We start from the raw sequence: 144,179 nt of genomic DNA on the forward strand, positions 1-144,179 counted from the left end.
CTCTCTTGTGGTCCAGGCTGCGCCAGAGCGTGCCAGGCAGCAACGTCCACTCCATCTGATAAGGAGGGAAAGAGATTGGACCCTTCTTCCTTGATTGTGGTATTGTGCTTTTTGGGTATGTAGTAAAGTGATCTTGAACAATTCCCAATTATCATTCACATTTTTTCTGATTAAATTCTTCCTCCTAGCTGATTTGGCTGAGGATTGCTTTCAGCTTTGTGAAATTGGCCCTTTCAAAGCACCGAGTATGTACATCACTGGTCTGGACTTCATTCTGTTTGTTTGCACATTATAAATAAGTCATGATCACTTGTACCTAAGTTACCATTAATTTTTAGTTCTGTGATCAGTTTCTTTTTATCTATCAAGATGCGGTCTAATATAGAATTCCCCCATGTTGGATGCAACACTTTTTTGAGTTATGATATTGTCATCTTTTATAATTAGAAATTCCAAGGAAGTTTTAATACTGGGAGCATGAGACCTCCAGCATATATATCACTCAGAATGAAGTTCCCCAGGGTCACACAGGTTTTCCCCCCTACACATTATAGATAGGTGCATAAGGAGCTCTTCATCCTGTTCCCTAGTGTGATTTGGTGATCTGTAGCACCTTGTGCTTTATCTATCCACAGTCATTCAAAATAATTTTCTTCTGAGTTGTCAGAGACTCGGAAACAGGTAATGCTATTTGTGACATAAAATGCCACTCCCCTGCCTTCTGTCCACTCAATCCTTCCTAAATTAGTTCTAACTATGGAGTTTAACATTCCAATCATGGGAGTCATCCCACCAGGTTAGGGTGACCAGACGTCCCAATAAAATCGGGACTGTCCCAATATTTAGTTGTTTGTCCCGCATCCTGACCGATGTATGGTTAGGGCGCCATTTGTTGCTCGGTGATGGAGGAGTACACTGGTAAGTGCTCACCTGGGGTCCCGGCGGTGCTTATTTGGGGTTGCTGCCAGGAAATGGGCAGCACGACCCTGCGGCCCCTAGGCACAGGGGCGGCTGGGGCGGGGTCTCTGCGTGCTGCACCTACCACGAGCGCTGGCTCTATAATGGCCAATGGGAGCTGTGGGCGCGGACAGGGCACAGATCCCCCCCCGGCTGCCCCTGACCCTGGGGCGCTGCGTGCTATTCACACCCCCAAGTAAATCCCGCCCCCACATTTGCCAGCCAATGGCAGCTGGAGCCAGTGCTTGTGGCAGGCACATCACATGGAATGGAGACCCCACTGGCCACCGCTGACCTTAGGAGCCAGAGGAACCTGCCAAGTGCTTCCCAGTGGGTGGGAACCATCCCCCAGGTAAGCGGCAGGGCTGTGGCTGGGGCCCTGTGCCTGTGGCTTGCTCTGGGCAGCAGCTGGGGCCGTGTACTTGTGATGGGGGTCCGGGGCCATTCACCCCCAACCCGTGGCTTGCAGCAGGACTGGAGCGGGGACTGTGTGCCCCTGATCTGCAGCTTCCTCAGGCTTTGTATCCCCCTTCCCCCATGGCTCCCGTGGGGTTGGGGGTGTGAGCCTCTGGCTGCCCTCCACTCCCCATGTGTCCCAATATTCTGTTCTTGTCATCTGGTCACCCTACACCAGGTTTCAGTAATATCAACTAGATCAAATTTCTGCTCATGAATGAGCAATTCCAATTCCTCTTGATTGTTACCCAGGCTCCTAGGTGTAATATACAATGAAAGAATTTCTTCTCTTCATGTCCTTTGGTTTCTTGATTAATTTTGTTCTCTGCATCTTCATTTTGTGCAAATTGAGTGTTTGTATCTTCCCTCTTTTTATCTTCTCCTTTTGTTACTAGTTTAATGCTCTCCTGACTACTCTAATTTGCCTGTTCCTAGTCCTCTTTCTACTGAGATGGAGGCCAACCAACCTATACCATCTCCTCTCTCCATAGAGGGTGGACCAATATTCCACAAAACCAAAACTCTTCATCTTCCCCCACTTACCTAGACAACCTAGAATATTAATTTGAGTCTTCTGAGTATCAAATCTTCACAAGGATTGCCTGTCTGACTTGGATAGTTAGAGACCTCTTTGTGGACAAGCTGGATTTTCTTACAGGTTGGGCTGAGCTGCCATCTGCAGGTGTGTCCTGTATCTCTCTCTGTTTCCTTATATCCACTGGATCTTGAGAGGAGACTCCCAAACCTGAGCCATTCTTTTTAGATGACAAATCTAAAGAACTGTCCCAAATTGAGGCGTCATTAGAGGAGGTTTTAGAATCAGTTGGTAAATTAAACAGTAATAAGTCACCAGGACCAGATGGTATTCACCCAAAAGTTTTGAAAAAGGCTCCAGGGGAGGTCCCAGAAATTACAGGCAGGTAAGCCTAACGTTAGTACCAGGCAAATTGGTTGAAACTATAGTAAAGAACAGAATTATCACACACATAGATGAACACCATTTGTTGGAGAAGAGTTAACATGGTTTTTGTAAAGGGAGATTATGCCTCACCAATCTACTAGAATTCTTTGAGGGAGTCAACAAGCATGTGGATAAGGATGATCCAGTGGGTATAGTGTACTTAGATTTTCAGAAAGCCTTTGACAAGGTCTCTCACCAAAAGCTCTTTAGCAAAGTAAGCTGTCATGGAATAAGAGGGAAGGTCCTCTCATGGATCAGTAACTGGTTAAAAGATAGGAAACAAAGGGTAGGAATAAATGGTCAATTTTCACAATGGGGCAAGGTAAATAGTGGTGTTCTCCCTGAGGGGTCTGTCCTGGGACCAGTCCTGTTCAACATATTCATAAATGATCTGGAAAAAGGGGTAAACATTGGGTTAGCAAAATTTGCAGAGGATACAAAACTACTCAAGATACTTAAGTCCAAAGCAGACTGCGAAGGGATGTCACAAAACTGGCTGACAAGGCAACAAAATGGCAGATGAAATTCGATGTTGATAAATGCAAAGTAATGCACATTGGAAAACATAATCCCAACTATACATATAAAATGAGGGGGTCTAAATTAGCTGTTACCACTCAAGAAAGAGACCTTGTGGAAAGTTCTCTGAAAACATCCACTCAATGTGCAGCAGTAGTCAAAAAAAGTGAGCAGAATGTTGGGAATCATTAGGAAAGGGATAGATATTAAGATAGAAATATAGTATTGCCTCTATATAAATACATGATACGCCCACATCTTGAATATTGCATGCAGATGTGGTTGCCCCATCTCAAAAAAGATATATTGGAAAAGGCACAGAAAAGGGCAACAAAAATGATTAGGGGTATGGAACAGCTTCCATAGGAGGAGAGATTAATAAGACAGGCTTTTCAGCTTGGAAAAGAGACAACTAAGGGGGGATATCATAGAGGTCTACAAAGTCATTACTTGTGTGGAGAAAGTAAATAAGGATGCGTTATTTACTACTACTTATAACACAAGAGCTAGGGATCACCAAAAGTGTAGTTGATCAGGAGAGTCAGGGATGCGGGGGGCAGCATATTAGAGTGGGGTTTTTTTTCTGGTGGTTACAAATAGGTATTGGGATGTTGCTTTTTCCTTATTGCTGAATAGGAGAGAAGTCCTGTTATGGAAAAGGTCAAGAACCACCATCATGTAACAGAATCATAGAAGATTAGGGTTAGAAGAGACCTCAGGAGGTCATCTAGTTCAACTCCCTACTCAAAGCAGGACCAACCTCAACTAAATCATCCCAGCCAGGGCTTTGTCAAGCTGGGCCTTAAAAACCTCTAAGCATGGAGATTCCACCACCTCCCTAGATAACCCATTCCATTACTTCACCACCCTCCTAGTGAAATAGTGTTTCCTAATATCCAACCTAGACTTCCCTCACTGCAACTTGAAACCATTGCTCCTTGTTCTGTCATCTGGTACCACTGAGAATAGTCTAGATCCATCCTCTTTGGAACCCCCGTTCAGGTAGCTGAATGCTGCTATCAAATCCCCTCTCACTCTCCTCTTCTGCAGACTCAGTAAGCCCAGTTCCCGCAGCCTCTCCTCATAAGTCGTGTGCCCCAGCCCCCTAATCATTTTCAGTGCCCTCTGCTGGACACGCTCCAATTTGTCCACATCCTTTCAGCAGTGGGGTGGAGAGCCCAAAACTCAACACAATACTCCAGATGTGGCCTCACGAGTGCTGAATAGAGGGGAATAATCTCTTCCCTCAGTCTGCTGGCAATACTCCTAATGCAACCCAATATGCCGTTAGCCTTCCTGGCAACAAGGGCACACTGTTGACTCATATCCAGCTTCTCGTCCACTGTAATCCTCAGGTCCTTTTCTGCAGAACTGCTGCTTAGCCAGTTGATCCCCAGCCTGTAGCAGTGCATGGAATTCTTCCATCCTAAGACTAGGACTCTGCACTTATCCTTGTTGAACCTCAGATTTCTTTTGGCCCAATCCTCCAATTTGTCTAGGTGACTCTGAACCATATCCCAACCCTCCAGTGTATCTACCTCTCCCACCAGCTTAGTGCCATCCATGAACTTGCTGAAGGTGCAATCCATCCTATCATCCAGATCATTAATGAAGATGTTGAACAAAACTGGCCTCAGGACCGACCCCTGGGACACCCTGCTTGATACCGGCTGCCAACTAGACATCGAGCCATTGATCACTACCCCTGATCTAGCCCGATGATCTAGCCAGCTTTCTATCCACTTTATAGTCCTTTAATCCAATCCATACTTTTTTTTAAATTGCTGGCTGCCTTTGGGAGGGTTGGGTTTCACACTTAGGGGTCACTAGGATCTGAGCCCCAAACTGGGGGAGTCTTTCTGTTCAGTTATTTAACTTCCTTAGTATCAGCATGCTCCCTTGAGGAAGATACTTCAGTCTTTCATTGTTTTCTTTTGTTTGCTGAGTCATTCCACCAATTTAAACTGCACCCTTCTGAATTGCTGAGAGAACTATTATAAATGAAACATTATTCGCAACTTACTGAATCAAGTGAACTTACTGAAGTTTTCCTGATGTGAAAAATAAGAATGGTGAGGTAGCAGATGCCTTTGTGCTCAGATGGTCCCAAAGATGGATTATCACTTTACAGACTAGATGTCTGCTGGCCTAGGAGTATACTTGCTTAGGGTGCCAGAGATCCTAGATTCATATCCCCCAAAAGCTCAGGTGGCTGATGTGAAGACTCAGGCCCCAAGGGGTATGGATGAAATCCTAGGCCTTCAGGATGTCAGACTAGATCAGTGTTTCTCAATCTTTTTGATACCAGGGACCAGCTTGCTGCATTCCAAACTGTGTCAGGGACTGGCACTGGTCCACGGACTGGATGTTGAGAAACACTGGACTAGCTTGTCATAACTATCCTTTTTGACCTTAAAATCTATGGGTGTGACTCTGGCCTTGACCACAATGGGCCCAGGGTTTCACCTTGTTAATCTGTCTGCTGGAAGGGTGCTCTGCTGCATTGCTGTTGGAGCTCTGATTGCTTCTTGGGCTGGGATTATTTTATTTGACAAATGGCTTATGATCCCCAGAGGGGCTGCTCTTGTATTCAGAAATAAGGAGGTTTAGGGAGCTTGAAAGAGCAATCCTACTGTGGGTTGAAAGTGGCATTTGAGGACAGAATATCTCTATGGGCCTCACTCCGGTGACCCAGTAAGTGGAAACTGGTTTATGTTGCATTTAAAGACTTGTGTTTTAGTTACCGGTGCTACCAGCCTGAACATATTTGTCATTCCTCTGATATCTCAGTACCCTGCTCTTGTGCCAAATCTCATTAAATCAGTCAGAATTGCTGCAGCTTCTCTTGTGGGCATGTTCCTCTAGCTGCTTCTTTCCTTACGGTCAACCAAATCCTATGTAACTGGGTTGAGTCTCCATATTTGTGTAAATCTGGGTATTTGCCCTAATTCACATCTGGATCACATTGACCGTGTGGCAAAGGCACACATGGGCACGGTCTATATCCCTCCTGCTTGCAAGTATCCCAAATAAACTCTTTAAGCCTTCAACAGCTCCCCCTATCAACACATGTTCTCTTACAATTTTGGGTGACCTGCAGTTGGAATGTCAGGGTTCAGATTTTTTTTTCTGTGCCTTCCTGTACCCTTTCTATCTTAAGAGCCCCCATCTCTACAGATGACTGCTACTGAACCTTTTGGATTCCTTCCTTCCGTCTCTGCTAGGTGAACAGCATGTAAAAGGAAAGATGGTGTTGCTTATAGTGCACAAAATGTAAATATACTGGGCCAGCCAGATCCTCAGCTGGTGTAAATCAATGCAACGCCATCTGAAGTCAACAGAACCATGCTGATATGATCCTGTATCTCTAAAGGGCACTTGAACAGCTGAAATTCCATGAAAGTGTTTGGTGAACTCTGAAGGAAAGGTCAAAAATCAGCTTGAATGCGTACCAAAGATTCTAGCTCAGCAGGAACCTGGATGTTGTCAGTCAGCCACTTGTCTTGTTCCAGATGCCTGCTAAATTAGTTCATGTCTCCATTTTGTCTTATTGACTAAACAAATAGCATAGAATTTAGAATTTAGGAACTCCTGGATTATGACACTTAATTCTGTACAGAACACTTTTAGTCAGCAACAGCTGCCAATAAGTCTCTTAAAGTGAAATTCACAGCACCGTTATCGCATTTTCTTGCATCTCCAGAAGGCTGGATACACAGATGAGGGGAGAGAGGCCACCTGAGCATGCCAGTATGGTGGCCAAAACTTTGTGAAGTAAGTCTTGTTTCTGTATTTCTGTGAATTAGGGCTTGAACCCATGCCTCTTAAAGTCAATGTGAATCTTTGGCTCAGTGTCTAAGAAAAGTATTGGACTTGCCTACACTAAATTCTGCAGTCCTTGTATTTTCCTACAGACATATATAGGAAGTGGCAGTGTATCGACCTGTTTTCAGGACTAATCAGTCCTTGGGCTTTCTGCTGAGGTATCAAGGGGTACTTTAATCACGGTGGTGATTCTTGTGTTGCGGACATCTAGCCCAGTTCTTATTGGATGACATCACCAACTAATCTCATTCAGTTGACCAGTCCTCAGATGGGCACAACTTTTGACCAATGTGTATGTGTGTGTATTTGGGAGGCTATCACCAACTTTTTGATGTTTTGTCCAATCTTACTGTGCTACAACCATTCCTGAATAGAGAGAGATTTACCCTATCACTTGCAGACTCTTTAGATTTACAAATAGCACTCACCAGAGTCACTTGCAGCATTATTTGTATTACTGTAGCACCTGGAAGCCCAGCTGAGACTGAGGGCCCCTCATGCTAGGTGCTGTACAAACACGGGGTAAGAGACGGGCCCTGTCCTGAAGACCTTACAAACTGAACAGACAAGACCAAGGGCAGGAGAGGAAACAGGCAAAGAGAGGGAAAGTGACTTGCCTGAGGTCACCACTCTCTTCTGGAATTGCAGCTGTACAGCTGCGCGTCAGATCATGAGACTGGCGTGTGACACAAGGACAGGTTCAGTACTGAGGAAACTTCTAACCATTGAGAAGTGATGCAAGGCAGGTGGCGATTGCCACTGGTGAGCCAGAGAGAAGGGTGAACTAGCTTGGATAAAATAAATTCCCCAAACTGAATGCAAAACTCAGGTTGAGGTTTGGAAAGTGTAGTCAACATGATGAGTCCTTTCCCCACAGTATTTCTAGCCTGGCAGCTGAAAGTGGTTCCAAAAAGTATCCAAACTATTGCTTACACTTGAGAGAGGAAACATGGTCTGCGGACTCAAGCACTGAAGCATATGCCTGCCTTTAAGCACAAGTAGTGCTATTGAAATGAATAGCTCTAGTCACATGCTTGAAGTCACTCATGTGAGTGTGAAAGTGGACAATAAAGCATCACGTTTCCAGAGGGGCCTAGTTCAGTGTGCCATCGGCGGGCTCAGGAGTGCCAGCTAGGCCAGGCTGCTAAGCAGCCAAACACAGAGCTATCAGCTTGCAACACCAGTCTCTGCGCATGCACAGTAAAGATCTTTCCTACACCCCGCCAACTGCATCACTTATTGCTAATGAAACAACATGCTTAAGCGCCATGCCAAGCGGAGGCCTACAGCACAGGGGAATCGGAGGGCCTGAGTTCTGTTCTCTCTCTCGTTGAGCCAAAGCATAGCTTTGGGGCAAGATAAAAATAAAGTGTGCGCTCATGCCTGGTGCAATGAGAAGTCTCTAGAATTCCAGTCTGGTTAGCTGAATGCAGTGTCCTCTCCTAATTAGCACAATAATTGACCAAACCTGGGAAAACAGGAGTTAATGTGACCTTGGTTGCTTTAATTCCATAATCTGCTCTTTTCCCAAATTACTTGAAGAGTAATACAGTGGGAGTGAATAAGTATCTCTCAAAGGAATGTGCAGAGGCCATCCTCTTGAACAGACCCTTTGTTATCTCTAAAGGGAATAAACTGCCCCTCAGAGCAGGCCAGTTGGCAACCTCTAACTAGGCCTACCTACACCACTAATAAAATCTTTGTCAAGCTGCGCCAGATGTTCAACTAGTGTAAGCCATTGATGTCAATGGAGCTATGCCAACTGAGGATCTAGATCAAGCTAAGGCTTCTTTCACACTGCAAAGTTTCACAGTATTTTGGTGCTGGGGAAAACGAGGATTTACCCTTCTATCAATTGATGTGCAGACTGCAGCTCCATTGATGTGAAGCAAAGAGTCCTGTGGCACCTTATAGACTAACAGACGTATTGGAGCATGAGCTTTCGTGGGTGAATCCGACGAAGTGGGTATTCACCCACGAAAGCTCATGGTCCAATACGTCTGTTAGTCTATAAGGTGCTACAGGACTCTTTGCTGCTTTTACAGATCCAGACTAACATGGCTACCCCTTTGATAATTGATGTGAAGGGGGTTTATGGGGAAAAAACTTATGAAAAGGAAGAACAAACCGTTAAATGTATCAAGCATGCATGTGACTGTGAAATTTGCAGTGTTCAAGGGTCCTCATAGTGCTTTCTCTATGTGCTAGGGCAGTGATGTCACTGCTAGCGCGCTATGCTCAGTGTTGGTGTAATGCACTCATGCTGAGAACGCTTGGGCTGTGAGTGATTTCTTTCTTACATTGTTTCTGCTTCTTTTAACTTTGTTTCTTTTAGAATACTGTAAAGGGGGCACAGAATATTGAGGTTTTAGAAATGCTATGCTGATTCCAATTTTAACTAGCTGGGAAAGCAGAGATGGTGCCAAAAAAAAGGGGGGTGTTATGGTCAAAGCAGGATTCCAGGGCTAACTCCTGACCTTACTGAAGTCCCTGGGAGTTTTGTCATTGACTTCAGTGGGGCCAGGTTTCACCCTAGGTTTTTATTCTGGTCTGTAGTTTTGTGTAAATGGCGTAGTAACTTTTAGGTGCCTTGATTTACCCATCAATGCAGTGAGATAACATTGATCTCATGGGAATTGTGAGGTTTAATTGATGAACTTTAAGATTGTTGACTGAACAGTGCTGTAGAATAGAAGTATTGGGTCCAAGTTCCTTACTTCTAAAACATTGAAATTGCTAATCTGGAATAAATTTGCCATATTTGCATGTTTACTGTACACCATAGAAGAAAATCTCTACACTGCCATCTTTCTTGTGCAGCAGGCATGAGTTTAACTTGACTGGTTAGCCTGCCTCTTTCAGCTTACATGCCTTTCCACTGGGCAAGGGCAGTTTTTTTTTACTGTTTTTGATTCACAAGTTTTGCTTTATTGTCAAACCTGTGTTAATCTGCACATGAAACACATGAAAATCGGTCTGTGCCCTTTCAGTTTAAATCCCTTAGAATGATAGTTTTGTCATGCAACCCGAAGACTCAGTATAATCCCATGCAGAAATCTGTTCCACTGCTGACCATCTTTGTGGACATGTGTGCAGTGAATGACCAGCTTGTTGACCATCTTTGTGGACATGTGTGCAGTGAATGACCAGCTTGTTGACTTTCTGGTTTCAGGTAGGTTGAACTTCAAAGGAAGAGTCTTCTCCTGATTATATTTGTAATCAAGTGAGTCCCCTTTTCTTCAAAAAACTGGATTTACCTCCATCTCAAACAGGACTTTGTCTACAGCCACCGCCATAGCTGAATGTTTCAGAAGCCTCAGGGAATTTATCTTCACAACACACTTGTGAAGCAGGGAAGTATTATTACCTCCATTATACAGATGGGGAACTGAGGCGTTTAGGTGGTGGTGTGCTTAGTGTTGCAATGCCTAACTGACTTAGGAACTGAAGTCTCATTTCAAAAGGTATTTAGGTACTATGGGCCAAAATTATATCAACAGTCAATGAGATTTAGGCACCTAAATGCTTAAATCCATTTTGAAAACAAGACATTAGGCTTCTTTAAAAATCTGGGTCACAGATTAAGTGACTTGTCCACACAAGGTCTGTGGTAGTGCAAGAAACCTCCCCCACACAGAACTTCTGAGTTCCCATCCTAATGTCTTAGCCACATGAAGAAAGTATCTCTTGTGTTGTTTATGCGGATAGGATTATTCCTTTCCTAGTTTTAATTCTCTAGTACCTCCCCTTTGAATTTTCCATTAGCTGCCATACAACTTGCAGTCTGCCCCAACAGACTGACACTTAACCACAGGGCCTTGCTGTAGAATTTAGATCCAGCTTCCCACAGAGTAAATGGGACTTTGATAGTACATGGGGTATTTAATAAGATGATTGTCCCCATCATTTGACTTTGTTTCTTTACAGGACATGACCAAGAAGTGAATGATGGGAGTGGAAAGTCAATATTCACTGATGGTAAAATGCTCTTTCAGAATGACTTTTTTACAGAACAGGTGGATGTAGTGTCCTGGTGAGAGCCCTGCCTTATTCCTGACCAGGATTTTGGAACAACCATAGAAGAGACTGATCTTTGCAATATCTAGAATGGATTCTTAGTTACCCCAACAGATTCTAGGGCAAGACACTGGGAGTCTTGTTAAATAGCCAGTGCTGTGTGGCTGTTTGTGCACCGCAGGCATGATTGATTGATACAGCTTATAGTCGTATACCCCACTACTGAGTCTCAGTGCTTTGATTTAAGTGAGCTGGGATCCCAGCACTTGCAAGGGGGCTTTTGCAAGATGTTCTGGTAGGTCATTGACCTCTGTGTTTTATGAGCCCTGTAGGGCCTGATTCTCATCTACATGAAATTCTCTTTATGCTGCAGGAGTGCTGTAAAGGGCCCATAGTGTGTAAGGCAAATCCACTGGCTGGTTTTTTTTAACCTCTCTGATGCTCAGTCCAGATCTTGTGGGAGGTTCTGTGCTGGACCTCCAAGATGCTCAGCATAGAATATGCAGCCTGCCCAGGCGTTGTGGGGCCTAAGGACTTTGAGCTCCCAGGGTCGGTCTAAGTTATGGCACTGCCCCAGCCCTTTTACATGGTGTAAAGGATCCAGAGCGGGGGGTGGAAATCTCACCTCTGACATAAATGGTTGCGCTGAGGCACAGAGAACTGTGCAACGGGGTCGTTCTTTTAACAGACTCCCCCGCCCCCTAATTTGGCCACCTGATAATCCTGACAGTAATATTATTCAGGTAAGTGAGAAGAGGAGCATAGGAGAGCTAGGTGAACTTCTAGGAGCAGAGCCATAAAATCTTGGTGCAGCGGAGTCAGGGAAAGGGTGTGTGTGTGTGGGGGGGACATGAATGAGAGCCAGGGAGAAGGAAAGAGTCCGAGGGCTAGGCCTGTGTGATGGAAGTAGCTCAGACAGGAGTCCCTGGCCTGTGCTACGCAAGAGCTCAGGCTAGATGATTATAAAGATCCCATCTGGCCTTAAAATCTAGGAAATGGTGCAGGGGGCTGCTGAAAAGTGTCCAGCTCTCTGCCCTTGCAGGGTCGTTCTCTGTAGTAGGATTTATTATTTTAGGTTTTAACTGATGAATATGGATAAAGCACCCCAGATACAGCAACAAACACCCATAAAGAAAAGAAATCAGTGTTTTATCCAATAAACACCAGAAATGGTTACTTTGTTCCTAAGGAGCTTGTTGACACAGCAGTAATTGGACTATGGGGGGGAGTGATGTCTAAAGTGCACTAATACCTTGCATGTTAATTGGTCCATGTGGACCCTGCTGGAATCCACTACAGGTTCCATCGTGCTGTTTCAAAAACCACTACATTAATCTCCTTGCAATGTTTCCTAGTGCACTTTACTCATTTTGGTATATACTTCTGTAATGAGTAATATATATGACTCATCACTGTATATACAAAGAGAGCCCCCCAAAATCCTGATTTTTGGACTCCTACTGAAAACAAAAAATTGCTAACCCCTCCCACCCAAAAAAACCACCTTGGAAAAATTAAATTAATAAACACTGAAAAGCAGAAGCCTTATCTCTAGTATACTCGGCACTGCTTTGTGTCTAATTCAGCCTTTTAAAATCTTTGTGCCCGAGTCTTGTTTCACACGAGGTCTACACTGGTGTGTCTCCATTGACTACAATAAAACTTACTCCTGATTTTTGCTTTCGTAAGTGGGAGGAGAATCGGCCCCTCCCCCCTTTTTAAACAAACTGCGTATTTTTGTTTCTTTCTGGTGAGGAGATAAGAAGCAGAAAATCATAGCTGAGGTTTTCATCTCAGGTGGAGTTTTCAAGGCTGGACAGTTTAAAGCAAACAAACAAAAGCCAACAATAATAAAACCCAACAAAAATAGTTTGTCCTTTGAGTTGTGAACGGAGCCAATCTGATGTAGAATCATTGAGAGAATAAAGGCCCACAAAGCCATTTTCAGAGAGAGACATTTCAGAAGCTAGTGGCTCTATTAATAATGAGCTCTAGTTATATTGGTGATGCTGAGATTTTGTCTGGGAGTGGGGCAAGGGAGGGGAGAGCAGGCAGAGAAGGACTGTCTGGGAGTGAATGAGTTCAGTCAATCATACAGTACATATGGTGTACAACCATACACCACATGAACCATACAGTACGTGGTGGTGTGTCCCCAGCTGAAAGAGAAAGCACAGGATGATTTGAGCCATTTCTGGTTTGCTACAGGAGTTTACTTCAGCTAGAAATCAGTCATGAAGGCATAAATTAAATCAGCTCCCTGTAGGACTAGGCTTGTCAAGGTCTTTCTATAATGGTGACTCAAGACTTTTGTGAAGCCACTTCTGGGAGAGGCTTTGCAGAGGTCCGTGAGCACCAATCAAAATTGCTGAGGATGAAATTCACCTCTGTGCAGAGGGGCTGCAAGAGGACTGGGAACCATGCAAGTCCCACTTTGAGGGCTTACACAGGGAGCAAGTAGAGAGTAGGCCTTGACTTGGTTCTCTGCATAAGGGAAAATGTCTCCCATGAGAATAGATCGTGCCCTGAACAAGAAGTGTGTGGAAGGGGAAGAGCTCCAGATGTGTAGCATCCGCCCTCCTACCAACTGCCCCACATTCCTGTGAGGTGTGGAGCTGGGGGGGTTACCACTACTGTCCATGTTGTCATGCACGGAAATGACCACGTGGAATGAGCATGTAAAACAATGATCATGTCAGCATTACGTTAGTTCTTCCACCAGCTGTGTGAAACCTCTCTGGGGTTGAAGGCATGTTCAGGATGTTGCTATGCAGGCTGGGGTGGGTGAGGTGACCAGTGGGGAAGCTGTGGAAAGGTCCAGGGCCTCTGTGAGGACCCTGAGACCCATGGGCTTAGATAGTCAAACTGCTTTACACAGTATACGCAATCTCTGTGCCATACCATGCATGAGAATTTGCAGATTCCTGATCACTGTGTGGAAATTTTCCGCGTAGGAGCTGATCTGGTCTCACCTATTCTCTACCTATGGCACATAATAATTTATCTCCTGTAATATTTTGGTCTAATTTCAGTTGCTAGGGTTAGCATGTGGGTGCTGGGCGGTGTTGGTGGGCTGCGATAGACCCGAAGTCAAACTGCATGTTCTGGTAGGCCCTTGTGGCCTTAAATTCTATGACTCTGTGGCCCAGTGTTCGGGTAGTTGTCTCCAGGCTCTCACCTTCCCCCCTGCCCCCCTCAGGCATTCTCTGCTCATTCTTATGCCCACCTCTTTTATTCTAGGTCGGCATGATGTATGTATTTAACTCAATGTTCGGAGTTGGAATCTTAGCCCTGCCCAAAGCCTTTGCTGATGCAGGCTGGCTGGCGAGCAGTGTTATCTTGGTACTTGCCATGGTGATGAGGTAAACTACAGAGAAACACCTTTTTACATGATCTCTCCTTCCTATCCTAGGGTTTAGTTGGGACCCAGGCCTACTTTGCAACCCTTCTAACTTTGCTGTGTAACATGAAGTGGTTGGTGTCTGATAAAATGTATATGAATAATTCTGTAATTGTGAGATTCCTTTCTCAGGTTGTAAGTCTTGGGAGCAGGGACCATTACCTCTTCTGTGTTTGTACAGCACCTAGCATAGCCAGGCCTGATCCTGATTGGGACTTTTGGTCACTATTGTAATAGAAATATTAAATCAGAATTATTTTTTCTACTTTTTCTCTTGAGTCCTGAGACTATGGGCCAAGGGTGGGCAAGCTTTTTGGCCCAACGGCCGCATCTGGGAATAGAAATTGTATGGCGGGCCATGAATGCTCACAAATAGGGGGTTGGGGTGCGGGAGGGGGTGAGGGCTCTGGCTGGGGGTGCGGGCTCCAGGGTGGGGCCAGAAAAGAGAAGTTCACAGTGTGGGAGGGGGCTCTGGGATGGTGCAGGGGGAGAGGGGTGGTGAGGGCTCAAATTGGGAGTGCGGGATCTGGGGTGGGGCAGGGGATGAGGAGTTTAGGGTGTAGGAGGATGCTCTGAGCTGGGACCAAGGGGTTCGGAGGGTGGGAGGGGGATATGGGCTGGGGCAGGTGGTTGGGGCACGGGGAGAGGCTCAGGGGTGCAGGCTCCGAGCGGCACTTACCTCAAGTGGCTCCTGGAAGCAGCGGCATGTCCCTACTCCAGCTCCTACGCGAGGCGTGGCCCGGCAGCTCTGTGTGCAGCTTGGTAGCTCTGCGCACTGCCCTGTCCACAGGCACCGCCCCTGCAACTCCCATTGGCTGCGGTTCCCGGCCAATGGGAGCTACAAGGGGGTGCTTGGGGTGGCAGCAGTGTGCAAAGTGGAGACCCCCGGCTGCCTCACGCATAGGAGCCGGAGGGGGGGCCATGCCTCTGCTTCCGAAAGTTGCGTGGAGTGGCCCCCGACCTTGCTTCCTGGCTGGAGCACTGGAGTGGGACAAGCCCCAGATCCTGCTCCCCAGTGGGAACTTGAGGGCTGGATTAAAATGGCTGGTGGGCCGGATGTGGCCCACAGGCCGTAGTTTGCCCACCCCTGCTATAGACTGACCAAAGCTATTGGCAAAGGTCCTGCTCTGATTGCCCACCTTGTGAAGCAGTGTTGCTGTACCTTCAGAATGCTGAAGTATAGGATTATTATTACTAGTGCTGTTTATTATCTGCCAGTGCCCCCCGGTGGTAAGCAGTGTGCAAACCTAGAATAAAGTTTGTATGTTTATAAACGTATTACAAAGAGCTTCCAATCAATCTCTCTAAGGTAGGTATACTGTCATATCTGAGTGCCTCACAGTCCTTAATGTATTTATCCTCACAACACCCTTGGAAGGCAGGGCTGTTATCCCCATTTTACAGAAGGGAAACCAAGGCACAGCTTCCAAGGGACTTGCCCAAGGTCACACAGGATGTCTGTGGCACAGCAGGAAAATGAACCAAGGTTTCCTGCATCCCATGCTAGGACCCTGACCACTGGGCAAGTCTTCCTCTCCTAGGTAACAACAGTATCTTTTTAACAGGCCTATTGTCAGCACTATAGTGGGTGGAAGGATGTTTATGACAGAAAGATGGTGTCTGTTCCATCAATTGTTTTCCATCTGTTATCTCATAGATGGCTTGGGTTTTTTTAATGGGAGAGGAGAACTAGGACTGTCAAGCCAGTCCATAGGCGGCGAGTTCTATGGGCCCGTGGAGCCCAGGCCCCACCAATAATCCTAAAGGTGGGCCCAGCTCCACCAATGTTTGGGCCCCAGGCCCTGTGCTTTGGGGGTGCCCCGCGTCGCAATGCCGGGCACTCTCACTGCAGCGGCAGCTCCCGGGAGAGGCTCCAGCAGCGACTGGGCTCACAGCCCATTGGCCGGGAACCCCAGCCAATGGGAGCTGCCGGGGGCGGTGCCGGAGCTGCCTGGCCGCGCCTCCACAGCAGGGAGGGGGAGCGAGCCACCGGCAGCGTCTGAGCCCTGAGCAGAGCAGCAGCAGGGTCTGTGCCTGTCAGACAGACTCAGCCGGTGAGCTGTGGGGGCAGCCAGACACAGAGACACAGCCGGGGAGGGGGGTTTGGTGGGGACAAACAGACACAGCTGGGGGGTTGTGGGACAGACAGACACAAGGACACAGCCAGGGGAGTTGTGGGACAGACACACACCAGGACACAGCCAGGGGAGTTGTGGGACAGACAGACACAAGGACACAGCCAGGGGAGTTGTGGGACAGACACACACAAGGACACAGCCAGGGGAGTTGTGAGGACAGACAGATGGACACAGCTGGGGGGTTGTGGGGACAGACAGATGGAGCCGTGGGCAGGGAAAGGAGCAGCAATGGGCACCCCGGGGCTGGTATAAAATACACAGGATGGGGGGAGCTTCCTGAGGGGACTATAGCAACACCCCCCGCAGAGCAGACCCAGGTTGCAGCTGGCTCTGCCCATCACAGCCCCCTGCCCCACAGAGAGCCACACAACCCTCTGCCCCCTCAGGAGACTCCCAATGACCCCTGTGCCCGTCACTCCTCTCCAGAGAGCCCTCCCCTTTTTGCCAGCCCGCTCCTCTCCCCCACTGCCTCCTCTCCTCCAAAGCTCCCTACAATCTCCCCCTTTGCCTTCCGCCCCCCCAGCCCAGCCCATTCCATTGGCCGGGAGGCTCCCAGTCTAGTGGCTATCAGGGCCCACGGGAGCTGCACATGAGGCAGGGTGCCTGCCTGCAGATGCAGACCTGCCTGGCTGTGCCTCCACAGCACAGGGAGGGGGAGCCCGAGCCACAGGTGAGCAAGCCCTGGTCATCATCACAGGCCCAGTAATTCTCTGGATATTTAATTTCACTGAGGCAAAATGTGTGCAATTTTATGGGTTGAATGATTGAATGACATAATACCCACCTGCCCGCATTGTCCATCACTAAGTCCAGTAATTTTGTCAAGTGTTGCACAACATGGTGGTGCCTACCCCTACCTTATGCTTCAGGGGGTGATGGGGTCCAGGGCAGCCTGTTAAAACCTGTTATAGAACTACCTGATTAGTAATTGGATATGTTGGCTGGCATCTTTTTTTACGTGTTCGCTCCCCCTGATGTTAGAACCTGGCTACACCACTGGGGAGGGGAGCTTCCTAGACCTGTGCAGCTGGGGCTTAGGTGAATTTTGTGGTACTGTGCCCCTCCCCAGCTACCACCCCGCAGTCCCCACTCCTGCACCATGCTGGGCAAGGGGCAGCCCCATCCCCAGTGAGGCTATGGTGAGGGGTGGCAGCAGGGGAGGCCACACGTGATGGCAACCTCCCCCCTCGGTACCCACCATAGGGGAGGAGAGTGGGCTTTCTGGACCTGAGAGGGACCTAGGAGCATGTGCAGTGAACTGCGGGGGAGAGGAGGGGTCCCTCCCCTGGAGCTTGCTGCTGCCAGGGAGGGTGGAGGGGAGTCCTCTTTGGCCCTAGCCCTGGGGCAGCCTGTCTGCACCCCAAGTTCCTTATCCCCAGCCCTGCCCCAGAGTCCTCACCTGATGGGAAAAACACGCAACTTAAATTTGGTGGTCAGTTTAGAGTATCATAGAATATCAGGGTTGGAAGGAGCCTCAGGAGGTCATCTAGTCCAACCTCATGCTCAAAGCAGGACCATTTCCCAACTAAATCATCCCAGCCAGGGCTTTGTCAAGCCGGGCCTTAAAAACCTCTAAGGAAGGAGATTCCACCACCTCCCTAGGTAACCCATTCCAGTGTTTCACCATCCTCCTAGTGAAAAAGTTTTTCTTAATATCCAACCTCCCCCACTGCAACTTGAGACCATTACTCCTTGTTCTGTCCTCTGCTACCACTGAGAACAGTCTAGATCCATCCTCTTTGTAACCCCCTATCAGGTAGTTGAAAGCAGCTATCAAATCCTCCCTCATTCTTCTCTTCTGCAGACTAAACCATCCCAGTTCCCTCAGCCTCTCCTCAGAAGTCATGTGCTCCAGCCCCCTAATCATTTTTGTTGCCCTCCACTGGATTTTCCAATTTTTCCACATCCTTCTTGCAATGTGGGGCCCAAAACTGCACATAGTACCCTAGATGAGGCCTCACCAATGTTGAATAGAGGAGAATGATCATGTCCCTCGATCTGCTGGCAATGCCCCTACTTATACAGCCCAAAATGTTGTTAGCCTTCTTGACAAAGGCCAGAGGAGGGAGTGTTAGTGCCTGTGCGGACTTCTGGGAAGTGCATGGGGTGGAAGGGGATGCTGGGATGCTCTGGAACCACTCCTTCAAAGCCAGTCAGGACTCTGGGGGAGCCTCCTCTCTGAGCAGACTGTCTCCAGGGCAAGAAGCTTACACCTTCCTGGGTCTGACCTCAGAGCATTCAGCATGCCCTTCCACACCATGCACTTTCTGCAGTGAGTCTGCCCAGGCGGGGTCCTGGGGCAGCCAGAGGTCCCTGCACCCCAACTCCGCAGTCAGATGTGACTCTCAGTCAGACTGTAAAACAGAAGGTTTATTAGATGACGGGAACACAGTTTAAACAGAGCTTATTGGTACAGAAAACAGAACCCCTCTGTCAGGTCCATCTTGCGGGGTGGGGAGCCCAGAACCAAGTTCTGGGTCTCTCCCCATTTCCCCAGCCAGCTCCAAACTGACACTCCCTCCTCTGGCCTCTGTGTCTCTTCCGGACAAGGAGGCCACCTGATCTCTTTGTCCCCAACACCTTCAGTTGGCATCTTGCAGGGGAAACTGAGGCACCCACACAGTATTCAGAGAAAATATTAAGAACATTCCCACTTCATCACAACAGGTGCAACAAAATATAATACTGTATATTGAAGTAGGCAAGTGCTGCTTCTGACTTTCCACTTTTAATTGACCCTTGTAATCTTGTGGCGCTGACGCGTTGTAGCTTCATTTTATATCGGCTTACAGGGCGGGAGCGGGGGGGCACCACCATTTTGGGCCCCACCAAAAATTATACAAACCTGCCGCCTATGTAAGCCACTGGCTTTGTAAATAAGCCAAGCTGTAAAAATAAAATTGAAAGGAATACTATGCTTTTGGCCATGGCCAGAATTTTTTGTTCAGGCTTCTAGGCTTTATTTGTAAAGCTCATGTTAAGATCTTTCTGATCGCCAAGTAAATTTTGCATAAACATAATTAGTGTCATAGTCACCTTGCAATGTGTTCTAAGCAGCATGTGTTGTGGAGGAACAAGAACTGCTCTTTTCAAACTTTAGACAAAAATAGGTGGAGATTGACACTGGATCTCAGATCTGAGTTAGGTATCGAGATTACATAGGAATTTCTGGTCCTCCTATGCATTTGAACCTCAGTGGTTTTTAAAAAAAACAATAAAAAAAATCCTTAAACCCTACTGCCATCTAGAGGTGGAAATGAGAGAAAACAGACCCACATACAGCAAAAGCCCAACAGCTTCAGAATTTGCCAGGCTAATTTCCAGAGGTGTTTAAAAGTGTGTGACTGAGTGCAGTTCAGGAAGTGTGTATTCACTCATCCCATTCCAGATCGTACGATAGTATTCAGGCTACACGAATGGAACAACATTTTCTGTTCTTATAATATTTTATTCTGAGGAGGATTCAGTTCCTGGTTTTGCCACTGACTTGCTGTGTGATCATGAGCAAGTCACTTTCCCTCTTCTGTGCCTTCCTTACTCCACCCACCCTCTGTCTTGTCTATTTAGAGCACAAACTCTTTGGGTTATGAGTGGTCTCTTGCTTTGTGTGTATACAGCACCTAGCACAATGGGGCCTGAATCTCATTTGGGGCCTGTAGACGCTATTGTAATGCAAATGAAAGAACTATGAGGCTTGACATATCTTGTGCGATATATTAGTTAAGACCATTGAAAAGGACTGGTTCAGCCACAGGCTATGGTCTGTGCACGCAGCAAGTATGAGTCACAGCACCCTGTGCGTCTGCAGAAATAGACGCAAAATGGCTGCTCAGCAGCAACAGGGACATGCCCACATGTCTTACTGTACAAAACACGCTTTGCTCCATACATATGCTGCATAGTCCTTTCTCTAGTGATCGTTAGTACAAACACGGGCTCAAAGGAAAAACTTAGACTAGATATGAGATAAAGCCAGATCCTCCAGTCTGATCCCATTTGAGTTTCAGGGGGTATAGTTGGGGAAAAGGAAAGGCAGGTTGAGGTAAAAATCCCTGGGTTCTAACCCGCCCTAATGGGTCTGGTTCCAATCAAAGCTATAAGAGGAAGAGGGCCTCTTTTCTATTTCCAGTTCAGATTCAGCTGACATGTAAAAAAAAATAGCTGAAGGGATTTCAGGGAGTCAAATCCAAATGATGGTCCTGTTTCTCCTCTCATTTACACTCGACTACAATCGACTGAAAACAATGGAGTTGCACTGATAAAATGAGAAGAATCAGTTCTTAAAATCCAGACACAATTTTACCTAGAAACCCAAATTCCAGGCTAAATTAATTCAGATCCAGATCTAAACTTCTCCTCATTGTCCCATCTCAGTTAAAAGTCTGAGTGAGATAAATGAATTAGGGCTATTTTTTGCAGTATCTTGTTAAGAATGAAGCAAGCATGCAATATTCCAGAATCAATGTCTCTTGCATTTTTCCCTTAGTTACATAACTGTGACCTTCCTGATTGAAGTAATGTCCTCTGCAAATGCAAGAGTTGTTTGGGACAGGAGTAATGACAGCCACAAGGAGGTGAATCTCTTTGTTTTTTTTTGGTTTTTTTTACAGTTTTAAAGTATTATCCCTGAGATTAAATTAGTGCCTCTCTCCATTTATGAGCAGTGGTGCGCAAGCAAGTAACCTCCAGGTTTAGGCAGGAATGGGGGCAGGGCCTTTTAAGGAAGGTTCTTTGACTCTGCACCTTTGCTTCTCTGCCTCTGTCATTGTCCAGATTTGTTGACCTTCGGGGTCTACTGCAAATATGATTTTTAAAATTTCAGTCAAAAATTATCATAGAAACTTTCTCAATTTCTTTGATCAGCTGTACCCAGGACAGATTCCCAAAGGTAGCGGTTACTTCCCTGGAACTCAATTCAAGAGATCTGGGCTCTTCTCCATTGTGTGACCTTGGGCACTGTGTGACCTCCTCCCTCTGGCCTCAATTCCATACCTGTACAGTGAGGGTGATAACACTTCTTTTCTCCCATCCTTTGTTTGTCTTGTCTATTTAGATCATAAACTCTTGGGGGCAGGAACTGTTACTTGCTATGATTGTACAGTTCCTGCCTTAGGTGCTGCTGTAATGCAAACAATAAATAACCACATTCACAATGTAACCCGGAGGTCAACAAATCTGCTGTGTGGGTATGTATGTATTGATATGATCTACACTCACACTTATAAAATGTGTCTGTAATATGTAGACTGAATTACCTTGTAATCTTGCCTTTTGCAGCTGGCTAGTTGCTGTCGGTGGGATTTGAATAAGGAGAGCATGGTGACCTTGTGGACAAGTTCAGGCAGAGTGCTTCATGCATAAAGGCAGCACAGGGAGGTGTTTGCTGGAGTAGAGGACAAACAGCATGTCAAAGCTGGCAGAGTTATTTTAATTAAAATGCCAAAATTTCTTTGTCCCCAAAGCTTTTAGTCTAACTCTTTTCTCTAACCATAGGTACGGGGCCTGTGACTTCTGCTTGTATTAATGTAACATGAAAGTCTCCGGTCACTGCATGTGGACTTTGTGAATAACAGAGCAGAGCAAAGTTGCTTTTTTATTCCTATGCAACGCTTGGAGCGAGTTTGTCTGGATGATTTGTGCTTCTCTAAGGCCTGGTCTACACTAGGGTGGGGGGTCGAACTAAGGTACGCGACTTCAGCTATGCGAATAGCGTAGCTGAAGTCAAACTACCTTAGTTCGAACTTCTTACCTGTCCAGACGCCGCGGGATCGAAGTCCGCGGCTCCCCCGTCGACTCCACCACCGCCGTTCGCGGTGGTGGAGTTCCGGAGTTGACGGGAGCGCGTTCGGAGTTCGAACTATCGCGTCTAGATTAGATAGTTCGAACTCCGAGAAGTCGAACGCTACGCGTCGACCCGGCAGGTAAGTATAGACCTACCCTAAAATAGTTACTGCTTTAGTAGCCCCATCTTGGCTTGTATGGAGTATTTCATGTAGTTCAAAAGATATCGTATTCAGTAACATTCCCATTCATCATTTCATTAAACTACAAAAAAGCCCATTAACCTAATGTTAAAAGTCTGACTTAGAGCCAAAAAAGCAAGAGCGCTCAGAGTTAATGGCAAAACTTGGGGCTGATGAGCTCTTCCTTAACTTAACCATGTATGTGGCTATTGTAGCAAGTCACTGCACCCTACCTAGCCTTCTCCCTCTGCTCCCCCAGCAAGAAAACAAACAGAAGGCGTAAAGGTTTCATGAAAGTGTAGGAGATGCATCATTCAGCACATGTGCCTTGTGTGTTGCCTATATAATGGCTTATTGTACAGATCTGTTCTATGCTATATTGATAATTTTGTTCTGTAGTATAGGTACTGTTCCTATGGAGCCTGATCCAAGCCCACTGAAGTTGATAGGAGTCTCTCTGTTGACTTTAATGAGTGTAGGTCTGGTTTTAGGGCATGAGCCATAGCCCATTGAAACCATTGGCAAGACACGCATTGACTACACTGAGCTTTGGATTTAGGCCCTTGATTTCTTAGATGTATGTACACAAACTTCAATATTTCGAAAGTAAATTCTTGGCTAAAATAGCAAACTACAGACCAAACTCTCTTTAAAAAATTATGTAAAGTTCCAGCATGTTCATAGGCTAGTTTGACCCATACACTTGTCTTACATGCTTTTTTCCATATTGTTTTTTACAAATTAAATCTACACATAATGACTGGATGTTGTACTATTTCACTTTACAAGCAGTGAGAAGGTTTAATCACACACAGATGACACTATGTAACAGTGGATGTATAATTCTGAATACTTAAGATTATAGCTGTATTGAATATTGCAATCACCTGTAGCGCCATACTCAACACATATGAATCAGCTCTTCTGTGGAATGTGGACATCAGTGTAGCTATATTGATTTACACCGGCTGAGGACTTGGCCTTAATTTTTACTATATTTATGGCTCTGCAAAGCTCCACTGACTTTCCCCTTTGCATTTTTAGAATGAAATTATATTGAAAGAAAATATTCCCATGTCTGCAAAGAGAGGAGAAGAGTCCACCCAGTCAAAGGCCCTTCTTTCAGTAAGTTTCCCTTCAGTAAGAATTTTTCTTTGGATAGGATTCTTTTGCTTGAAAGGGTAAGGGTAGGGCATCCCTTATCCTTCATTATAGCTCCATGGATCCTCTCTATTATCAAACATCTCACCAGAGCTACCATCCTTTTAGCTGAGAGCACTGAGAGGTTCAGAGCCTATCGATCCTGCTTCCCAGCTGGTAAGTAGATGTTTCTATTCCACCATAGCATACAGGAGGAAGAATTGGTGCCATGTCTCCAACTTCTGATGGATGTGGTGAGCCCACACAATTTTACTTGTATCTGTTTTGTCTTTGAATTTGGATTCTGATGTAGAATTCTGAACCTAAACAGTGTGACCTCTTACACGACCTTTGAACCAGGGATGGCTGTTCTGTTCCTATGCAAATGAGACCTTTCAAAAATGTGAAGATACCGCCAGAATAGTCAATAGCTAAATGGTTAGGGCACCTCACAAACTCCTGCTGTACCTGATCTGGTCTCTGACATCCTAGATGAGTGTTCTAACCACTGGGCTATTTGCTATTCTAGGGTGAGTCTCTCTGTCTATGAGGCCAGCAATTCCATCCTGGACGTGAAGAAAGTTTCCATGAAACAATACATTTTGGAAATTATTATAATATATATATTTTTTGTGGACCAAAAAAGTTTTGTTGAAAATTTTGGACCAGCTCTACTTTGAACCAAATATAACTCAAAGTATAGAGAAGAATCTAGCTAGTACTGCTGTATTATCATCTTGAAGTCATATGGAATCTCAACCTGATCTGAAGTCAGTGGAAAGACTCCTAGTGATTTCAATAGACATTGAACCATGCCTTTTAGTCTTACCTACTAATCACGTGAATTTAGCTTTTGAGAGCCAACTGGTAAATCTGAATATTAGGAATTGACTCAAATCCATCAGTTATGCAGGACATAATAAAATGCTTCTAATTTCAGATACATTTTCCTATAGGGCTGGTGAGCCTGTGGAATTATCAATTCTACAGGGAGAATGAATAATTTTATTTTTTATTCCAAGGGTGTGTATTATTATATGACTATATTATGGTATACAACACACATATTGTACAAATATATATTATGTGTATACAATAAATATATATTACTGTTATAGAAACTGTATATAATAACCTGAAGGTCAAAAAATCTGGTGTGTGTGTGTATACATACATATATAGGGTGTATATTATTATGTGATTATATCATGACTTAAGAGGAAACTATTTGGCTAGTAACAAGAGAAATTAAAAAGTGAGTGATTCACTACAGAGGCCTTCTGAGTACGGAATGTAAAGTACATAGAGGTCCCTTGAGTGATGTAGGAGCCCCATTAAGTAACCTCCTCTATGATAACAATATGAATCCGATTTAATTGGACTAGTCTGCTGCCTCCAGCTGCAATGGAAACTGACACCAGGACCTGACTAGTGTCTGGAAAGCAGGCTTGTTTGTAGAGTCAATGAACAGCTGCTGCAGCTGGGAAGAGAAAGTGCTGAATCAGCAAGTTTTTGACATTGAAAGCATCCTGTTAGTCATACTGAAATTAGCCGTGAAAAGGGCCCTTTTGTGCTATAAATGTCTTTAAATTCTGTTGGAGGCAGTATTTGGGCCCTGCCAAGCCTATGGTGCCTTAGGATCCTTGGAGGTGAGACCTCCAAAGATTTCTCCTCACACATGCTCCCCTCAGTTAAGTTTGGGATATATCCCCAAAGAATCATCTTGCTAAGGAACACTTCCCAGAATCCCTAGGCCTGCTCTGTGCAGAGTAGTGCGATAAAACACTGTTATGTCTGGGGAGGGTTTTTTCAGGCCCAGTCTGTTGTTTTGCAGTGCCAGTCAAAAATACTAAGGCCAGCTCTGAACTCTGCACCCACAGCAGTGTCCAATTCCAAGCCCAGTTGAGGGTTATATGCTCATGTTTAGTGTACATGTAACAACCCCTCTCCCATCTCACATGGGTTGCCAGCAGGATTTGAACTGAGAATCTTCAACACCACAACAACAAACTTTTACCACTTGAGCTAAAAGAGTATCTCCCTGGTCTTTTATAAATAGTAAGTTGTTGTCGTCTAGTGGAATGCAATACTTGCTTTGCCAGTGTGTTACATAGAGTTCACATGACCAGAAAATGGTTCTGTCCCTTTTATGTTCTCTTGAAGGAATCCTCATCAAAGCACATTTGCTGCTGCTATTGCCTGCCAGATGATCCAAAGCCAAGTGTGTTTGAGATAAATGAGCTGCTCTCTCTGACTGACCTGACCAAGATGTACTTCAGTACGGGTAGGTTTCCTGGCTGTGTTTTGCCTTCCTATTTTGCTTTGGAACTGATTTTCTGGGAAACTTTCAGAGTTATTCTCTCTATGTCCACCTTCGCAGGATGGAGCTGGATGAGGTTGTGGCAGCTTAGTCTGTTACCAGTGCGTTCAGCAGAGCACTTTACAAATGTAACCAGAATTGGGAATTGTGGGTACAAGTAATTGCATTTCTTGAAAGTTTTTGTCAGTGAAATACCATACAAAGCACTTTCTGGACCCAAACCAAGCCAGTTTCTGAAGCTGAATTCTTTCCACAATCCTCTAAACTTACTCGGCTGCAATGTCCTAGAAGTTCCAAACTTTCTTGTTGGATATGTTTCCATTGGTTCCCTCGCTTCACGGGTCTTTCATCAAGGTTTTGTAACATTCCTAGGTGGTGTCTCATGAGCATATGTTCTGGGGCGAGCTGATTGAAAAATGGAATTTCCATCCTGTGGGAAAGTCTGTTGTTTTGCCATTTTGAAGTGGTACATCCAGATTGGGAGAAAACAGAAAAACTTTTTGAGGATGAAGGATTCTGAAAATATTTGATTTGCAAATGTCAGTGTTTTATTTTGGATCAACATCAATCTCGGTGTCTGAGCTGCCATGGTGCCTTGTGGGGTTTGTAGTTTTAGGTCTCTTATGCTCTCCTTCACCCATATTGGCCTTGCTCCATGACTGCAGTATATCTCCCATGATGCACTATGGTCTCTCCCTGTGACTAAATCACCATGGGACTTAGTGGCTGTTCCAGTATCTAAAGTAATCCTCCCCCCAAGAGTCTTTGTGAACGGTCCAAAAAATATGTAAAAAATAAAACGCAACCTAGTGGTACTCCTGACAGAATTCTGCACCCCTGCAGGGGCGCAGAGTTCAGATTGTCTGTCTGCAAATTTCTGTGCCCCCCATGCAGAAAAATGCAAAATAAATCTGTGGGGGGACATGCATCTCTTTCCCAGCAGTCCAGGCAGCGCGTCTGTTCCAGCGTGCCTGGAGCAGCCTCAGAGATGCAAATCACTGCAGAGGGAGAGGGGTTGATCACTGTCAGAGGGTGGCTCGCCAGGGGTGGGGAGGGATAGGTCTTTTTATTATACAGGAGGAAGGCTCTGTTCCTGATGCAGAAATGTAGCACTCTGCCTGCTAGTTAATTGATCTCATTTTTTAAGCCTGCCTGCATAGTAACAGTGTTAATGTTCTAATATTAGTTAACTTTTCCCAATCTCAGTCAATTCACCCAGCAGCATGAAACCTATAAACGTTTTAAGGCCTCTACATTGCCAAAGTGATGTAGAGCTTTATAAATGACAGTAAGGGAATCAGCTAGGAAGATCTATGTGCTTTCTCACTTTTTTCCTGTGCCAAAGTGGCACAATGGGGTTAGATTACAGCTCAGGATTTCTTTTACTTACCCATTAAAAAAAAGACTTGAAGGGCAAATAAAATATTTACTAAGCAGTCAATAAAATGTCAGGACAATCAGAAGCAAATACTTCCCAAAGTACCCAGCCAGGTCCAGGACAACGATTAGCAAAACTGTATGACTTTCATGTGTGAAAGTCTGAGTAATTTAAAATGTTATTTTATTTGGCTGTTTGGTGTTCTGTAATGTAATTTAAATGAAAATCCAGGATTATAACTGCAATGCAGAGTATTAGTTACCATGTATTTGTAACTTAACTTTCATGTGTTTAGGAAATGCTGAATAGTTATTGTGACTTTTTTTCTGTATTGTAGTTTAAATAAACTACCAAAAGAATTGAAACTCGTGAGATCATATTGCATTATTTTGACAAATAAAATATGCAGAATTTTGCAGAATTTTAAATTTTTTTGGCACAGAATTTTTAATTTTTGGCCCAGAATCCCCCAAGAGTACCTGGTGGGAACAGATGACAAGAAAGGTATTTGTATGAGTTGCATGACTTTGCTTAGAGGCAGGGGTGTAGCCATGGGTGGGTTGCGGCCCACCCACTTAGCATCCAGGCCCACCCAAATCTGAGCAGGGGTGTAGTGCTGCCAGAGCAGCCCCAAGCGTTACTCGGGCACTTGAAATCCAGGACAGAGCTATGCGCCCACTCTTCAGAAGCTATGCTCTGACAGCTCTGCCTTGCCATTTTCTGAGCTCCGGGGCAGAGTCCCTGATGCCCTTACCTCTCTGGGCTGTCCAGCAGGAGCAGGAGCACTGACTGGCATGCAGCGGCCACACATGATGAAGCAGAGAGGAGGGCACTGCAGAGACACATTAGCGCCTCAGCTGTTCTGCCACCCCGCTTTCCTCCGCCCGGCCGAACCATCGGGCCGCTAATGTGCGGGGGTGGGGAAAGGAGGTCATGGGAACCACCACCCAAGCGTGGGGCCTGGGCCCTTCTCCACACAAAATTCAGTGTGGGCCATTTGTGCTGGGAAATGAACCCCGTGAGGGGTGGCTGCCGTACCCTCCCCCCGCAAACTGCTGAATGGGGAATGGTTGGGCCCCCACTGGCAGCTGCTCTGAGGGGAAGGGGGTAGCAGGCATGCGGGAGTGCTAGGTCGGGTCCTTGCCAGGTTCAATAATGCCCAGATCCCTGTGCGTGCGGAGCAAGGAGGTGGTGCCATGGCTCCCCCCAGGACAGGGGAACTGAGAAGGAGCTGCTGGCAGTGATTGCCCAATGTGAGGAATGCACGTGCCCAGCTCGGCAGGTGAAGCCCTGTGTCTGCGGGCACCAGGGCTAGGCGGCGGGCGTGGTGTCAGGGGAGAAGCTGAGCTAGCACAGTCTGTCATTGCCTGTCTACCCGAAAGTCGGGGCTCACCCAAATTTCCACTCCTAGCTACACGACTGCTTAGAGGTAATGAGGATGCACATTGGACTCAAGTCTCCCCCTCCATTCTGCCTTAGAGTGGAGTGATCCTCTAAATCATGGAAACAAAAGGCCAGATCCTTAGTGGGTGAAAAATGGCTAATCTCCGGTAAAGTCAAGCTCTACCTCGAGATTCTTATCCCCTCCCTCTGCATACTAACAATCTCCCTTTCTCCATCTCTCCTTCCACGTGTGCCCATGACCAGATCCTCAGCTGAGGTGAATCCAACCCTTCAATTTGAGCAGAGGATCAGTCCCATACTGTTTTATTTATACTGCTGTCTGTCTACACCTGCAGACAGAGGAAACCCTTATAGTTCTAATCTATAGATCTAGCTGTGTATTTTGTTTCTGCCCGTCTCATCTAGGTCTGTGTGTGTTATAGCATAATATACCATGCCATCAGTTTCCACCCAGCCGTTTTGAGTAGCAATGTGAAGTAAGAAATAACAACAAAGGCTGAATCAGTTTCATGTTTCTTTTGTTTTCCTTGGCAGTTGGAGACCTCCTGAGTCGAATTACATTGATGCTAGGCATATATGGATCTTTGGCCATGTTCCTGACCATGGTACCTTTCAGCCTCACGGAACTGTTCTGGTCAGTAAGAATTCATAAAAATTAGCAAAGATGGTGCTTTTTTAATTTTTTCCCCCCTCAACAGTATCTCCAACTGTGTCCATGTTAAACTTGGTTTCCTTTCAGAAGCCAGTAAAAACCAAGAGGTGACTTGGGATCACCTGTTACCCTACTGGTGTCAAGTCTGCACTGGGCAAAGACTGTGTGGGATAAAGGGGCAGGCAAGGAAGTGGATGTTTAAAGAGATACCAGTGTAAATAGGTAACTGTAAAAAGGTTCCTTTAAGGAGCCATATTTGATATGTATTTCCCCTATTGAATCTAGCTCTTTGAGGTGGCACACCTATGAGGGTCTTCACATGTCTGAACTGGTAGTGTGCTTAGCTGCTGGGGTTCAGAATTGCCATGATAGCTGACTGCAGGAACAATGGTTTCCCTGCTGCAGAAGTTGAGGATGAACCCCACCCATGACCCCACTTTAATCAAAATGTAAAGCCCATCCTTCACACTAGCCTTGTCGTAATAATAAAGAACAAATCAAAGGAACTGCTCACTCTGGGGACTGGGGAGAGATGTACAGATTGCTCGTTGGCTTTAGAGAAATTTGGTAAGACACCCTGAGGTTGAGCTGATGAGCATGATCTAAACATCTAGGCAGTGATGAGCTGCCAAAATATTAACAACCGGTTCCCTCCTCCTCACCCCACAAGGAGGTCGTGCCCCCCCTGCCCCCCGGGACTCCTGCCCCATCCAACCCCCCTCATTTCTTGACACCCCACCCCCAGGACCCCTGCCCCATCCACCCCCCTTCCCTGTCCCCTAACTGCCCCCTGCCGCCCCATCCAACCCCTCCTGTTATTTCTGATGGCCCCTCGGGACCCCTGCCCCGTCCAACCACCCCGTCTCTCTGTCCCTGACTGCCCCCCACCACCTCATCCAACCCCTGCTCCTTCCTGAATGCCCCCCCGGGACTCTTGCCCCAATTCAATCCCCTTGTTCCCTGCCCTCTGACCGCCCCAACCCCATCCACTCCCCCACAACCCACCGAACACTCCCTCCCTGCTCCCTGCCCCCTTACCACACTGCCTGGGGCCTGGACCGGGTCCGCTCCGCCGGGACCGTGATTGGTGCCGCGGGGCCAGACTCCCCGAGCCGGGCCGGCCGGGCTGGAGCCGCTTGGCCGGTACCGGGGCCAGCGCCGCGGGGCCCAGACTCAGGGCCGGCTCTGGCTTTTTTGCCACCAGGGGCCAGGTGGACAGCTGCCTGAGCGTTTGTTAAATTTAAAAAAAATTTTAGAACCAGTTGTCCTGGAACAACCGGTTCTAAAAAGGCTTCTAAATTTAACAACCGGTTCCTGCGAACTGGTGTGAACCGGCTGGAGCTCACCTCTGCATCTAGGGCTATATTGTACTGTATATTTTTAAGAACTCCCAATTGATTTTAATGAGGAGCTCTGCTTAAAAACTGAGGTGATGAGACACCCCCTAGCAGGGGCGGCTCTAGGAATTTGGCCGCCCCAAGCACGGCAGCATGCCGCAGGGGGCGCGCTGCCGGTCCCGCGGCTCCGGGGGACCTCTTGCAGACGTGCCTGCGGAGGGTGCGCTGGGAGGGCGGCAGGCGGCTCCGGCGGACCTTCCGCAGTCATGCCTGCGGGAGGTCCACTGGAGCCGCCTGCCGCCCTGCCGGCAAAATGCCGCCCCAAGCGCGCGCTTGGCGCGCTGGGGTCTGGAGCTGGCCCTGCCCCCTAGATAAGGTAGATAGAAATAGAATCTAACCCTTAAGTACTTATAACTTTGAGCACCCCATGTGCCATTAGACTTGGCAAAGACAGTGTTTAATTCTCCTCCTTCATGATGTTGCAGAGGGTGGTGTGAAGCTTAAGTTAGATTCACACCAATTCTGCAATCATGAGAGCTAAAAACTTTTTAAAAAAAATTAAATGAAAGCTGAGGTTCTCACATAATAACATGACTCTTGGAGGTTGGGATTTGTGAAAAATCCTAAATATTGTGTTACAGGCAATAAAATCGAGAGAGTTGTTGCTCATCTCCATAGCGTCTGAATGTCTCATAAGTAGGGTCCTACCAAAATCACGGCTGTGAAAAATGCAGCACGAGCCATGAAATCTGGTCTCCCCCATGAAATCTGGTCTTTTGTGTACTTTTAACTTATTCCATAGGGTGAAAGTATACCAAAGTACACAGCATTTCTCAAACTGGGTGCCCTGACCGAAAAGAGGATTGCAAGCCTATTGTAGGGGGTTCATGGTATTGCCACCCTTACTTCTGTGCTGCCTTTAAAGCTGGATGATCGAAGAGTGGCAGCTGCTTGCCAGGCACCCCGCTCTGAAGGCACTAGCAGCGCAGAAGTAAGGATGGCATGGTATAGATATGTCCATTAAATTTGCTATTTATGCCATGACCAACCCATGAAAAAATTGTGATTTCTCTGCAATTTAAGTAGATCCCTATTCATAAGAAAAGAAGGATGGCGATGATTTCTCTCCCTTCCTTGCCCCCAAGAGACAGCCTGACATCAACAGGAGCATTCTTCAGAAATGTGTGAATTTTTGAAAATGACCTTATGATAGAAAATGTTTTATAGCTTCACTTCAGCTTTTGCTGCCAGTGAAGGGTAAAATGTGGCTAAGTCTCTGTTTATGTGCAATCAGAACTGACTAATCATAGACTATCAGGGTTGGAAGGGACCTCAGGAGGTCATCTAGTCCAACCCCCTGCTCAAAGCAGGACCAATCCCCAACTAAATCATCCCAGCCATGGCTTTGTCAAGCCGGGCCTTAAAAACCTCTTATGTTAGACTATGGGTCAGAAATAATACAAGCTACTGAACTTCTGCATCGATTTCAGCCTCGTTGCTGACCTTGTAATAGCTTTAGGTTCCCACTCAGTGATTTTATATCAAAAGATTCGGGTAATGGCTACAGTCCTACTAACAGCCACAGGAAGGAACAGTTGTTTGTGGTGGTGAAAGTATGATTCGGGAAATAAATCCAGGGCCTGCCGTACTTAGAGATGGCATCAATGTGGTCTTTAAACCCTTTTATCATTTGAGTCCCGCCCTACTGCCCCAGCCCATATAATACTTTGTTTGGAATAAATACAGTACACATTTGATCCCCATGCACCATTTTCAAATACTCTTTATTAAAGATATAGTCTTTCCCTCACTATAGTCTGAAGCTGGGTGGGAGAGCTGTTTGCAAAGCATTTTCAACTCTGCTCATCTCTCTAGCGCAGGAAGGGCTTTAAACAAACTGGCTTTTTCTTTGGGGTGTGAAGTGAGTAGGAAGAAACCCTCAGTTTGAAGACATATTAGTCCAGGAGTGAATTCTAGGCCTTTCAGTGTGGTGGGTTCTTTTGTATGGTGTTACCTTATTCTCCTCTTGAGCAGCAGAGGGCAGTGGTGCTTCAGCAATGCCTTTGTGTATTTCTGCTGATGGCTGAGAGTTACCAAGGGCAGAGAATTTGGTTCCCATTCTGCAAAGTGCTGAAGGCAGCGTGAGTTCAGGCCACCCAGAAGATTCAGGGGGCCTGGGGCAAAGCAATTTTGGGGGCCCCTTCCATAAAAAAAGTTGCAATACTATAGAATACTATATTCTCGTGGTGGCCCCTGTGGGGCCCAGGGCCTGGGGCAAATTGCCCCACTTGCCCCCCTCACCCTGGGCAGCCCTGTGTGAGTTGAGGATGCTCAGAGCCTTTCTTTAGGTGCTCAGCACCTGTTAGGGTGAGGTGCTTTGTTTGAACCGGCACGGGGAGTGCAAAACTATGAAGAAAAAGGAATTCAAAATTCTTTCACGAACAGGGGTATGATCTTGGTGCTGGCTCAGCTGTAACTCTGCTAAGTCAATCGCACAATGTTCTGCAACCCTTTGGGATATCAACAGGGCACTCCACTAGTTCAAACGTTTCTCTGCATGCCTACTCATCCCATGGAGTGTTCTGAAAAAGTCAGGAATACTGGATCCCAGCATCACCAGTCGATGACTCCAGGGATACTGGAATCGGGCCTAGGGGTCAGCGGGGGGGGGGGAAGAAGGGGTCATGCCCCCCACTTTTAGAAGTGGAAGGGCTATACCCACCCACTTTTTAACATGGCACAGTTGACCACTCCCCCCAAAGTGCAAGTCTCAGTAGGCATGGAGCAGCGCAGGCAGGGGTTGCATATCATGGTGCAGGAGCTGATAGCTCCTCTGCCACAAAGTACAGCCCTTGCCCGTGGTGCCAGCCTCTTCCCAGTGGGTGGGCTGAGGTGGACTTTAGTGTCCCCTTGCCATGAGGCTCAGGGTTGGGGTGCGGGAGAGGGTGCAAAGTGCAGCTTCTGGCCAGGTGGTGCTTACCTCAAGTGGCTTCTGGAAGCGACCGGCATGTCCCTGCAGCTGCTAGGCTCAGGGCAGCTCTGCGTGCTGCTTCTGCCTGCAGGCACTGCCCCTGCAGCTCCCATTGGCCATGGTTCCTGGGCAATGGGAGCTGTGGTGCTGGCGCTTGGGGCGGGGGCAGTGCATGAAGACTCCCTGATTGCCTCTGCCTGTAGGGGCCGCAGGGACTTGCTGGCTGCTTCCAGGAGCCATGTGGATACAGGGCAGGTAGGGAGCCTGCCTTATCCCCACTGCACCACCGACCTGACTTTTGGCCTATTAAAATCTCCCAGATTGCTTTCAATAGCAACCGGGGGATTGAGGCCGATTCCAGGAGACTCCTGGCCAATCCAGGAGGGTTGGCAACCCTACTCTGACTTCAATAGAGCTATGCTGATTTTCATGAGCTAAGAATCTGGCCATCCATCTTAGATATTTGTGTCCATTTCTGTGGTATCTACAGTAGACACTCAATACACTATTTTAAGTGGCACTGCCATCGTCCAAGGGAACCTAAGCTCGCCACCTCTTTGTGACTTAGTATCTTCCATCCACCCTTGTTTCCTTCTTTCTCTCTATTTTATCTATCTAGGTTTTTATGTGGTTCCCATTGCCATGGTATATGAGCACCCCACTGCTTACTGCTTGTCTTCTCTTTCCCCTTCCTCACTATTTGGCCATGAGCAACTATGAAAGAAGGGATTTTGCATTGTGCTTTGAAAACAGCTAGGCTAGAAATACTGTGCTCAGAAGAGCTAAGCTAATTGATTCTAATTGTTGAGAGACTAGGGAACAGTTAGTTCTGTTCTTGTCATTTCTGTGGTGACGGATTATTCTGGGATTAATCAATATGTTTTTCTGGAGGATTCAGACTAAGATCCATGTAAAATCTATATGCTCTTTCACAGACATACCTGGCTAGTATTAAGGACTAGTAATGTTTTTTTTCTTTATGCTGCTCCCTCAATTGTCGGAACAAGAGATCCAGAAAAAATATAAAGCCAAGACAAGCTATTGTCAAAGATTCCTTAGCGGATTAGTTAATATTCTGTAGGTTCTCTTTTGTGACCCATAACTGATGATCCCATCAGCACTCGTCATTTGATGCAGAACAGTCTATTCCTGGGAGTTTATCAAGAAACTATGGACTGAATAAAACTCCAGGAGGGCAGTCACTACAGTCAGCCAGAAGTTTCCCAGGTCCTTAGCCCTGTTTACTTGTGAGGCACAGGTTGGATACTGGGGCAGACACAGAATACGAAAAGCAAAGAGGAAATGAGTTAAGGCTGGATTTCTTTCAAAGGGGCTGAAGGGAGTAAGGCTCTCAAATCCCGTTGTAAGTCACTGGGGATGTGTGTGCCTAATTCCCTTAGTTCATTTTGAACCCCCCACCCCACCAAATGTTGAGGCCTGTCAGGAATTTATAGTGTAGCCTGGATGAGAGAGAGAGGCATGAATGACTGGCAAATTACAAGTCAAAGGAAAAACCACCGGGACCCTCTGGAGGTAGTAATAACCGTTCGTGAGGAGGGTTGAAATGTGAGCCTCTGGTGAGGGAGAAGTTGAGGGTGGCCCCTGTGTTCCGCACCTGTCTTACCAGGCACCACTGTACTGTCTGAAGAATGGTCGTGCCTAGCCTGCTGTCAGACTGCCCAAGGTCTGACACCAGGAACAGCATCTCAGTTTTGCCTCAGCTGAATTTTAACTTGCTGTTTCTCCTCCAACTGGACAGTGCAGTAGCCAAGGGACCATCCTGAATGGGATGACTGAGGGGGAAAGTGTAGAGTTCTGTATCACCAAAAAGTCCAGATGTGCTTGGAAGTGTGCAGCCGCAATCAGTGACGAGGCACAAGTCCCTGCACTCTGATTGGCTAATAATGTTCCTCAGCCAGTTGGAATACAAAGAGTTGTAAAGTGAATGGTTAAGTGACCTGAAAAAGACAAAATTGGGTTTGCACATTTTCCTCCTCCTTTGTGATGTAGAAAGAAGGCACGAGTAGAATTTTTTCCAGCTTCTTTTATTCATAAGAAGAAATCCAGATATTGTTTGCCCTGTTTTTCCTGCTAGATTCTGTGGGCAACTGGAGATCTGGGAGAATTATGGCAATCATACAAGTTAAATTGCCAAAGGAAGAGTTTGTAGTCAGACTCTTTGAGCCTGAGTCTCATTTATACCTCATGCCCTTAATGCTCTGGCAGTGTAAAAGGGCCTTAGTGTGAATGTTTTTTCTTGTTTGCTAATACTTGTTTAACTCTAATACCTATTAAGCACTCAGGAGTAAAGATACAACACATCCACCATTGGATTTATGGGCCAAGACTGCTGACATTCATACCTGGGGCTTCCAGCAAAACTAAAGACCACACTTTACAGTCCTTTCATAGGTGAAAAGCAAACAGAACAAGTGTTTTGAAACCAGACTAAAACTTTCCAGCTTTCTTGATCCATATAAAGTAATTTCAGAAGCCGAGTCTGTTCCAGTGCAAGTCACCTTTAAAATCCACGTTCCCTAAAGCATGAATGTCTGCAGAAGGCGAGCACAAAAGATTCATGAATGTGGCTGAAGGGAATTTGTTTAAAAATATGAAGAAATATTAATGGAACATGTTTTTTGCATTATTCACCCGATTCTATTATTTACTGCATTTTCTTGCTTGAGCATCAATTTAAAACCCAAAGAAAGGATTACATTTGTGGAAGGGAGCACTGTGCTGAAAGTCTGCCTTTCAAATAAGGTCTCTTTGTACAGTGTATTGTTTGGCTATTTCATTGTTGCTTAGTTAAAAGACTAATGTGTCAGGCTGGATTTTGACATTGGCCTAGGAGAGAGGAAATTCATATTCATGCTGCCTGCTCTCTCCATAGCCCTAGCTTCAATCAAATATCTTCTCAAACCCGAGGTTATCCTGCATTGAGGGGAGTGTGTGGGTGTGGGAGGGTGAGGTGAATGAGTAATGTGTACTGAGTATGTGCAGTGAGTTCTCAGAGCTGGCTTCAATGAAAATAGATGAAGGCGACAGGAGTCCAGTTAAAAGCAAAGCTAGAGCTAATTCCCCATCTGAAGCCAGCGAGTACTCTTGGGAGGGATATTTTCCCCTTGAGCACATTGATGTAACCCCTGCTAATACTGATACAGGGGAGCTGTGCATGTAGGCCCTGATCCTGCAATTGGATGCTTGTGCCCATGTGAAAATTCCATCTTTGGTTCTGGTTCGCTGCCTTTCCTCTTGAAGGGGCTGGGATGTCAGGGCATATTTGGTAGATGGGTTGCTGCTGCTGGGGTTGGAAAAAAAAGAACCTTGATTGGGTAAGGCTGAATAAAACTGTTTACCCTCAGGCTGCAATAGGCTTCACCATTGCTCTGGGAGGAAGGTGCTAGTGGATTTGCAGCAGCAAATCTATCCTCCCTGTACCATTGCTCCCTGAACTCCTCAAACTAAGTGCATATGGGGTGCGCATCCCATGTGTGGGCTGCTCCCTGCACTGTTCAGTGGAACTAGCCCTGTTCCACTGCATCCAGAGCCCTGCATGACCATGGAAGAGAGGATTCAGATTTACTCCCAAGAGAGTAACATCCAGACCTCCTGAAATAATGGTCACTTTCAGCTGGTTATACAGCATGAATCATTTAATTGTTCCATAAACCCAGTCCACTGAGATGGGACACAGCCCAGCCCAGCCCAGCCCAGCCATGTATGATTGCAATGCAACTCCAGCACTCACCAACATTGCAGCCAGTCACTTGCTGTTCTGCCCATCCGTCATGTAGTCTGGTGAGGGGCCCCCTTTGCTTCCCCTTGAGCGGAGGCTCATTCAGATGGAAAGCAATCGTGCTGTCTTAGTGAGGGACTTGCCTTATTTATTACACTGGGTTTTGAAAGACCTCCATTTATTTTCAGTGTAGTTCTTTAATAGATGCTGTGTCCTTGACATCTCTGCCAGTGGAAGCTCTATAATCTTATCACCCCGGCTCGCTGTGTAATGCCTTTGTCGAGGCTGCTGTAATCAACTGGTGGGAATTTTTGCACAGTTCCACTTTACAGGGAACACAAAGAGTAGAAATTAAACAATATCCAATCTCTTCTCCCTCCCTCCCCAAAGGAAATTACCTCATATGTTGTCCATATTACTGAGCAACTGCGGCACACCGAGTTACTGAAGAATTGTGACATGCAGGCTAGTACTATATACATGATAATCACTTAGGTCCCAGTTCTGCAATGTCATGCATAAAGGCTGAAGTCAATGGGGTGCTGTTTAGACACTGGGGTCGGCCCACATGTATCTCATGTGGAGATCACAGGATTGGGGCCTTAATGGTCCATATTCTTAGCTTATTTTTCTCTCATGTTGCTGTTCCTCTTAGGGTATGTCTACGCTGCAAAGAAAAACCTGTGGCGCCAAGTCTCAGAGCCCACATCAGGTGACTCGTGCTTGCGGGTCCAGGGCTGGAGCCTGGGCTCTGAGATCCTCCCCACTTGCCAGGCTTCAGTGCAAGCCTGAATGTCTACACTGCTATTTTTAGCCCCACAGCCTGAGCCTCGTGAGCTCGAATCAATTGACCCAAGCTTTGGGACGTAGCTTTTCTTTGCAGTGGAGACATACCCTTGGCGTTGAGAGAGAGAGAGAGAGAGTGTGTGTGTGTGTGAGAGAGCAGCTCTTTGCAATTTTGTTGCTGTGCACCACATCTATACATGTCGAAGGAGGCTGCCCAGTTGCAGTGGTAGCTGCCACTTTGTTGGGCATGTTCAGTGCAGCCAGTTGGAGGAGCTGCACACTGAGACTTTTCCATTGTTTTGTCTGGAAAACCAGCATGGGGAAATATGTTCCTTTGTTATAGATTCCTGGTTCTCTTAGTGGTCAATCAGAGGGAGGATATGGCTGTGCTGGAGCCACTCCTGCCTGGATAATATTTCCATTGCCCTATTTCAGTGAATTGGTGGAATCTTTGCACTGGGGGATGCGATTTGGCTGCCTTTGCTGTACTGCTAGGTGGTTATCCTAGATAGAGATTTTAAAATCATCATGTAGGGATAGATTCTAAGCCTGCCTCAGACAGCTCTGGAAACTCCAATCCTGAAGTAATTCCCTGTAGGCAGATCCCCGGCACTTCTCATTGACTCACTGCAGGATCCAGGCCTAAATCTGTGCCTACAGAGTTCTTCTTTAATAAGAGTCTGTGAAACACTGGCACGCAAGAGACTGGATCCAAGTGACCATTCAACAATTAGGGCCACATTTTTTTCAAAAGGGGCAGCTGATTTTTGCATGCCTCAGTGTATGGGTGCCAAACTTGTGCCCAAAGATTGAAGCATGCAGGATCAGTGACAATTTGGCTGAAGGTGAACTTTTGACAATAGCCTAAAAAAATAAGGTAGGCAAGCATTTCTCTTTAAGGGTGCATAAATATTCAGGAGCCAAACTAAAAAGGCTCTCATCTCATCATACAAGCTGTTTGAGAGCGGTGCTCATCCAGTCACAGGAGTATTTTAGTGCTTTAAAAAAAATTGCCACAAAACATCTGCAGTCTGCAAAGAGCTGTTCCAAAAAGCATCTTGTCGGCATTAGTCTGTGATGCATCCCCGAAGGATTTATTACCTCCAGTTGGCTGACTCTCAGCAAATCCCCTTTCTTTCGTGTAGATGGCACTCTAGAGTCTGGAAAAGCCTTTTACAGATTGCTGTGGAATGCAGACGTTTTAGCAACTACTGCAAAGAATCTGGCCTTTAAATTAACTTTAGTCAAGCTTATTTTGCATGAATGGGGAGGAGAGAAGAAGCATAAAGGGGGAACAATAGGACATCAATGCTACTTCTAAAATTGTAGGAGCTAAATGAACATGAGAGAAATACTGTCTATGGCTGGAGCAAATGCCAGTACCTTCAGATAAGTTTGTGTGTATATGTAAGAAATGAAGACCAATGATTTGTTCAGAGGCATTTTAACATGCACATCTTCTCCTTAAAAAACAACTCCCATGTATAAAATCCCATTACTCGAGCAGACACATTTCTTGTTTCCATTCCTATTTTTGATCCTTTCCTCAGCTTGTCTGCTGAATGTTCAGTCTCCTTGCTCTGACTCTTCCACTGTATATATTCCCCAGGTCATTATATATTGTGTATATATAATGGCAAATAAATTGGGGAATTTGGGGGACTGGGCAGAGGAAGATCCCTAATATCGACAAAGATGCTCGAGTTGTTTCCAGCACAAGTGAGGAATTTTCCCGAGAGCACTTGCTCACGCAGTGGTGGGAATCTTGCTGGCGACTGCTGATTTATTTTTCCAGATACTCTAAGACCTGACCCTGCAGGGAATTCCATGTGGTTGGACCCTTGTGAATGTGCAGAGCCCTGCTGAGCTCCTCAAGGAGAGGCTATCGAGTGGGAGTGCAGGCAGGGCCTGAAAAGATTTTACTGTTTGTAAATTCTTTGGGTGCAGGGACTGTTGTTTGTTCTGTATTTGTACAACACTGTAACTGGGTGTGCTAGGTCAGACGCTGACTCAATGCTCTGTCACTCAAATCCCCACCAGGACTCATTAGGTGGGACCTGACTGAAAGACAGGCAGTTAGTGCAGGGTGTTAATTAACTGCTGGAAGGAGGGCAGGAGTAGGCAGGATTGGAAGCAAATGGATGAAGCTGGCTACTGACTGTAAATCGTATCTAAATAACACCCAGGATGTGGCCTGCTGAAGGGATATAATAAAGCAGGGTGCAGTTAAGCACACCTGGAGTTGTGATGGTCAGTTACTGAGGATGGAAAAGACTTCCAGGGGACCACCCTGTGACAAGTGCCTAACACAATGGGCCCCAGATCTGAGTGAGACCTCCTAGGCACTACCAGGCTATAAATGGTTAATAATAGAGCTGGGTGGAAAATTTGGTGTGCAGAGAATTGAACTTTCAGTGAAAATTAAAAAGGAAATGAAATGCTGCCGGGGTGCCTCATGGGAGTTGTAGGTCGGGTGCCTATTCTCCTTTATAGGCAGGGCTCCTTGGTTGGACTACATCACCCATCATGCATGACAGCTTCCCCACTTGTTGAGGGGAGTAGGTGCATCATGGCAGTCGTGTGGCCACAGTGCATCATGGGAGATGAAGTCTGGCTGGGGAGCTGTTTTGCTGGAAATTTTTTGACCCACCTTAGTTAATAATAATAAAAACCTGCTTGCCCAGGGTGAGTGGAAATTTGGAGTGGGCAAGTGAGGTTGGGAAAGAGATGGCGGGGGCAGTCTGCGCTTCGTCCCCAGGGAGGAGTGGGAGAGCCCAGTAGCTGATCTCACTGGCAGCATGAGGAGCATGTGTCTGAGGGAAGTGTGCAGGGGAGAGAGATTGAGGAGATAAACTAGAAAAGGGGACAGAGACAGAAGTGAGGGGAGCAGTAGGAGGAAATCAGGGATAGGAAATATAAAGGAGGGAAGTAGTACGAACAATGCAGGGAAGGAAAAGGCAGAAGTGATATAAAAGGATAGAGGAGGAGAGAGGCAAAATAGGGAGAGACGTTGAAAGCCATTAGGGAGAAAAATACACAGTGTACAGTGGGGAAGATGTAGGTGGAGCCAGGAAAGGAAGGGGAAGAGTAAATTATGTAGTTTTAAAATGCATTAGAGAGTGTAAATTGTCAGTATCATTAAATGCAGTACACAGCCAATGCATCTGTTACAGGGGATGTGGGTCTGGGGGTTGAGGGAGTCTGCATGACTTCTAGGCTTAGTTTTGGGGCCAGCAGGGGTTGAGTTTAACCCCTGTATGTGTGTATACTGTATATGTATGCTTAGTTTATATGGCACTGCGTGATCTCTCTGTCCATTTTGCAACCCCCTGGTGCCATGCAGTGAGGGCACATTGTTTTAATGGCATGTCAGTAGAGGAAGATTCTTGTTCTTGACTAAATCTGGTGCAAAACTCATAGTGGCCTGACTTCTTTAGAGTAAGACTCCCTTTAATTGAGGACCTCAGTGCTGGAAATAGTATTTGGGGATCTTTAGTTAAGATATTTCAATGTGTGTGTGTTCAGAGTAGTGCAGATACATGCACCTGTGCTAAATGAGCTCCCCCACAACATGTAGATTTCACATGACATTTTGGAGAACCACTTTTCTCACTCCTCTGAATCATAGAATGTCAGGGACCTTAGGAGGTCATCTAGTCCAACCCCCTGCTCAAAGCAGGACCAATCCCCAGACAGATTTTTGCCCCAGATCCCTAAATGGCCCCCTCAAGGATTGAACTCACAATCCTGAGTTTAGCAGGCCAGTGCTCAAACCACTGAGCTATCCCTCCCCCCAGTTAGCTATGGACAGCTAGCTTTGTCTCTAAAACACTCTGGCATATTTTGGGAATCTCTTCTTGCATTGGATTGGGGAGGATTTTTGGTGTGCAGATAACGCCAAGTTATGAACATAATTCCCTCTCTCAGTACTCGGAGAATAGACCCCAGAAATATTTTGAGAAACATATAGTCAGAAGCAGGAATATGTAGATACTTCCTTTCTTGAATGGAGTGATATTTCTCCACAGCTGTTGAAATTATGAGTGCATGATTTGCTGGAGATTTCAATGGGGAAGAAAGTGTTCAGACTAGTTTCTTTGTGCAGTTCTTTAAAAAGCAGACGTCCTTCATGCAGTGTCTCACAGTAAACACTGATACTTCAGCAGATCAAAGAGGTCACAAACTTGTTACTAGGTACACATACTGATTAACTAGCATACTCTAAATCTTAAGCTTTTCCCTCCCTTTGTATTATAATTGACTGGAGTATGGTAGACAGGCAGCAGTGCACACACATGTACACTCAGTTTTCCTGGTTACTTAGTGGTAAGGCCTCCACATTTCTGTGAAATAGCATGGAGCTTGAAGTATATGCTGGTTATTAACATACGCATATGACCAGTACACAGTGGGAGAGGACTTTGTCCCCATCTATTGGCTGATCCACAGAATAGGTTAATGAGTCAGCTATAGCTGCTAGTTAGAGGAGTGACTCCTGTAGCTCCAGCAGCAAAGGCTCATTACGTGCTGGAGGTTGTGGGTTCAAACCTGGAATGCCTCAAGTGTGATAGATTACACCACCATTTCTCACTGTTTCAGAATTCCACAACAAAACACAATGCAAGGGAAGGCATTGTGGTTTTGTAGCTGGATACACACAGCCATGGATTCCTTTGCTGGGTTCAGTGGGGGAAATGAGCAACCTGTTTGCCGTGGAGATGCCACCACCAAGATGGACACTGCACTAATCAGGTGCTTCTCCTCCTACCTCTTGCTGTTGGTAAATAAAGCTGCTCCTTACAGTGCTCGCGGATGTCTCCAAGGGCTGGGCAGAGGTGCAAGGGGTACAGCTGTGTAATACTTGCAGAGAGCAACGGGAGAGCAGCTATGAGCAACTCTAGTGACATTTGTCAAGCTCAGTGGAAGGCTTTCCTGGGTAAAAACTGATGAGCAAAGGCTTTTGTATCTGGCCTGAATCCAAAGCTGACAATCATTCAGACTGGCCTAGTGTTGTATTTAAGTAGGGCCTTTTCCCAGTATTCAGTAAATACCAGAGAGATTTTTATTAGAGTTCCAGATTAAACACTGCCTGGTTGATCCTCAGCTGGTGTAAATTGTCATGGCTCCAATGGCCGTCATGGAGCTCTGACAATGTACACCAGCTGAGGTGCTCCCCCTGTGTTCCAGTGTACATTGTGTATTGATGAAAGTGGGTGTGGCTGGCCCCCTGAGCATTGCACAGACCTTGCTCTTTTCTCCTGCCTTGAGCACTGTTTCTTCCTTTGCTCTGGTGCCTTTCTGACTTGTTTATTTGTGTGTCTGGGTGTATTTCCTCAGGGTTCTTACCAAACTCCATGAATATAGAATGTTAGTTTCCAAGCAGAGCTGATGGTTTGATACAAGTCTAAAATGGGTGTAGCTTGCAAAACCCAAGGCACAGCCTGCTGTCTGGCTGCCTTTTTCCAATCACCAAAGGCACTGAGTGTTTCCTCCTTGTGTTAATCTGCACTTTGGGAAGCATTCCAAAAGGCCATTTCTCCTCTACTCCATCAAGTCCCTCTTCAAGGCTCTCTTCTACTGAGACAAGCAATCAGCCATTAAATAAGGGTCAGGCTGGGAGGCTGCAGTGTAAATTGATGGGAGTTTATTATATATCGCTTTGTTTTTAAGTAATGTATATAAAACTGTACCCATTTTAATTGTACTCCTCTGTTACACATTGAGTGTTGGCTTCCTAGACGTATTTTATTACACTCTAATACACTGATATGCCTATCCTCTCCCTGACCATTTTGCTTCTTTGGTGTATCCCACTTCCACTTCCTTGTCTCTTTTAGAGAGTTAACTCTGTCACCCAGGGACTGTCTTTTACTGTGTGTGTGTTTTTTATACAGCCCCTAGCTGATCAGGGCTTGATCCCTAGTGGGGCTTGTTCTGCACTCCTGCTATACAAATAATAACACTTAGATTCATGACCTGTAGGGGCTGCACTCCATCCACTTCCTGTACAGCTGCCCAGCTTTGTGACTGCACCCAGCTCTCTTATGGTGTGTCTACACTGGAATTAAAAACCGATGGCCAGCCCATACCAGCTGGTTCTGGCTTGGGCTGCAAGGTTGCTTAATTGTGGTGTAGATGTTTGGGCTCAGGCTTCAGCCTGGGCTCTAGGACCCTGCAAGATGGGAGGGTTTCAGAGCTCGGGCTGCAACCCGAGCCTGAATGTCCTCACTGCAATTAAACAGCCCCTCAGCCTGAGCCCCATGAACCTGAGTCAGCTGGCACAGGCCAGCCACTGGTGTCTAATTTCAGTGTAGACATACCCTTTGTTTTCCACAGTATGTTCCATTTTGGGGACCCCTGTAGGAGTCTTTGTCCTCTCCAAGGCAGAATTGCTTCTCGAAAGCTACAGAAGTGGGCAGACTCACAAATGGCTCATTAGATGAGGTGAGGGATGTTGACCTTTTGAATTTATTTTGATGGCAAGTCCAAGGAAGATCTGTCAATGTAACTGAGAGGTGTGGCATGTCCCTTTCCCACCACCTGTGTGCTGAGGGCACTAGCGTCTGTCTTGTTGCATCCTTTTGGCTTCTGGCCAAAGGGGAAGAAATGAGATGTTCTTGAGGAAGTGGCTGTGATTAGGAACAGGTTGAGGATCTGATCTCTAGAGATGCTGAGCATTTGCATCTCTCGTTGATTTCACTTGGAGTTGTAGGTGCTCAGTACCTCTGGGAATTCAATCTTACCAAAGTTATTCTCTGTGCTCTTGTCAAGTGGCCTTGGTGACAGGTTTCTCTTGCAACATGCTGCGTGGTACAACACGTGGTCATGTACATGTTTCACTAAACCCTTACCTTTGTAAATGGAGAGGCTGAGAAGATATCTCCTGGATAGATATCTCCTGCGCAGGACCCGTCCGCATATCCTGCGCAGGAGCTGTCTTGGAAGCATGCAGACTGTATGCTGAACGACTAGACAGGAGCAGGGAAGAGGAGGGATTGGCATAGTGTTGGTGCTCTCCAAAGGAGCCACTGCTGGCCATGAGAAGGGTTGTCAGGTCACATTAGTATGCCATGGGAAGCCCAAGAGTGACACTGACCAGTCCTGGCTGCTGGAGAGCTTCAGGTTTGGCTTCACACATTGTAAACTAGAGTAGCCTTTAAAACTGCCTTGCTTCTACAAACAGAGATAGGACACTGTATCTTTCTGCCTTTTTCAGCAATATCCCTAGTTGCACAGGAGAGAGCAATTTCACAAGTAATTCCTACGATGAAAACCACTGTTGGGGGCCCATCAGCAGGATTAATGCTTACAGGATTTTTCTGGTGAGAATATTTGGTGGCATTTACTGTAATTCCCTAGAAAACAGAAGCTATTATGTTAAAGGAGTCAGCCATCAGTAATTATATTCCTCCCCCTTTTGTGTTTTTTTTTCCCTAACAGGCTGGCTTTGTTTTACTGATAGGACCTTTTGTATTTTTCTCCATTCAGAAGAATAAGTTTATTCAAATCTTTGCTACCATTGTATCCTTTTCAGGTAAGATGAAATACAGAGCAGCCTTGGGATAATTTCAGGCTGTTGAGTGAGTAGAATTATTTCTCTCTTTGAACAATAGCTACATTTCCAACCCCTGCCCCCCCAAAACCACAGAAGGGTCATTTTAAGGGATTTGTTTAATTCATATTTTGCCACTGATGTGCATGTCTTTCAAATGGTTTATGCTCCATCCTGCAGAGACTTCCATATGAAATAATTCTGGTATTTTCAATGGGGGCCTAAGATGTTAGGGGCCTTGTTCCCTTGGAAACTCAATAGGAATTGGGCACCTCCCTCCCTAGGTGCCTTTGAAAGCTAAATACTTGCCAAAGGCTTTGCAGGATGGGGGCCCTGGTTGCTGTTGGGCCAAATCATGCAAGGACTCATTTTAAAAAAGTACCCAGAGCAGCGTTGCACATTGATATGGAGCACAGGAATACCCAGAATTACTATTAGAATAGCAATTACTAAAACAGTGATTGGAAGGGATATTAAACCTCATGCTTCATGGCTTATGCCAACCTCTAGCTAACTATTAGGAGATAATGCCCTGAGGGAGCAGATTAGTTTAGAACTGACTGCCCTGTCTGTAATTTCTTGCATCTTCCTCTGAAGAGTGATGGTCACTGTTAGAGACAAGATACTGGACTAGATGCACCAGGGGTCTGATCCTGTCTGACAGCTTCTGTGTATAATCTGTTGCTCTCAGTGGGAGTTGCTGGATGCTGAGCACTTCAGAATAATCTGGTTATTGATAAAGTGCCTGAATTGCAACTGAGCTCTTTTGAAAATCTGGCCCCAGTTCTGTTAGATGAGACCTTTTGAAAAGTCTGGCCTAAGGTTCCTGATCCAAAGTCCACTGAAATGAACAGAAGGCTTCTGGATTCTGCTCTGAGCATGTGTGACTCAGTGCTAAAGAATATCTCAGAATTTAGCTGCAGACAGAGAAGAGGGAATCAAGATGGTTTATAAAAAAAAAATCCTACATCATTGATTATTTTTTCCTGCCAGCAGTTGTTGAGGCCGTTTGTGATAGAAGATTGTGGTATGACAGAAGGGTCTGAGATCTTGGGTAAATCCCAAATGAACCTGAACTTGCAGACACATTGTTATATTTAACGTACTTCCTCAAACTGTACTTGACTAACTGCGACTTGGTGTCTCTGGTTCTCTTTCTGCAGTAATCCTTCTTTTGTTTCCTAATACCTCTCACCAGTTCCAGGAGTTATGGGAATAGACCGTTCATTGAGACTCCAGAGCTTTGCATGATCCTGGATTGTTGTATTTTGTTTGCTTGGGTTTTTGTGGCCAAACGAAAGGCTTTTGCAAAAATGTCTGTTATGGATATTCATCATTCATCTGACTGTACGCATTGATACCAGTGTCAGCTGTTTGAGTTGAAGTACAGAGAGAGGATTATAATACATTTGAAACAGTATTGTCTGGTCACTCAATAAACACGCTTACCAGACAAGTATGTGCATTTTGAAATGTTGGGGAGGGTTGGAAGACAGAGACTTGCCTCTTCTCTACATCTGTTGACCCCACTGGTCTGTTATGAGCTTGGCAACTTCTCTGAGGATTTGAGGTCTGTTTGCACTTAGAAGTTTGTTCAGTTTTTTTCACGCTACTCCTCTTAAATCTGTGCACGAGCTGCTCTAGTTTCACATTTGCTTATTTAATTCTATGCACTCGGCCTTTCCTGTTTGCATTGGCAGCACGAGGAGAAACACAGTTCTACTCCTCATTATTACTCTTGTGTTTACAGATGACTGGATAGGGTCTTTCTTAATTTATGGGCTAATTAACTTCACTTCACACAATGCCATTTTCAGGGGCTCGGTCTCCTACTCAGAACGTTGTATTAAACATTAGGGGCCAGATCTTCAGTACTTTAAATCCTTGTCTCCAAGGGAAAGCTAGTCTGGCCCTTACATTTGACTTTATATGAATGGGTAAGGAGTGTGATCTAGTGGTTAGAGAACTGACTGAGAAGTCAGGTCAGCAGCTTTTTGGAGATTTCCAGGCTCAGACTGAGCAGGACATGACTTGTCATACCTGGCTGTACTGTGGAGAAACTAGGCATTTCAGAAATATGTGCTTTAAGCAGGGCTTTGGAGCTGTGCTCCGGCTCCGCTCCAGCTCCAGGCAAAAACCTGCCACTCCACTGCTCTGGAGCTGCTCTGTGCTCCAGCTCTGGGCTCTGCTCCAAAGCCCTGGATTTAAGGACTTTCTCTTTCATAGACATTTTACTTTAGAAAGTTTTAACTTTATTTTAAAAGATTATTTCCATTTCATTTTTAAAGTTGAGAGGCGATAAAGCTTCTGGCTGAGTTTTCATTTTGCTGGTTCGAAAAGAGAGGTGAGTTGGATGTTTAATTCCTGTGGGGATGCTTGAAGTATTACCTAACTGTTCAGAACATTGTTCCTGAAAGCGACTCAGCAGCCTGACCTACCTACAGTGGTGACTCATCCACCTCATTTCTGGGGCGGATGGGGATATAAGCATATTCTTTTCATAGCCTCACGAATTATCACTTGCAGTTTCCTTTGTGTTTCAGGGCAGTGCAATGCTGCATGTGAAAGCCACTGTCACGCTGGTTATGATGACATGATGTCACTGCTAAGCCCTGCCTAGGCCAACTTTCCATCCAGTGGTCGTGTTGCCATCTGTAGGCTCATTGACATCCTTCAGGGGCAGCTAAGGTTAAAAAATTGGCTACAGTGCAAGTGTGACCCAGCGTTCCGTGTGTGTTAACCATCTTGCTGCATTCCTGATCCACAGAGACTACAGCTCCCAGCCGTGGGAGTTGATCCTTTAACTCAAGCTGGCGTGAGTCACATGTTTGCTCTGTCATTCCGGGGTTCAGTCCCTGGTGATAGCCCTGATGATGATTGTTACACAAAGAAAATGAGGACAGCAACAAGGCCAAATATGGTTTGATGGTTCCCAGTGGTGCAAGTAGAATTCATTTCTTACCTGTACGCTGCACCAGCTAAAGGGGGGCATGTGACCCCCAATGTGACTCCTCACATGACCCTGCTCTGCCCCCAGCCCGGGCCACATGATCTCTCCCTTCCCTCCCTGTGATCCATCCCACATTACCTGGGGGGTGGGAGGGCTCTGTCCTCCTTCCGGTGCACTGGAGACTTCTCAACTGCAGGGCTCTCCAGAACCACAGCGGCGAAAGGAGCAGAATGTGGGGCCACCAGGCAGCCCCGTGCCAGCAGCTCCTACAGCGCTGCCCCCGCCCTGCCCCAAGTCCTTTCATGCAGTTGAGTCTCCTGAGTTCTGTCCGGGGTCTGTACAGCAGCCCCACCAGAGGACAGGGCCCGGGGAGGGCTGAGGCTAGGGGTGGTACAGCCGCACTGGAGGAACTGCTGGCATGGGGTTCTGCTCCTTTTGCCGTTGTGGTTCCTGGGAGAGCCGTGAACCACATGGCTCTCCTGGGAACCGCAGTGGTGAAAGGAGCAGAATGTCGGGTGGCCCCATGCTGGCAGCTCCTCCGGCGGGGATGCCGACAGACCCCAGACAGGAGACGCTAGACGTAGCTGCATGGAAGAGCTGGGGGCGGTACAACTGTGCTGGAGGAGCTGCTGGCATGGGGCTGCTGGGTGGCCCCACATTCTGTCCTCCTGCATCTTTCCAGTATGGCATATCAGCTATAAATGGCTCACTGGTACAGTGTATCGGACCGTCCTGCCATACTTGCACCACTGATGGTTCCCAAATGGGTGATGCTCATTGGGCAACATACCCAGCTATTTGTTTTCCTTTTGCTTCTTTGCCCAGGTGGTGAATGCACCCAAGGAGCATTTGTACTCAGTCAAGCCCTGTCAAAGGAATCATTAGTAAATCCAAGAGAAAACTATTTGTTTCTTGTTTGTGTTGTCAGGAAAGTGTTGTAATCCTCGCTTGTGTTTTCAGCTGTTCATTGCAGAGGGCCCAGGCAACTTAATTCATTTACTGAATGAGGTTTGTGTGTCTGTGTCTGATGCAGAGATAATTGGCCTTGGCAGACAGCACTTTTTATGAATTCTGAGTAGGCCCAGCTGAAGCGCAGTGTCCGAGCAGCAACCGTAAACCCTGCTTAGCAGAAGCATGGGGTTGAGCATTATAGATTTTCTTTAATAGTCAGCATGACTGGGCAGATGCTGATGTTCTGTATTAGCCTTGATTTCTTCCCCTGGCCCAGACTTCATACACGCTAGTGTTCTAGGGCTATTAGGGTGGGTGGGGCTGGGTTGTTCATGGTGCCTGTGGCTCTGCCTTTAAATAAGGGGTATTGATACCTGAGCCAGTCTTGTATAGGACAGGGCTGCCCGGGCCGGGGGTGGAATGGGGCAATTTGCCCCAGGCCCTGGGCCCCACAGGGGCCCCCATAAGAATATAATATTCTACAGTTGTGCAACTTTACTTTATGGAAGGGGCCCCCAAAATTGCTTTGCCCCAGGCCCCCTGAATCCTCTGGGTGGCCCTGGTATAGGATGACAGTGGATTTTTTGTTCATGTGGCACAACTTGCTTAGATCCTCCCTGTGACCTCATTCCATCATTTTAGTAGATACTGCCATCCGATTTCCATGCCCCCTCCCTCCCTGGGAAGTCAGACAAGTTCACTTGATGATTATCTGTTCTGTTCATTCCCTCTGGGGCACCTGGCATTGGCCACTGTCAGAAGACTGGGCTAGATGGACCTTTGGTCTGACCCTGTATGGCTGTTCTTATGTTCTTATATTAAGTTAAAGTTCTCTAGGGATTGTTTTAACAATGTAATTTTCTGAGAGTCCATTGGTTTTCCAAGGAAAGGAAACTCTGTTCAGTTAAGATGTTACCTCAAATCTCACATCCAGATCATAACAATGGTGTGTGTGAGATTAAAGGAACATGGTGAGCCCAGATTCAAGATCTTAGCATCTTGCACACAGATAAGCAATCGCTTCGGCAAAACATTTGTAGCTTAAGCTCTTTACACTTCGCAGTCAGAGGTATTTCAAAGACTTTCCCATCCAAAAACCAATCTAGCAGAAGGAAAATGGACAGAGTCACTTAAAGTCAGAGGCTGCTTATTATTTGCCATTACTATTACAATGTTAGACAAAAATAAAAAGGTAAAACCAGATACTATAAAGTTCTCCACTTTAAATTAGGGCTATAATTTTATTGATTTTTTGTGGGGGGGAGGAAAAACATGTTTTTTCCCTGTATTGTTCACCTTTGATGGACATTATGGGAACCCACAGAGGGACATACCCTATGTAAATGCATAGAAAACGGAAGTCTCTTTTAAAGAAGCTGACCTGAGGGGATCACTGTTGCATTGAGAGGAAGGATAGTCTCGTGGATGGGGCACTAGCCTGGCATTTGGAGGGCCTGGGTTTGAATCTCTACTCTGCTACCGGATTCCTGCGTGATGTTTGGAAAATGGCTTACGGTAACATTTTTAGAAGTGGCTCAGTGATCTAGGAGTTAACGCCCATTGGCTTTGGTGCCTAAGCCACTACTGAAAATGGGAGTTGGGCTCCTAAGTCACTTAGGCACTTGGACATTTGATCTCTTGTCTTTCTTGGCCTCGGTTCCTCATTTGCAACGTGGGGATAATAGCACTGTCCTGGCTCTTAGGGCTTTTGTGAGGATAAATACATCAGACCTTGAGGTGCTCAGATATTTGGTAATGGGGCTGAGATGAAGTACCTTCGAGAGTGGAATGGTAACTTGATTGCCACAAATCTCCTTCCCAAGCTTCTCCTGATCAGAGGATTCTAGTGATGCTGAACTTTTTGTGTACATTTTTTGCGTACAGTCTAGATTGTTTCCTCACAAGCAGAGTCACCATTTACTATGCTGTTGCTATTTTGTAATGCCCATCTCTCTTTCCTTGTAACTGGAGCAGAAGACCTCTTGGAAGCTGTCAGTATCCAGAGTTGATGGATTCTCTTGCTAGGTGGCAACTAGCAGCTGAGTGTACGGTGAAGTTAGAGTCTTTATCAATGGGGCCTTTCCGGTGGCATTTGCACTGCAAGCAGCAAATGTAAATAAAGGCAGGGGATGATACAAGAACCAGAAAGAATCCAGCCTGGCTGTAGGGTTGCCAAATGTTGACTGCAGAAAACTGAACACCCTTGCCCTGCCCTGCCCCTTCTCCGAGGCCCTGCCCTCATGCACTCCCTCCATCACTCGCTTTCCCCCACCCTCGCTCACTGGCTTATTTTCACCTGGTTGGGGCAGAGGGTTGGGGTGCGGGAGACGGTGAGGGCTCTGGCTGGGGGGGAGCGGATTCCAGGGAGGGGCCGGGGATGAGGGGTTTGGGGTGCAGGAGGGGGCTCCAGACTTGGAGGTGGGGCCGAGAGTTTTGGAGTGTGGGAGGGGGAGCAGGGCTGGGGCAAGGGGTTTGGGAGGGGGTTCAGGGCTGGGGCAGGGGTGAGGGTGCAGGGTGCGGGCTCCAGGAGAGAGTTTGGATGCAGGAGGGGGCTCAGGGCTGGGGCAGGGGGGTGGAGTGCGGACTCTGGATGGCGCTTACCTCAGGCGGCTCCTGGAAGCGGCTGGTATGTCCCTCTGGCTGCTAGGCACAGGGGCAGCTGGGGGCTCCGCGTTTGCCCCTGTCCACAAGCGCCACTCCCACAGCTCCCATTAGCCCTGGTTCCCGGCCGATGGGAGCTGTGGAGCTGACGCTCGGGGCGGCACCTGCACTGTGGGCAGGGGCAGCGTGCGGATCCCCCCTGGCAGCGATTGGGGCTAGGAGCCAGAGGAATATACCAGCTGCTTACACAGGAGCCACATGGAGCTGGCCGCTGTGGCCAACCAGACTTTTAACAGCCTGGTCACCTGTGCTGACTGGAGCTGCCAGGGTCCCTTTTTGACCGGGCGTTCCAGTCAAAAACTGGATGCCTGGTGACCCTACCTGGCTGTCAGATCCCAGTTTGAGTTGGTAGGGCTGGCAGGTGGAGGTAAAAACATCATTTTGCTTAATAATAGAGAAAATCTGATCAGCTTGTCAGATAATGAAAAACATGGAACCCCAGAGTGACATTCTTTGAATCACTTTTCTAACTTCAAACGTATTTTAACTGAATCCAGCCTGTGGCAGTGACAACTTCATAGCACTCCTTGAAACTTGCTATTGTGTAGAAATTCCTTTCCTAGGGGCCATTAAGTCTCTAGTTTGCACTGTCTGGTCACTAAATTAGCAATATATGTTTTGCTGCTGGATAATAATGGCTGCAAACTCTATTCAGGGTTTTGTTTTTATATTAAGCAATGTTGAAAGTACTGTATGTTTTAAAAGGAGCAATGACATTTGGACAGCAATCGGCCTTTGCAGCATATTGAAGACGGGTGCAGATGTACATACATGTGCAGTGGAACGTATCTGCAATGAACTTTGGTGTAAGGAAAATTTTCTCCTGACTACACTGGGTTTGGAAGCAGGCCCTTTGTGAAGAGGAATAAAAATCTAGGGCAAAATCCTGGCTCCACTTAAGTCAATGGGAATTTTGTCATTGATTCAATGAGGCCAGGTTTTCCCCTTTGAATTGCTTTAGTACAGAGTGGTGTTCAAAACACTATTGCATTTCTAGTGATCCTCTTCTTCTGGTGAAGCTTTATATAGAAAAGATTAATCCAAACTACAATGCGTGTGAATTATGTATTTGTGTGTAATATTTGCTCTGAAGTTTACAGGTTTATTAAAACAACTTTGAATAAGGTGGGGGCGGGAGGGGGAAGCTAAATTCCTATGTTAAATCCAAGTTTGTTGGTAATTGGTAAAAATCTGAAGAAAAATCAAAAGGGTCATTGTATATTTAAATATATAATCAGCCTAGCTAAATCAAAGTGAACAAAGCAAGCTGTTTATAAATGGCCACTGCACCTAATCAAATCAATGCAGGAAAAGCCTACTTTCCGATTTAATTATTCTAAAGCTAGGAAGCTGGCAGCAAGTTCAGAAGGATTTTTGCTTAACTCCATATGCTGCACGTATGGTTTTATTCATTATATGAATAGTCTGGGAAACGCTGGCAGAACAGAAACACCACAAAATGGAAAATTAATGTTACTGGCAGCGTGAATTGTACATGGACCCAACTTATGAGGATCCCAGATCTCTTATAAGTGAAGCGTTTGGTTTTGCAGCTTGATCTAGACCAGTGTCAGGAGACTTGGGCTCTATTTCTGCCTTGACTTGTTGTGAACTATTTCTGCCTCTCAATTCTGTAAAATGGGTGAAATAATAATGTTTAGTGCTTTGAGATCCCAGATGACCAGTATTTCTATAATTGTTCTAAGTGAATGTAACTTAGAGCTAGTGCATTATCCTGCATGCTTTTCCAGGTTAACAGAGTTACTGCTACTCTGTGCTATGGACACTGTGTCTTTGAGGAACCTTTCCCCAACATCTCGCTCACGATAGGTGCTAGCAATTGCCTCAAGGCCACAGTGGATTACAGCATGACAGCTGCAATCAAAATATATTTCCTTACACACCTAAAAATGTCCTGTTTAGGGCACTAAGAAATGCAGGACTGTGCCCTAATATGAGTTTGAAAACCTATAATTTATGCTAAAAACCCTTCAGGTGAGTTTGACTTGCACCAACAGAGAGTCTTCTGAGTTTCCCCATTTCATAATCTATCCTTGCAGAAGCCCATGGAAAACGTCTATGTTTTAATTTAATATACAACAGTTTTGGATTGTGCTGATATAAGGAAATTGTGTTCTCTGTTTATGGGTTCTTATTTATTAACATTGCCTTGTGCATGTTGCAATGTTTTGTTCACTTGTGTGAGTGTAACCTGTAGGCAGCAGCTTCACCTAGGAAGTGATTTCAGTCAAGATTCAGTCAGAACCGTGCTTTTTGGTGTTAGACTCAGTTTCCAAAAAGAAATGCACCACATTTGACAATAAGCATTTATTGAAGAGATATTGAAATTATAGTACTAACTTTAATTGTCACCTCATGGCTTCCCATGTGATATGTCCGAACAGGTGTGGGCCATAAAAGTTAGCAAGAACTTTAACATATATATGTATATCTTGTAATCCTCACTGAAGAAATAATATGCTTAAGAAAATAGATTCCCATCTAAGAAAGACTTGATGAATGTATGAAAATAACAAGTAGGAAATGGGATTGTAAATATTTTATTTGCTGTTAAGAAGGAAGGATTTGGAAGCTTCATTTATTGAAAATTAGTTTTATTTTTCCCTGAAGGTGTTTTAAACTTAATCTACTTGATGCTTTTTTTATGACACACAGGGATTTTTATATGAATAGTAAATTTTTTAGATCATTTCTCTTTGCAAGTAATTTTCCCCTAAAACAGATCCCATGCCACAAACCTCCATTGATACGGATAATGCAGTATATTCTTTTGAAGTGCCAGTCTTTATTTCACATTATTCACCTTTTGTTTTTTTTAATCAAATTCCAAACTTGAATTAAAACTAGTGTTTTGACATTCCCTTCCTCACCTTGTCTCATCACCCTGGAGGCTTGTCTCATTTTTCTTCCCTTTTTGGAATCAGACCACTTGTAGAATCTCTATGCTAAAGAGTGCATAGATTTTTGTTTAAGCAATAGCGGTAGTGTGGGAAGCATAGTAGACATGCTACAGGAGATTGTAGTTCATTTATGTATAATTAGGTGTGACGGTCCTACGCACCATCCTGTACCTTACCAGTAAACAATAATCTGACTCCCCTGGACCTGCTAATGCAGTGAAAGGAATGGTTTTTGCTTTCAGTCCTGTGCTTCATTTGAATATGTAGACTCTGTCAGCTATGTAATGAAGCGGAATAGCTTTGTATCTAACAGACCCATAATACTAGCTGTGTCGCACTCCGTCCCTTCTCCACTCACTTCTGTGGCACGTGTCTAGTGGATAAATCATGTGGGAAAACTGTTTTCCTTTGCACTCTGACCTCTGGACTGCTGGAGGCCTGCGTGGTGGGGAATAGGCAGACAGCTCTTTCAGTCAGGGCCTATTGCTGTAAGTTTCTGAGCATCCCCATCTCCCATGAGCTGCCCTTTCAACATACCTGGTAACATATGTTGTGCTAGGTATAGACCGAGTGCAATTTGCTCCCTCCTGAGAGTATCAGAAGAATGGGAGTCACAGTGTTTGAGTTATAATCTCTCACCTGGGCTCTTCTCGGAGCAGCTTGACAGTGTGTTATCCTTTGCTCACAGCAGAGCATATAGTCACGATCTAGTCCTTGGAGATTAGATCATGACTATATATAGTTGGATATAGGTAGTTGGAGGTCACTGAGCAAAGTAGAGCAGCATTTTCAGCAGCCACAGCCATGATCCCTATGGGAAATGATTGGCGATTATGAAATCTCTGCTGTTTCTTAGCAGCCTGAGATAAAGTTTACACACTCTTATGTGCATTACTACTAGATGAATGCAATCTGTGACCACATAATTGTGAATACTGATGGCTTGATCATATGCAGGTATTTCCATTTTCTGTGCAAATACAATGTCCCTTATCAAATGGGCTTCATTTATATTTTGACCTTTGATTTCTATTTTTTGTGATGGACAATGGCTTCTTTACTACTGTATGAGGGTTTTGTGGTTCTCACACTAAGCTGATCATGTGCCTACTTGATATTAGATGGAGCTTCAAAAGCGGTGCTTTCAGACCAAGGCCTTTATATACTACCTATAAATTACTGGCATTGTGCTGTATTTGCATCCCACTGCAGACTCTCCATGACAGTCTAATGCCACACAGCCCACAGAGTGAGCACTTTGATACAACTTTTTCTTGGCATACATGAATCCTCAAAGATGCTGATCAGAACATAGACTTTTTGGAAAAAAAAATTGTCCTCTCCAGTAGTTGAACTCAGCTGGTCTGCCCATTTTGACAGTATGTGCAGTTGGTTACTAGTGTTTGGTGTTATGATACTCAGATCACAAGGGCGTCCTACACAAATCATCATCCAATTCCCTTATTTGATCAACATGCCACTTCCAGGAGCTTCCGCTATTACATTTGTGGGAAGAACAAGCCAATTGTTTGTTTGTTTGAAATAATGCGATGTCACTGCTGAAGGCGATCAACAAGGACATGATATGCAGTGCAATTTGTTCCCAAGGCTGGTGCTCAAACACTTGTAATTTACAGCTTTGAGGTGACAGGATGCATGAAAACAAGGTTGAGTCCTACAGAACATAAATTACTATGTTCACTGTGAAACTCCATTTAAGGAGACCTTAATGAGCAGCTTGGGACAATCTTTACCAGCCAGAATGCTGTTCAGAATCCTCTGCTGTGGGGGATATTAATGTAGATTTCTTCTGTGATACCATCCTTTATTTTCTCTTTATTAAATTAATTTGAATTAGAAAATTTCAAAGTAACTTCTACCTTCACAGCTGTACAAAGGCACCACAACATACGGAGATCAACCACTGAATAGGGGGTGGCTGGGAAAAGTGGATAACAATTGTATTTACACATAGCTGTAGGTCTCTCCATTTTGATCCTGTTATGGATAAATGGAGCCTTATTTATTCATAGATTTTTAAGGCCAGAATGGACCATTATGACCATCTAGCCTAGCCTCCTCCATATCACAAGCGATAGAATTTCACCCAGTAGTTACTACATCAAGCCTTTAACTTTTATTTGAGTGATAGCAGACATCTTTTACAAAGACATCCAGTCTTGATTCAAAGACTCCAAGTGAAGGAGAATCCACTGTGGCCCTATGTAAGTTGCTCCAATGGTTAAGTACTCTGTGTTAAAAATGTGTGCCTTATTTCTAGTCTGAATTGGTCTAGATTCAGCTTCCAGCCACTGGATCTGATTATGCCTTTTTCTTCTAGAATAAAGAGAATTGTTTGCTATCAGAAATCTCCTCCCTGTGAAAGTATTTTTAGACCATAATTGAATTGCCAGCTTTGCCACTGAACTTTCCCTTGGATAAATTAAATAGATTGAGCTTGTTAAACTCATCACTGTAAGGCATGTTGTCCAGACGTTCAATCATTTTTGTAGCTCTTTTCTGAACTCTTTAGAATTTTGCAACATCAGAAAATGGATCTCAGAACTGGACGCAGTATCCAACACTGATCTCACTAATGCTGTATAAAAGGCAATACCATCTTCTTACTTCTTCTTTATATACCCCTGCTTATGCATCCAAGGATTGTGTTTGCCATGTTAGAAACAGCATCACCCTGACAGCACCTGTTCAGATGATTCTCTACCATTACTCCAACGTCCTTGTCAGTGTTGCTGTACTCCAGGATAAGTGCTCCCATCTGGTAAGTGTGACTTACATTCTCTGTTCTAGATTCCACGTTGCATTTTGCTGTATTAAAACATAGGTTGCTCACATTGCCAAGCCTTCCAGATTAGTCTGTATAACTGACATGTCCCCATCATTATTTCCTACTCCACCAAGTATTTTGTCATCTGCGAATTTTACCAGTAGTAATTTTATATTTCCTTCCTGATCACTGATAAAGATCCTAAATAGCATTGGACCACTAGAAACATCCCCATAGGAAACTGTTTCTCTATTTACAATTACTTATTGAGATCTATCAGTTAACCAGTTTTTAAGCCATTTAACATGGGCCACATTGATTTTGTAAAATACTTATTTTTTTATCAAAATGTCTTCCAGGACTTCCTCAAATGCCTTACAGAAGTTAAAGTATATCAGTATATCAACACAATTATCATTATCAACCAAACTTGTGATATCATCAAAAAACAATATCCAATTTTCTTGACAAGACTTATTTTCCATAAAACTGTGTTGTCTGGCATTAATTATGCTACCATCCTTGAATTATTTACTGATTATGCTTCTTATCACTATTTCCATATTTTGCCCAGGATTGATTTTGTGCTAGCCAGTCTACAGTTTCCTAGGCCATTCCAATTACCCTTTTAAAATATTGGTTCCAGTCTTCTGGAACTTCCTAGTGTCTTTCAAGACTTGTTAAAAATCAACATTAATGGTTCAGAGAGCTCCTTGATCAGTACTTTGAATCCTCTTGGATGAAAGTTATCCAGTCTTGCTGGTTTAAAAAGGTTGGTTGAATGTTAGTTCTCACAGTCAGAGTATCCAGCCAGAGCTCTGAGAGCCCAAACAATAATGTAAAATTCACATGAATTAGAATATAATTGATAAAAGCAGCAAAGAATAATTGATAATACTGACTGATTGCCAGATAGCACCAGCACAAACACACACACCTAAAGATAGCTCCAATTGCAATTTCTGGCCCTGATCCTACAAAGGCTTATGCATATGCTTAACTTTAAGCCCTGTAAGTAGTTCCATTGACTTATAATTGCCGTGCAGTCTGCCCATTCTCACTCCAGCTAGGCTCACTCAAGAGGAATAACCTGAGTGCAGATAACTGGAGTTAGCTCTGCAGTGAAGACCTACCCTTGGGGAGGGGTTATTATGGAGGTGGACAACAACAGGACTAGATCTGGTGAGTCAAAATACAGATAGAGTTCTGTATGTGTGTACACTGCTACAGCAAAAGGTGCCAAAGGCTTGCATGTTAGAGGTCATAGATTTATAAGCACCCAGGATGAAGGTCCTCATAGAAAGAGTTAGGGGTTATGAGTCTGAGTTTTTGTGTGGTTTAAACCACTTTGTCTGGGCCATTAGACTGTGCTGAGTTTCCTTAGGTTGCAGGGCAGCTGCACAGAAGGAGCGTTAATAAAGGCTACCTTTCCAGACCATGAAGTCTAAGGGGAGCCTGAGATTAGGGGTTTCCCCTGGTGCATAGAGTGGGGAGTTGAGGCACAAAAGGTGAACACAGTGAGTTGAAGCAGTTGGGTCTGTTGGAGCTTTGTGTGAATCCTGGAGAGAGACAGAGGCCCAGAACAGCTGTTCCAGGGGGCAGAGCACTCGTTCTTTAGCTTGTGGGTTCTGTGCGACAGAGTTGCCTGTGTACTGTTTGATATGACCGCTGTGCAAAGAGTTAGGACTTGTGTACAATTTGTAGCTAAACCAATCACAGTTAAGAAGTCTCTGGCTCCATGTCACTGATTTGTGCTCGAAATGGGAAAGTGACGTGTAAGGCCCCAAAATCTGCTTCCACTCAGCAAAGAAGCAAGAGGATAATATTCTCCCTAGACCTAATTTCACAGTGCTGGATGTAAAATGAAAATCTTATGCCTAGCAGTTAATTTTTACTGCCACTTGCTTCTGTTGTGCTTCTTTACTTAATGCTTACAGCTTTGTTGTTGAAAATCACCAAATGTTGTTAATTGTATGTTGTTATGGATTTCAGAGGATGGTGTCTCCACTTGCCCTGCAACCCTGAGTGCCTTACAATGCTTTGCTGTTGTAGCTCCCAGCCTGGGATGCTCACAACCAGCCAACAAGTCCACAGATCACACCCTGAAGTGTCTGTGTGCCAGACAGCACTGGCTTAGCAGTTCAGATCCCACCACCCTGTCTACATCCCCACTCTGGCTTCCACCAGGTTTGGTTACAACCAGCAAGGTGACTCAAACAGAGACTCAGTCCCAAATTTTCCCAAAGCCATGTGCTCTGGAATGTCCATCCCTCTCCAGTGTGTCATTAGTTTCCAGAAAAGATCTCACTCTTATACCCTTTTATAATACAGTAATATCATATACCATCAGCTGAGTCAATTGCTTATCACTTGAGATTCGTGCCCCCACCCCATCTTTATAGACCAGGAACCTTCGAAATGGATTCTTTTGAGGGTTACCCCTTTAAAGTAAAATTTATTCAAACTGTGAGGCAGGCAACAAGGAATCTGGTGGTGAAGGAATCCATTTTTCCCCCCTCTCTCTACATGTTAGCTTATTAGCTTTGTTTACCTAATACATAAATATTAGACCTTCATTGTCTTTGCCTGAAGATCAGGCAGGTCAGAGAATCAAATACACATTCCTTTGTCTAAGGCAGACTTGTTAACCAACTCCTCCGACATACCTGGTTTAAACACATTTTTGTCACAATTCTAACATATATCCATAACTCTTAGTACCCACTGTGTACATACATCATGCAAGAATATTAATGATCAATGAGTTATTTGTTTTCAAATATCTGACAAGGCATATTTTATACAACAATTATTACAGTAGTGTGCAGGGTGTGAATAAAGGGGTTCTTAGTGTTAATTCATGTTGTTTAAAATTCTTCCATTGCTCCTTCAAAGATATGTAATCCAAATAGCAGTCCAGGCCAATCAGATTTTCTGCTCTGAAAAGAAGGCCACAGCATGTAACAAGAGCATGATACACCTTGCTTCTGAAGGCAGCAAATTGTTTTCTTTCTGAAATAGATCCAAGTCTTAGGGTACGTCTACACTACAGGACTATTCCGAATTTGCATAAACCGGTTTTGTAAAACAGATTGTATAAAATCGAGTGCGCGCGGCCACACTAAACACATTAAATCGGTGGTGTGCGTCCACGGTCCGAGGCTAGCATCGACTTCTGGAGCGTTGCACTGTGGGTAGCTATTCCGTAGCTATCCCATAGTTCCCGCAGCCTCCCCCGCCCCTTGGAATTTCCGGGTTGAGATCCCAGTGCCTGATGGGGCAATAATCATTGTCGCGGGTGGTTCTGGGTAAATGTCGTCAGTCACTCCTTCCTCTGGGAAAGCAACGGCAGACAAGCATTTCGCGCCTTTTTTCCCTGGATTGCCCTGGCAGATGCCATAGCATGGCAATCATGGAGCCTATTTTGCCTTTTGTGACTGTCACCGTATGTGTACTAGATGCCGCTGACAGAGGCGATTCAGCAGCGCTACACAGCAGCATGCTTTTGCTTTTGCATGACAGCAGAGATGGTTATCAGCCATACTGTACCATCTACCAATCCATAAATTGGTAATAAGATGATCGTGGCTACCAGTCCTTTTGCACTGTTCCATTTGCTGCTGTCATAAGTGCCCCTGGCTGCTCTTAGCCAGGGGCGCAAAAGCCAAAATTGGGAATGACTCCCTGAGTCAATCCCTCCTTTTTGGTATCTAAAAATAGAATCAGTCCTGCCTAGAATATGGGCAAGTGTACTAGAGAACCACTGTATCAGAGAACCAGAGAGCACAGCTGCTCTGTGTCAGATCCTGCAGAAATTATGAGCTGTATTCTATTCACATTGGGTGCTCCTGCAACAACCCCACCTGTTGATTCCGTTCTTCCCTCAGCCTTCCTGGGCTACCGTAGCATTGTCCCCCCACTTGTGTGATGAAGTAATAAAGAATGCAGGAATAAGACACAGTGACTTGTTAGTGAGATATGAGTGGAAGGCAGCCTCCAGCTGCTATGATAGTCCAGACAGGACAGTAAGGAGTGTGTAGGAGAGGAGCCCAGCATCCCTCTGCTAGTTCAGGGGCACTTGAATCTTTTCTTTACACATGAAGGGTGGGGGCTGATGGAGCTCAGCCCCCTGTTGCTATGACAACGATGGTTATCAGCCATACTGCACCATCTACCAGGAAAAATTAGGACCAGGCGCCCTTGATCGACCTAACAGATGCTAGTCAGCATGGTTACCAGTCCTTTTGCACTGCCCCATGTGCCAATAGGCTGATGACGAGGACGGGTACCAGTCGTATTGTACCATCAGCCAGCCATACCGTGGGGGGAGCAAGGATGTTGGTGTTGAGTGCTGCACCATCGCGTCTATCTGCAGCTTTCAGTAAAGATAGGGTGACATGTAAAAGAGTCAAGAGAGGATAGTTTTCCCTTTCACTTCTGGGGGTGGGGGGGGGGTGCGTAAATTGCCGAGCTATGCCCTGACCCACCGCGGACACTGTTTTTGACCCTAGAAGCATTTGGAGCTCAGCCAAGAATGCAAATGCTTTTCAGAGACTGCAGGAACTGTGGGATAGCTTGAGTCCTCCAGTCCATGAGCGTCCATTTGATTCTTTGGCTTTCTGTTACGCTTGTCACGCAGCAGTGCGCTGAGTCCCTGCTATGGCATCTGTCTGGAGATATTTAAAAAACGATTTTGAATTTCGTCTTCTGTAACGGAGCGCTGATAGAACAGATTTGCCTGCCCTTACAGCGATCACGTCCGCATCGTCCATGCGGTAGCTCTTTCTTTATTTTGATTTTTAACTGCATCACCACCCGTGCTGATCAGAGCTCCACGCTGGGCAAACAGGAAATATTCAAAAGTTCGCGGGGCTTTTCCTGTCTACCTGGCCACTGCATCCGAGTTCAGATTGCTGTCCAGAGCGGTCAGTGGTGCACTGTGGGATACCGCCCGGAGGCCAATACCATCGATCTGCGGCCACACTAACCCCAATCCGATATGGTAATACCGATATTAGCCCTACTTCTCTCGTTAGGGAGGAGTACAGAAACCGGTTTAAAGAGCCCTTTATACCGATATAAAGGGCCTCTTAGTGTGGACGGTTGTGGCGTTAAATCGGTTTTACGCTCCTAAAACCGGTTTAAACGTGTAGTGTAGACCAGGCTTAAAATGAAGTGGTTTTGCAAGTGATCTCTTTTGTATTCATTGCATTCCTATCTAGGGGGGATGTTTTCTTTCCATCTTCCACAAATGGAAAAGACAGAGGTGGCCTGATTTTAGTTTCTATTACAATACCAACTAACTTTTCTCTGCTGCTTCCTCAGTTCTAGCACAAATAACACTGGCTTTTTATTCTCCCCTGGGAGTGCATTTCTTGGTTGAAGCAGTGGGGTTAACTGGAGTGGGAGCATGGAGAGCAGTTTATCAACTACTGAGGAAACTGATTCATACTGCCCATGCCTAAAAATAAAAGCCACCTTGAAGCGCTTCTGTGGATGAGTAACTGCTGCCCAAATACTCAGCTGACTGTTGCTCAGAATCCAAGTCTGTATAACTGTGCCCAGGGTGAGGAGAGGAGGTGTGCAAGTTAACAGGCACTGCTGTTAGAGCAAAATAGTACACTGTAATTCACAATTGTAGCGCAGTGTCTACTCAGTTAAATGGCACTACTGCCCTTATATTCCAGAGGAGTGATTGCTCTTCTAGGTGCTTATATAATTATGTTATGCTGCAGGGCATGAGCCAACTTACAACTAATGAGGGTTAGAAGAAAACTTTCCCTTTGAACAGGTTATTCTGTAAGTCCTTATTACAGGGTTTCTGGTTTCTTCCTCTGAGGCATCAAGTGATGGCTACTGTCAGAGAGACAGGATGCTGGACCCAATGGACTACAGGTCTGATCCAGTCTGCCATTTCCTACGTATAGCTGGGAGGGAATTCTGCTCTTTCGGATTTGCTTTCGTTCCAAAACAGAACAAAACCAAAATAATTTGATATTTCTCATGAAACAAAATGCTGGGTGCATATACTAGGATATCTATTCCCATAGGGAAGAGGAATAAGATATAGTGGTGTAAGGCATCTTTATACTGCGATAGCAGAGTCTGCACTGGGGCTTTAACTGGTATAACTATATTGGTAGAAAATAAGCCTACTGATACAGTTACACCGTACAGCTTTCAAGTGCAGACCAGGCCATTCTGTAGAGGAGGCATCCATGCCCACACAGGCACATCCAAATCTTTTTGGTCTGTACCAAGAGCTTCAGTAGCAGGAAATTGTAGTCAGGAAAAGCTTTCCGAATTCTTGACAAAAAGGAGCATCTGCTTTGCATCCCTGGCCTGTGATAACAACATTAGGTCAGTCCATCTAGTCTCTTTCCCCAATCCATCATTTTGGTGGGTGCGTGTTTTTAATTTAGTTTTTTTGGTGTGTTTTCTGTTGCAAAGAGACATGAGTGCACTGTTAAATCCTGTAGTGGAAGGAACATTTCTTATCCAATTTTAACACATCAGATCAGTAGAAAAAGCAAATCAGGAAGGAATAACATAAGAAAGAAAACAAGTGAATTACTGACTCTGAAGAAGTCTGCAGCCATTCATGGATGTTTCTGGTTGCACTTCAAGGTGTTGCATTGCTCACCAGATATTGCACCATCTTAGTTTAAAGGAATAGGATAAAAATGATTTCAGAGGCAGTGTCACAAACCCACAATCTCCTTTTGAGTTTCTGATTCCACTGCTGTATGTGACAGGATTGTGATGGGGGAAACAATTCATTAGGGGGTGGGGTGGGTGTGTATTTTGTTATAAAAAGATTTGGGTAAATAACAATGATTCTTTGCATTTCTAGAGTGCTTTCCATCGGATAATCTCAAAGCCCTTTACAAACAGGACTTTATTATCTGTATTCTAGAGGTCCCATACTGAGAAAATGGCACTCTTGTGCTAGGTGCTGTAGGAACACACATTAGAAGCAGAATTACCAGCCCTTAAGTGATCAAAAATCATGAGTCAGGCCCCATCAAATCATAAAATTGGCTTGAAAATTATGTGATTAAAATAGTGGGGTTCTTTTTTTTTTTCACTTAAGGTTACGCTTAGATCACGTTTTCCAGCTTTTCTCTGCCACCAAGAGGGCTAGAAACTTCCTTATTTTTAATGAAAAGTGAGAGTCTCATGGCTCCAGGAACCTGAGGCTTTGAGACGGACCAAATATAGCTAGACTCATGAAAAAATTGTTGTGAGAGTTGACAATGCTGTGAAAGCATTTCTGCCCCAAGTAAGCAAAACAGGCAAAGGGCAGGAGAAAAGAACTATTATTATCCCCAGGTCTAAAATGGGTGTCATAAACAGTTAGTTAAGGGTTAAGGTTTTTGTCTACCTGTAAAGGGTTAACAAGCAGTACCTGTGGACACCTGACCAGAGGACCAGTGACGGACAAGATTATTTTCAAATCCGTGTGGAGGGAAGTTTTTTTTTTCCCCTGTTCTTTGTTTTCTTAGAGAGTCTCTCTTGGGTATTAAGAGAGTCCAGACATCTTAATCAAGTCCTCCCAGGTTTCTGCAACAAATTCTTCTATTCAAGCTAGTGAGTATTAGCAAGGAACTAGTATTCTTATACTTTTATTTCTGTATTTGCAATTCTGTGTTTTGCTATAGAATTTCTTTAAGTCTGTACTGATATTGCTTTTACTGAGAAAGGGGGAGGGAGAATTCTCTCCAGAGATTGATAAGTTTAGACCCTGTATTGTTCCATCTTGGTTACAGAGACAGTGACTTTTCTTTTTTATTCTTTAATAAATTCTTTTCTATTAAGGACTTGATTGGTCTTTCCTTGGGTGGATTCTCAGGGAAAGAGGAGGGGGAGGTATCCCTCTGTAGTTAGATCCCGGTGTCTCTCCTAGGAAAAGGGAGGGGGGAGGAAGCAGGGGGGAATGGTTTATTTCTCTTGGGTATGAGAACTCCATGGATTTGGGGCTCTTGGGATCCCCTAGGATTTTGGGGAAGGATTGTGTCCCAATCCACGTAATTGATTTGGTGGTGGCAGTTTTACCAGATCTAAACTAGGATTTTAGTTTAGAGGGAAACCAAGGCAGGTCCCCACATTGGAACCCAACAGCTCCAAGTGGGGGTGAGACCTATGACAATGGGGAACTGAGATACAAAGAGATTAAGTGGCTGGCCAAAGATCATATGGTGAGTCTATAACAGAGCAGGGGCTAGAACCCAGCTTGCTGGGTCCATGCCACAAAGAAAGATAAAGCAGGCACGGTGCTGTAATTAGTGAGGCTTTCTGAAATACTGCCTTGTAAGGCTTTTTTTTGTGTGAATGGTTTGCAAAAATAAAGAGTGTGTTTTACTGTAACAGTTTTATGGCTGACCTGACATGCTTTCTCATAACAGGGGAACATTAGAATTAATATTGTGTAGTGTAGTATATTGCAGGGGTTCTCAATCTCTTTCTTTCCGAGCCTCCCCCCCCCAAACATGCTAGAAAAACCTGTGCCACAACAACGGCTTTTCTGCATATAAAAGCTGGGGCTGGTATTAGGGGGTAGCAAGCAGGCCAGTTGCCCGTGGCCCTACGCCACAGGAGTCCCTGCTAAGCTAAGTTGCTCAGACTTCAGCTTAAGCCCTGGGTGGAGGCAGGGCTCAGGACCCTGAGCTTCAGCCTCAAGTCTTGGCTGACCCCCTGAAACCTGCTCATGGCCCCCCAGGGGCCCCGGATCCCTGGTTGAGAACCGTGGGAACATTGTATACTTGATTGGAGACCATGTATGTGTCCCACTGTCCTACATAATTTTGGTTCCTCCTGGTATAAAATACATATTTAAAGTCAATCCATGAACTAACAGACCAAGCAGGGGTGTGCCCAACTTTTCATACTCTAGTGACTTTAGCTGTATTTCTGCACTTTTACAGGAACCTTCAGCTGATCTGGTAACATGACCTAGCTGAAAGAGGTATAGTCCAGAATCCGTGGGGGCCACTGAATTGATGTATTATGGCCCTGGTTTAAAGCTCATTAATTGCAGTGAAACGACTCCCATTGACTTAAATGGGCTTTGGATCAAACCCTACTTCTCTGCGTGCTGTCTTGGCTAATGAATGCTATCAGTGTTGGCCTGTGTTCTGAGTTGTGCTTTGTCCATTAAGGGCTCTATATAAATGTTTTATAGTAATTTATGTTCTAGGGCTAATCATGCATGGAATCAGTCCATTGCAAATACAGGGGACCTGGCCCCAGCCAAGGGCCATATTATTTCCCTGGCTACACTCCTGCATAAAGGAGTAAGGGGATGTAAGAAGTCCCCTGTCTCCCATGCATGGGTCAGCCTTATTGTGGGGAGGAGCAGAGGACAAAAAGCAGCCTCCATGAGTCTGCAAGTCCCGCACCCGTGGGGAGGGGGCAGGCAGGGCAACGAGTGGGTGAAGCCAAGGCTCCACCCTTCTCAACACAGCTGAGCCAGCATGACAGGGGATGCAGTCTGCGCAGGTATTGGGTGGGTGTTGATTACTTCCCCCTTGCCCAGGAGCACAGGCTGCATTGATTGCAACTCTGAGTCACAATGTGGTTTCTGGTCTGCTCCTGGGGAAGAGCAACTGTGGACTGTGCCTTGCTCAGGGCTTGTGGCAAAGCCACAGCTGATTCCCCAATAAATCAGGGGAAAATTCTGCCATGTGTTAGCCAGATGAACTGAGGGGGAGGGTCCTGGGAGCCCTCCATTCCCTCCTGTTCTAAGTAGTGCACTTGCCCGGAAATAGCGAAGGCTCTAACCCAAGTACTCTCCTCAGGAGGCCAAGAGAGCATGGGCAGTGTGAGGTCATGCCCAGGCCCCAGAATGCCCCTCGCCCATTCACGCTGCTGCTATGGGAGAAGGGAAATACATGCAGTTCCTTCATGGAGCAGCTTTGCCGAGCAAGCTCACTCCACTCTCCTCACCCCAGTAAGGCAGGTTCCCCCCGTTCCCTTCCCTCCCCTGCCTCCAATGAACCAACTGACCATTTGCCTAATTGAACGTGTGACTATTTATGGATTCAGATGCAGCTGCTGCACCTTGTATTGAGTACAGCTTTACATTTCACTGGGGTTTATAAGTGGGTGATGCATCTTGGCAATTAGCTCTCAGGTGAGCGTGCAAGTGCCCAGTTTTTGGTCCTCAAGGTCTAATAAATTGAAACGTTTATATAATTAAAAACGTATGTCACCCTGTGCATCCAAGGATCTCTAAATGCTTTATAAATATTAATGAACTACCTGCCCTGTGGGTAGGTAAGTATTAGTGCCCTCTGGCAGGAGGGGCAGCCAGGATGCAGGGAAGTTGAGTGTCTTCCCAAATGTGGCAGAGTAGAACCAACTTCTAGTTCCCTGACTGCTTGGCCCAATGGTAATTGCACACTCCTGGCCCTTGCTAGAATTAAAGCATCAGCTTAGAAGTGAGCCCTGTGGCCTGGGGAGCATGAGTGAGAGTGGCAATGCATCTAGCAAGGTGGCACTTTGTCTGGTCCTCTCCCTGGCTACTTTACCAGTGCTCCAGCAATAGTGACAACCTTCACTCGTGCTGCTTCGTGACTTCTAAAACGTGCTCTTCTCTTCCCTTTATTGTTGATTTACCATTTACCATCCTTTTAATACTTCAGTGTGTTGCCTAGAGGGTTCCTAAGTCCCTGCATTCAGCAAAAAGTTATTAAATATGCACTCTACTTTATTACTCTTGTGACAAATTGTTATCATAAGCATTCAACCGTGTATCAGCTTAATGGAGAGTCAGGTTATCTCTGAGGCATAAAATCCAAACAAAACAGCGTTCAGTGCTTTAGTGCAGGCTTCCTCCTTAAGGAGTTTGGAGGCTTTTTCCCCCCCCTCAGAAGGCCAATCCATATGTCGTTGCCTAAAAGCTGTAACGAGCAGGGCGTATGTTCCCTCCCTGAAAAGTTTTATGATTAGAGGAAAAACACCTCATAGCTTCAAAACTACTTCCTGCATGGCTTTCCCCTGCATTTTCTCAGTGGTTGGAAGCAGTGATGGGCAAGGGCAGTTTGGTTTGGATAGCACCCAAAAGGTCCCTCTATCCTATTCAACTGAGGTTCCCTTATCCTCACTCAGGATTTTGATTTGTATTACAATAGCACCCGGAGACCCCAAAGGAGATTGAACCCTACTGGGATAGGCACCATCCATCATGTGATGGGCTGGATCACAGAAACCCCCTTGGGAACTGCCAACTGATGTGCCAAGACTAATTCTGCCCCTGCTTTCCCTGCCAGCTTGGGACTCCAGCACCCTGTCTTGCTGAGACAGACACACCCGTCTGCTCCAACACAGAACCAGGGTCTGAACCTCATGCCCCAAAACTGCAGACTTAACCTGAAAGCAACTTACAGAAGTGTTCCTGTCTTTAACACTCAGATGCCCAACTTCCAGTGGGGTCTAAACCCCAAATAAATCCAGTTTACTCACGAATTGTTCGCCCTCTATAACACTGATAGAGAGATATGCACAGCTGTTTGCCCCCACCCCCAGGTATTAATACATACTCTGGGTTAAGTAAAAAGTGATTTTATTAAATACAGAAAGTAGGATTTAAGTGGTTCCAAGTAGTAACAGACAGAACAAAGTGAATTACCAAGTAAAATAAAATAGAACATGCAAGTCTATGTCTAAGAAAACTGAATACAAATAAAACCTCAACAGTTCCAGTAAGCTTTCTTTTACAGACTAGCCTCCTGCTTGTTTGGGTCCAGCAATCACTCATACCCCCTGTAGTTACTGTCCTTCATTCCAGTTTTTTTCAGGTATCCTTGTGGGTGGAGAGGCTATCTCTTGAGCCAGCTGAAGACAAAATGGAGGGGTCTCCCACAGGCTTAAATAGACTCTCTTGTTGGGGGAGACCCCCTTCTCTCTCCTATGCAAAGTCCAGCTCCAAGATGGAGTTTTGGAGTCACCAGGGCAAGTCACATGTCCATGCATGACTGAGTTTCTTACCAGCAAAGCCACATTTCTGGGAAAGCTCCGATGTGGACTGGTGTCTTCGAGTTCATTGTTGGCTTAAGTGGTTCTTGATTGGGCATTTAATTTGCACATTCCTTTCTCAATAGAAGCAAGTAAACACCCAATATTCCTAACTTCAAGTACAAAAATGATACATGCATACAAATAGGAGGAATGTATTCAGTAGATCATAAAGTTAAATAGATATGTTACATGGCATATGTAGCATAAAACATATTCAGTTTATATATATATATATAAATAAAAATTCCCATGAAGACTTATGGGGTACACCGTCACACATCACTTTGTGCTAGGTACTCATAACTGTAAGAGACAGTCCCTACCTAAAACATTCTAGTCTAAATAGACAGGGCAGACAAACAGTGGGAGGAGAAACTGAGGCACAAGGTGGTGAAGTGACTTATCTAAGGTGACAGTAACAGGGTGGCTTGCCAGTGGACTGGAGAGCCTGGGGCTGAGCCAGTCCTGATTCTGAGATGAGCCTCACCTGTGGGGAATCAGATACTCTAATATAAAAGGCAGCAGGAAGCTGTAGGAGTGGGAGAAGGGAGAGCAATCAATCAAATCAATCAATCAATCAGGGTCAGAGGGCTGAGCTCCAGCCAGAAAGGGCTGGAAAGTGGCAGCTTCAGGTATAGCAGACTGAAAGAGTTCTGGGTGTGGCAACTGGTGAATTATAAATTTGGACTTTGTCGGGAACTCAGCGAGGATTGTTCAGATTATTTTGTGATTAAGGACTCTGGAGTTTGTGTGAACTTTATGTGATGTTAAACCAGACCTGGGAAAGGGCTGCTGTGAGCCACAACAGAGACTGTCTGGCATGCTTTAAGGGGCTAATAGGTGTGAGGTGCCTGTAAGATGACCCCTGGCCATGGAGGGGTCAATAAGCAGTGGGACTTTGCCACTGACCTGCTGTGAAACTAAGACAAGAACAGAACCCAGGTCTCCTGAGTCCCAGTCCAGGACCTCATTTATTGGACTTCAGGGCCTCTCAGAGGCTCCCTCCAACATTGCCCATGCCTCCCAAACACAGCCCTCCAGTAAAAACCTGATGCAGCTATACACATTGTACATGGGATTGTTACTATACAAATCGGCTGAATATTAAACTTGCAAACAAATTAAAATGTTAACACAATCTCTCTCCTGGGGTCTTTGCTCTTCCCTCCACCCCTTTCACAGATGGTGGCAATTTGGATGATATTCCTGCATTTTGGTGGCATTTGGATGCCATTTTGCATTCCCTGCCTGCCTTTTCCTTTGTCTCCTGCCTCCTCCTGCCGTCCCCCCTTGTGTATGCCCCATAGGCAGTGGAGCAATAACCCACAAGAAGGATCTTCCTAGCCTGCTTGGGCCTCTGATTACAGACATGTAAGGCCTGTATTTTCAAAGGTGCCCACTTTTGAAGACAGCTTGGGCCTGATTTTCAGAAGAGCTGAACATCCATTCCTGCTAGGTGAAGTCACTGGGAGCTATGGGTGCTCAACACCTCTGAAAACCAGGCCCAAGGAGTCTCAGGTTGGGCAAAGGCACTTTTTATAAATTTGGATCTCAGCCCTGACCCTTGCAGCTGGTGTGTCTGCTTCTTCCTGGTAAAACCTCATCTCCCTTGAGAGGGAACCTTCCAGGACAGGCCAATGTGGCCTCCACACACAGCCTTTAGGAAGCACCCTTTTGAATGTCTCATTCTCTTAACCCCTGCCCCCACCCTCTGCTACCCACTTTGTTGGTGTCATGTCTCTGACCTGCCCACTGTCACCTGTTGCTGCCATCCTTACACCAGCCTTTAGGAGGAAGGGGTTAGAGCCCTCTCAGGAGCTAGGGGAATGATCCTAAATAAACAGCAAAGACTCATAGCTCAGCAGTTAAAGTAGCTTAAAACAGCAGGTGGCTGTCTCACCACATGAGCCAAGGAGAGGGGAAGCTGTGTGGGAACACTACCCCCCCTACCCCCAAGGCCAGTGAGAGGAGAGGAAGCTCTTCCTTTGATCTTAGCTTAGCTCTCCTCTGCACTGCCCTGACTCTAACCCCTGCTTTAACTCTGGTTAGCCAGCAGCCTGAAATGCTTGGCAAGCATGCACAAGCAGAAGCTTCTAAAATGAGCGGTTAACACTATCAATCCTGGTGCATATGTCTGCACTGCAATCAGATGCGACTTCAGCATGTGTAGACATGTGCAAGCTAGCTTTGATCGAGCCAGCTGGAACAATAACCGTGAAGCTGTGGTAGCATAGGCTAGCTAGCCCCTGGAGTACCTGGTACCTAGCATCTCAGGCGGGGCTGTACAGGCCAAGCTGCCACCCAATCACAACTATTGTTATTTGAGCTAGCTAGATCAAAGCTAGCTCTCTGCACCTCTACACATGCTGCAAGGTAAGAACTTGGTAAGAGAGACAAGCTTTCAAGCCACACACAGCTCCTTTTCTTATTACCTCACCCACCTTGTCTCTCTCATCCTTGGACTGATGCGGCTCCCACTACACTGCATATGCACACTGCAGTGTCTACATATAGAATTGTTCTGCGAGTCTCCCTATGCATTTCATGCTGCCGTAGGCTTTCAGTTTGCTAGCGAACTGAGCACCACTTGACAGAAGAATTATTCTCTGGTGTGCTGCAGAGTACACTGCATCCCTGGTGCAATGCAGAGCAGAGCTAAATACCCCATGATGTAGCTGTTTGAGTTCAAAGTCCATCTATTCTTACACTGCTGCCTCCAGAGCTGTGAATGATTCCTCTCTCAAACAGTAAGAAGTAAACCTTCCCCGCCCCACACCCAACAATTACTGCTCTGGCTGCGCCCTTCGTAAATTAATCTTCTTTACTATTCAGATAATCAATCCTGTCAAACCAGTGAGCAGTGACGTCCTTTGCCCTATTGACTGATTTACACTGCTATATTGGTTGATACTGAATTACAAAAGCTTCTGTGCTTAGTTGCTGGCTCCATGTGTTTCTGCTTCAGGGAACTTTACCAGAGTTGGTTCCTGTGGATTACATAGAAAAAATGGAAGCAGTAATAAAGAGGGAGGGGAGGGGAAGGGACATTTTTGAGGAGTGCAACTTCAAATGGAGAGAGAATCTTTTTTGTGCCAGACGTTTTGGTGTAAGTTGTGTGTTGCAGTTAGTCAGACATCCGGAATTGACATCTGGACTCTTAAGTAATAGAAAAAAGACAGGAACAATTATTAACTCTCATTGAATGCCATTGATATGGGTAATAGGCTCTGGATCAGAGCGCTGTTCCTTCTCTGACAGGGGAAGCTTGAGGAGCAGAGGAAGGCTTCTTCTGACTCATTCTAGGGTCAATTAAAAAAAATCAATTGAAATAACAGAAATCTCATTTTCTTCCTTCCTTTATCTCTTTCCAGGGTTCAAAAGAGTTAGTTCCTTCTTGCTGTGATGCTGCTCATAGATGTGTAGGTTTTGAAGCCAGAAGGGATCATTATGATCATCTAGTTTGACCTCCTGCTCAATAAATACAAGCTGTAGATTCCATCCAGTGCCTGTCCCACATAAGCTCCCATTTAATTTGATGGCAGCTAGGCTGAGCCCTGATCCTGCAGGCAGACCTGTCGGGGTGGGACTCCTGCAACTGTGCAGAACCCTACTGACTTCAGTGGGATTCTGCTGGGTGTCCTGTTGAAGCCAATGTAGTTCTGCATGAACCATCTGTCTATCTTTGAACTAGATAACTATCTTTTTAACTAGATAAATTCATGGAGGTTAAGTCCATTAATGGCTTGTAGAGGTGTTGGGACTCACCACCGTGGCAACTCCCGCTGGTGACTCCAGGAATTAGCTCAGTCCTTGGAGGAGAGCCCTCTGCCAGTGGTGTCCCATCGGTCCTCTGCTCCTTTCCTGTTGTCTAGACCCACATTGCTACAGGACACTGCCATCCAGCAGTGCTCCCTTCAGGACACTGCCATCCAGCAGTGCTCACTGCTCCAGTCTCACGTCCTTCTCTGCATCCCAGCCACCATGATCAATCACACCCCAAAGTCTAACCCCTAGTGTCAGGGTCTGGTGCAGTCCACTCTCCCCACATCCACTGGCTGGGTGTTTGTGCAAGGGGGGGACCCAGGCCCACCCTCTACACTGGGTCCTGGCCCAGGGACCCTTTGGTGGCAGCCTTCCCTCCCTCCTTCTCTCCCCTTGTGTGCCTCTCTCCCTGGGCCGCTTCCCCTTCAGCCCCTCACACAGGCTAGGTCCTTCCCTCAGGACCTACAGCCTAGCAGGTATCAGGCTGGAGTTCCCCTCTACTCCCCCAAGGCTGCGCTGTCCCAGGTGCTGGTCTCCTCACTCAGGAGACAGACCTTTACCTCTGAAGGTCTGGGAGAGACTCCCTGATGTGCTTCTGGGCAGCCTTTATATATGGCCCAGCCTAGCCCTCATTGGCTGGCTCTAATCTTGGCCTTGATTGGCTCTCAGTAAGCCCTTCCCTGATTGGCTGCCGGCCTGCACAGCCTCTCTGGCCTACTCTAGCCCCCTCTCACATGGTGGGTGGGGCAGCCACCCCACCACATGGCTATTAGCCACAAAGGGTAAGGAATGGTGTCCCTAGCCTCTGTTTGTCAGTGGGTGGAGATGGATGGCAGGAGAGAGATCACTTGATCATTGCCTGTAAGTTTCACTCCCTTCTGGGGCACCTGGCATTGGCCACTGTCGGTAGACAGGATGTTGGGCTGGATGGATCCTTGTTCTGACCCAGTACGGCCGTTCTTATGTTCTCAGCACAGGTTGCTCTAATTATAGGCAACTGCCTGGTGTGGCAGACTTCTAAGGGCAGCAGATTTCTGTAAACTCATCCTGATTCTCTTCGTTGGAGGTGGTGGCAGGGTCTGTGAAGCGGATGGGGCAGGTTGCTGGCTGGGACTTGGAGGAGCAGGAAGCAGCCCCTAGGGGCTAAGTGGGGGAGGTGCAGGCTGGGCTGGGGCTGGGTGGGTGGTGTGGGAGGCCAGGTTGGGGGGTATGGAGGCTACAGGGGGCCAGATGAAGGGAGTGAATCCAGCTGGTGCCGATCCACTTGGAGAGGGCCATGAGGGAGGGCAGTCCTGGCTGGGGGGTGTCGCCTGCTGAGGAACCAGGTCTTGGGCTCTTGCAGGCCCTTAGGGCAGAGGCTGGAGGGACTTTCATCTGGGCCTGGCCCAGCTCAGCCTGCCCAGGTGTCAGAATGTTCCCATTCCGCAGAGGTCATGGGGCCTCTGCAGCCCCAGGCCCAATGAGCCTCCAACCAGGCTGCATAAGTTTCAGGGGTGGAGGTGGCTACAACGGGGGAGGCGTGGCGGGGTGTCTACTGTGAGCCCTTAAGTGGGTAGGAGGGGCATGGCAAACCGAAGTTTTGCCGAGGGTGGCAGATTGTCTTGAATGGCTCTGGGGCTCTGACTGTGGGGTTAGGGTTTTAGCATAGATGTTCTCCTATAATGATGCTATTTTTCTGGGCTCAGATGCTTGCAAATTCATTTTAAAAAACAAGAGAAAATCACAGAAATGAAGGAGAACTCAATGCAGGAAGTCTCCACTGAGAGGCAGCATGGATAATGAAGTATATTGGTTTGGGAGTCAGGAGATCTCGGTTTTGCTACTGGCTTTGACAATGTCTTGTACAACTTTAGGCAAGTCACTGGTCTCCTCATCTCTCTTTCCCTCTTATCCTTGTCTATCTTGTCTGTTTAGACAGTCCCTGCCCGGACGAGTTTACAATATGTTTGTACAGCACCTGGCACAGTGGGGCGCAAATTAGGATGACCAGGAGGCTGGTTTTCGACCGGAACACTCAGCTGAAAAGAGACCCTGGTGGCTCCAGTCAGCACCCCGGAGCCCACCCCACCAGCCCATAGCCCTCACCCCCCTGCATCCCAACCCCTTACTCCAGCCTTGAGCCCCCACAAAACCTGGAGCCCCTTCTTGCACTCCAAACTGCTCATACTTGGCTCCACCCCAGAGCCCAAACCCTCAGCCCAGAGTCCTCACCCCCCCAGCCCCCCAACCCCCTGACTCAACTCACACTTCCCTCCCGCACTCCAAATCCTTTGGCTCCAGCCTGGATCCCCCTCCTGCACCCCAAGCCCCTCATCCCTGGCCCCATCCCAGAGCCTGCACTCCCAGCCCAGAGCCCTCACCCCCCTGCACCCCAACCTCCTGCCCCAGCCCAGAGCCCTGTCCCAAACCCTGAACCCCTCATCCCCGGACCCACCCCAGAGCCCGCACCCTCAGCCCAGAGCCCTCACCCTCTCCTGCACCCTAAACCCCTGCCCTAGCCCAGTGAAAGTGAGTGAGGGTTGGGGAGAGTGAGCCACAGAGGGAGGGAGAATGTAGTGAGTGGGGGGCGATGCCTCAGGGAAGGGGTTGGGCCATGCCTCAGGGAAGGGGTGGGACTAGGGTTTTCGGTTTTGTGTGATTAGAAAGTTGGCAACCCTAGCTCCAATCTCATTTAGGACATCCAGACACTACTGTGATATACATTAATAATAATAACCTTTTAATATAAAGCACTAGCCAGGAATATTGCTGGAACCCCTATTACCAACCAATCTACTATGAAATGTTCAGCTGTTTATAAAGCTGTGTCCCTCTCCCAGTTCCTCTAAAGTGAAAATCTTAATACTGTGTTTAGGGTATCAGATGATTCTCAACCCCTCGCACACAATTTGCTGACGTTAAAAGCTTTAGGTGTAAATGATGTTTGATTTTTGGCCATAACTAATTTATCAGTTAATCAGCAACATTTTTGCTAAGATGATGAATGTGGTGGTGCTGCTGCTGCAGTGGAGTAACTTTACACTCTCTGCCTTGCATAACAGAGCTGGGAGCAAGGATGGGGTAGGCAGGCTGGCATAGCGAATAAATATATCAGGGAGTGGGAATACCTGGGAGGGTGAAGAGCTAAAGGACAATGCTAGTAATGACAGGGAGGCTGTCATTACAAATGGGTATAAACTGGCCATGAACAAATCCAGGCTGGAAGTTAGAAGGTTTCTAACCATCAGAGGGGTGATGTTCTGGAACAGCCTCCCAACAGGAGTTGTGGGGGCAAACAGTTTAATTAGCTTTAAGAGTGAGCTGGACAAATTTATAAGTGGGACTGTACGATGAACTCACTTGTGATGGTGGGGGGCATTGGTAGCCTTGAGTTTTTCTAGTTCAAGTCAGATGTCCCTAAAATCTCATGCTTTAGGGCTTCAGCTGGTCATCTGCTGGGGTCAGGAAGGGATCCCTCCCCTCCACGTATTCTGTGTAGCTGTTTGTTTTTGATTTTGTCTCCTGCCTCTGAAGCATGGCCACAGCTGGAGATAGGTCACCAGATGGGGTGGACCAGTGCTCTGAGGTGACACCGAGCATCCTCTCACTCTGATGCTTGGCTGGCCAGTTCTTGCTCCCACGACTCTAATTGATTGCCATATGTGGGATCAGGTCAGAGGAGCACTGACCTTGGGGGTTTTTCACTTTCTTCTGCAGCATGGAGTGCAGGTCACTTGCCAGGATTAGCTGGGAATATCTCACTTAATCAGTTCCCTGCCATTGCAGGGGTCTCGGGCAGTGGTACACCTCAGTCCCTCCCATTCTTTGCCTATGGCCCATAATAGTCTAGTCTCCTGTAGGGTGTAACACTTTGATCTCATTTCCGTTGTTGGGTTTAGGATGGTGGATCCTGGGTGGTACCTGTGATATTCACGAGGTCAGACTAGAGGATCTGGTGGTCCCTTCTGGTCTTAAATTCTTTGAGTCCATGACTCTAAGTCATAGACTAGCCTAGCCTTTGCATAGCCAAAAGTGACAATGGAAAAAGGCTATTCTCTTTTTCTAAGTAAATAGGAAGTAATGTGGCTAGGGAGTGAGAGAGAAGCCAAGATCTGCCTATTAACCCAGGCATCCAACACTACCAGAAGGGAGTGTAAGTCAGAACCTCAAAGGGGTTCCCACCTCTGAGATAAACATTGAGTGATTCTCCCCCAAGTATCTGGAATTGGAAGCATCCTTGTCCATTTCCAACCTCTTCTGTTGCTGTGGAGTGGAGCTGGGAATGAGTTCTAGGGGAGAGAACTGTGATACTTAAGTGTATGCAGTGCCCTTCATCAAAGGATTGCAAACGACTCTGCAAAGGTGGCGGGCCAGATTTGGGCAAGCTTTGCTCAGGTTGGTGACTGTTCAGTCACAGGAGTAGTTCTATTGAGGCCCTGGACAAATCACTTCACCGCTCTGTGCCCTGTCTGTAAAGTGGGGAAGTCATTGGATTACTGATCATTGGTCCTCACTGGGAAAGCCCTGAGAGGAAGGCAAGTACTATTTCGTAGATGGCGGATCTGAGGCACTGAGAGTTTGAAGTGACTTGCCCAATATCACCCAGTGAGTCAGTGTCAGAGCTGGCAGGACTGGTTCTAAGGGTGGGTGAGCAGAAGGGTCTCCCAGGGTGCTTCTGTGCTGCTGCTGGACTTTATTTTGGCTCCACTGTGACCTCCCCCTGCCCTCCACTGATTGGCCAGCCCTGTGGTTTTTATATTTTGTTGTCTGTTGGGGACTGTGTGCAGAAAGGTTTTCTGCTCTGGCAAGGGCTGCTTCTGGAGCTAGAAACTGAGCCCAGGAATCCTGACTTACAGTCCCCTGCTCTGTCCACTAGAAAACAGTCTCTCCAACCTCAGAGACAGGCATGTATTAGATCCAGCCTAAGATGTATTGTACGGGATTGTCAGAAATAGTTAGGGCCTGATTCCCCACTCACTTACTGCCTCTGTTTTATATGCGTGTGACTCTGTTGGTGCCAATGGCATAACTCCTGATTTACTCCAGTTTGAGAGGAGAATCAGGCCCATGATGTTTATCATTCAGCAACCACCTTCATCTAGCAAAGCAGAATTAGATTGCTTTTTCTTATTTGTAGTTTAAAGTTAAAAGCCTTTTCTTTACTATTTCTACGAGTCTCATTTCTTTGGATGACAGATGTGCTACAGTACATTAATCTAAGCTCCTGAACATTCACATTGCTCCTGGGAAGTTCGGCCTTCAAAACAGACCCCAAGTCAGTACCATCCATCACTAGAAGCACACAGCTTTGGAGGACTGCTGGAACTTTGTTGCTGGATGTTCAAAATTAGCCCAATCTGTTGTATTGAGCTTGGAGCTTTTAAAAAAGCTATATCCTTAGCTGTGCCTGTGCTCAGTGCGGCTGAGGTAGGGGTGAGGAGAGCAAAGATCAATCAGATGTCACCTCAGCAGTCTCGTCAGATACCAGGGGACAGTTTGGACCCAGTGTAGGTCTGAGCTGCTTCAGGGCTGCTCTAAACTGCAACTGGAGCACAATGTTCTCTAGCCACATTTTCCCATTACCCTAACATGAATCCTACAGTTTGTGTGTGTGTAAAGGATAGAAAGTAAGGTTGTTGCATCATTTTTAGTACTTCAGTATCCACCAAAAGCAGTACCAATATGTGCACTACTAAGGGCTAATCTCTCAACGTGGGGCAGGAGAAATAGGACACGCAATCCTGCTCTTCCCTCTGCACTGCATTGACGTTTTGCCCTAATGAATCTCTTTTCTTTCCATTCATGTGACGTCCCGAGTGCTATGCTGTCACATTAGACTACAAGGCAGTAGGATGTGGGGAGGGCAGATCTCACATAATGATTTCAGGTCAGATGTATGAAACCCAGAGTCATCATAGGTAGAATGAAATTGACAGGTGGAAATGGAAATGCTCTGTTTGTATCAAGGGCTCCTCTACAACAGCTAAATGCATACTTTATTCTTTTGTCAGCTTGCATGTTCACATTGATCAGTTCATCCTGGAGTGTGATGTCTTGGCCCCTCTATCCTCTTCTGTAAGATATTGTTTACTTAAACTGTAGTTTACTCGCTGGTAGCTCAGCAACAGACATAATGGGTGTATATAAAAACATATATTCCATCTTCAGAGAAATGCACAGGATTTAGTCCACAAATTCCCTTGAATACTATATGAGTTAGGCAGGTACATCCGGTAACACCATTTGAAAACGTAGAGGATGGAGTACATGAGATAAAGAAAATGAAAATGATTGTCTATGGGAAAGAACCCTGGATGAGCTTATACCTTTAAAAATAATAAGCAACCAGGTAAGGAAGTTCTTCTTGAGAATTCAGGAACTGTAAATCTTATAAAACTTGGCAGGAGCTGTACATCTTGTAAAACTTGGAAGGAACTGTAAATCTTTGCAAATGTCAGCCTATGACTGAAACTGCGTTAGCTTGAAACCCTTACTTGTTTTGCCAAATAGGAGTTAGGAAAACATTTTTATCTCCCTTGGTCAATTATTCTCCCCATTGATAGTGAGACTGATCCAAAGCAGCATTATTGAGGCTTGGATACAGTGGTTGCAGCTACAGTGAACTGAGATCCCCAGGAGCAACTCTTCCAAGAAACAAAGACAGTTGATTCACAGTGTCAGCTGTCTTTATCATTACATTTAAAACTGGAACTTGTTTTTCACTCCAAATATATATCTGTATAACAACGAGAGCTTAGAAAAGGGGCTGTTCTAAACACTGCATAGGTCTCACCGGGATTTGAAATTCCATTGAATGAAAATATTAATATTTTCTTCAAAATCACGCAGGGAATATTTAACCCAATGCATTTATAAGTCTACAGGAGAAACCTGATCTGGTTTGTTTTAGCCCATTTGTACATTAGGGTTAGTCTAAGGGTACGTCCATACTACCCACCGGGTCGGCGGGTAGCAATCGACTTCTCGGAGTTCGATATATCGCGTCTCATCTAGACGCGATATATCGAACTCCGAACGCACTCCCGTCGACTCCGGAACTCCACCACCGCGAACGGCGGTGGCGGAGTTGATGGGGGAGCCGCGGACATCGATCCCACGCCGTGAGGACGGGTAAGTAGTTCGAACTAAGGTAGTTCGACTTCAGCTATGCAAATAGCGTAGCTGAAGTTGCGTACCTTAGTTCGACCCCCACCCCCAGTGTAGACCAGGCCTAACAGTATTAGTGCCCAGAGGGAAATTTACCATGGGAATACAACCTGATAACAATAACTAGAGAGATCGAGAGAGGGGCTGTGCTTTTAGTTAAGACAGTGGATTGGTATTTGGGAGACCTTAGTTCAATTCCTGAGTGTGGCACAGATGTCCTGTGTGTGATCTTAAACACATGCTTAAGTTCCATTGAAGTAAAAGGTAAGCCCACGCTTATGTGCGTTGCTGATTCACAGCCTTAATCTCTCTGTGCCTCAGTTCCCCATCTGTAAAATGGGGATAATACTATTCCATTTCACCCATCCTTTGTGTGTCCTTGTCTATTTAGATTGTAAGCTCTTTAAGGCAGGAACTGTTTGTTACTCTTTGTTTGTACAGCACCTAGCACAATGGGTCCCCTATCTTGGCTGGGGCCTCCAGATGCTACTGTAGTACAAATCAATTATAACAACTAAATTCTCTTGCTCTTCTGTATTTAAAATCTCTCCCAAAGCACTGCACTAATATTTGTCTGTCATTAAGTAGGGCCATGTAGAGAGAGAGAGACTGTGCCTAGGTATAGTAAAAGAATAAGCCTTAGTGATTTCTTTGGATTGAATCTAATAATATATTACAGCTAGAAATGCTAGGAACAGCAGAGGGAAAAATAGGTTTAACAGTTAAAAAGCTTTCAAGCTTATTAAGAATGCTTGTGTCTCTCAGCAACAGAAGTCGGTGCAATGAAAGATATTACCTCACCAGCCTTGTCTTTCTAATATCCTGGGACCAACATGGCTACAACAATACTGCATAATTAAAAGGATGTCATTTCTAAAATGACAGTACTGTATAGTGTGAATTAGGTGAATAGGAGAACATTTATTAGTTGTAATACTGTTTTGAAAATAAAACAGAAGTGATGCTGATTAGTAAATGGAATTTCTTATTAATAATCAGAAAACATGATGTTATTTCTTCTTCCTGGACTAGTATCTGTTCAGTTTGCCCCAACAAATACACACTTGCCTGAAGAAGATAAAACAATGCTATACACAATGCTATAAACAATGCTCTACAAATGGTAAACTTCTTTCCTTAAAGGAAATCAAGTCTGACAGATTGATTTTGATTTGTTTCTAGCCCTACACACACTTGCTATGTGAAATTGCTGTGAACTGAAGATATGGGAGTGTTGAATTATTCATGGCATTCAAAGCGTCTGGTAATCCTTCTAGTTACCATCAGTTAGTGCACACCTGATCCATTAAATATTGGACATCTGTTTGGAGGAATTTAAATATATAGATATATGGTTTCCTTGCATTCTGTTTGCAGTAGGGGAGCCTGCATCAAAAGATATTTACTCCATTTGCTAACTGACAAAAAGCTGCAAGTTCATTAGTAGGTTTGGAGGAAACAACTGTGTGAACTTTTGCTTTGCGAATATTTGCATGTGAAAACTAGTATCCTCCTAAGTTTCCAGAAATAGTTTTGTAGCCTTGTGCTATGGGTGGTATTTTTCCATCAAAGGTAGTTTTGCAAATTTAGCACAATTTGTGAATTTTCAGCACAGCAAAAGTTTCACTGTTTTTGTGTTGAAAATAATGATTTCCCCACTCCTCCGTCCCAAGTGGAATGGAAGTTTTCACTCTGCAACTACCGGCCATTCATTTCCCAGCGCGCGCACACACACACACACACACAAAAGTAAATTAAATTAAATTAAATTAAAAATAAAAAGACAAACTGAGAACATGCTTCCTTCTTTGGCAAGAACGTGATTCTTTGTTATGGCTGGTTTTGCTGGGGGTATGAATTGGCAGAGGATCTGCTGTGTGTGGTGGGAGGGCTCTTAATGAAAATTAGTGATATGTTATTAAAGTGCCCCTCTGCCAACAGGGACTGATTTAAAAGGCTCAAAAACATACATGATTAAAATGATAATTCAAACCATAACTAATAGCAACGTGACCTGCCAAAGGCTCCTGTATATAAAGGAAAAGAAGGGTCCATAACACTTGAGCTACAGATGGAAGATGATAACCCTTCTACCTCTGCAAGATGCAGCACAATCCCCTTGTACCTAAGAGGTCTGTAGTTCGGGAGTCAGAAGTTCAGAATAAGGAAAAGCTAGTTAGAAGCCTTACGACTATCTCTATAGTATTTGTAAGCTAACAGATGTGATATTTTCTCAGCTCCTGGAATAGTGGTGAGGTACTTTGATCTAAGCACAGCTCTTCTGTGAGTGAGCTGGGGAATAGTTCTAATGCAGGCATTCTTGAGCTCCATCCCTTGTATGGACTATCTGAGGGTATGTCCAGACTACCCGCCCTATTGGCAGGTAGCGATCGATTTATCGGGGATCGATATATCGCGTCTCATCTAGACGCGATATATCGATCCACGAACGCGCTCCCCATTGACTCCGGAACTCCACTGGAGTGAGTGGCGGTAGCGGAATCGACGGGGGAGCCATGGACATTGATCCTGTGCCGTGAGGACCCGAGGTAAATCGATCTAAGATACTTCGACTTCAGCTACGCTATTCATGTAGCTGAAGTTGCATATCTTAGATCGACACCCCCCCACCCAGTGTAGACCAGCCCTGAGGTTCTTGCCTGGCCCCTCCCTACCTGTTTTCAGTTGCATGACATCCCCGTGGCCACTACAGCAACTGCTTACATGGAAAGATAATATTTGGACAGTATTTATGCATTTTTATCTCCTTTCAATGTTCTTTAGCCGTTGGAAACCAGGAGGAAGAGTCAGGACCACGTGAACAGCCACTCTGTTGGGGATCACCCACAAGTGCTTTCCAGACCGAGAGTGATTCATGGACCTCTGGTATGCAGCCTCTGTTCTAAGGGAATCATGTGAGCCAGGCTGATGTTTCTCAGACGAGAATTCTGTGACATCACCTGCTGTTCACTGTGAATCCTGAAGTTCAAGTGCAAACACCTCTTGTTGTCTAAGTTACTTTAAGATGAGACCCGACATTAGAGTGGAATAACACTGAAAAAAGATCAAGCAATGAATTTGCTTGTATGTTTTCAGATTCTGTACTTATCTCTGGGTCCAGCCAGTCATACCGAAAATAGACTTTTTTATGGGGAGAATTTTTGAGCAGCGGGCATTAGTGTAAGACAGAGATTTTGAGCCAGCAGACCAAGGTCAGGTAGATTACCATTGCTTGTTAATTAATCCTTATTCTCCAGTGCTATTTTCAGAGTTGTGCAGCTTCCCCCTTGGATTTAGTGTGGCAAGTTTTCTATTATTCTTGAACGCATGATTTTTATCTATTTTTAGTATGAAAACATCATATTTTTTCATCTGGAGTGAAATCTCTGAACATCCATTATTCAGAAGAATCTTTGTCTTCAAATTATACAAGATCAAAAAAGAAAAGAAAAAGTGACTACTTTGTCAGAAATGCAGTGCTAAAAGAAGCTGGAACAAGCATGGCTTTTTGGGGCATAGATGTGACGTCTAATTAGAAAATCTCAGAGGAGTTAAACTACATTTGGGAGACCTATTGCTCCCTCTTGCAGAATAGGAGATTTGCTGAGTTTCTCCAAACAGGACTGGGGGCTGGGATTCAGAATTGCTTAAGATGCATTTGTTAAAATTTTATTTCCAAAACCCTAGCTCTGGTCTGTTGCTGTCAAATGGCTGAATTTCAGCAGAACTGGGAAATAGACAGGCAGGGCCATAAGTTCTTCTTCGTAGTAGAAAATGTGCCGAAAGATCTAATAGCTCCAGAAAGCAGCTACAACAATGAACTACGTAAGTTATCATGCTGTTCAGTTCTGAGAAAGAAATGACACTCGTAACTGGCCTTAGGCATGGCTGAAAAGACACACTGAAAAGTGCCCAAGACTATGGAGACCTTGACTGGGAAGATGCTGGCGACTGTTCTATTCATATATGGCAGCATTAGAAGTCTAATATGCCTGTAATTAGGGGGCAAGCTTATTCAAGCCTCTTTCAGACTGAGAGAAACCCCCCCACCCCACCTAAACAGATGGTCTCAGTATGGTAAGAAATCCACTGATAATATGAACTGCAGATGTCTGCCAATCATAAATTAGTGCCATCTTAAGCAGCAATAGCCAATCACGCCTCTTCTGTAGTAAGTTATGTTTTTCCCCACCACGTTATCAAATAGGCCTCAAGCCTCAATCCTGTCTGTGGTCTGAGAATTGTCTGTATGAAACGATGCAGATGTTGCAATTTCATGTGGCACTGTACAAGGTAGGACTTTTGGCTTGTGTTCCAGTTTTCAAGGGAGTTTCTTGAATATGTTGCTATGCTTTTTAGTATGCTAGACAGAGGATCAGATGGCCCAGAATTTCCCAGAAAGCTCAGAAAATCCATTATTTGTCTCTACCCAAATTGTATTTTGTTCATCTTTGTTTCAAAGTAAAATTATTGTCATCATTCTAGAATAGTAGGATAATGAGCCAATTTGTTTGGGAATTAATAAATAAATGTCAATTAGTGGCCATATGCTGGGTGTAGAGTCTTTGTGCTTGAAATCCTCTATGTATTGGCAAAAAAACCAGGAGTACTTGTGGCACCTTAGAGACTAACAAATTTATTTCAGCATGAGCTTTCGTGAGCTAAAGCTCACTTCTTCGGATGCATAGAATGGAACACACAGACAGGAGATATTTATACATACAGAGAACATGAAAAGGTGGAAGTATGCATACCAACAGGCAGAGTCTAATCAATTGAGATGAGCTATCGTTAGCAGGAGGAAAAAAAACTTTTTGAAGTGATAATTAAGATGGCCCATAGAAGGTGTGAGGAGAACTTAACATAGGGAAATAGATTCAATTGGTGTAATGACCCAACCATTCCCAGTCTTTGTTTAAACCACAGTTAATTGTATCTAGTTTGCATATTAATTCAAGTTCAGCAGTCTCTCTTTGGAGTCTGTTTTTGAAGTTTTTTTGTTGCAAAATTGCCACCTTCAAGTCTGTCACTGAGTGGTTAGAAAGGTTGAAGTGTTCTCCCACTGGCAACAAAAAAACTTCAAAAACAGACTCCAAAGAGAGACTGCCCATGACAGATGCCTGTCGGAACTGGAGTGACTGACACGTGCCAATGAACAAAAATAATAGCTTTCACTTACTACTGCCTTGAACTTCAGCTGATTGATCTAGAGGCAGAAGGCTTTGTATCCCATTACCAGCCCCCTCAGCCATTTAGTCCTGTCTCCTGGCAATAATTTTAAAATCAGCTTCATTCTAAATAATGCTCTCTCAAACTGACGGCCCATATTACACTGGGGCCTAAAGCGAAAGCTGTGATTTCAGAGCTTCAGCTAGTGAGTGTTTGTCCTATGTAGTAGGTGCTGACTGTCTCTGAAAGGGGTTTACTGTACATAATTTTGGTAATAAGGTTCTAGGAAGGCACTTTATGAGTCATGTACAAATTAACCACATGCTGATGTCCATCTGTAACTGGGCATGCTTGCCAGGTTTGCTAAGTCAATACTAGTAATGAGCATGCATATCCCCTACCACTACTCTGGTAGTGTCATGGTCTTCATAACACTTCTCTGGTCCTGTGTGCACATCCCTTTGAAAATGTTGTTCTGCAGCAGTTTGGAATGTTAACATTGCTGTAGTTCTCTCATCAATCTTTACTGGTGCCTTTTCGCTGTTTAGCAAACTGAGGTCCTTTTTATATCTGATGGTACCTTGTTGCTCAAAATTTGAATGTGGATAGCGAGCTGAGGTCATAAGCTTCCTGGAGTGAATCAAAGACAGTTCCCCCCACATCACCTAAGGCCTGAGTCTAATTTCAAATAGGAGCTGCCTATATCAATCTGCTCTCTGTGGGGTAGCTGATTTTCCGTGATACGGTAGCTGATGATGAATGCCATTTGGCTAAGAGTAGAAGCACTTCATAAATCATTAGTAAGTAAAGAGGTATACTTTATATTCATGTGATAGCGCTCTTGCAGCATTTAAACAGCCCATAGTTAACTCTATATAGAATCATATAATTATAGAATATCAGGGTAGGAAGGGACCTCAGGAGATCATCTAGTCCAACCTCCTGCTCAAAGCAGGACCAATCCCCAATTAAATTATCCCAGCCAGGGTTTGTCAAGCCTCACCTTGAAAAGCTCTAAGGAAGGAGATTTCACCACCTCTCCAGGTAACCCATTCCAGTGCTTCACCACCCTCCTAGTGAAAAAGTTTTTCCTAATATCCAACCTAAACTTTCCCCACTGCAACTTGAGACCATTACTCCTTGTTCTGACATCTGGTACCACTGAGAACAGTCTAGATGCATCCTCTTTGGAACCCCCTTTCAGGTAGTTGAAAGCAACTATCAAATCTCCCCTCATTCTTCTCTTCTGCAGACTAAATAATCCCAGTCCGCTCAGCCTCTCCTCATAAATCATAAATCCAGCCCCCCTAATCATTTTTGTTGCCCTTCGCTGGACTCTTTCCAATTTTTCCACATCCTTCTTTTAGTGTGGGGCCCAAAACTGGACACAGTACTCCAGATGAGTCCTCACCAATGCTGAATAGAGGGGAATGATCACGGCCCTCCATCTGCTGGCAATGCTCCTATTTATACAGCCCAAAATGCTGTTAGCCTTCTTGGCAACAAGGGCACACTGTTGACTCATATCCAGCTTCTCGTCCACTGTAACCCCTAGGTCCTTTTCTGCAGAACTGCTGCCTAGCCACTCAGTCCCTAGTCTGTAGCAGTGCATGGGATTCTTCCATCCTAAGTGCAGGACTCTGCACTTGTCCTTGTTGAATCTCATTAGATTTCTTTTGGCCCAATCCTCTCATTTGTCTAGGTCCCTCTGTATCCTATCCCTACCCTAGGATTGACCCCTACCCTAGGATCGACCCCTATGTTTCCATTCACAAACTTCTAAGAAAAAAATACCTTACTGAGAAAACGCTTAAATAGTTCAGGGTCTTTTGCCCTTTACAGACTTAGGTACAGCCCGTGTTAATTCTTATCATTTTAGTAGTTGCAATTATCCTAGGTATATGTCCTCCTTGATTACAGATTTCCTAGATTCACATGGACTTCACAACACTTGCCCCCACTTCTCCCCCAACCACTGTAAATAATAAAAAAGTCATGTTGCAGGGTTTGGTGGTTTTTTAAATCCCTACCATCAATCTAGCTATTCCTTTGAGAGCTACAGGAAAAGCTTATTGCAGGGAAACGCCATGAATATATAATTGGTTATTCAAGACTCATGGTACTGCAGTGGAGATTCATGTTCCTTAAGCCGACTTTGACTCCCAGATAGCCTGCCATGTGGTTCTGCCCCATAATGCTGCTGCTGGCATTAAATTATGCAGTTAATCTAGCTTGAAAAATTGCTTCTCCTTATCCAAAGACCTGATGACTTTGTTAGATCGGCAGGGACTCAAACAGAGTGAGATAAGAGACACCCACAAAGTTCAATACGCAAAGGGCTAAGGACACTTTTTAGTGTTAGAGCATAGGAATTAAAATATATTGACTCATCTATTGATGGTAACACCTCTCTGGTTAACTCTTTTATTGCATTTTTTTCTATCAAGTGGCCAGTTATGAAGAACATATTTTTCCCTCTAACAATAGAGGAAATGTTTGAGGTAGAAGCTGAAGGGTGCACAGCTGGTTTTCTCACCATTTAAGTGTGCAGTGCAGATATGTAGCACAGTAATTCCACAGTAAAGGAAGGAAGCTATAACCAGTTGGCATAAGAAGGGTAATAGAAGTCTGTTATTTTTTATGCATGAGATTACTTACATTTATAATTTCCATCAGTTAATGCGGAATTAAGCATGTAAATCCTTAATGCACCAAGAGGACAATAGGCTCCTACAGTGTCAGTTATGCCAGACTTCCGTTTGTTGACAAATTAACTTAATTTCTGAGGTGCATATGCTGAAACAAATACATTTCCTCATCTCCCCATCCCCAGTATGACACTGATCCAAACCCTATTGAAGTATTTCCATTGATTTCAATGGGCTTCAGATCAGGCTTTAAGAAACAAAGTGAAGAATATTTCATACATTGTGTTGTTTCTACTGAAATTAACCAGTGAGTTTACAGGACTCTCTGCAATCAGTGGCTGGTAAATTACACAGTTTCAAGTCTCACTGGCTTGAATTTGATTTTTTTCACTGCTTCCTTACTTAACTCTGCAGGTTTGTTTTCTTTAAAATGAGAACAAAGAGTTTCAGCAGGCAGAATGCATCAGAGGACAGACTGACAATGGGCATTCTCTGTCTATAAAAATAAGTAAATAACTATTTTCAAAGAGCCCTTTGGTAGATGGGAATAGGATTTGACCAGCTGGTTCATATATCATGGGCCAGATTCTGGTCTTAATTATATTGGCATACATTTGTAATAATCCTGATGTCAATGAAGTTACTCTGGAGCTTTGCTGGCATAAATGAGATGGGAATCTAGTCCACTAGGTGGAAAACTCAGTACACAAACCAGCTTCCTACATTTGGATTGTCTGAAGTTACATTGTGCCTTACAATGTACAGACTAAAAATGTAAGAAATAATCAGGTATTTCCAACAGATGGTGCAGTTGTTTGGAGCAATAATTCTTGCAGGCATGGTAATAAGCAGGCAGTACTATTTTCTGTTTGTGTGGCATCTGAGAAAGTATAATGAGATGTGGAAATGGAAATTACACAGACTATCACTGAGCCAAACACCATTGCTGAATTTAAAAAGGGCTGGAAAATGTTATGACCTATTAAATTATGCTGATCTAGTGGCCACAGACCCAGAACACAGAGGAGTTCTTCTCCCTATTTTTGTTAAAGTCTAAGGGCTGGAATTTTTAATTGCTGGGAATGTGGGATTCAACTGCTCCAACTCCTATATAGTCACTCTCACAAAACCCTTTACTCTGGCTTTGGACAAGGGGTTAGGGTAGACTTCACCTTTGGTGCAGGAGGAGTTTGAGCCAAATGGACAGACTCCCATTGACATCAGGCCTAAAGTGAATCAGTGCACATGAAAAACAGTGTTTTGTATGTGCAGATGCATATTTTGCTTGAGCAACTTAGATTTTGGTGCATGAAAATATTGGCATAAAGGTTAATGACCACTGAGTGGAATAAAAGGCTGTAGGCCATACATGAGCTAAGATATTATAAACGAGTGATGTATGGGAAATTATATAGCAATAGTTTCAGCGGATGGTTTTTATAGACTTCTCACAGTTTAGGTGAGAACTTTGTTGACTTGAAATTGGCTAATAAAACCATTGCTCACCAAATGTCAGATTAGACTGATGTAAGCAGTAGGACAATCATAAAAGATTTTTTTTAAAATGAAGTCACCAACTTGGGCATCAAAAAAGCACTTTAGAGTTTGCTTAGTGATGTAATCCATCTAATTCAAGGAAAGTAAGGGTTACATCTTTTTAATTTGTCATAATGTCTGAGCACAAAGGGGTTGCAAAGGGGCTGCAGAAAGTATCTAACACTTACTCAATCAGAATGCATGCAATAAATTAATATCTTAAGGCAGTGATGAGCTGCCAAAATCTTAACAACCGGTTCCCTATAAAAAGTTCTGATTTAAGGGATGTGCCACAGTATGTATTTTTTGTACCAATAGGGTTACCATACGTCCGTATTTTCCCGGGAGGAATTTAAATTTTTTTTAAAAATTCCACCCGGACGGTGATTTAAGAACCAAAAAGCCTGACATGTCCAGGAAAATATGGCTGTATTCAGATGGGCCTGAACTAGAAATGAGCTCCGTTTCACATGTGTGGGTCCCCGCCACTCCCTGGGGGTGTGGTGTGCACATGTGTGGGTCCCAGCTGCTCCCTGCCCCCCTCATTGAAGCAGGTGTGCAGGGTTACTGCCCTGGAAACTGCAGGGCACCAGTGGATGTGGGGCCGGCTGCAGACAGGGGCGTGGGGCAGGGCTAGCTGGAGGCAGGGGGTGTGGGGCTGGCTGCTGGCAGGGCAGGGGGTGCAGAGCTGGCTGGAGACAGGAGGGTGCGGGGTTGGCTGGAGGCAAGGGGGTGCAGAGTTGGCTGGAGATGGGGGTGTGTGGGGCTGGCTGGAGGCAGGGCAGGGGCTGACTGGAGGTAGGGGCTGGCTGCAGGCAGGGCAGGGGTATGTGGGGCTGGCTGGCTTTGGGCAAGGCTGCAGGGGGGGTGCGGCAAGGGTTGGCTGGAGACAGGGCAGGGGGTGCGGCAGGGGCCCCTCACAGGGAAGTGGGTTAACCAGCAGTTCTAAAACCGCTTCAAAATGTAACCGGTTCACGTGAACTGGTATGAACTGGCTCCAGCTCACCCCTGTCTTAAGGGAGACTCTTTGGGGTTATGGGTCATGGAATAAATAAAATATTGGCATCCTGAACTGCTACAGAACAGGAAACAAAGGACAGCCTTAAATCCCTTTAAAGGTGGATAGGAGTTAGTTGAGGTGCTGCAAGGATCCATAAGGGGACACCAGCTTTCTGTTAATGTACTTGTATAAATGACCGTAAGATGTACAGAAACAGAGAAGATGCTGCTCTAGGAGGAATGCCAGTACCTGGAATAAGGAGGTCTCAAACACAATAGGATAGATCATTTTGCTGATTGGTTGTCAGTGCAGATAAGGGTGGAAGTAATAGCCTGGGAGACAAAAGCATTAGTATAAATATTTGCTGGGAGTCAACCTTTCACATATAAACCCAGAGAAATGAAGCCATTTAAGAATGAATTTTTAGCTTGGGAGTCTTGGTTAACAGAGTCTGGAAGGCAAGAAGTTTAGTTTCTCAGACAATTGATTGGTGCAACAAAGACACAGAGAAACATGGGTAGAACAATTGCTATTGTTTGCTACAGCTGGTTAAACATTTTCCATCACAGTGGGGTTTCTTTTTTTTGACAGAATTTTTTTTAAGTAACCAAAATGTTTGCACAAGAAAATGGTTTTTCCTCAAACATTTGTTTTTTTCTTTAAACACTGAATGTTCTTCATTGTTTGGCAAATGAAAATTGATTTTTTTTTTGTTTCTGAACTGAACATTTTGATGAAAACTGAACATTTTCCGTTGCTGAAAACTGATTCTTTTTAGCTTTTTGACAATTCCCCCAAATTTCAGAGTTTTAAATTTTGACAAAAACCAGGACAAAAATATCTTCTATCAAATATTCACAGAAAAAGAAAATCCTAATGAGCACTACTGCTTTTATATGTAAGTATAAATCACCAAGTCTTCATTTGAGCCAGTTCCTAGTTATCCTTTTCCATGAGGCATCCACCTACCCAGAAGAAAAGTCTGATCCAAGTAGCTAGAAGGTCCTTTTTTGTTTTATCAGCCTTCCATCTGTACTTCCGTCTATCCCTCATTATCTATAATTACTCTGCTTCTGTTCTGGGCCTGAATGGATTGGGAAAGAAAAAAAGAAAGTTTGAGGTTCTCAGTTAAAAACTCTCCAAACATGGCTACAAATGTTACCATACTTGAAGATCTTGATTTTTTTTTTAATACACGTCAGTACGCACAAGATATTTTGCTATTTCCCAAAGTGTTTCAGTGGTTGTACCAGAGCAAATAGACGATGGTGAGTGCTGTGGTGGAAAGCATTAGATTATATGGTAGTACCTAATTTAGGGTTTGACTATGGAGTTACCACAAACCCCTAGTAAGAGACAGCACGGAGCTGTGCTGCCCCTGGGATTGAATTGTGACTGAGCCTGGTTCCTCCCCCTTTCTCTAGGGAAGAAATACTCTGTGCCAGCACTTTAATGTATGCAGACTACTTTCCTCCTCTGTGGAGCTGTTCAGCTGCATTGGCTGGTGCATTGTGGGAGGTGTGGAGTCAAGGTTCTGCCCACCGGTTTGGAATTAGGAGTAGCATCTCTAGGGAAGCTGCGCAGTACCTGCAGCCCATGCAGGGGAGCAAGGGTTCTTATATCCCCTTAGTGCCGCCGTGAGTACAGATGGTGTCTTTACTCCTGAGGTTTTCATGTCAGTTCACATAAGCGTATCTCTTGCATTAACTCAGACAGACACATGGCTAGAGGTGGGCATGAAACAAGGCCTCAGAACCGCCCCTCTGCACTGTTTCTCCAGCTCCCTGACAAAATAGCATCACTGGAAAGAAGAGAGTTGGAAGCTGAGTTCACAGTGTGTGATATTGAGGGCTAGGAGGTAGAAAGAAATGCTGAAACAACCCCTGCTGTGCATGGAGTTTGGAACGTTATGTTGGCAGCTGAAATCTGTAGATATTTTCAGCTAGGAATGTTTTCTATTGTGTCACCTGGCAAAAATTAGCTCAGCGTGACCAGGCACTGTACACGAATAGTGTGTTTGCCAGGTGGCCCATTAATCATACATGGCAGAAAGCAAGGACTCAACCACTGACATTGTCAATGCCAAGGAGTTACATCAGGCGGCAGTAACACATACAGTATAACAGTATTTGTGTGATAGCACAGAATTCTTCACAACGAGCAGAAAATCCACCTTGATATTTTGGATTAAAGCTGTTTGGAGAAAAGGGAGTTTCTTAACAACCTATCTGGCACATTTATATTGTACCTGGGGAGGCAGCCCTTCTTCATTTTGTTACAAACTTGCTTCTTTATGAATCATTCTCCAGAAAAGCAATTGGCTGAGATTTTCAAAGCAGTACAGGGAGTTCAGTCATCCATCTTCTGCTTAGATTAATAGCAGAGTCTGGCTAAATCCCCTGCACTGCTTGTTCTTTCGCTTGTGAGCTCTTTGGGATAGGTGCTGTCTCTTAGTAGGTGTTTGTATGGTGACAAACACAATGGGGCCCCAATTCTGGTTGGGGTTTTTGGGCATTGATACATTACAAAGAATCATGTTTTTTTCCAACACTAGTTACTGTGTTCCATTCAGCTGAGTTATGCCAGCGCCTGTCTGTATGTCCCAGGACCTCAGACCTTCTGTGGGACAGAGCTATTCTGGAGGGAACATTGAGCAGTGAACGGAAACTGGAAGCCACAGCCCTGTACTTGAAGGGAGCATGGAGCCAGCCAATGCAGCCCAGAGAGTGGGCTAGGCTGACTCGGGAGAGTATGTGTGGCCAGAATACTTAACAAGGCCAGCACCTCTCCTGGCCAGCCTCTGCCAGAGGGAGAGCTCAAGACATACGTTAATGCCGCCAATGCAGCAGAACCCCTGTAGGAAGATGGTAGTGCAAGGGTGTGCGTGAGAATCTGTCCCGTTCATTTAATAGGCTCTGGCAAGGTCTTTATTAATTGCTGAGAATTGACATTGGGAGTGGAGAACTGGGAAATATTTCCATTATTTTTTATAAATATCATCTGCCTTCACTGTATCTGTGTGATAATACCCTGCCTAAGTGCACAGAGTTAGCTCGAAAGGGGTTGTTAAATAAACTAGGCAGGAAAGGTAGTAGAATGACCTAGATAAAGCAGCATCCCCATCAACACAACAGCCTAGTTTATAGCCATGAAGAGGAAACTCCTCAGCCCAACCCTGGCAGCAGAGCTGTTTTCCAAGCCTGAGACACTCAGACCACAAGATATGGATCTGTTAAAGGATTTGCCCTGCAGAGAGGACAGGGGAAGTCCTCAGCATTTGCAGGCTGTCAGAGACTGACTGGGAGTCCAGGCATTGCAGCAAGCAGACTGTAACTGAGGAGACACCAGGCCCAAGTTGGCTCTATGCTGGCGTTTGAGGGGAATGCTAAGTGTGGGTAAGAGAACACACATGTAGATCTATTTGTTATTTTAAATCCACATCTCTGAGCGCTGTGCTCATACTTTCTGTTGAAGAAGCTGCTCCTGTGTTAGTGCATAACATTACAGTCCATTACAGCCTCCCGGGGGAAACTCTGGCAGGTACCAAGACCATTGGTCTGCTAGGTATCATGGTTGGGTGCCAGAGGCACGCACTTGGGAGGACAGGAAGAGGGTCTCAGAAGGGCCCATGACACTGGACATCTGTGCTTTTGGGTCATCTTTTAAGATGTAACATCGAGGGTTAGGCCTTCATCTTGTGTAAACGGACAGAGTTCCATTGAAGTCAGCGGAGGTACACTGATTTACACCAGCTGGGGATCTGACCTCTACACCAGTAGAGCTGATTTTTCTACCTGTTTTGAGCTGAAAGGCTATTTGTATGTCTGCAGCCTGGGAGTGTTGCAAGTAGAGCTGATAGGTTTCAGAGTAGCAGCCCTGTTAGTCTGTATCTGCAAAAAGAATAGGAGTCCTTGTGGCACCTTAGAGACGAACAAATTTATTGTAGCATAAGCTACACAAGTACTCCTATTCACTTCTGAGCTGTAGCCCACGAAAGCTTATGCTACAATAAATTTGTTAGTCTCTAAGGTGCCACAAGTAATCCTGTTCTTTTTGCAAGTAGAGCTGTGTGAGAACCTGTGTGACAAACCATGCCTGGGCAGGAAGATGGATTCATGGGTCTGTTCAGTCTCCACCTTCTGTGGTCCTGCAATGCAAAGGCAGGGGGCACTCACCTGTTGGCAAAGTCTGGCAGGTTTCTTTTCCTGGACAGATTTCCCTGTTCTGGACAGATAGCACGAAGTAGGGGATATGCTGAAAAGTGTGGATGAAACCAGCAAGTTTCCTTGTCAGGGTTTCATTACAAAACTGATGAGTCTCACTGGGCTCCTAAAAATAACTATCAAAAACAGGGTTTCTCAAACAGCTTGTGTAGGGAAAGCCCTTGGCGGACTGGGCTGGTGTGTTTACCTCGGCCCGTGTCACTTCCAGCAGCTCCCATTGGCCCGGAGCAGCGATCCGCGGCCAATGGGAGCCGCGATCGGCCGGACCTGCGGACGGGGCAGGTAAACACACAGGCCTGGCCCGCTGGGGCTTTCCCTACACAAGCGGTGACCCCTGTTTTGAGAAACCCTGATCAAATCCCGGTAGTTTCCTGAGAAGATACAGTGAAATTCACCAGTTCTGGCAAAACTTGCTGGTTTTGGCTGAATGTTGCTTTGAGTTTGTATGAACATGAAACTGGAGGGGGGTCACAAACCCTATGTATTGAACTGATCAGAAATGTTCTCTAAAGCTTTGTTCAAACCCAAACCAATTTGTTCATCCACCAAGGTATTTATATTGTGTTCTTCATTTCCAGCCTGGCATGTGATGTTAGGCATTCTCTCATATAAAGTGCCTGGGACCAAAGTGTAGATGATTTTATTGGGTCTTCCTTTGCTTATATAGAGTATTTAGTTACTCATGCTCTAACCCCGGGTGGGCAAGCTATGGCCCAGGGGCCACATCCGGCCCTTCAGACATTTTAATCCTGCCCTCAAGCTCCCACCAGGGAGTAGGGTCCAGGTCTTGCCCTGCTCCGCGTGTGCCATGGCTTTGCATGGCTCCCAGAAGCAGCAGCATATCCCCCCTCCGGCTCCTGCCCATAGAGGCAGCCAGGGGGCTCCACATGCTGCCCCCACTCCAAGTGCCACTCCACAGTTTCTGTTGACCGGGAACCATGGCCAATGGGAGCTGCAGGGGTGGTGCCTGCGGATGCGGCAGTGCACAGAGTGGCCTGGCTGCACCTCCGCGTAGGAGCTGGGGTAGGGGGACATGCCATTGCTTCCGGGAGCTGCTTGAGGTAAGTGCTGCCCGGAACCTGCACCCCTGACCCCCTCCTGCACTCCAACCCCCTGCCCTAGCCCTGATCCTCCTCCCACCCTCTGAACCCGTTGGTCCCAGCCCAGAGCACCCTCCTGCACCCCAACCCCTCATCCCCAACCCCACCCCAGAGCCCACACCCCCAGCTGGAGCCTTCACCTCTCCTGCACCCCAACCCCCTGCCCCAGTCTGGAGCCCCCTCCCACACCCTGAACTCCTCATTTCTGGTCCCACCCCAGAGCCCTCACCCTCTCCTGCACCCCAACCCCCAGTTTTGTGAGCATTCAGGGCCCACCATACAATTTCCATACCCAGATGTGGCTCTTGGGCCAAAAAGTTTGCCCTCCCCTGCTCTAACCCATAAAGCCAGACCAGGCCTATTAACTAACTTATGTCTGAGCTCTATTCTTCACCTTCTCTTTTGCTTGCCCAAGTCCATGGATAAGTGGTGCATGTACATTTGGAGTCAGAGTCAGATCATCAGCTGGTGTAAATCAGTATTGCTCCACTGAAATCAATGGAGCTACCCTGACTTATATCAGCTGAAGAGCTGGCCTGGAGCCTGTTAGTCATCCCCTTCTAGTACTATTTATTGTTTTGCTAGAGATTAGCCCCCAGCTACAAAGTCCAAATTCAGAGCTGTTTGCATCCATGGTTTTATTTTGGGCTTGTCTTAGCTGCTGGTTACTACAGTAAACAACAACCAGAAAAGGGAGGTGTTAATGGGGGAAATAGGATGGTTAATACCTGGATTTAAAAAAGGAATAAAGAAATTGTGAGTGTCTTCATCAGTAATCTAGCAATTAGAGTTTACCACCAACACTTTTAATCCTAACTCTTTTCTTCTCTTTTACAGTTTTTTGCATTATGTTCATCATGGCCTTCCATCTCCTAGCTATTGGCCGAGGCAAAGGAAATCCTGCTCTGGCTAACTTCAGTGCTCTTCCAAACATCTTTGGAGCTTGTTCACTAGCTGCTGTATCCCAGGCCACCCTTCCTAATATCATTCCTCCCATACTAAACAAGGCCAACCTTGGTCTGGGAATTGCTATTGTCTTCATAGTTGTGGGTGCTTTTTATGCACTGCTTTCATTAACAATCATGTTCACCTTCAAAAATGACAAGATTCAGGAAATTGTTCTGTTAAATTTTTTGGATTGCTCTATTGTGCCTGGAGTGTTCTTCATTTACTTCTTGGGACTCTATACCACTTTTAAGGTGAGTGCCATCTTTCCCCTGAATGCAGTGGCTTTAAGAGACAACATATGGGCTGTGTTCAGCTCCTTCCAATGTTCTCGCATTTGGGCTGTTGAAAGACTCCTCTTTCCGCTTTTGGCCATCATCCCACCAACTGTGATTGCAGTCGTTACTGAGAACATAGAGGTGATTGTAGGAATAACTGGCTCCTATGCCGCAACCACCATCCAGTTTATCATCCCACCTCTGCTGGTTCACTATAGCCGCACAGATACCCAGGAGAAGTTTGGCCCAAGTGTTCGTATCAAGCATGCCTCTCCATTTCAGCACAACTTTTGGATAATTCTAGCCATCATCTTTGCTGTATTTACTATCACCACGGTGACAATATTGTATATAACACATCAAAGTTAATAAAAAAATACCAGTGTTAAGTAATGGAAATGCATTTTCAGTGAACCAAGTGATCAGCAATACCTTAAAAATTCATACGAAGTGCTCAAGTTAGAAACATAGCCCCTCATAATAATGACGATTTATTATTGATTCTTACTCAGGCAAGTACTGTATGGAATCTAAATAGATTCCATGTTCATTTTACATTCTAACCTAGTTATTTTCAGCACGAGGACAGTTTGCAAGAGAATGATGTGTTGCATTAGTTGTTGTTCTTATAATTTAAAAATATTAGTAATAACATAAAATGTGTTGAACTAGTTAGGGTGGAAGGTGAAATGAGATAGTCACCACTGCTTTACTGAAATGCAGCACACTTCTAGAGTGAAACATAGCAGCTGTTTGATACACAATAGCTTGCTGCAGGAACTAAAGAAGAATGTGTCTGTGGGATGAATGCTGTTGGGAGACTAAATATCCAAGTTCAGAAATCTTTTTGGTTTGTCTTTACAGTCATGTACAATATTCCTTATCAATGTTAAAATGTTTACTTTGCATGACGGCCTTACCAGGTGTCTAGTTGTCACCTGGATAAAGTGAGGGGACATTCAGTGCTCATCCCCCGTATCTACCTGCGCGTGTGTGTTCTACATACACACCCTTGCTTACCTCAGAGAAGCATTTTGAGGATAAGTAAGTTAATGGTTAAAGTACTTTGAGGTACTTAGATTTATTAATGATGATACATGAATCTCTGTCATTGTGATCCTATTACCATGCATAACTCCCACCAGTACACAGACATTTTCATAATAATAATCGGATGAACAGTTTTTAACAAAGTGAGGAAGTGCCAGGCTACCCATAACATTATTATCTATCTCCCTCGCTATCTATGAATGATGTGCGCCAGGAATCCACTGCAGTTTCCCATACATTGCGTAGTTCTGTACTAATGAGCAGATTTAAATTAACAAATCTTGTGAGGTAAAAAGAGTTCTTTTGTTTTTAAAGCTCTTGAGGGAAAAATCTCTATATGACAAACAAAATTACCATCACGGTGATAAGTTAGCATAGCTGTATACATTATACACAACTAGAATAAGTCTGAAACTGCTGACACATTCAGAGTTCACTTGGCACATTATTAAAGCGAGGAATGTGTTAGTCTCAGTAAGTCAGGGAGTAAATTTTTTTCTAAGGGGTGTTGGGAAATTAATAAATGTTGCTTGTCTGTTGGTGCCTGGTCACCAGTTGAAATTTCTTCATGCTGATATCAAATTAGTCAAGATGGCCCTGTTGCAACTGCCAAAGGCATGAAATTATAAATCCTATGTGATTGGGAGTGCTCGGACTATATCTGTCCTCACAATGGCATCTTCATAAGACTTGGCCTATTAGAATGCATACCTGTTGCTTTCCTTAGTGCAGATACTGTCCTCCCATGACAAGCTGATCTTCTGCACTTACTGTTGGTTGCCCTCAGACTTTTTATTGCATCCGGGAGTCACAGTCCTTCTCTTCCCATGTTGGACAATTTGAATTGTGAAGTATGGGATGTGTTGGTTGTTGGGAAACTTACTTGAATGAAACAATATAAAAATGACATTTGAAGATTGGCCACTCTACTCATCTCGAAATTTGAAGGGTCTCTGACACAAGGCTCCAGCTTTGATACATCTACAACATAAATAGGCTTTTCCTCTAAGATAAAGTGTAGTTTGTTTAATTTCTGATAATGAATGTCTTCTATTTGGGAATTTATGCCTTTTCCACAGACAGCATGTAATTAGCATGCAATAAATTACCAAACCAGTGGGAGTAACTAGAAAAAAGTAGTTAAAAGGAAGTTTAGTCACAAAACATTTGAAGTACAACTGGAAGTACAGAAGAGAGGATGCAGCCATATCAGCTTCTTGGCACATTTTTGGTCTAAACTGTTTTGTGAACAGGGCCAAGGGATGTCCTCTCTGCATGATTTCGTGTGTATGCAATCCTCCCTCCCATGGCGGGAGGGCTTCACCTTGAATGGTCCCTGTTAACTATTCATGCTAAACAATCTGTGCAGATCTTGTATTTAACAGTGACACTTTGAGTTAGGCTATGTCTACATTAGAGACTTTACAGCAGCACAACTACCACTGCACCTGTGCCTCTGTAAGATCTCCAATGTAGCTGCTCTATGCTGACAGGAGAGAGCTCCTCACTCAGCATAATTAAAGCACCTCCAGTGAGCGGTGGTAGCTATGTTGGTGGGAGTGCATCCCCCACTGGCATAGCACTGTCCACATCGGTGCTTCTGTTGGTGAAACTTATGTCTCTCATGGAAGTGGTTTTTTTCACATCCCTCATTGACAAAAGTGATAGTGTAGACAAAGCATTAGTTTCCCAGTCCTGAAGAACTCTGCGTAAGCTCGAAAGCTTGTCTTTCTCACTGACAGAAGTTGGTCCAATAAAAGATATTACTTCACCTACCTTGTGTGTCTGACTTTGTGGGTGTCATTTTGAAGAAGGCTGGTTTGTAAATGCACCCAAATCCTTTCTCTGTCTGCCCTTGCCATTCCAACCTGGCCTGTCCTTCAATCCCATCACTAACTTTCTATTGTTACTTCTCTGCCAAGTGGTAATAGCTGTAGGGCCTTGTGTGTCACTTTCCTATTGGAGGAGAAACCAGTGACATGGAGTCTGGATGTGTTCTCGGTGCAACTTGTTTTATTTACACATACTCCAGTGCTGGAATGGAAGCTAGGGAGTCCAGTGGGCTTTGCTAGCTTAGCTCAGATGGTTTTTTTTTCATTGTATTAAACTTGGACAGTCCAAGACAATCTATTGCTCCCTGCCTAAGTCATTTTCCATGGGATACCTTGATATTTCCCCCTGCAGTGATTGTCCTGAATCTCTGCTCCTTGCTTACAGTCCCTTAATGCAAAAATGTCTGAAGGGTCTCTTTCCAGTTTGACTCTGTCCCTCTATGTGTTTGCTGCCCCCTACAATGTTGGTGACCTCAGCAGATTTGATACGGGTTGAAGTTACAGCAAAGATATGTGAAACAATGAATGGGCCTGATTAACAAAGAACTTAAATCTCTGTGAAGCAACCCAAAGAGGCAGAGGTTTACAAGGGAGCTGTGGCAGGCCTAGAGGAGGCTTTGCTTGAAGATGGATGCATGAACAACTGAAATGTTCTAGGTGGTGGACCAGCCTCTTGTTTTACCTGAGCATTCTTAGCTGTTGTGAGGGATACAACTTTGCAGTCCATCAGTGGTCCATGGACTCTAATTTGAGAACCACTGTCCTAGATTTTTCATCTTGCGGCACCCTGTACTATGGGGAAGCCCTAACTCAGCCATAGTTAAGGCTGACTGGAGTTTACTGTTTAACAGCTGATTTTTCTAGGGACTCTAAAATTGACATGATTGCTCAGATTGCCCTGAGCATTAGTGTGTGTCATTGGAATCTGAGGTAACTTTAATGGTGCAAAATTGGTGTAATTTGGTCAAGGGGTCCCTGAGAATCAGTACCTTTAATAAAAGGACATGTCAGTAAAATTTTCCTGTTCTTCTAATGTTTTTGCAAACATCTGAGGCCCAAATGCATCACGGATCTGTCCTAAATTGATATTGCCTAGTCAGGTTTGATCTCAGCTAGTGTCTGGCACCCACAACCACTTTGGGGAAGCAATATTGGGAAAGTTATTAGGGATTGAAGTTGGTCCTACGAAGTGCCTCAGTCTTGGATGATGTGCTCCAGACTGTGCCTGGTGCATGCGCCACAGGACTGCTGCTCTCTGACAAAACAAAAGTGTGAAGGAACGGCTGATGTCAGCCTTAATTCTGTATTAAAGTCCTTCTGTCAGTGAATGGACAGTCACATGCCTTCCTCCCTAGTTCTTAAACTGAGTCAACAGGTTTCTGGAAGGTGACAAAGATTCATCCCACTGAACGTCACAGCACTGGGGTGAGCTCATTACATCCTCATCATTAGAGTGGTCTTTGTATATTTTTGGTTCAATTTTATTTTTTAGCATTGGTGGAGAACCCATACACTGGCCCTCCTTGGTGTATTTTAGTCTGTGTCACGTTTGTCCTCCTTTCTGTAACTCTGGCTATTTTGCAGACTTGAGAGGGGTGACTTATATTATGTAGAATAAATATATGATGTCAGGTCTGACAATAACAGGATGATGTAATGGGCTGCTATTAAAAATAGGCATTTTTTGCCATTTCATATTCTTGTCACTGTGTTAGAAATGTCATAAGGTTGCATTTGTTTTCCCTACCATTTTCTCTTCTCGTTACTGTCTTCATCACAGGAATAAATTAATTTTGTTGGCATGAGTTTTTGTCCTTGCTGTGACAGTGGGGAAAATGGAATGAAACTACTTGACTTTTTCACAGTATCCATGGCTCCCCCAGGACAACAGATTTGCATTTTTATCACAGATTTTACAGTGTGAGTTATGGGGCCAAAGCTTTGTTCTGTAGAGTGCAGTTGGAAGTTTCATTTATGTTCTTGTAGGAAGCAGTTGACCTTTCTAAGGATAGAAGCATCAGTAGCCCATAGCAGAGAGAGGGGAAAACTGCTTTTCATCATTCCAATTATAGAAACACAGGCGTCTTATGTTAAAGTTGGCTGAGCTCCCTACAGCTGATCTGTATTTTTGTCAATAGATATCAGTGTAACAATGAAGAAAAACAGCATATGCAACAGTTTATAAAGATTATTTTGGCTAAAACAAAAAAGGCAGCCACATTCTGAAGTGGCTTAAATAGAAAATAGGATGAAGAGAAGAAAAGATTTTTGCAGAGTCAAATTATTGGATTATTTAAGTCCCTCTTGTCAGTCTGCTTAGCTGTCCAAAAATCTGATCTATTAAGTTTGTCATACATAATCTCTGCGAAGTTTGTGTCAAAGTACTCCGGTAGTCTTCTAGGAAATGACTGAATGAAATAAAAAGCTTGCCCCAGATGTTTCTGTGAAAGCAGAGGATGTTGTTGGCATTATAAATTATCTATACCACCCATAAAAAAATTCATGGCTAGTATATTTATTTCTGATGGCTTTCTAATGATGGTCCAAAACAAGATTCTCAGCTGGCATAAATCAGTATAACTCTGTTGAAGTCAATGAACTGACCTTGATTTACACTAGCTGAAGATCTGTCCCTTTTGAGTTCATTTGGCAAGGATGGGTGAGGGCTGGAGGAAGGAGACACAGAACTTGAAACCTCTGCAGTGTGGTCCAGTGGGGAAGGCACTGGACTGGGAGTGGAGTCTGTGCAATTTAAGCAAATCACCTCCTCTTTTTCTGCCTCATCATTTCCATCTGTAAACAGGAATAAGAGTGTCAAGTGCTTTGAAATCTTTGAATTAAAAGCACTACATATGTGTGAAGTGGTGTTGTCTATTGCTAACAATATGAAAATAAATATGTAAAGAGAATGTCATCGGTAAGTCTTCTCGTACACTCAATATCTTCCTGTAAAGATTCAATCAAACCCTGCGGCCTCCCTGCAGAATATTTTCAAAGCATCTTGCACTCTGTGATTTCAGTGTGTTGGCTCTGAATGAATGTAACAGCAGTCACTGTCCCATAGTAAGTTTTGTGGGAGCATCTGCCAGAGATGGCAGCATGAACTCCCAGCTCTGAGTGGGCAGCTGAAGAATCCATCTCCATCTAAACTTGGCCTCTGAACTTTAAAATGATAAAGAAATGATCCAGTGGCTACTCCAAACAGGAATCCAAGCCTTAAAAGCTACAGCTCAGGAGGATTCACCTCAGCTCCATGAAAGGAATGAGATGATGCCTAGGCTACCTAAAGAGGAGAAGGAAAAGACCCTCACTCTGCTTCAGAAGCTGATCTGGAAATGCTTCTAACAATGATCAAGGCAACCCTATCTAATATTCACTCCAAGCTGCTAGCTATAGGAAAGGATGGGGCTGATTTAGATCAGAGGGTCAGCACAGTTGAAAGTGGAATAGAAGAGAATGCAGATGCAGCATTGAATCAGCAGGTCCAAACCAAGCAGCTGGAGAGAAGCACCTGAAGGAGATGCTATGGAGAATCAGGAAAGAAGAAGCCACACAAGAATAAAGGAGTCCCTGAGAACTTCATTAACATTCAAGACAAGTTTAGAGAATGGGAAGCTGTAATAGACAGGTTCTTTAATTGAACCCTGAAACCAAAATGTGATCAATCTGACAGAAACATTTCTAAAAAGAGGCTCCATTTTAGTTAGTTACTGGTGGACATTCTCAGAGATGATGGAGAACTGTACATTTGAATGATAAACATTTTGCTTATTTCTCTTGCAGGAATAGCGCGCGCGCACACACACACACACACACTCTCTCGATTTTCATCACATATTCTCACTTGCAATTAGCTGATGGCAGCACCACTGGAAACATCACATGGTCAGATCAGATGCCAGTCTCACTCCACCTAAGAAACGGATTGGCTGAATCCCCATTCCCCATTAATTTATGGTGATTAATACAGGGTCTTGAGGGCCAAATCTGTCCATAGGACCAATTTATATAATGACACAAACAAAACTGATCAAATATTTTTCAAAAATTGCCACATGAAGGATGGAAATTATATATCTTAGTAACAGAGCAAACAAAAAGAAACATTTAGCTGATGAAGCAGAAATATTATGAGAGAGGAAATAAAAGGAGAGACTTTTGACCTGGAAATTGAAAGATTTGTGGGAAAAACACAAATGAGAAATACCCAGTGTAAATGTAAATGGTTTCTTTGAGAAATGTAAAATGATTTACATTTCTCAAAGAAATGAGCATTGTGTTTGGAGAGTACTATAGCAATTTGAACAAATCCAGAAGTAGATAAAACCTATAACTATGTACAGGCCGTTAATTTCTCAGGATTTATAGATTCAGATCAAGAAACGTGGGAAGTGGCTGTAATGGAAGAAGTGTAAGAGAAGCTTTCATACAGGAGAGGCACTGGGGTGTGTGTGTGTGTGTGTGTGCTGGTGGGGGCTATAGTCACCCAAAAATTTGCCTTAGCCCCACTTCCCCCCATAGCCACCTCATAGCAACTGCTGTTCTCCAGCCACCTGGCTTTGAAGGCAAAGTGGAGAGAGCAGTGGCTGCTGGCTGGATGCCCAGCTCCAGCAGCAGTGCAGGAGTAAGCACAGGCGGGGGGCCAGAGTGCCCCAGAGCAGCCCCCGGCCCATCTCCTTGTCTGCCAGGCCATGCCGCCCAGGGCAGGTGGAGGGTACAGGGCTCCTTGCAGCAGGCTACACTGACCCGCTCTGATCTAGGTTCCTGGCCTCCCCCTGCCATGGTCATTGCTCCCTGAGAGCTGTGCCGGCCCCATAGCCAGAGCCCCCTGCTCTTACCACCTGTGAGCAGCCAGCACCCTGCACTTACCTGCTCTGACTTCTGACTTGGCCATGAGGTGGGGGCATGGAGCGGGGCAGGATCTTGTGGAGATGGGGATGCAGGCCCCTCAATTTTCTATCTGGCCCACCTCAGCCCCCTCTCACACCCTGCCTTCATTGGGTGCAAACTAGGGACATAGCCCATGGTTCTGCAAAGGCTTATAACATTTTTTCATGAAGGGATAATAGGTTTGCTGACAGGTATTTACAGGGCTACTCTGATGGAGCACAAGCTTCCTGCTAGAACCAATCAAAACATGAAAACCTATTTTCATGAAAAATTTCAAAACTGTTTTCATTTCCAAGTGTTTGTTTGAAACTGGCTAATATATATCTATATTTTAAAGTAATTCCTTTTTTCCAACACTTAAAACATTTTTAAAAATAAAAAATAAGCAAAACTGAATTTTTTGGTAAACAATGTTTTGATAACTATTTAACAATGTTTTTGTTAAATTATATTTTCAAAAATGCATGTACTGACCTAGACTGGAGTTAAATAACAGGAAAACTTAGGCCAAGATTCTGGCTCCTAGAAAAAACAAAATACGATCTATACATGTACACAGACTTCAGACATGCTTCCTCTGTGGTGAGCAGCTATCAGACAGCATTAGACAAGTGCTGGGGATTATCCACTCTGCCTGTTCAAAGAAAGACCCATGCATATTATTAGTTTTGGATGCTGAAAAAGCCTTTGATCAAGAGTGGAATTAATTGAAGGCAGGCATGGAACAATACTGAATTGGACCTTACTTTCTTAGGTGGATAAAAGCACTATGGGCCTGATCCCAAGCCCATAGAAGTCAATGGAAAAGCTCCCAATGACTCGGCTGGGCTTTGGTTTGTGCCCTGTATTGGGAACCGGTGGAGGTGAGGATTTAGTGGACACAAATCAGAAGTGTTTGCTCTGTCTACAAGGCACTAGGCAGGCACATTCATGACCAGTTAGATACCATCATTGGCCGTGTGCACATAAAAATACATGATTTGTGCTCTCACACTGGCTCTTGGGAGCATGAGTCGTATGCCTGTTAACATACTGGCACACATGCGATTGTGGATGATCATCCTAGAAAATCAGGCCTTACATGCCTGTTCATATTTCAGAGATATTCATTTTTCATTAGCTATGATGAATATCTTCTGTGTTACATAGGAATGTACTGTTTGGGATTTATCATTTGAGTTTATGTTGATGTTTTATCATTGCTTTGTATAGACCATTGGGACATACAAGGTTTAAGTTTGGTTTCCAAAATGTTTATATTTGGTCTCCGAGTTCAGAATGAGGAGACTGGTTGTTTTACAAAATAGGCAGTGAAGAGAGGACTGGATGACTAAGAGGATTAGTAATAGGATATAGGGTCCTTCAACTCTAGCACGCCTATCTGAATTCAATTCAAGTCAGTAGTGATTGACAATAATTCCAATCTGTTAGCTGTTCTCTACATGGAATGAGTTTGATGCAATACCCAGTAGACAAATTATATCACCCACCCATCACCAAGGTTAGTGCTAATTGATACCCTTGTTGGCCATATCAGCAGGTGACAAAGAGTGAGAACTTAAGCCCCTGTATAACTTTAAGCACCTTGTGACAGGGTATTGGGCAGAAGGTTGCTGATTCAGCCCTTTGTCACACCATCTCCCATTTAGGGGAATAAATTAGAGCTGGCTAGAGATAACCTGGCCCTAACTGGGGAAGCAGAGATTGCTGTCACCTAATTAGCCTGGGGCTGTATAAAAGCCGTAGGGGAAGGAAGTCAAGGGGGGGGCAGAAAGAAAGGGAAAAGGTAGAGAGTGAAAGCTGGGAGGTAGCTCTCCCCCCTTCCAGATGGTGAAGGGCCAACTGTATGTGGTGCAATGGTGGTGGGAAAAAGCCTGTAAATAAACTGCACCTGTGGTTACTAACCCCAGGGTCTCAGAGTGACTTTGTGGCCTTAGCAGAGACAGGAGCTAAGGAGCTCTGCTACACACTTCTGGAATTTCATTGACTGCAATGGGACCATTCACATGCTTAAATGTCTGCAGAAACTTCAGTAACTTGCTAGATTGGGGCCTGAAGGGGGAGAGATTGAACTATTGCTTTACTTGCAGAGGTGGTCAGGGTGGGGATGAAAGCTCTGCCCATTATAATACTACTCTGTGGGTGAACCGAATACTCCAGACACTCACCAGGGCCTAGATCATCAAAGGTATTTAGGCACCTAACTCCCATTGTGATTAAGAATTTAAACCAACCTTTCACATGTGCATGTATTCACAGGGAGAGGCGGAATTGGGGGGAGGCATGTGATGTTCTGGGATCTGTTCATGCTCCCACTGAAGTTGACGAGTTTTGCCATTGACTTCAGTGAGAGCTTGAGTTTGCTCTTAAAGTGGGGAAAGGATTTTTTACAAAGCTTCATTTTTCACGATGTTTCAAATGTTTTATTTGTTCCAAAGAATCCAGTTGTGCATGGTTCCCCTTCCCCCTTAAACTAATGTGGTTAAGGATTTAATTGTCAAATCACAATAGCCTATTGGCCGCTGTGTCCCCATGCTTTAATAGTAAGCTATGCATCTTGAAAGGTTTCAAGCAGTGGAATAAAGGTTTCTCTTTTATTGTTAAGATGGGTTGTCCAATGCAGGGGAAAGATTTATGAACTCATCTACTTCAGAATCTCTGTAGATAATCCATGCAATTAAAATGCCAACTCTCCGCAGTGTCTTTGGAGCTGGAGGACATTTCACTGAACCTTGGCTAGGATTTAAATAAATAACTCCTCCCCTGACCAAACCCCAACCTCAGAACTCATTAAACCTTGGTTGGTTGAAGTGCAGCATTAGCAAAAAATCTTTCTATTTTTCTGCAGAACAAATTTATACAGCACATATTGTTATTGTATTCAGCCCAAGAGTGGTGATTATTAATTTTGCTCTGCTAACCTATGCTGATAGTAAACAAATTCTGATTCAATTAGAAGAAAGTTGGCAATTAAAATCCATTGGCAGGCCAAAGAACTGCACATGAGCTGGATAGAGGAATCCAGTGATAGTAAACTTTGTGCTGGGAAGCTGTATAGCAATTATGCTCCAAGGGATATGTATATGGGCTGTCTCAGAATGGATGCATTGTGGGTGGGAGGGAGGACAAAGGGAGCAATTTCCCTCCTCTTGCCCCTTAGTATACCTGCACTGGAACCAGCCACAGTGTAATCTAGTGATGACTGGGGCTCTAGCCTGGATGTCTCACTAGCACTCCCTGGGACTTTTCTTGGCCTCAGAAGGGCATGACCATCTGCACTATAGCTGATGGCTGGCTGGGTGGAGCAGAGAGTGGATGCTGGGTCTTTTGAAAGCAGCAGATATGTCTACTGCTAAGCAGGATACCTCCCCCCCCCAAATCTCCTCCCTCCCCAGAGCTATTCTGTCATTTGCTATGCACACAGAGAACACCTGGAGCCATCTCTGCTTGGCTTCTACAGCTCGGTTCCCCGCAGAATCCACTTCAAGGGCCAGCAGTCACAATCTTGCCCTAAGGGTTTAATTAAGGGATCTAATTTAGAACACTAAACTAAGGATGACCTGACAACTGAGCTAAGGCCAGAAATGTGTGCATAAAGCTCTCCCTCGCCAGGCTGGCAGGGCATTCAGCACTTACATAATTCTCAATCTGTCACTTAAGAATTTCCTTGTCACCCCCTTTTAAAGGCTCTCAGCTGGTTCTGCCTTTGCTGTTGATGCCCTAGAATCCATCATTTGACATCCCAGAAAGCTCCTCTGCTGCATGGAGCTGCCCCATAAGGGATGACCTCCAGCCCTAAAAACATACTAGGGCAATTAGGTTCAACAATGTCTGTGAGGGAAGAGTATCTGTCACCAACACAGCACTTGCATTCAGTGAGCCAGATCTGCAGCGGACACAAACTGAAGTCAGCAGATCTATGCCGATTTGTACCAGATAGGCCACTATTTGTTTTCTAGTTCTTCTGACTTTCTCAGAGAATGATTAGCTTCAATACTGCCAACCCTAAGTATTAAAAAAAAAAAGTTATCATGCTCCCAAACTCATGAACTTGGCTTGAAAATCAGAGGATTTTAAAATAATAAATTTGGTATTCTCTTTATTTGCCTTCTGGGGATTGAGCTTTTATGGTCACATTTCCAGGCTTTTCTCCACAGCCAAGAGGCCTAAACATTTTTTTTGTTTTGGTGTTGGGGCTGTAAGAAAAACACCAATATTGTGAGAGTCGCAACAACATTGACAGTTGGCAATACTTTATTTCAGAAGGTGGAGAAAGCTGCTGAGGGAGATTCTGTTCTAGATTTGATTTTGATAAATAAGGAGGAACCGGCTGGGAATTTGAAAGTGGAAGGCATCTTGGGTGAAAGTGATCCTGAAATGGTAGAATTGATGATTCTAAGGAATAGTACAAGGGAAAACAGCACTATAAAGATAATGGATTTCAAGAAGGCAGACTTTAGTAAACTCAGGGAGTTGGTAGTAGGATTCCATAGGAAGCAGGAGAAAAACAGTTCAAGAGAGACATTACTAAGGGCACAAGAGCAAACTATCCCACTGCATAGGGAAGATAAGAGAGAAGAGACCACGCTGCTTAATCAGGAGATCTTCAATGATCTAAAAATCAAAAAAGAGTCCTACAAAAAGTGGAAACTAAGTCAAATTACAAAGGATGAATAGAAACCAACAGCACAAGTATATCAGGACAAAATTAGAAAGGCCAAGGCACAAAACGAGATCAAACTAGCTAGAGACATAAAGGGTAACAAGAAAACATTCTTCAAATACATTAGAAGCAAGAGGAAGACCAAGGATAGGATAGGCCCGTTACTGAATGAAGGGGAAAAACAATAACAGAAAATGTGGAAATGGCAGAAGTGCTAAATGATTTTTTTGTTTCAGTTTTCATAAGAAAGTTTAGTAGTGATTGGACATCTAACGTGAATGCCAATGAAAATGTGGTAGGATCAGAGGCTAAAGTAGGGAAAGAACAAGTTAAATATTACTTAGACAAGTTAGATTTCTTCAAGTCATCAGGGCCTCATGAAATACATCCTAGAATACACAGGGAGCTGTCTGAGGAGATATCTGAACCACTAGTGATTATCTTTGAAAAGTCATGGAAGATGGGAGAGATTCCAAAGGACCGGAAAAGAGCAAATATAATGCCAATCTATAAAAAGGGGGGAATAAGGACAACCCAGGGAATTACAGACCAGTCGGCATAATTTCAGTACCTGGAAAGATAATGGAGCAAATAATTAAGTAATCAATTTGCAAACACCTAGAAGATAATATGGTGATAAGTGACAGTCAGCATGGATTTATCAAGAACAAATCATGTCAAACCAACCTGATAGCTTTCTTTGACAGGGTAACAAGAATTGTGGATGGGGGAAGCAGTAGATATGGCATTTCTTGATTTTAGTGCGGCTTTTGATACTGTCTCGCATGACCTTCTCATAAACAAACCAGAGAAATGCAACCTAGATGGAGCTACTATAAGGTGGGTGCATAACTGGTTGGAAGATTGAAAAAATTGGGTTTGTTTAGTCTGGAGAAGAGAAGGCTGAGGGGGGACATATATTTTCAAGTACCTAAAAGGTTGTTACAAGGAGGAGGGAGGTAAATTGTTCTCATTAACCTCTGAGAAACAATGAACTTAAATTGCAGCAAGGGCAGTTTAGTTTGGACATTAGGAAAAACTTCCTAACTGTCAGGGTAGTAAGCACTAGAATAAATTGCCTAGGGAGATTACGTAATCTCCATCATTGAAGATTTTTAAAAGCAGGTTAGACAAACACCTGTCAGGGATGGTCTACAGAATACTGAGTCCTGCCATGAGTGCAGGGGACTGGGCTAGAAGACCTCTTGAGGTCCCTTCCAGTCCTATGATTTTATGATTCTACCATGTGCTTAAGTTTCAGTATGTGTTTAAAAATAAATGTGCTGATTGCTTTCTTGAATTGGGGCACTGGGGGCTGATTCTCCACTCTGCGACACCAATTCTTGAGGTGTAACTCCTCAATGGTATTAAATTCACAGTGCCAAGGGACCGAATAGCCTACTGGTGGAAGTAGGCACAATGTGACTGTCTTAAGGGGGAGATGCCACGTTACCTCAGTAGTGACTCTGGCCCCAGCAATGTATGCACATGAGTAACTATTTAAAGCCTAGTCCTACCACGATCTCAAATAAAAATCACATACCAATGTCCCTCTGCACTTCGCCTCTCAGTTCTGAGGCCCAGCGGGAAGTTCATAATCCCCTTAGCTGCTTATCAGAAATGATTTCTGTTCACTTCAAGTCTTCTCTCATCAGCCAGCATACTGCACCTTGCCTGACTTACCTTATCTTAATTTAATAACCTCCAAGGAGAATGGAATTATCCCATTTGGCTGAGCCCAGGAGCCTGGAAGTTTAAAAAAGAAGACGACGACTTTAAATAAATCATAAAATACATTGAAAATTTAAAAGAAAATGCAATTGTTATTTCTGAGCCTTCTCCTGGTGCCAGCTGCTTTCAGGAGTGTTATTGGCAATGGTCATGTGAGAGCCTAATATCAAAGTCTTAAGTAACATGTTATATTTTATACTCTTTATCATAAGAGAAATTGTTTAATGTATTATTTACTGCAAGTCACTGCAGAGAATACAGACGCTGGCCTCACACCTGCAGATGTGATGAACATTAAACATGTGTCAAATATTAGAGGGGCAGCCGTATTAGTCTGCATCTGTAAAAGCGGCAAAGTGTTCTGTGGCACCTTACAGACTAACAAACACATTGGAGCATGAGCTTTCGTGGGTGAATACCCACTTCGTCGGATATATGACATTAAACATGTGAGTAGTCCTGTGGGATTCAGTGGGGCTACTCATATGCATAATGTTACATGCAGGCAGACAGAGATTAAGGGACTTCTGAGTCTGCAAAGATTTAGGCCCATGTTAATGCCACTGGCTTTCATGGGATTGTGCACTTGCATAGTTAAATATGTAACAAAAAATCCTGATGTGCGGAAAGAATAGCAAATATAGCAGGTGACCAGCTTGGCTTAACAGTGAAATCTTTGGTGAGCTTAAGCTCAAAAAGGAAGCTTACAAGAAGTGGAAATTTGGATAGATGACTAGGGAGGAGTATAAAAATATTGCTAGAGCATGCAGAGGTGTAATCAGGAAGGCCAAGGCACAAGTGGGGTTGCAGCTAGCAAGGGATGTGAAGGGTAACAAAAAGGGTTTCTACAGTTATGTTAGCAACAAGAAGAAGGTCAGGGAAAGTGTGGGACCCTTACTGAATGGGGGAGGCAACATAGTGACAGATGATGTGGAAAAACTGAAGTACTCAATGCTTTTTTTGCCTCGTTCTTGACAGACAAGGTCAGCTCCCAGACCGCTGCACTGGGCAGCACAGTATGGGGAGGAGCTGAGCAGCCCTCAGTGGTGAAAGAACGGGTTAAGGACTATTTAGAAAAGCTGGACATGCACAAGTCCATGGGTCCAGATCTAATGCATCCAAGGGTGCTGAGGGAGTTGGCTGATATAATTGCAGAGACATTGGCCATTATCTTTGAAAATTTGTGGCGATTGGAGGAGGTCCTGGACTATTGGAAAAAGGCAAATATAGTGCCCATATTTAAAAAAAGGAAGAAAGAGAACCCGGGCAACTACAGACCCGTCAGGCTCACTTCAGTCCCCGGCAAAATCATGGAGCAGATCCTCAAGGAATCCATTTTGAAGCACTTGGAGGAGCGGAAGGTGATCAGGAACAGTCAACATGGATTCACCAAGGGCAAGTGATGCCTGACCAACCTGATTGCCTTCTATGATAAGAAAACTGGCTCTGTGGATATGGGGAAAGCGGTGGATGTAATATGTCTTGACTTTAGCAAAGCTTTTGATACAGTCTCCCAGTATTCTTGCCCGCAGTATGGATTGGATGAATAGACTATAAGGTGGATAGAAATCTGGCTAGATTTTCGAGCTCAATGGGTAGTGATCAATGGCTCCATGTCTAGTTGGCAGCCGGTATCAAGTGGCGTGCCCCAGAGGTCAGTCCTGGGGCCAGTTTTGTTCAACATCTTTATTAATGATCTGGATGATGGGATGAATTACACCCTCAGCAAGTTCACAGATGACACTAAGTTGGAGGGAGAGGTAGATACAGTGGAGGGTAGGGATAGGGTCCAGAGTGACCTAGGCAAATTGCAGGACTGGGCCAAAAGAAATCTGATGAGGTTCAACAAGGACAAGCGCAGAGTCCTGCACTTAGGAAGGAAGAATCTCATGCACTGCTATAGGCTGGGGACCGACTGGCTAAGCAGCAGTTCTTCAGAAAAGGACCTGGGGATTACAGTGGACAAGAAGCTGGATATGAGTCAGAAGTGTGCCCTTGTTGCCAAGAAGACTAATGGCATATTGGGCTGCATTAGTAGGAGCATTGCTGGCAGATCGAGGGAAGTGATTATTCCCCTCTATTCAGCACTGGTGAGGCCACACCTGGAGTATTGTGTCCAGTTTTAGTCCCCCCACTACAGAAGGGATGTGGACAAATTGGAGAGAGTCCAGCAGAGGGCAATGAAAATGATTAGAGGGGCTGGCGTACATGACTTACGAGGAGAGGCTGAAGGAACTGGGGTAATTTAGTCTGCAGAAGAGAAGAGTGAGGGGAGATTTGATAGCAGCCTTCAACTACTTGAAGGGGGGTTCCAAAGAGGATGAAGCTAGGCTGTTCTCAGTAGTGGCAAATGACAGAACAAAAAGCAATGGTTTCAAGTTGCAGTGGGGGAGGTCTAGGTTGGATATTAGGAAACACTATTTCACTAGGAGGGTGGTGAAGCACTGGAATAGGTTACCTGTGGAGGTGGTGGAATCTCCATTCTTAGAGGTTTTTAAGGCCCAGCTTGACAAAGCTCTGTTTGGGATGATTTAGTTGGTGTTGGTCCTGCTTTAAGCAGAGGATTGGATTAGATGACCTCCTGAGGTCTCTTCCAACCCTAATATATTCAATGTACATAAGTATTTTCAGTAGTGGGGACTTAATGTTGAATGCCATTACCCTCATAGTAGTTTCCTTCTTTGTGTAGGCCCTGATCCAGGACAGAACTGAAGCTCATGCTTCAATCCCATTCACTGTAACAAAACTTAAAGTTAAGCCATGTGCTCAAGCACTTTCCTGTATCAAGGCCGTCTTGGGAGACCTGGGCATCCTTCTCACAGAGATGAACAAACCACAGCATGGTTTTGCCACTGTGGAATGCAGGCTTAATTTGCTGCTATTGTTGCATGTTCTTAATTTGAAAATTGTGATTGCAGGTCATGGGGCTTCCGGTTCATTCCAGCCCTGATTGAATCTCACTGATTACACAGAAGCATGCAATTTGTTAATTAAGAGTAGATGGTGAGCTCCCCTCATATTTTGATTAACCCTAATAGTCTTCACAGCATGATTTGTGAAGAACTGAAGACACCATTACAACTTTTTATAAAATAATTTGAAAAGCTATTAAGCGCATCCCTTGAAACCCTTTCACTTATTAGATGGCTAATCTGCATGAGTAACTGCTTGGCAGCTGAACACGAGCCACCATGGAAAACATTCTGCTGCTGATTTTGTGAAATTACTTTTAATCATGCTTGAGAAGGCAGATGGTCTGTCAGGCTTTAACCAGGTTTGTTTTCAGGAAGAGAAGACGTGAAGGACAAGGGACCTCTTCCTCTTTATAAGCCCTTCAGCACGGTGAGACACGGCCAGATGCAAACTAGGACTTCCCGCAGCTGATGCCAAGAGGCAGAGGTGCTGGATAATCGGAAGAGAGGAAGACAGTGTGACACTGAAGGTGGGAGTAGAAATGAAGGATTTGTGTTTCAGTGGTGCTGAGCCCTCGCAGTTTCGATCAAAGTCCCTGGGAGTGTGCAACACCTCCAAAAAGCTAGATTATGGGGGGTTCTATCACATCCCAACACATAGGCTATTTGTTCACTTATTCCCTCCCTGGAGCATGTGGGTGGAGCCTTGAGTACATGCTCCTCTCACTGGGCCTGTGCAGTGGAGACTGAAATGTGCTGGAGGTATTGGTTAACAGTAACTTAGTATCTATTGGGAACAAGGAGAAATTGTCACTCAGAGGAGTGTCTTGGAAGCAGAGTGGCTCCCGGTGTTTCTCCTGCATTGGTGCAGCATGTACATCCCTTCTAGCTCAGACTGCTCCTAAAGTCAGAATCTAGCTTTAAACTCTAACCCTCTGTACAGCAAGTAATTGCCCAGCCACACCAATAGTACATGCCATTAAAGCTTCAGACAGTGAGATCCGCTGAAGAAAACGGGCAGGGAAAAGAGGAGAGCAATGGAGTCCTGGGTTGCCCTTCTGTGGCTCCCTGTCATCTTTGCCTTTTTCTCTGGAACAGAAAAGTACGGTTATGTGGCGTATATGATCTGTTATAAGGAAATGTGAATCCATGAGGCCTGAGTGATTTGGAAACGTGGGCTACTGCAAGTAAAATCCCACCCTCCAGTAAACTTATAGTTCAACCCTTGTTCTTTTCCACTCCGTCTCAGGGCACAGACTACAGTCTTCATCCGCTATTCTATTTGGAGGCTCACCAGCTTTTCTGCAGAATAAATGGTGATATGTATTACTCTCTCCTAATGGCAGATTGGCCATTTTGTATCCTTTGGGATTGGTTATTCTCTTCCTGGCATGGTGCCTCTTTCCCCTTCTTCTGCAAAGGCTCCTGTAACAGAAGATGCAAAGACAGTTTATTTCCTGGGTCATAAAAGACAGCATTATGAGAGGGGATACCAGGTTGACTTTGAAGTGACACTTCTACTTAGTGGTGGTGGAACCTCAAAAGGATTCAGAATTCAGGTTTGTTTTGCATAAGGATCAAAATATGTGGCTATTTAAGTTCATCCAGGCTTCTTGTGTCTGTAAAATGAGGGTGAAAATCTAATAAGCATGAGCTTCTGGCATATCTGCTGCCAGTTGAAGCCAGACATGGCCCTTCCAGTTGAGTCCTGGCCATTAACCTGCAGTGACAAAATGTCTGGAGTCCTTCCAAGCCCCAAACTTCTTTTGTCAAAGAAGTTCCCACATCCCTGCCTTCGGCTGGCTTTTTGTTAGGAACTCAAACACTTCCTGAGTGTGTCTCCACACACCTCACTGATGAGAAGAGGTCAGTAATTCCTTTTCTTTTGTTTCAGACAGGGCCGCCCAGAGGATTCAGGGGGTCTGGGGTCTTCAGCGGCGGGAGGCCCCCCGCTTCGGTGGTAATTTGGTGGTGGTGGGGTCCTTCCACTTTGGGACCTGCTGCCGAATTACCTTGGAAGACCTGGCACTTCGGCGGCGAGTCCTGGGGCGGAAGGACCTGCCGCCGAAGACCCGGAGCGGAAGAAGCTCTGGGAGCCAGGACCCCGTGAGAGTTTTCCGGGGCCCCCAGAGCGAGTGAAGGACCCAGTTCTAGGGGCCCCGAAAAACTCTCGTGAGGGCCCCTGTGGGGCCTGGGGCAAATTGCCCCACTTGCCACCCTCCCCGCCCCCAGGCAGCCCTGGTTTCAGAATGGCTTCACTGGCTTTGGCTAGCAGCTGGGGAATGTGAATGACTTGATAGGACCCTCTTTCTTTCCAGCCAGCAAACTTCATAGTCAGCAATTGTGGGTAACTTGTGTGGACGTATCACTAAATCCTGTGGTTATTAAGTGCCAACAGTATATTTGGCAAGGTACAAGATAAAAAGGCCAAAGGGCTTAGAGTCTAAAACAGGGTTTCTCAAAGAGGGGTCGCCGCTTGTCCCTTGGCCCACACCACTTCCAGCAGCTCCCATTGGTCCAGAGCAGCGATCCGCCGCCAGTTGGAGCCGCAATTGGCCAGACCTGCGCCGGGGCAGGTAAACAAACCGGCTCGGTCCGCCAGGGGCTTTCCCTACACAAGCGGCGACCCCTGTTTGAGAAACCCTGGTCTAAAAAAACAATGTGCAATTCCCACAGCTTTCTTCCTACAGTACAGAGGATATGTAGACTCTTCTATAGGCAGAGGAATTGGCCAATCTAAACTGTACATTGCCTTGACTGTTAGTGTGATTTTTTCTGAGCTTGTTTCAGTGGTAGCCCACACTAGTTTTCCCTACCTTTTCTCTGGGATATCCTTTAGCTTATTCTGCCTGTAGAAATGATTGATTTCCGTGGATGGTAAAGTAAGAGTATATTTGTGAATGCTACTCTTCTTTGCAGGATGTCTAATGATCTACAGAACCAGAAAGAAAAAATGGCTTCAGTAGACCATGCCTAGATAAAGACAAAAGAGTTGACGAGGATGTGATTTTAATGATGGCTCTTGCAGGAAAAAACTTTATTGTCAGCTTTAAGAAGAAGGACCAGCCATGTCCAAAGGCCAGTGTCTGGGGCTGAGTGTCTTGGAAGGCTGCTAGCTCTGCTTTATTTCATTACAGCACATGACTGAACATCCTGTATTTTTGCAGTTTGCTGTACCTATGAAATTCTTCAGCTTGCTTAAAGTGTAGCCTGGTTCCAACACCTTGACTTGTCTCCTCCTATATAGTTAAATCACTATGTTTTGCTTGTTTCTGTTTCTTTTTGGTACGTAATTTCTCTCTTCATAGATGACAGTAAACCAGAGCTCACTGTTTCTATATCTGTAGGGGAATCTGCAGATGGAAAAGGCCTGTTGGGTCATCCAGGTCATCACCCTGAAATCTCCTTGAAATCCAGTTTTTTATCCTTCAGAGGTTTTAGTACTCTACTGGAATGAACTGGAGTGAACCAACCCACATGGAATGAATATGAGTAAGTGATATACATTTTACAATAGAGAATTCCAAGTAGGAGAACATTATTGTACATGTAGGAAAGGAGAACACTTATACTATGATTATGCTTAATGATTGTCCCTTTGTGTGGCTAGAGAGCATCGACTTTGAATTAGATAAAGCTGGCTTGATGCACCACATATTTCTTAGGTGGTGAAGCCTTTGCAATACAGTGGGATTGGTAGAAAAAATTTAGAAACACCTACCAATAGAATGTTGCACCCATTATATATTGCAGGGGTCGGCAACCTTTCAGAAGTGGTGTGCCGAGTCTTCAGTTATTCACTCTCATTTAAGGTTTCGTGTGCCAGTAATGCATTTTAACGTTTTTAGAAGGTCTCTTTTTATAAGTCAATAATACATAACTAAACTATTGTTGTATGTAAAGAAAATAAGGTTTTTAAAATGTTTAAGATTATTAACTTAAAATTAAATTAAAATGCAGAGCCCCCCCGGGACTGGACCCGGGCAGTGTGAGTGCCACTGAAAATCAGCTTGTGTGCCGCCTTCGGCATGCGTGCCATAGGTTGCATACCCCTGATTTATTGACTCCAGCCCAAAGTCACTGCAAGAAGACATTAGGGAGTAGAATATAATTATAAGCTAGGATCACTGTAGTCATCAGACATGATGCCATTCTTTAACAAAGACACCAGAAAACAATCGGCAAAGGCATCCTAGAGAATGGAGAACAACCGTCACAGCAATATTACAGCATGCAGCATAGCAGTGAATCTCAGAAGGCCCCATCTCATCTGCTGTAAATGTGGGACAGTCAAGAAAATGATGGATAGCAAAAAACCCCTAGACCTTTCAATGTGTCCTAGTGATTAGTAGTGACAAATCAACCTACACCTCGTGGGCTTCAGTAAATAATTTTTTTTGTATAATTTCTAGTCAAGAGAGAATTCCTGGTTCTAGAAATAAGAATTATGATGTTTTTCATTGCTAAATGCTGATAAGAAAATACATTAGCTTTTATTCTTATTTAACATCTATGTGGTGGGTAGCACCTACTGGCCCTGTTATGCCAGATACTGTGCAAACACATAGCAAGAGACAGACCCAGATCCAAAGAGCTTACAGTATAAACAGAAAACACAAACAAAAGGCGGGAAGCAGAAAGAAGTGAAATGACTCTCCCAGGGTCTCAAAAAACTTCAACAGCAGAGCCAGGAGGAGAACCTACATATCTTTACACCCAGTCTAATGCCCTATCTATCAGATAGTACTACTGCTCAATAGCAGCTGCAGTTCAGGCCCATTTTGACTGTGGGCATGTGCAGCGGTTAGGTTATTTGAAGATTTTGATTCTTCAGTACAGTGCCTAACCTTTCCTTTGGCCTGAGAAGACACGTGATTTGCACAGGGTTCTTAGTACAATCCCTTAACTAGAACACCTATATGTTGTCAAATTACTGTGATTAGTCTTCTCTGTGTGGGTAGCCAATAAATCAAGAAGCTGTAAACATTCATCTATCGAGACAGCAAAGAGTCCTGTGGCACCTTATAGACTAACAGACGTTTTGAAGCATGAGCTTTCGTGGGTGAATACCCACTTCATCTGTTTAGTCTATAAGGTGCCACAGGACTCTTTGCTGCTTTTACAGATCCAAACTAACACGGCTACTCCTCTGATCTATAGAGACAAGATCTATAACACTAGTTTAATTATTTTACTCATAAGATAAAATGTTTTAAAAAGGAGACAAGGCTTCCAGCTGTCTAGAGTAAACTGAAATCCAGAATCTCAACATGCTTCAGAACATCTTCTGGGAGCCTCAGTGGTTAAACTTTTAAAGCAGAGTTGGGTTAGGATTTTCAAGGGGACCTAGAGGAGTTAGACACCCAAATCCCACTCAAAGTCAGTATAACCGACTAACTTCCCTAAGCGCCTTTGGAAATCTTGGCCTCAATTAACAAGATGTTAAAAACACCAGAAGTCCCTGCAGCATTTTCTACACCAGGGCCACCATCACTCCTGCTTTCTGTGCTATGTGACCAGCTGTCCCACCACACGTAGCATGAGCGTGTCCAAGCCATTGCGAAAAGGGGTTAACCAATCAGTTACACTGAGGTTTACACCACAGTCTGCACCACTTTCAAAACTGGTTTAACGCTGCCCATGTTTTGAGTGACATCCTCCAATGCCCTGGTTATTTGGAAATCAGTTTACTGAAGAGCAGTCAAATTGCATTTGACTCTGGATAACTCTTCAGGCTTGGCAGGTGCTTGGAAAAATAAATGAGTGTAACAGCATAATAACATAGTGCTGCTGGAGTTGCAGCATGTGAGTCAAAGAAGGTTATGAAAGCATACAACTCTGCTTTAAGACCTCCCTGAGAATTCTGTTGTCATTTGGAGCACCACGGGAAATAAAATATATTGCTGTATTTAAAGACGTACTGGGAGTAGAGATAATATCTGCCCCATGAATAAAAGCTATGATGAGGCCACTCTCCAAGTGGGGAGATAAGCTAACAGAATAAAAAGCGCTGATTAATATAGAAAGAATTAGGACAAAGATTTAAGTGAATCGTGTATTATTGTAACTGCTACACAAAGCTACAAACTCTGAGGGGGAACGTGTTTAAATGAAAGAGAAAAGCAACATCCAGAAGCACTTTGGACACTGTCAGAGTACTGAAGGTGTGGACTAGCTGGCCAGACAAGGTACAGTAATATGGGGGTTATACAATTGGCACTGTAAAACAAACATGCTGGTGTGAAGGACAATGATGCTTCATCTTCATTCCCTATCGATGGCTCACCAACGGTAAAAAACCCTTGATAAATTTTGTTCCTTGTACAGCGAGTACTCTGAGTGGGCAAACTGGCTCTGATCAGGAAGGATCAATGTATTATTTGTATCACAGCAGCAGTGCCTGTTGTGCTAGGCACTGTACAAACACACAGTGAGAGAGAGTGCCTGCCCCAAATAGCTAACGGTCTAAATAGACAAGAGAGAAGGAGGAGATAGAGGCACTGAGAAGTAAAATGACTGGCTCAAGGTCACCCAGCAGGGCAGCAGATGAGCCCAGGATAGAACCAAGGTCTGCTGAGTCCCAGACTAATGCTCTATCCACTGGACCCTTCTGCCACCACTCCAAAATGCATAACTTTTTTGAAGTTTCCCACCATTCCACAGCTTGCACTTCCTAGTTCTCGCTAGGCCCAGAAACAAGCATGCTGCCATACTACTAGAGAGGTTCCTCTTGTAGTCGTGTTCTGGCAAGAAACAAGAGCCATAAGAAAACAGAGACTGGCGTGAACCACAGTTGATCTCTGAACTCCAGATTGAAAGTGCACATCCCAAAAGTGGGAGTTCAAACTCAAGATCCAGATATGAATTTTCCCAAAGTTTGAGGTGTTCAGATTTGGTGTTCCCAGCTGATTACTATAGAGAGAGGTCTGAGTTTGAACTTGAATATGAAACCAGGTTCAGATCTGGAGTTTAGCTTCTGGCCTATCACAGCTGTTTCCAGATGATTTCTAGTCCAGTCTCAAAAAGCTTGTGTAAGTACCCACTTCTGAGTGCTTGTACAAAACAAACTACAAAGACACCTACAAATCATTTGAAGTTCACCCAGCATTAATTGATAACCTCAGACCAACAGGAAGATTAATTTGTATCAAAGCTAAATCCTACCTGTCCTTTCAGGCTATCTTGAGTCAAGATACAAAAAGATACTATTCCAAATGCAAAGCTTGATAGAAAAATCAATTGTAATTATACAGCCTTAGATATACTCTTCCAGTGGGTCCCAGTCATCATTATTGGAGGATTGCTTATGCTAATGCAAGCTGGTGGAAAATTACACCCATATACGTCTAATGGAAGAGATGTAATGCATTGTAGGAGGGATGAACAGGTGCCCTGACTTGGGAAATGAAATGCTGCGGTGATGATTCCCTTAGGAAAAGGTAGGGCATTTGTGGTTGATGATTTGGAAAACTTTTGTGGAATAATTGAAGTAAGAGTCAGGTCTTTGGCACAGCTCCCAGCCCAAGGAGCTGGGCGAGGTACAGTGGAGAAGAAGGGTGTGTGGCATCCTTATCGCAAGCAAATGGACTGGCTCTGTGGTAGCCCTGACCAATCCTAAAATGGTCCCACTGCAGAGGAGAGGACTAGAAGATCTGCACAATGGAAAATTCCCTGACCTTGCTCCCACATCTCCCCAGGTTGCCCAGCCCGCTCCATGCAAGTGTAACGAAGGGACTCCCAATTAAGTTAAACGCTTGGCAGTGATATGCCCACTGCATGGCCCCTTGAATCCAACCTCAGTTTATGCAGACAAACCACACTCCAGTTTTGCTGCCAGGAGGACTTCTGCAGCTCTGGAGACAGACATTTAGCCATTTCAGAGCTAGATTTTCAAAAGAGCTCAGCAGCCGTTTAGGCACCAGAATAAGTGACCAGATTTCAGAAGAGCTCAGCATCCCTAGCTGAGCATTTTGAAAACCTGGCTCTACGTGACAAATAGATGCAAATAATTTTCGTCTGAGATTAGCTTGTATCGGATGGTGGTCCAAGTCACTTTATTTTGTAACGTGGGCGCAGCATCATGCTGTTGAGATTTAGGGGTGGGCAAGCTGTTTGGCTGAGTGTGTGACTCATGTATGCTCCACTTTTCCCAAGGAATTACTGGGTTTTCTTTATTTCAATTTAAGTTACTATTGGACAAATAGATAAGAGGGGGGGAAATCTGAAGTTACAGCCACTGTCTAGGTGTGAAAATACCTTACAGCCTCAACACCTTCTCCCAAAGACATATAGGTGCTGTCATATGGCAGGATGGCAAGCCACTGTGGAACCCATCCAGTTCCCATTGAAGTAGGTGGCCAGACTCCCACTTGCTTTCAATGGGAGCCAGGGAGAAAGCAGTGCTGAGACTTGGCTATGGGAGGAAAGCATAAACGGGAAGTAAGAAGTTGAAACTGGGCACATGAATTGTAGGGACTGGGCAGTTTGGACTCAGGGCTGGGGCTCTGGGGGCTGGGAGTAGCAGACTATCAGCATTTGGAGGGGAGAGTTCAGTATTGGTGCCTGATGGAAGCACTGGGTATATGGACTGTTAGTGAGAAGTTCAGGCCGAGCACTGAGGGTTGGGACCTGGAAGGGTATCACCTGTTCGGTTGGAGAGAAGACCCTAATGCTGTGAGTTAGGGGAGTGGAGACTGGAGCCCTGACATACATTTCATAACATTAACCTGTTTTTCAAATGGCTTCCCCAGCGGCACCAAACAGTTTGCAGGTGCATTCTCTCTGTGAGCTCAGAACTCCCAGGTGCACAGATTTGGTCTGCAAGCTGATGACATTGCCATGCTTGCAAGGAATTATTAGCAATGAAGATGGGTTACAAAAGTGTTTAAAACCTTGAAGGCATCCCCAGTTTCAATGCAGTGACATGCATTTACATCAGTGGATGCTTCTCCATTGTAGCTTGTGGTAACAATGTCAATTAACACTTTCACTGTTGCATAGAGATGTACCAGGTATGTAGGGCAGCAACCTGGGTAATATGGCAAATGACACCAAAGCAATTATACTTAGAGAATCAAAATACTTGGGAAATTAGTCCAGGTGAGGGAAGAAAGGAACCCCCCTGAAATTTAAGTATTTATAAATCTATAGTGCTGAATAGTCAATCCAATGTAATGGGATTTTGGGGGAGGATGCTTAGAATGCTCCATCCCCCTTCTTTCCCCACAGCCACTCTGGGGCCAATCCTTCACCCACAGCATCTGGTCCCTCCCCATATAGGGCAGCCAGGTTTGCACGGACACACTAGCCCTCCCTCGCCCAGCCACTCTAAACCCCCAACCTCCTGTGAGCTGGGACAGATGCACAGCTCCATCATGCACAGAGGTTATGGATCCTCTGCATAGGGCCCTGGTGGAATGTATACTGTGCAAATGCACCAGTTCCATTGCCAGCTGGGCAGCCTTTGCCCATTGTGGAATTGGGGGGCAGGGTTTGCCCCATAGCATCTATACAACTGTAATTTGCACAGCTCATCATCCTTGTGCAATAGAGCTTGGCAAAATGTTGTTATTTAAGCAGCCCAAATCATGTTAAACTCACCTGCTTTTGGGTTTCAATACACACTTTGAACTTAGGCTATGTTCACTGAAAGGTTTGCAAACCTCCCTAACTCATGTGGCCCACTGCTTGGCCCACCTTAGTAGATTTATGGTTTTGCACTGAAACCACCCCAGCTTTTCTGGGTCATGTAGTTTCATTATGAAACCCCATATAAACCGGCTGCTTCTGGCAGAACTTCGCTCTGGGAATTTGCATGTGTTGGAACTCTAGACGCAAAATTAGATTTTTTTTTGCGGCAGGGGGAGGGGGAGGAGGCTATGAGCTCATAAACCTTAAAACCAAGGCAACTACGTGAAGCCCTCTGAAGCAAAAGTCCTTATTTCCCCACAGCCACAGGGTCTGGCTTTCACCCCTCATCTTTCCAGCTGTTTACAAATGTGTAAACATAATGATTCAAGGCCAATAAGAAATCAGCCTATTGATGATGAATAAATTGAGTGGCAAACAAAAGTACTTGACAATTTATAATATATACTTTGCAAAGGTATCTGTGCATATGAGAATTGTATCCCTCTGGCTCCGAGTCTTTTTAGATTGTAAATTCCTTTGTCTTCATAAATGCTAGTAAATAAACACAACTATGACATAGTTGGCATCCCAGAGACTGGTGGGATAATACACATGACTGGAATATTGGTATAGAAGGGTACTGCTTGCTCAGGAAGGTCAAGCAGGAAAAAATGGGAGGAGGTGTTGCCTTGTATATTAAAAATGTATACACTTGGACTGAGATTGAGATGGAAATAGGAGACAAAGTCTCTGGGTAAGGATAAAAGAGATAAAAAACAAGGGTGATGTCATGGTAGGGGTCTACTACAGACCACCTAACCAGGAAGAAGAGGTGGATGAGGCTTTTTTTTAAACAGCTAGCAAAATCATCCAAAGCACAGGACTTGCTGGTGATGGGGGACTTCAGCTACTCAAATATCTGTTGGGAACATAACACAGCAGGGCACAGGTTATCCAATAAGTTCTTTGAATGTATTGAAGACAATTTTTGATTTCTGAAGGTGGAGAAAGCTACCAGGAGAGAGGCTGTTCTAGATTTGATTTTGACAAATAGAGAGGAACTGGTTGAGAATTTGAAAGTGGAAGGCAGCTTGAGTGAAAGTGATCATGAAATGATAGAGTTCATGATTCTAAGAAATGGTAGGAGGGAGAACAGCAAAATAAAGACAATGGATTTCAAGAAGGCAGACTTTAGCAAACTCATGGAGTTGGTAGGTGAGATCCCATAGGAAGCAAGTCTAAGGGGAAAAACAATCGAAGACAATTGGCAGTTTTTCAAAGAGACAGTATTAAGGGCACAAGAGGAAACTATCCCACTGTGTAGGAAAGATAGGGAGTATGGCAAGAGACCACCCTGACTTAACCAGGAAATCTTCAATGATCTAAAAATCAAAAAAGAGTCCTACAAAAAGTGGAAACTAGGTCAAATTACAAAGGATGAATATAAACAAATAGCACAAGTATGTAGGGACAAAATTAGAAAGGCCAAGGCACAAAACGAGATCAAACTAGCTAGAGACATAAAGGATAACAAGAAAATATTCTACAAAAATACATTAGAAGCAAGAGGAAGACCAAGGACAGGGTAGGCCCATTAATGAGGGGGGAAAATAATAACAGAAACTGTGGAAATGGCAGAGGTGCTTAATGGCTTCTTTGTTTCGGTTTTCACAAAGAGGGTTGGTGATGATTGGCCAGTGAAAATGAGGTAGGACAGAAGAGGCTAAGATAGGGAAAGAACAAGTTAAAAATTACTTGGACAAATTAGATGTCTTCAAGTTACCAGGGCCTGATGAAATGCATCCAAGAATACTCAAGGAACTGATTGAGGAGATATCTGAGCCATTAGCGATTATCTTTGAGAAGTTATGGATGATGGGAGAGATTCCAAAGGACTGGAAAAGGACAAATATAGTGCCCACCTATAAAAAGGGAAATAAGGACAACCCAGGGAATTACAGACCAGTCAGCTTAACTTCTGTACCTGGAAAGATAATGGAGCAAATAATTAAGCAATCAATTTGCAAACATCTAGAAGATAATAAGGTGATAAGTAACAGTCAGCATGGATTTGTCAAGAACAAATTATGTTAAACCAACCTGACAGCTTTTTTTGACAGGATAACAAGTCTTGTGGATAGGGGGGAAGCAATAGACATGGTATATCTTAACTTTAGTAAAGCTTTTGATACTGTCTCGCATGACCTTCTCATAAACAAACTAGGGAAATGCAACCTAGATGGAGCTACTATAAGGTGGATGCAAAACTGTTTGGAAAGCCGTTCCCAGAGAGTAGTTATCAGTGGTTCACAGTCATGCTGGAAGGGCACAATGAGTGGGGTCCTGCAGGCATCAGTTCTGGGTCTGGTTCTGTTCAATATCTTCATCAATGATTTAGATAATGGCATAGAGAGTACACTTATAAAGTTTGCAGACAATACCAAGCTGGGAGGGGTTGAAAGTGCTTTGGAGGACAGGATTAAAATTCAAAATGATCTGGACAAACTGGAGAAATGGTCTGAAGTAAATAGGATGAAATTCAATAAGGACAAATGCAAAGTACTCCATTTAGGAAGGAACAATCAGTTGCACACATACAAAATGGGAAATGACTGCCTAGGAAGGAGTACTGCGGAAACGGATCTGGGGATCATAGTGGACCACAAGCTAAATATGAGTCAACAGTGTAACGCTGTTGCAAAAAAAAGCAAACATCATTCTGTGATGTATTAGCAGGAGTGTTGTAAGCAAGACATGAGAAGTAATTCTTCCACTCTACTCTGCGCTGATTAGGCCTCAACTGGAGTATTGTGATCAGTTCTGGGCGCCACATTTCAGGAAGGATGTGGACAAATTGGAGAGAGTCCAGAGAAGAGCAACAAAAATGATTAAAGGTCTAGAAAACATGACTTGTGAGGGAAGACTGAAAAAATTGGGTTAGTTTAGTCTGGAAAAGAGAAGACTGAGCGGGGACATGATAACAGTTTTCAAGTATGTAAAAAGTTGTTACAAGGAGGAGGAAGAAAAATTGTTTTTCTTAACCTCTGAGGATAGGACAAGAAGCAAAGGGCTTAAACTGCAGCAAGGAAGGTTTAGGTTGGACATTAGGAAAAACTTCCTAACTGTCAGGGTGGTTAAGCCCTGGAATAAATTGGCTACAGAGGTGGTAGAATCTCCATCATTGGAGATTTTTAAGAGCAGGCTAGAGAAACACCTGTCAGGAATGGTCTAGATAATTAGTCCTGCCAAGATTGCACAGGACTGGACTAGATGACCTCTCGAGGTCTCTTCCAGTTCTATAATTCTGTGTTTGTACAGGGCCAAGTAACAGGAGGCTTCAGTCATGATGGAGGTCCCGGGAGTTATTTGGGATGGAAACAGATTAGTACATTTTAAAGACGGGGGCACCACTCTGATCATCTAGTCTGACCTCCTGAATAACTAAGATCACAGTCTTCAGCCAGTGTTTCCTGCCTTGAGCCCAGCAGCTTGTGGTTGAATTAGAGCATTTATTTCAGAAAGACATTCAGTCTTAGGGCTAGTCTTCACTACGGGAAGATCGGCACTGCTGCAATTGATGCAGCAGGGGTCGATTTAGCGGGTCTATTGAAGACCCACTAAATCAATGTCAGAGCGCTCTTCAGTCAACTCCAGTTCTCTGAGAAGAGTAAGGGAAGTCGACTGGAAAGCATCTCCCATCGACGCAGCACAGTGAAGACACCGGGGTAAGTCAACCTAAGCTATGTGAATAGCTAGCATAACTTAGGTCAACTTACCTTGGTAGTGAAGACAAGCCCTTTATTTAAACACCCCAGGTGATGGAGTCACCACATCCCTATGTGTTCTGTTCCAATGCTTAATTACTTTTGAAATAGGAAGAGAGCCTGAGACATAAGCCCTTGTAGTAGAGGCCTGGTTAAAAAATGGGAATCATATTTCCTGTTTGAACCTTGCTGACTTGAATTTCGAGCCACTGCATCTCGTTATGCCTTTGTCTGCTTAATTAAAGAGCTCTCTAACCTCAGATATCCTCTCCCTGTGTAGGTTATTGTAGACCATGATCAAGTCACCTTTTCCTCAATCAGCTCAATAGACTGAGTATCTCAGTAATAACAAATCAAATATAAATAAATAGCAGCTGCATAAGTGTATCCTTGGGTGACTAAATGATGTGAGTTAGAGTAATTCAGAAAACATGGGGTGTTGAACCCAAGAGTTCAGGGAGAGAAGGAATGAAAAGTGAGCATACTCTTTCATTTAAAATTTATTCTCATCCCCCATTCTCTTTGTCTTAAATGGTAAAACTCCCTGCTATTCAACTCATTTTAATTCACATGATTTATGTGGTGCACTGCTTCTGCTGTGGTGACACCCTTTTATTGCTGATATAAACAGTGCCATTTTATGAGGAACTTTGCCTCATTAAAATCACGTATAAGAGTTAAAGTAACAAAGGGCAGTGTGAGTATGACGCATACTGTGTCGCTGCCATGTTTATTTAGCACAATACTGTATTGGGATTACAGTGTAGTCAGCACTAGTTTGTTACTCTTTGTAATTCAGTAAAAAGAGCATGAAAAACAAAACTGATTCTAATGAAACCGTCCAATCCAGTTAATTTTCATTGGTTCTAGGTCGTTTTTAATTCATCCTATTGTTGAACCTCTTTTCTGTAAACTCGTTTTTTTTTTTCCTGGTCTGCCTGAACTCTTCAAAAATTTATGCTGGTACCAGGTGTGTCTAAATTTATGATACCTTCACTTTGTCTGCCTCAAAACATTTATAGTCACAGTCTGCCTACTCTGACTTTTAGGCAGAGCAATATTCAGACAGCACCTTCCATCGTATGTGCTCAGACATTTGCACAAATTGGACCAGCCTCCTTCTTTGGTTCCTAGGATGAGAGAAGGTTGTACCATAATTGAGTTACCCAATAATAATTTCTTAACTGTTTATCTTGCATACTTTTTTCTGTTTTTCTGTTTTCACTTACAAAGTCTACCCTGCACTGTTTATCTCCCAATTGTTCCTTTCATTACTTCGTTCCCCTGCTCTTTTCTATTAGCATACTTTGCCCCATACCACAGAACCAAGAATGGGTCTTCACCATAGGGGCCCCTCACTAATTACCGCACATATTTTTACCATTACTTTTGCCATTCCTTATCCCCGTCTGTCCAAGTATCTCAGGGCAGTCTACAAACATTTATGAATGAAGGCTCACACCACCTCTGTGAAAAATATAATGGAATTGAGAGGTAGAACTCATTGCCACAAGATAGCATTGAGGCTGAGCGGTTAGCCTCAATATATGGATAACAAATATGTCCAAGTTGTAATAATAAATACTAAGAAGATGAAGAGTTTTAGAAGAGACATAAACCCTCATGCTTCAGGGCTTACTCTAACCTCTAAGTGTTTGGGGTTAGGAGGAAATTTTGATTTAGGGCAGGCTATACCACACCTGCCTACTGCAGTGTTTCTTGCACCTTCTTCTGAAGTATCTAATGTTAGCCACTATCAGTGACAGGATATCAAACTCACTAGTCTGATCCAGGATAGTAATTCTTATATTCCTGAGTATTATTAGCCCATTTTACAGATGGGAAAACTGAGCCACAGTGTGGTAAACTGATTTATTTGAAGTAATCCAGTTGGTTAGTGTCAGAATGGTATTAGAACCCTGATTTCCTGTCTCCCAGCCTTCTGGTATAACCACTAGACCAGTGGTTCCCAAACTTGTTTCGCCACTTTTGCAGGAAAAGCCCCTGGCGGGTCGGGTCAGTTTGTGTACCTGCTGCGTCCACAGGTTCGGCCAGTCGTGGCTCCCAGTGGCCGTCGTTCACTGCTCCAGGCCAATGGGAGCTGCTGGAAGCGGCGGACAGTACGTCCTTCGGCCTGCGCCGCTTCCTGTGATTGGCTGAAGCTGCGGACGTGGCAAGTACACAAACCAGCCCGGCCTGCCAGGGGCTTTCCCTGCACAAGCAGCGGAACAAGTTTGGGAACCACTGCACTAGACCGTGGGGCCTCTCTTTTAGGGTATGTGTGTACTGCAGTCAGGGGATGTGATTGTAGCTATACCAAGCTAGCTTATTAAAAACAGCAGTGAAGCTGTGGCAGCACAGGCTAACCACCAGAGAATGAGCCTGCCCCGGCCCCTGGGTACATACTGAAGTGCCTAGCCCACGCTGCTGCAGCTTCACTGCTGTGTTAGCTAGCTCGATCAAAGCTAGGTCAGATGTGTCTATTGTGCTGCCATCACATCTCCTGATTGCAGGGTAGAGATATAAAGAAAGATCCTATTTAAGCAATGAGACAACAAATAAAGGCTCACATGCTACATTCTCCCAGGAAAAAATCAAAGCCTGTAAAATGTGGGCTCAAAATCTATGAGATAGAAGAGGAGTGGGTAGTAAAAACACTAGCTCTGTGATCGGAGTTGGGGCCGGCTTTATGAACTGCGGGGCCCGATTCGAATACCTGGTGGTGGTCCGGGGCTTTGGTGGCACTTCGGCAGGAGGGGTGGGGGGATCCGCTCTGGGTCTTTCACGGCACTGAAGGACCTCCTGCCGCCGAAATGCCGCAGAAGACCTGGAGTGGACCCTTCTCCCCGCCGCCGAAGACCCAGACCCCAACCCCCGCCACAGGTGCTGGGTGAGTAAAAAAATTAAAAAAATTAAAACAGCGCCTAAGGCACGGGGCCCTCTTAGGCACAGGTGTGGGGCCCTCTTAGGCGCGGGGCCCGATTCCCGGGAATCAGGGGAATCCACCTAAAGCCGGCCCTGATGGGAGTATGTTATAGCTAACTCTATGTATATCATGCATAGGGGTCCTGGCTGGCCACAGGGGTTGAACCAGGGCCGTCCAGAGAGAAATGTGTGAGTCTTTACAGCTGGAGATAAAGAGCTGGCTGCTTTTGCTGGGGACTGTAACATTCACAATTTCTGTTGAATGGGTACAAAGGGATTCAGATAACATACAATGAGCAGTGGATTCCAGGAGTGTCTGGGGTAGAATAAATTGTGCTGTGGAAATAGGTTTCCCTCTTCTGCAGATTTTGTTCCTCTCCACACCATGTGTTGGAAGAGAATATATATGGCCTAAAATTAATACTGTGCGTATGACAAGACACAACAGGTGGATAAATAGACAAATGAGAGTTCAATGGGGTGAGGTGGGAGCATTGCTAATGATGGGAATCTTTCCATAAATGAGGAGTCTCAGTAGTTCTAGTAGTCACCAGCCTGAAAGAGAGTGGGACTTCTCCCCCTCACTTCCAAGCTATGCCAAAGAATAATCATAGCCTTTGAATTTCATAACTGTGTATGGATTTTGTAGTACCTTCTGACATTACTTTCTAAAATGATAATTTAGTGAAGCTCTGCCCCACACATATTAATGCTACAATATGGAGGCAGTAGGGAATTATTTAATAAAAGTTAACATTGCTTTCATTCTGTGTTAGTTATTATGTGGTATTAGTCATCACAGAGAGCCCATCCTGCAATAGCAGACTGTGCTAGCAACTGCAAACATTTGGCTTTAGCCTCATTGCATGTTAAAAGAAGTTTGTTTCCATCTTGCTCAGCCATACACCGTGAAAGTGGGCATGTAAGAATCCCACTTCTCAGCAAACTGTGAGTGGTAGAAAATATAGCTGGGATTTCTTAGCCTACTGTGGCAGCTCAGCATTAAAAGTGACATTAGTTGAGACCCTCCAGATGAATGCAATGTAGTTGTAGCCATGTCAGTCCCAGGATATTAGAGACAGATCATGTCTTTGATCAGACCTACTTGTGTCTCTCTGACCAACAGAAGTTGATCCAATAAAAGATATTATCTCACTCACCTTGTCTCTCTACGGATGAATGTCTGGTCTGGATACTATAAAACCTCTCACCTCAATCACAAACCTGAACCTGTTTTATTATCTGCTGATTCCTGAACTGGCTGTTTGGAGGGAAGTCATATCTGTAGGTCAGGCCATAGTTAAGGGAGAACTGGTGTGGAGCTGGCGGTATGGATCAGCTGTGATGCAGGGCTGGAAGCACTGTCAGTCATTATGTTCTTTCACCCCTGAAATGGGTATTCTGAGGATTGTGAACCTAGTTAGTGAGACTGTTGAAGTGACAGTGTGGTAATTTTCCTTTTTTGGGGATGAGTGCTGGATAATGTAGCCCCCAGAGTATCTCAAACTCAAGCATCTAATCTCTTGTGCTAGGTGCGTTGATAGTAAACAAATCTGATCTAACTGGTATTACTGAAACCTGGTGTGATGGTTCGAACAACTGGAATTTTAAAATAAATGGTTATAACCTATTTAGGAAGGATCAAGTGGGCAGGAGGAGATGGGGAGTGGCACTCTATGTCAAAAATGGCATTGCCTGTCACTGATAAATCAGAAGAATATGATCGATTGATCCTAAAAATACTTCTTGATCAATATCCTAACAGATAAAGCACAAGATGAGGTACTAGTTGGTGTCTGTTACACACCATCATGTAACACTAGAAACAAGATGTCCTCCTCCTTACGCATCTATCTAGAACATGTAGGGAAGAAAAGCTGCGTGATCATGGGGGATTTCCATCTGGGTGACATATGCTTGAGGTCCCATGCTGCCAGTAATAAAATATTGTTGGAATTTCTAAACATAATAGATGCCCATTTTCTAACTCAAAAAGTTTTGCATCCAACACAGAGGAATTCTATATTAGACATTGTTCTAACAGATAAAGAGGAACTGATCACAGACCTAAATTTAATGTTAGCTTAGATACAAGTGAACATGACTTCATCACATTTATAATGTGCAAGCAGAATAAAGGCTAGATCAGCAATTATACATACATACATACATACATACATACATACATTCTCTCTCTCTCTCTCTGCTTTAATAGGGCCATTTCACAAAGTTGAACCAATATGAGCTAAGTCAGAGGGAAGGAAGAATTTAATCAAAAAATGTAAGTGATAGAAAGCCACAATCCCTCAAGGAAGAAGGTTGTGCTGGTTAAAAAGTGACCTGGTTTAGAGGGGAAGTGAAGGAAGCTATACAAATAAATGAATAATATACAGTAACTCCTCGCTTAACATCGTATTTATGTTCCTGAAAAATGCTACTTTAAGCAAAACGATGTTAAGTGAATCCAATTTCCCCATAAGAATTAATGTAAATAGGGGAAGTTAGGTTCCAGGGAATTTTTTTCTGCTAGACAAAAGACATATATATATAGACACACACACACAGAGTATATGTTAAATTTTACCAAACAATTTAATGCTGTACGCAGCAATGATGATTGTGAAGCTTGGTTGAGATGGTGGAGTCAGAGGGTGGGATATTTCCCAGGGAATGCCTCACTGCTAAATGATAAACTAGCACTCGGCTGAGCCCTCAAGGGTTAACACATTGTTGTTATAGAAGCCTCACACTCTACAAAGCAGCATGAATAGAGGGAGGAGACACAATAGAGGCATGGCAGTTACTCCAAACATTTCCTGCGGAAACTGAAAGTGATGATGAACCCATGCTATCCCATTGGAGCGCCCCACTCCCTCAGCTTTCCAAAGTGCTGGGGGGGGGTGTGCGTGTGTGTGTGTGAGAGAGAGAGAGAGAGAGAGAGAGAAAAGTGCATTGCCCCTTTAAGTACACTGACCCTACTCTAAGTACACTGTCTTTTTAAGTAGATCAGCAAGTTGAGACAGCAGCTGCTGCCAGCAAGCTCCCTACATCCTGAGCCCTGTCGTGTCTCCCCCCTGCTCTGGAGATGGGGTAAAGGAGCGGGGGGCAGGAGCAGGGGGAGGAGGACACCCTGACATCAGCACCCCTCTTCCCCCCATCTCCCTGCACAGCAAGCAGGAGGCTCCTGGGAGCAGCTCCAAGGCAGAGGGCAGGAGCAGCACATGGCAGTGGTGGGAGGCACACTTAAACTTCCCATAAATTGATAGCCTGCTGGGTGGCTGCTGCACAGGGAACTTAGAGGAGCTGATGGGGGGCTGCCAGTCCACCCTGTTTCCAAGCCCCCACCAGCTAGCGCCAATGGGCTGCTCTTCCTGCAAGCAATTGACAAAGCAGGCGGCTGCCAAATGACATTATAAGGGAGCATTGCACAACTTTAAATAAGTATGTTCTCTAATAGATCAGCAACGTAACAACGAAACAGCATTAACTGGGATGATGTTAAGTGAGGAGTTACTGTATAATAACCTGGAAGAAAACATTAAATCATTGCTGATAAAATTTGCAGATGACACAAACATTGATGGAGTGGTAAATCATGAAGAGGGCAGGTCACTGATTCAGAGCGATCTGGATCAAGCGATAAACTGGGCTCAAGCAAACAATATGCATTTTATTATGGTTAAATGTGAATGTATACATCTAGGAACAAAGGATGCAGACCAGACTTACAGGATGGGGGATTCCATCCTGGGAAGAGAGTGACTCTGGAAAAGATTTGGGTGTGGTGGTAGATAATCAGCTGAACATAAGCTCTCACTGTGATGCTGTGGTCAAAAGAGCAAATGCAATCCTAGGATGTATAGACAGGGGAGTCTCAAGTAGAAATAAAGACGTTATTTTACCTCTATATTTAGCACTGGTGTGCCTGCTGCTGGAATAATGTGTACTTTTCTGGTGTCCACATTTTAAGAAGGATATTGATAAATTGGAGAGGGTTCAGAGAAGAGCCACGAGAATGATTAAAGGATTAGAAAACATGCCTTAGAGTGACAGCCTCAATGAGCCCAATCTATTTACCTTAACAGAGAGAAGGTTAAGGGGTGACTTGATTGCAGTTTGTAAGGACATACATGGGGAACAAATATTTAATAAAGGGCGCTTGAATCTAGCAGAAAAAGGTATAACACAAGTGAATGGCTGGAAGTTGAAGCTAGAGAAATTCAGACTGGAAATAAAGTGTAAATTTATAACGGTGAGGGTAAATTTACCAAGGGTTGTGGTGGATTCTCCATCACTGACCATTTAAAAATCAAGATTGGATGTTTTTCTAAAAGATCTGCTCTTGGAATTATTATGGGGAAGTTCAATGGCCTGTGTTGTACAGAAGGTCAGACTAGATGATCACAATGGTTCCTTAGAATCTATGAATCTGTGGCTACACTGTGTTTTTAGCACAATAGCTCAATTAGAGCTAACACAGCTATGTCTATGCAAGCTGGCAATCACATCTCAGCTCATAATATAGATGTAGCCTTACTCACGTTGGATAATGGCTTAATCCACAAGTAGCCTTGCGGGCTTCAAAGGGACGCCTCAGGAAGAAGGTCCATCATGGGTAAAGGTATCACAAACTATCCCTAGAAGGGTGAATACCATTTGTGTTTTTGTACTGGAGTCTGTGCTGTGAACACCCAGCTACCTAAAAACCTGTTAATCCCAACTGGAACAGCGCCTGATTTTACAAGGATAAAGTTTTTTATTAATTTTTTTCCTCAGGTACCCTCACAACATAAACACGTAAATCATTCAATTGTGTTCCACTGCCTGGGTATCTCTTGTATGTTTGTACTGCAGGTGGTTCTGAGGGATATTTTCTTCCCCTCTCAGCGTGGATGGTGGGTGTCGTAGACTGGGGGAGGCTGTGCCTCCCCAACAGCTTGGTGTGGCCCCACCCACGCTCCACCCCCAGGCACCCTCCTGCTTGTGGCTCTGGGCTCCCCCTGGGCGGTGCACCTGGCTTGGGTTGGGGCTGCGCCACCCGCCCTCCTGGTGCTCCGGGGCTGGGGAGGTTGGGGCCACAATGCCCGCCCTCCTGGTGTTCCGGGGCTGGGGGCGCTAGCCTGGGGCCACACCACCAGCCCTCCTGGTGCTCTGGGTCTGGGGGTGCTAGCCTGGGGCCACACTGCCCGGCCTCCTGGTACTCTGGATCTGGGGGTGCTAGCCTGGGGCAGGGGCTGGCGGCTGCAGTGAGGGGTGTCTCTGGGATCTTGTAACGGGCATAGTAACAATTTTCACTCAAATCTATACTATGGCCAACCTACACAATTATAAAACAGGCCCCTTCAGAACCACTTTTAAGTATCCCCACGAAGTTACTTTAGCACAGTGTCGTTAATGTAAAAGACCAGGCTCTACTACAGAGCTGTTTGCTGCTGGTCCCATGGGGAGAATTCACAAGGTCTGTGGCAGTGGTGTCTATCAAAATATTTACCTCCCAATGACAGACTAATACTTGGTGTTCACATAATTATACAGGCATTAGCTAATTAATCCCTTTGAGGTTTGATTGCCGAAAGTACTACGCTGCATCAACGGTGGAGCTGAGATTAGAAAACAGGTCTCCTGACTCCCGAGCCGGTAGACCACACTGCCCCTTAATGGAACAGCTTTTTTGGCTTTCTACTTTGTATTTTGTTGTTGCATCCCTCATACGGGGTCAGACATTCTGGCAAGTCCAACCTTGTGCATTACACAAAACTGAGCTAAGCGCTGTTTAGCGTGGGTGGGTTTTCCAGAAGAAACCTTGACAAATTTGTTCCCGCCTGTGCTGGTGCAGGGTAAAGACCCTGGGCAGTTTTTTGTAAGAACAAGGGTTTGCCCTAGTCTCCTTCCCCAAATTATCCCTTCTGTAGTGCAGCGTGCAATATGCCAGCTGGTTGGCACCCTCCACTCCACAGAGAGCTGCTTTTCAGCACTACTTTTTGTACACCCTGTAGTCTGTGAAGTGCTGTGGGATCTTCCGCAATGAGCAGCACTACACAAATGTAGAATACGATCACTGTAGTATGATTTTAACTGTTAGCACTCCATATGTGCACAGGAAGGCTGAGCGCTACTGTCCACCTGATGTGATTTATGTGCTCTAGGAGTGGACCCAAATATTAATAGTGCTGATTAAATAATGATGGAGAAAGTAGAAAGTCTCTTCAAATATTGAATCTCTTTGTATTTACAATCCTATCAAAAAAAAAAGTTGAGTATGAAAAATGGGCATATCTTCAATAACATCTATTTTTGTAATAATCTCAAAGAAAAACAAAACACCCTAGGAGGTTTGCTGACATCTCTTGGGACACAGCTAAACTATCTCTTTTAAACACAGCAGCACAAACACAAATAACTTTGAGATTTAAAATTCAGACAGCGAAAGTATAACTCCAGGCAAGTCAGCAGCAAGAGCCTCAGTGGGACCCAGTTCCCTCATACACCAAAATTATTCACTATTTCTTGGAGGGTGGGGAGGATCCTGCTAGAGGGGATAATTTTTTTTTATTGTGAAGATTGAAAAGCGCCATCGGTCAAAAGCAGTGTGGGCAGTTATCGGTTTCAGAAATATGCACTTGAACAATGCGTATCATCATGATTTACACTGGTCTAAAATTCCATTAATGCAGGCATCACAAGTTACAAAATTCCCTTTGCAGATATATATCAGCAAACTGCTGGAACGCCAGTAAATAATCAAAAGCCCTTAGAAAAAGAGCAAGGATTAAACGCATTCATCACTAACTAGCACAATGGATACAAAAGCTACAGAAAGGAAAAGATAAACGCTGTAACTTTCTATTGTATTGTTCTTCATTTATTCCTGCATGTCAGAAGGAGAAATAGCAGAAGTAGAATTGGTGGTGCAGTTAGAGAGTACAAGTAGACAGAGAACCTTTTTTTTTGCTTTAAAACAGACTGATGGCCTGTGAACAAACACTATATGTGGAAAACCTGGATATGGTCAGAAATTCATAATTCCTCTTTGATGTGTTAAGGGAGCCCTAGGACAAAAAGCTATTGAGTCTAATTCTACCCACTCCCAAGCATGCACACAACCTCCCTTGATCTGGAGGTGTGTCAGATTGGAGCTCAATGTTTAGTCCCCCAGTTTTATAACATATAGTTGTGTCTCCTCTGACGCAGACGCATTGTATCATTCTTCAGTCATGTGCGCCCATGTCCCCGCAGCAGAGCTACAGTCTTTACCAGCAACCTTTGTATCATCTGGGCTGCAGATGATTCATGAAATTATGTATTGATTTAATAACAGACTGGAGGAGCAGCTCATGTTTGTACCAGAACTGGCACCCCGATAAATTCTTGCCAGATTAAGGCCTCGGACCTGCAATTAACTCCATGTGGCCGCAAGTGTCCACCTGAACAGAGTCGGGGATGGGAGTGTGGGGGGTGGCTTTAAGGGCCTTATCCAAGGGCCATGGAAGTCAATGGGAAACGGCTGCTATTGTCTCCCTCTGGGCTTGGGTCAAGTGTTGTAAGGACCTGTTAGTACAGATGCTTGTTACTGAGGGTATGTCTACTCTACAAAATTAGGTTGAATTTATAGAAGTCGTTTTTTTAGAAATCGTTTTTATACAGTCGATTGTGTGTGTCCCCACACAAAATGCTCTAAGTGCATTAAGTCGGTGGACTGCAGCCACTGTACCGAGGCTAGCATTGACTTCTGGAGCGTTGCACTGTGGGTAGCTTTGGGTAGCTATCCCACATTTCCCGCAGTCCCCGCCACCCATTGGAATTCTGGGTTGAGATCCCAATGAATGACTAATGGGGCAAAAACAGTGTCACGGGTGGTTCTGGGTACGTCATCAGGCCCCCTCCCACCGTGAAAGCAACGGCTGGCAATCGTTTTGCGCTTTTTTCCTGGGTTACCTGTGCAGATGCCATACCATGGCAAGCATGGAGCCCGCTCAGCTCACCATCACCGTACGTCTCCTGGGTGCTGGCAGATGTAGGACTGCATTGCTACACAGCAGCAGCTCATTGCCTTTTGGCAGCAGATGGTGCATTATGATTGGTAACCATTATCATCATACTCCTGGGTGCTCTTTTAGCTGACCTTGGTGAGATCGGTCAGCGGCGCCTGGGTAGACATGGGAGTGACTCAGCCAGATAATTCCCTTTTCAAGTTTTGTCTTATGGAGACTCAGTCCTGCTGGCAGTTGTACTGCACTGTCTTCTGGTGAGCAGCCAGGAGATGACAATGGCTAGCAATCGTACTGCACCGTCTTCTTCCAAGCACCCAGGAGATGACGATGACTAGCAGTCGTACTGCACCATCTGCTGCCAGCCTATGATGTATAAGATAGATGGAGTGGATCAAAACAAGAAATAGACCAGATTTGTTTTGTATTCATTTGTATTCATTTGCTCCCGCCTCCCACCCTCCCTCCATGAAATCACCGGCCTGCTAAACCCAGGGTTTTGAGTTCAATCCTTGAGGGGGCCATTCTGTGTGACAGTTGTTTGTGTTTCTCCTTGATGCAAAGCCACCCCCTTTGTTGATTTTAATTTCTTGTAAGCCAACCCTATAAGCCATGTCGTCAGTCGCCCCTCCTTCCATCAGAGCAATGGCAGACAATCATTTCGCACCTTTTTTCAGTGCAGACGTCATAGCACTGGGAACGTGGAGCCTGCTCAGATCACCGTGGCAATTATGAGCACTGTAAACACCACACACATTATCCAGCAGGATATGCAGAACCAGAACCTGCAAAAGTGAAACCAGGCGAGGAGGCAACGGCAGGGTGGTGATGAGAGTGATGAGGACATGGACATAGACTTCTCACAAAGTATGGGCCCCGGCAATGTGCACATCATGGTGTTAATTGGGCAGGTTCATGGTGTGGAACACCGATTCTGGGCCCGGGAAACAAGCACATACTGGTGGGACCACATAGTGTTGCAAGTCTGGGACAATTCCCAGTGGCTGCGAAATTTTCGCATGCGTAAGGGCACTTTCATGGAACTTTGTGACTTGCTTTCCCCTGCCTTGAAGCGCCAGGATACCAAGATGAGAGCAGCCCTCACAGTTGAGAAGTGACTGGTGATAGCCTTGTGGAAGCTTGCAACGCCAGACAGCTACCGGTCAGTCGTTCATCAATTTGGAGTGGGCAAATCTACTGTGGGGGCTGCTGTGATCCAAGTAGCCAATGCAATCAAAGAGCTGCTGATATCAAGGATAGTGACTCTGGGAAATGTGCAGGCCATAGTGGATGACTTTGCTGCAATGGGATTCCCTAACTGTGGTGGAGTGATAGACGGAACCCATATTCCTATCTTTGCACCAGAGCACCAAGCCAGTGAATACATAAACTGAAGCAGGTACTTTTCAATGGTGCTGCAAGCACTGGTGGATCACAAGAGACATTTCACCAACATCAACGTGGGATGGCCGGGAAATGTACGTGATGCTTGCATCTTCAGGAACTCTGGTCTGTTTCAAAAGCTGCAGGAAGGGACTTTCTTCCAGACCAGAAAATAACCATTGGGGATGTTGAAATGCCTATAGTTATCATTGGGGACCCAGCCTACGCCTTAATGCCATGGCTCATGAAGCCATACACAGGCAGCCTGGACAATAGTCAGGAGCTGTTCAACTATAGGCTGAGCAAGTGCAGAATGGTGGTAGAATGTGTATTTGGATGTTTAAAAGCATGCTGGCGCAGTTTACTGACTCAGATAGACCTCAGCAAAACCAATATTCCCATTGTTATTACTGCTTGCTGTGTGCTCCACAATATCTGTGAGAGTAAGGGGGAGATGTTTATGGTGGGGTGGGAGGTTGAGGCAAATTGCCTGGCCACTGATTACGCACAGCCAGACACCAGGGCGGTTAGAAGAGTACAGAAGGGTGCACTGCGCATCATAGAAGCTTTGAAAACCAGTTTCATGACTGGCCAGGCTACGGTGTGAAAGTTCTGTTTGTTTCTCCTTGATGAACACCCCCCACTTGGTTCACTCTACTTCCCTGTAAGCTAACCACCCTCCCCTCCCCCTTCAATCACCGCTTGCAGAGCCAATAAAGTCATTGTTCCTTCACAATCATACATTCTTTATTAATTCATCACACAAATAGGGGGATAACTGCCAAGGTAGCCCAGGAGGAGTGGGGGAGGAGGAAAGCACCGGGTGGGGTGCGGGAGGAGGGAAGGACAAGGCCACACTGCACTTTAAAACTTAAAAATTTTAAAACTTATTGAATGCCAGCCTTCTGTTGCTTGGGCAATCCTCTGGGGTGGAATGGCTGGGAGGCTGGAGGCCACCCCACCGTGTTCTTGGCCATCTGGGTGAGGAGGCTATGGAGTATGGGGAGGAGGGCGGTTGGTTACACAGGGGCTGTAGTGGCGGTCTGTGCTCCTGCTGCCTTTCCTGCAGCTCAACCATACGCTGGAGCATATGAGTTTGATCCTCCGGCAGCCTGAGCACTGACTCCTGCCTTCTGTCAGCAAGCTGACACCACCAATCATCTTCAACTCGCCACTTACTCTCTTCAGCCTGCCACTTACTCTCTTCAGCCTGCCACCTCTCCTCACATTCATATTGTGCTTTCCTGCACTCTGACATTGTCTGCCTCCTCACATTCTGCTGTGCTCTGTCAGTGTGGAAGGACAGCATGAGCTCAGAGAACATTTCATCCCGAGTGCATTTTTTTCACCTTCTAATCTTTGCTAGCCTCTGCAAAGGAGAAACATATGCAGCTGGTGGAGAAAAAAAAGGGAGAGTGGTAGTTAAAAAGACACATTTTGTAGAACAATGGGTACACTCTTTCATGGTAAACCTTGCTGTTAACATTACATAGTACATGTGCTTTCGTTACAAGGTTACATTTTGCCCCTTATTGAGGGTATGCCAGTTTGGTGTGAGAGGTCACTCACGCAGGGCCGGGCAACAGAATTTGGCTTGCAAGCAGCCATGGTAAGCCACATCTTTTGGCTTCTTTAACCTTCATAACATGTGGGAATGGTTTCAAACAGCAGCACCCTCATTTCCCATACCAAGCAGCCAATGGGTTGGACATTTAAAAAGGGTTGGACATTTAAAAGGAGGGGCTGCGGTTTCCGGGTTAACGTGCAGCACAAACCCAACTAACCCCCTCACCCACACATGCAATTCTCTGGGATGATGGCTTCAGCCCCTCTCCCCACCACGTGGCTAACAGCGGGGAACATTTCTGTTCAGCCACAGGCAAACAGCCCTCTGAATGTCTGCTTAATAAAACCACCCTATTTCAACGAGGTGACCATGAATGATATCACTCTCCTGAGGATAACACATAAAGAATGGATGTTGTTTGAATGCCAGCAAACACCGGGACCATATGCTGCAATGCTTTGTTCTGCAATGATTCCCGACTATGTGCTACTGGCCTGGCATGGTAAAGTGTCCTACCATGAAGGACGGAATAAAGCTGCCCTCTCCAAAAACCTTTTGCAAAGGCTTTGGGAGTACATCCAGGAGAGCTTTATGAAGATGTCCCTGGAGGATTTCCCCTCCATCCCCAGACACGTTAACAGACTTTTCCAGTAGCTGTACTGGCCGTGAATGCCAGGGCAAATTAATCATTAAATACGCTTGCTTTTAAACCATGTCTAATATTTTCAAAGGTACACTCACCAGAGGTCCCTTCTCCGCCTTCAGGGTCCGGGAGTCCACCTTGGGTGGGTTCGGGGGAGTACTGACTCCAGGTCCAGGGCGGAAACAGATCCTGGCTGATGGGCAAACTGGTTTCTCTGCTTTCTTGCTGTGAGCTATCTTCAACCTCTTCCTCATCATCTTCCTCGTTCCCAAAACCCGCTTCCATGTTGCATTCTACTCCATTGACGGAGTCAAAGCACAGGGTTGGGGTAGTGGTGGCTGCACCCCCTAGAATGGCATGAAGCTTATCATAGAAGCAGCATGTTTGGGGCTGTGACCTGGAGCAGCCATTTGCCTCTCTGTTTTTTCGGTAGGCTTGCCTGAGCTCCTTACTTTTCATGCGGCGCTGCCGCGAGTCCCTGTTATAGCCTCCGTCCTTCATGCCCTTGGAGATTTTTTTCAAATGTTTTGGTATTTCATTTACTGGAACGGAGTTCAGCTAGCACAGCGATCAAATCCCGTACCTCCTGTTCGGTCCATGCTGGAGCTCTTTTGCGATTCTGGGACTCCATGGTCACCTGTGCTGATTAGCTCACGACGCTGGCCAAACAGGAAATGAAATTCAAAAGTTCACGGGACTTTTCCTGTCTACCTGGCATCTGAGTTGAGAGCGCTGTCCAGAGCGGTCACAATTGAGCACTCTGGGATAGCTCCTGGAGACCAGTACCGTCGAATTGCGTCCACACTACCCCAAATTCGACCTGGCAAGGCCGATTTCAGTGCTAATCCCCTCGTTGGGGGTGGAGTAAAGAAATTGATTTTAAGAGCCCTTTAAGTAAAAAAAAAAGAGCTTCATCATGTGGACGGGTGCAGGGTTAAATTGAGGTAACGCTGCTAAATTCGACCTAAAATCGTAGTGTAGACCAGGCCTGAGCCTCCCTCCATGTTAATGTTTGCTTCTGACCCAAGCAGATAGATATTGTCTCACTTTCTAGCCTCAGCAAATATGTGCTGTGTCTCTCCCCAAGTCACATTGGGCCTCCCTACCTTCACCCCTCTGTTATATTGAGCTGCCCCCCAGGCTGGATTACAGTTATGGGGGGCCTCAGGCTAATGGGAGGGAAGGGCCTAAGTATGAATGATATATTGCAAAAAATTATGAAGTCATCAAACATTTCTCTACATACATATTTACATGTTATTTATTTATGTAAAATTAACACATTTATTCTACTCTCACGACATTCAATTCTTCAAACAGATACCTCTGAGTAAGAGGTAGCATGGGAGACGCTACACTGTCCTTCTCTTAGGCCTCCTTCCTCCTAGGTAGTGGAGTGCTCGTCTGTACGAGGATGAACACTGCAACATTGTCCATACTACTCACCTCTTTCAACCTGGTGTTTCTACCCTCAGCTCTCCCCGGGCACAGTGCAAAGCCGAGCCCTGCAGATGTTTTCCCCAAGCTATGGCCTCTACACCACATACCCCATCTCACTCTGACTGAAGTCTGGGAGGCAGCCAGCTTGTA

At 44.9% G+C, this 144,179-nt stretch overlaps 1 protein-coding gene across 13 annotated transcripts; it reads left to right on the plus strand.

The window, feature by feature from the left end:
• The first annotated feature begins 6,529 nt into the window (after positions 1 to 6,529).
• LOC120374096 (transmembrane protein 104-like) lies at positions 6,530 to 97,988 on the plus strand. 13 transcript variants are annotated; one of them, XM_039493333.1, is made up of 12 exons: positions 6,531 to 6,667; positions 9,709 to 9,890; positions 9,991 to 10,071; positions 10,646 to 10,696; positions 13,976 to 14,097; positions 20,760 to 20,847; positions 23,281 to 23,361; positions 25,540 to 25,660; positions 29,013 to 29,112; positions 45,180 to 45,285; positions 45,404 to 45,497; positions 97,226 to 97,988. In XM_039493333.1, exons 4-12 carry the CDS (start codon positions 10,664 to 10,666, stop codon positions 97,978 to 97,980), a joined length of 1,500 nt encoding a protein of 499 aa, XP_039349267.1. In that variant the 5' UTR covers positions 6,531 to 6,667; positions 9,709 to 9,890; positions 9,991 to 10,071; positions 10,646 to 10,663; the 3' UTR covers positions 97,981 to 97,988. The 13 variants fall into 13 exon arrangements, with proteins under 13 accessions (XP_039349268.1, XP_039349267.1, XP_039349264.1 ...); XM_039493330.1 differs by lacking the exon at positions 9,991 to 10,071 and having other exon boundaries at positions 9,709 to 9,941; XM_039493331.1 differs by lacking the exon at positions 9,991 to 10,071.
• Positions 97,989 to 144,179: the final 46,191 nt, after the last annotated feature.

Source organism: Mauremys reevesii, linkage group 10, assembly GCF_016161935.1.
Source record: "Mauremys reevesii isolate NIE-2019 linkage group 10, ASM1616193v1, whole genome shotgun sequence".
Lineage (NCBI taxonomy): Eukaryota > Metazoa > Chordata > Testudines > Geoemydidae > Mauremys > Mauremys reevesii.

Excerpts from the sequence above, each read along its gene's own strand:
- LOC120374096 (XM_039493334.1), top strand. The coding sequence starts at position 10,664 with ATGATGGGAGTGGAAAGTCAATATTCACTGATG. Across the intron at positions 25,661-29,012 it reads CAAGATGTACTTCAGTACGG|TTGGAGACCTCCTGAGTCGA; the intron begins GTAGGTTTCCTG and ends TTTCCTTGGCAG. Across the intron at positions 29,113-45,179 it reads AGCCTCACGGAACTGTTCTG|CAATATCCCTAGTTGCACAG; the intron begins GTCAGTAAGAAT and ends TGCCTTTTTCAG.